A 144,179-nucleotide genomic window follows, 5' to 3' on the forward strand; every position below is an offset into this window, starting at 1 on the left:
AAGACCAGACATGGAAAACAGACATACACAACAAAGAACATGACGTAACTAAAACCATACATACAAAATAACAAAAGCAAATGAGCAACTCGGACTCCACTAAAACTGGGAGCATGGACCAGGTGCACCGGTAGTGTAAGCGTCCTCTGCTTTTTCTAGAAACATCCACCGTGTTGCTCATAAGAAGTCAAGTCCGGGGTAGATGAAAGAGGAAAGGAAAACTATGACACGTTGAACAAATCAGTTTTCATGGCGCAGATGGATTTTTTTTACACCGTAACGATCCACGAGTTCATGATAACGACCATAAAAATTTTGTAGTGATGAATTCAATCTTGTAGCAACATAACCCTGCATGTACAAGAGAGAGTAATCAAGGGAACCAAGGCTATAGCGGTAATCAAAAGAATGTAATCCAGGGACAAAGACTAGACATGGAAAACAGACATACACAACAAAGAACATAAAGTAACTAAAATTATACATACAAAGTAACAAAAGTAAATGAGCAATTCGGACTCCACTAAAAACAGGGAGCATGGACCAGGTGCACCGGTAGGGTAAGCGTCCTCTGCTTTTCTAGAAACACCCGCCGAGTTGTTCATAAAAAGTCAAGTCCGGGGTAGACAGACGAGGAAAGGTAAAAAAATGACCCGTTGAATAAATCAGTTTTCATGGTGCTGATGGATACACCATAACGATCCACGAGTTCATGATGACGACCATAAAACTTCTGTAATGATGACTTCAATCTTGTAGCAACATAACCCTGTTCCAGAAGCCTATTTGTTAGAAGTATCACCGTTTTCAGTTTCTGATGAATGTCTCTCTGACATTGCTCTAAATACCCAATTAACGATGATAAATTTGTTTCCACTTTTTTTATCTCGCTTTCAACCATGCTTTCAATGCCAACATTTTCAAGGTATAAAGATCTTGCAGAGGTGGATGACAACCTTGACTTCCGTCTTCTGAATCACATCTGAATGGACATCTGAAATAGATAGTTCAATTCAATTTTAATATACTAAAAATGGGTTAGACAGAAATGACCGGATTGCCGTTGAAAAATGCAAAACGTTGGTTAACATGAAGTAGAAGTACGAAAGACCTAAAATCGCATCATACGATATTGGACCACATACTGAAGATCAAGGGGTTGCGATATATATTTGCTTAGAAAAATCGTATGAAAATATTGTCCTGCCGGATCGACAAATAAGACTCAAGTGGCAAATACCGGTTGATTAAATTTTTTTGTAAATTTTTACTTTGGAATAATTCAAATTAAGATATTTTTTTCAATGATATTTATATTTAAACATCCTCCCAAATCAGGGTTTTGAGTCCACCCTCGCTCCCTCAAACCCCTGATATCAGTCATTCATATTTAGCGGGTATCGTCCAGCCAATTCCGACTGTTTGCTTCTCCGGGTGCGAAGCACCAATGAAAATCGATTTAACATAAAATGTATGTGGAAATGTAAACAATAATACGGGATAATGGACGATCCGATATAGTAACTGAAAGTTGTATGATTTCAGAAATGATGCAATATGAGCAAAAATGATACCTGTACATTCTGTTTAGAGTCTTTAAAAAAATGACGTTATATGTAGCCATTTTGTAAGTTATATCGAAGAGTTTCTATTACAAGTGATTTGATTGGATTTTGGATCCGGGTTAAATTTAACTAACTCACTAGATGGCGCTGAAGGATACCCACTAAATAGGAATGAGTGATGTCAGGGGTTTGAGGGAGCGAGGGTGGACTAAAAACCCTGACTTGGGAGGATGATATTAAGTCAAATTATTTACAGAAATAAATTATAGAATAAAACATTTTTAACATTTGAGTGTGTTTGTAACAAAAAATATATACATGTATTATGACACGTTATCTTTAATTTAACCTCATATACAAATTTAAATTTAAAAATAAATTTCTAAATAATTTAACTTATTCAAAAGTTTTATACAACGTACCACTAATAATAATACAAGTACAATTTTACCAATGCACCTAGTTTAATTAAGATTACCTTATTGTATGTAAATGTTGTAAAAGTGTATTCAAGGGTGGGTAAACAGGCATAGATAGTGATAAATTAGTTGTAAAAGTGTATTATGTGGTTAAACAGACATAGACAGTGATAAATTAGTTGTAAAAATGTATTAAGTAGTTAAACAAGCATAGATAAATTAGTTTTATTTCACATCAGTAAAACATGAGTAATTTCAATTGGATAAAACCATTACACGTGGCATTAATTAACCTACAGTATAAAGTTTTACCAGTCAATATCATTATATGATAATGCCCGCGGGCATAACCACGATGTGATGATGCCCGGTTACGAATTTAGAGTTACATCCCCTTATTAAAACGCATTCGTGATCAAGCAGTTGTCACTGTAAATATGCAGAAACACAAATTTGCATGGCTTTCTATAAAAAAAAAAATCGATGATATGGTTCCTCAATGAAATAAACATAATAGTTGTTGATAAGCTGGTCAATATCGTGATATTTAAACTGCCCGTAGGACAGTGGTATTGACTGTGACAGCGATAAATTGTCCGCGCCTACGACTCGGTCATTTTCACGATCTTAGTCAATACCGCTGTCCTGTGGGCAGTATAAATATCACGATATTGACCAGTTTATCAACAACTATTATATTAATAAAAGTGTATTGAAGGGTGAGTAAACAGGCATAGACGGTGATAAATTAGTTGTAAAAGTGTATTCAAGGGTGAGCAAACAGGCATAGACAGTGATAAAGTAGTTGTAAATGACGTTATGAACGCTATTGCGGCTGTGTTGAAAAAAAAACACGCCTATCTAAACTATAAATGACTATTGCAAACAATCAAAACTGATTATGTGAAAGCTGTATACTGTTGGAATCAGGAAAAATAATAAGTTCTGAATATTTGTCACAAATGGTACTTCTAATTCTTTATAATGTCATTTAACTTTAAAAAAAAAAACGTAAGAACGTCAAAATTCCGTATGTCACGTGTAACACAGTGTATGTTCAAACAAAAAAAAAAGCTAAAATAGTGAATTGCGCTATTGCAGAGGGTACGAAATTCGCCAAATTTTGCATGGAAGAATAACTTCATATGTTCTTTTTGAGATAATTATCGAAATTTCGTTAATTTTAGGCAAAAAATATTCAATGCAAAAATGAAAGTGTTGGTAAATAGTCATATTTCTAAAAGTGTTCAGTAATCAAATTCTATCATTAATGTAAGAACTTATTTACACAATATTCTTTTCCGATTAATATTTCCTAAAAATGTGCATACTTTAAGCAATTCTACGTCGGCATTTGATAAAATTTTCAGTACAAACAAGAAAGTTACGTCTTTTTGAAAATGTCTAGCGAAATGTCAGATGTCAATATTTTCCAGGTTAGATGAGAAAATTTCATGCTCCAACGTAATGCTACAATCAATTGACAATTTCCTCTATGAACTAATGATCTTTGTAATTGTACATACATTTAGGAATACACATATTTCATTTTTTATGGTTTAAACCGTTTAAAACGGACAAACTTCGAACAAAACAAATGTCTAGCGATTTGTCGAACTTTCACTTTTTGAACGTTTGAAACGTTTTCATTCGATCCGGAAATGGGGAAATAAAACGGAAATAACTTCCGCTTTAGATAACAAGAACCAGACATATTCGTCTCTGCAATTACAAGTATAGTACATGCAACTGAAAGAGACAACAAATCGAAATCAAAGGGATATAAAAAAGACTAAAAGTATCTGTACTTTGTGTTATTATCAAACGAAAGAATAAACCAAAAAAGAATAAAATAAATTCTTATAGTTAATAGGAATTCGATCGCAGTGGAATGACTAAAACGCAAAATAGAGTTGACAGAACTTTAAAAAGGTATAGAAAAGCAGAATGCTAATTGATAAAATGAATGCAGAAAAGGGAGTCATAAACATTTTTATTTTTGGAAAACGCAAATGAGCAAGTGAAATGAAAATCAATGAGCGGTTATCTAATGGGTGTTAATGAAAGCCCGATTTTCTGATGAATAGAAAGCTCTTTCAATCGAAATACTATGTTGTGAAAGGTCCAAATTCTGCTATCGATACATGTAACATAAAATCATACATGTATATCAAAATGCAAATTTTAACTTATCGCAGGAGAAAGTTATGTTCCCTTTCTAGACAGAGTGTGCATATTTGTGGCGGTTGCATTCCACGCTACGATGCACATGCATATGCAAATTTAATTTACCGGTAGTACTGATAATCAAATTAATTAATCTTTTCAATTTTTTAAGAAATGTTCAATATGTTTTAATAAAAAAAAATATTTTATATTTTCTTTACTGTAAACGTTTTCCGATAACCAAGCAAGCAAGAAACGATAAGTGTCGACAAACGTCGAATTCTGGTGTTACCGAATGTGCCGCAATAGCGTGCGTAACGTCAAAAGTGTATTCAAGGTTGAGTAAACAGGCATAGATAGAAAGTGATAAATTAGTTGTAAAAGTGTATTCAAGGGTGAGTAAACAGGAATAGATAGTGATAAATCAGTAACTGTTGTAAAAGTGTATTCAAAGGTGGGTAAACAGGCATAGACAGCGATGAAAAAAATGTCAGAAATATTTTCCTGTTCTGCCAAAAAAATAGAAAGCTGAATATGAAAAAAAATGGGTATTAAGTACATGTATTGCTTGAGCTATGTTACTGTCACAAGACACCTGACGAGTAAATACCAAATACGAAACATGCATAATTATCTTCTTCCAATCACAAAACCCTCAAAATAAAAAAAAAATAATTTGAATCATTCCCTGGATACTGACTAGGAACCTTAGATTTGATTAATTCTGGTGTATGAAAAACTAACAAATGAAACGAGTGTATCAAGTCACAGTGACATAGATTAAATCGTGCCAAGATTACGTATTTCCTTCGAAGACAGATGACATGTGTGAATTAGTTTCGTTTACCTCTATAATACTAAGTTCGCATTCAACCTACAATAATTGAATTTCTTCAATTGAAAAAGCGTCTAGGAAGTGAAATTCGCTTCGAAAGTTATATCCGAAACAAGCCACGTTTAAATACTTCCCATACGATTGCGAAATCGAGCTATTAGGGATATCAATGGCTGCAAAGTGTTCCAACTTTAATTGGATAATTCTGACACATACATGTATGCTGCCCACTAAATTCTACATCTACACAAGGTCAACTAGTATCATTGGTATCCTAATTGGATGATGATACCGGTTGCAAAGACCTTCAATTTAAGTGTTTCATATTAATAGATCCAATTACTGACACACATGGTGTCCAAAGTAGTCTATACCTACCATTGATCCCACTATTGACTGTATGCATTGTGTAACCTTTGAGGAATGGAACATTTAAAGTGAAAACTTTTACAGCCCTTTAGAGGTGTTGATATGGGTCACAAAGTGTTCCATCTATGACTGATTCAAATCTATTGATCCCATTTTTGACACATATGATGCCCCATAAGTTGTATATCTACCAATGAACCAGTTTTTAGCTCCGCTCACACGAAGGGCCATGTTAGTTTTTGCCGCTTGACGTCCATTGTGGTAGTGGTAGTCTGTTCTCCTCTGAAACTACAGGCAGAATCATATGAAATTTTAGACGGATCTTGCACATTTTTTTTGCTGTTTTTAGAACACAGGGTTTAAAGTCACCATTTAATACTTATATCTCATAAACTAAATGAGATATTTGAAAATAAATAAGACATTTCTTAAATGTTAAGACGTTTTCAGAAACTACCGGACATAACTTAATGAAAATTGATATGATTGTTCTTCAAGTAATAGCGTTCAGAATTTTTATCCAAGAATAAACGTGGTCGCTTTTACAAAAATAGAATGTTACTTATCGAACCAGGTGAGCGGTTCAAGCTCTTTAGAGCCCTCAGTTGACTACATGTATACTCATTGTGTCCCTTAGGAAAGGGACAATTAGGGCGAATATCGATGTATTCCTAGTTAGAGTATGTCACTGGCTGCAGCGTTCCAACATAATTTAGTTCACCTCAATAGATTTAATTAAAGAAATATACAGTATCCTTTTAATGTTATACTTACCAATGGACCCACTATTGACTATACTCATTGTGTGACCGCTTACGAAAGGTACATTTAGTACAACTGTTTTTGCAGTCCCACCTAATGGATGAAACTAGTGTGTGTCTGGTGAGTGGTTACATTCAGTGCCATATTTATTGTTAATCTTCCGATCACCCCATTAGTGACTACTTTCATAGTTTTTCTCACAAGAAAAGAACATTAATGAAGTGAGTATTGTTGCATTCCTTAATAGAAAACGACCGATGGTAAAGTGTTCAATTTATAAGTAGGTCACCTAAACAGATCACATTTTTGACACCTGCGGTGCCCAATATACCATGTACTTAGAGATATGCACAGTACTGACCATTTGCATTATGTAACCCCTGAGGAGAAAAATCATTTAGGGCGAGTATCGCGCCGTTCCTACTTAAATAACACTGGTGGCAAAGTTGTCCAACATTAGGTGGTTTACATAGAACATAGGTTCGACACACATGCTGCCCAGTAATTTCTTTAACTACAAATGAACCCACTGTTTGTGTCCCTTAGGAAAGGAAAATAAGGGCGAATATCGATGCAATTTTGATAAGAGTGTGTCAATGGTTGCAAAGTACACAAACTTTAATTTTATTCAACTCATTAGATCCAATTATATGCAGATACGGTGACCTATAAAAATCTTTATTATATAACATGTGTAAGACTATACAAATGTATAATATATATAAATACACATATATGAATATATTATAATGTCTATTATTTTTATTACTTTTTTAGGGGGGGTTAAATAGTGAGAAATCAAGATTTCATGTGTGTTTTGACAAAAACTAAACTAGAGGCTCTTATGAGCCTGAATCGCTCGGCAGGTTCGGTAAGCAATACTCAATTTTTGTAAAAGTGACCATGTTTTTTTCTTGGATAAAAATTCCTATTGCTCATACCAAAGGAACAAACATATCAGTTTTCATTAAAGACAGTCCAGTAATTTCTGAGGAGAATCTTTTTTTTAAATATAACATTAAAAATAGCAAAATGATGTTTCCCTTATTTCATTTAACTCGTCTAGGATTTCGGGTTGTGGGTGTGAATATAATTTTTGAAGCTGAGCAAAGTGAGACAAGAAAATTGAGGGGGGAGGCTGCCCCACCCCTATAAATCCGCACCTACAGATTGTTTTTAAAATAAATGTTAATGCAAGTTTATTTCAACACCAGTACTCTCTAGGAATGAAAAAGGGGCGAAAAATGTATATTAAATTCTTGTGTACGTGCATTTTAAAACAGACGTTACGCGCGTTGTTCGTAAGCGTAACAGAACGTCAGGATTATCAGCAACACAAACGTCGTTTTTGGCTAGTGGGACAGTCTTGTAAAACTCCAAAATAGTGATGGTACTTTATTCTGATACTGCGGAAAAGAATGAAATATAGATTTCATTAACATTTTGAAAAATAAGTAACATTCTGAAAATTCGTGAAATTAAAACAGTAAATGAGCATTACTAAACGCACACTACATATAGCTGCTAACTTCAGCCGGTCTCGTATGCCAGACCAAAAATGGAAGTGCGACAATCCTGTAAGAACCAGTAAAATAACTCATATTTCAAAACATTACTAAGGGTAATTTTGCTGAATAATTACTGATTCTAGTTCCTGAAATTGGAGGATCCTGTGGGGGCTTATATGTCCGGAATGTTTTCAGTCAATAACAGGTTTTGACTTTCATAGATTGGTTATACTTGTTGAACAAATCAAATAAGTAATTGAAATACGAAACATAGCGCAGTGATTAAACTGTTACCAAAAACAAAAATCTAAATCAGATTTAGTACATGTATTATAATAATATCTACAGACAAAGCGAGAAAAATGCTTCAGCTATCTTTTTTTTTAAAGTACTGGTTTTATAATAGCATTGTACATTAAGTGTTTGTATCACGCAAATATATTTAAGTGAAAAACACATGAACAAATGAGAAATCGTATAAGGAAGCTCCAATAAAAATGGTTACCTGTTTTCTATTCTAGGCATTACTCAAAATGAAAAAAAAGTAAACCGAATACGACATACTAGTTGCAGATAAATTTGAAATTGCCCATTATTTGATCAGGATAGAAAATAATTTTACATGTGCATTACCGGAAAAAAAATTAAGTTACATGTGCTTAAACTGTGCCAGTTTGTGTCAGATCAAATCTGACTGTTTTATATATAGCGAACGTAAATGGGGGGAGGGGGTCACTTCATAAAGATTTCAGATAGTAGTGAGCAGCTCCCAAATCTAATAATATACATGTACATGTAATCTTACAAATGTATTCTATGTAAAGGAAAATTACACAGGGGAAACGATTTCTTGGACGCGGACGTTTTAGGTAGCACATTACTAAGGGTAATTTTGCTGAATTATTACTAATTCTAGTTCCTGAAATTGGAGGATCCTGTGGGGGCATTTTTCTCGATTTGTCTGTAGATATTAGTATTACACATTAATACTAAATGAAGGGAGTCATTTATGTTGAAAATCGTCGCATTTATTCAACCCAGACGATCATGGAACATATAGTACATGTGAAATTTCTGACATCTTTGAAACAATATACTAGTATAATTTTATAATGTGGTTCTGAACCGGGCATACCGTCAAAAATGGTTTATGTGGGTTGAAAATACATTTGTATAAGTACCGTGAATTTTTTTCTTCCATTTTCCCGTTGAAAGTACAAGTATTGGGTTGGAATACCATAAAATGTAAATTCGTCGGATTCATATCTATCTGGTTCCAGCATAGGAATGTTTCCGAAACTTACGTTGTCTGACATCTTTCATGTGACTGATATTTTTTTTCATGGTGTCTTATATATTGATAGTGAGTTGAGATTCATGTGAATACCAATTGTAGCGTTTGTCCTAAGTTTCGTTTTTCAACTTTCAAGACCTGAATTGTTGTCCAAACTTTTATGTTTACTATTGCTTCCCTTAGTTTTCTAATTGTTCTTCAATAGGTCTAATGATGTATATATAACTAATTATTGACGATGATTGAACTTAATTGATATCTCGATAAATGAAGTATGGGATAAATTGGTTATACAATATTTATGACATATCAAAAAGAAATTCTCTCAGCTGCGCCTCGAGGATTCTTTTTCATATACCCTAATCAACTATAGTATAACCTATACCTTTGAGTGGTTCAATTAAAAAGATCACGTTTCTTGTTGACACATACGATGCCCCATGAATAAGATAGATAAGTATTATTAGAATATTTGTACTGGTTCATATAGTTTAGGGGTAAGTCGTTTTATGTTCCCTTTCTGTTTATTGCAGTTAATCATATTCTTGATGTCATCATTTCATCGTATCCTACTATCTCATCATTTGTGGCAGTTAATGATAGTCGACGACAGTATATCCTATGCCTATTATGCACTGTCTCTCGCTGTGACAGTCGTGATATATAATTAAAATTGAAGAGTAGTCTATTATTAGTTGTCGTGATTTTTAATTAAATAAGCGATGACAATTTTTATCGGTCTATTATGAACTATATTGACCCGTTACAGTCGTAGCTTGTTACAAATTGGGACAGATTTATATATTTTTTTTTTTGGTGACCTGTAATTATAGTCTGTAACGATTTGTAAACTGTAATATGAATTCATCGAAACTGATATGCGTAACACAATCCTGACCAGACAAAGGATTTGTAAATAATTGACTATATACATGTATGCACAGCGGATCTGTGTAAAGAAAAATAGATATATGTAGCGATATGTAGACTCTATGGTGAAACGCAACACACGCATCAGAAGAGTCAAATGTGGTTTTAATCGTGCCATATCCATACGCTCCCAAAGAATAATCAACTATTCAGTATACTTACAATGTAATATGCAAGAAAGACCATCCATATCCGGTTTGTGCATGTAAAACCGGGAGCTTAAAAATGGAAGCATATGGTTGCTTCTTTATCGTATTATTGGTAAATGCAATTGTAAATCTATAAATCAACACAATAATTTGAACATCAAATATTTTTATAATAGCTTCGACCGGAGGTGAAACTACTGCGACCTTGACAGCGCTATACGGACAATATAAAGCGCGGGAAACTTTGTTTTACAATTAAGTACTCCTCCGTCTAAGAATCAGGTGAAATGTGAATAAGTTATGGCGCGTAAGGAAACAAAAACACAGAGATTTTATTCAAGTATTTATGCCTCATAACCTCCAGGAATTACCATCAAAGTGTTTGTAAAGTTTGTCTTTGTAAGATGTTGATACGCCACATATAGTTAAAATGCATCGTGGGAAAATGTTAGGAAAGTTTGCTAACACTTTTCCCCTACATGTATAAGCAAGCTTCGAAACAGCGTCTGCCGTTCGAAATTCACGCTGCAGCCAGCCCTCTCAGAAAATGCAAGAATCATGCAAAGTCAGGAAAAAAGGAATGATTTTACGCGATGTTATCCGATTGTCATACGATATTTTATCTGAAAAGTGTCCGAGAATTTCGAAAGGCCTGTCTGCCATATTATTTCAGGTTATTTATCTATCATTGGATAATTTCGTAATAAAATTTTTGACACTATTGAGTTTATGCATGTACTTCTAATGCAGCTCAAATTGCTTTTGAAATAAAATTTTTAATGCCTTCATAGACGTAAGATATTAGTTTGCATACTGATATGGTTAATTATGCTCCTTAAGACGTTAAGGTTTCCTGCACGCACGATACCTAAACACACGCTAAACGAACGCCCCAAGCGTGCGTTTAAACGCATGATGCACGAACGATAAAAAATAATATTAACAAATAACGACGAAAGGAAAAAAATAGAAAATTGAACTAATGGAAATATATAAATTAATAATAGTAAATAATATAAAAATAACAGTTGAATCAAGGAATTAATCAAAGTACAAAAATAAATGAACGCTTCTATCGTGCGTTTAAACGAACGCTCGTTTCGTGCATTTAAACGAACGTTCGTATCGTGCGACCACGTGCAGGTCCGGTTGTCAAAAGAATAGACCTGCAGCAGCGCTAAGCTTGTCGTAAAAGGCGACGAAATAGTGCTCAGAACCATAGCCGGGGGCTAGGGCGCTCTGCCTACCAGGCAACTGGGTTGTATGCCCAGGTGGTGGAATGGGGTACCCCTAGGCGTGTTACATGCTGGGGTTGTCAGGCTATAGTACGGAAAACCTTACCTTAAACCATAGTGGTGCATCGTGTTGAGAAAAATGCCACGTCCCTCGCGCGTTAAAGAACCTTGCTGTGGTATTCAATAGGAGTAGGAACCTTTTGCACTTCGCCAAAAGAGGCTAACTTGCCCGACCCTACCCATCCCTCCCTTTTACTAGTGGAAATCAAAATTTGTCGACTCTATTACCCTTGTGTCCCATCCCCTTTTACATTTCGTCATCATTCATGTTCATTTTATCATCCATTTCATGTTCATCGCCTGAATATAGCTGAAATATTGCTGCTCGGGCATTAAACTCCAATAATCAATCAATCAATCAATCGTATCGTTCGTTTAAACGAACGCTCCCAGCGTGCGTTTAAATGAATACTCCTAGCATGCCTTTAAACGAACGCTTCTATCGTGCGTTCATTGTGCGTTTAAACGAATGCGAAACGATTTGTAAACGCACGTTAAACGATGCACGAACGCTAAAATGGGAAACGTGAACGTTTCAATGAGTGCATCTAATTTTGGACCCAGGTTAAGGGACCGATTTGAAAATGTCTGGATTTGACATTGATAACTCTGTCAACTTTAATTATACAACTCCATTCAGTTACATGTAGGCATAGTAATGTTAAAAATAAACAATTCCCCTTCTACATAGATACAAAAAATAAATTATACCCCCTTTTGTAAAAACAAACAAAAACATACAAACAAACAAACAACAAAAAATAAAAAATGAAATAAAAACAAACTATGACCCGCCACTGTTAAATTTCACTCCTCCTCGAAAACCATTTCTATAAATCGTTAATTCGTAACTGGAATGAAAAAAATAATGTGTTGGAGGATCCCGAATTCGGAGGAACGATCTATATGCACATCCAGAAACTTGATGGTTTACTAACCAATATATTGAAAACTCAGCCCTTAATTGTCCGTAAAAGTCTAAGGATACGAAATATTTTTATAACTACTTGAAAAGGGGTCAACTGCATAACATATTAAATTGCCAAATTTCAAACCTGGGTGTGCATATGAACCGTTCTTCCAAACTGGAAATTCAAAGTGGGCAAAAAAAACTAATGAAAGGGACTCCTCATCAAGGTGTCATAAAAAATTCCTACGGCAAAGCTTCTACAGACCGTTCGGGTTAGTTAGTCACCATACGGTTAGTTTACCACCAAATTTCCAAGGTGTGCATATTAACCGTTTTCCCAAACTGGAAATTCAAAGTTTGCAAAAAACTTATAATTAAAATAAATTTTCCTTCAAGTAAGGATAGATTGTATCCATTATACCTGTTTCTTTATAATCAATAGACAGTTTATTGATATCATGATAGATTCAGGTTACATTGATTACATCTCTCTGATTACCTCTCTCTGATTACCTCTCTGAATACCTCTCTCTGAATAATTACAACTAAATCTCTGTGATTCATGTATGATAAAAAAGGCAGGAAAAAATGATTAGTCCAAGAATTGAAAAAAAAACATTATAGAAAAAGTTATCTATCTGAATGTCTTTCAATCCAGTACTAAACTTGCATTTTTATGTTTCAAAATATCACATTTTCGCTCTTTTATTCACCCATTATTTCTGTTAGAAATACATGTAGTTTTTGTTTTAGGTAATATGTTTTCATATTAAAATGATTTTTTTGAATTGCTGTATGCATTAAAGTACATATATTGCATCATGTGTGTCCTTGCTTGATAACATTGTACATGTACATGTAAATGTATGTATCTAATAATCATAACATGGTACATCAACTACATGTATCAGACAATAATGACGAAGTGAAGATACATGTACATAATGTAATACAATTCTCAAAAGCTACATTTATTTAAAACTTTAACATGTCCATTATATTCATGTAACTTATGATTCTGATATCTTTCACAAATGAACTAATGTGTGAGATGATGACAAAGAAGCAGCGTAGAAGTGACAATTAATCAACCTAATACTGTCAATTAACTCGATATGTAACCAATAGAACACAGTGGTGTCAATACATTGTTCATTAATGCGTCTTACATGTCCTATCATAACTTTGGTCTCGCTGACTCTTACAGAAACTATAGATCCACGTTTCTGACTTACAGAGTTGAATTGTATTTCACCATCTTTTGAGTGAGTTCTTATCAATTTTGATACATTTATGTACAATCATTGGTATTATTGGTTTTGGTACATAAAAAAAGAATTTAGAATGGCCACATTTCCTTCAGGTTCCAAGCTTATAGTGGTTTCTGTCTTTTTACAAGTTGTAGCTGCACGATCGCATTTCACATTTTCTTCCATGGTTTGTCTTATGGCAACATGCTGAATACTACCTGTCTCAGTTAAAGTGGGTGACATTTTCTGGATGAGGTATATTTAAATACACCAATGTTAGATCTACAACAGATAATGTTTTTTTTTTATCATATATCTACGACAGAAAATATTTCTTATGAAGAAAGGCTGAAATCATGTCACATGTTGCTGTCTGTGCACAACACAATATATTATGATGAAATGTAGGCTGTGTAAAACTTTATTACTTGGCAATAATGGAATGATATTTGTCTTATTTTCCTATGGAAAGATTAATAAATAACTTGATATAGTGTAGCTTGATACATGTACAACCACAGGGATTGAACCCTGACACAATAAGTAAAAACTTACATGCTATAATTAGAAATAACAGTTTAAACAAACTTGACAAAACACACCTATTTCTGGCCACAAGTTGGGACGCTAATCCAGTTGATGACATGGGCATAACACCAAAAATCCCAGCATATATATTGTAGTATGGTTTGATTGATTATGATTAAACGTTCTATAACATATTTTTCATGCATTTCGTGAGGGAAAAATATTACCAATTGAACAGACCCTGTTAGTTCATAGAAGTAACAGTACACAGGTAGTGATGCCATCGCAAAAAAATCATGGAATACTATTTCACAGAGACTCACAAACAATAAATTAAGTTTTATAGAATGGCTCCGATTTTACCCCTTTCTAAACAGTAAGGGTTATAACCTGCCTTTTAGGGAATGTATTGATATAGAACATTGTAGAGATGCAAACTACTTCCTCTTGCTACAAAAATGCCTGCTTAATAATAACACTACGTACATCATAATACTATACCTATCCATGGTTCTACTTTTGACTATACACATTTTTACCGCTTACGAAGGATAATTTAAGGAAGAATCGTTCTCCTAATAAAACGAAGACAATGGTAGTTACGTGTTCCAACGTCGAGTCGTTCCCCTCAATAAATCCAATTATCGATAAATACCCCATGTATTCTTTACCAAGCAATGGGCCCACATTTGACTATACATGTAGTCCTTGTGTTGCCATTATGAAAAGGAACATTCAAGGCGTATATTGTTGCAGTCCTATTTTGGGGACGACACTAGTGGCAAGTATTCCACCTATGAGTGGTTCACCTTAATAGATCCCATTGTCGACACATACGGTGCACCATAAATTCTATACCTACCCATGAACCCTCATTGAGTAGCCCTTAATGAGATAATTTCGGGCAAGTGTCGTTGTAATCCGAATAAGGGGACGAAGCTTGCTGCAAAGTGTACTAACATTGAGGTACTTTACCTCAATATATATTATTGGCACATAAATTCTATACCTCCTAGTGAGCATAACTATGACTATACTTATTGCGTAGACCCTGGAAAAAGGAACATTTCAGGTAAATATCGTTGCAGTCATTATATGGGGTTTACAATGGTGGCAAAGTGTTCCAATTTAAAGTAGTTAAATCTGGTAGATCCCTATTTTGACGCCTACGGTACCCCATAAATTCTATACCTACCGATGAGCCGACTATTCATTGCGTAGACCCTTCGGAGATAAAGCGGATATTGTTGCAGACTGAGTCCGAATTGGGGCATGGCACTGGTGGGGAAGTGTTCCATCATTAAACTGTTCACCCCAATTGACCAATTATAACCAAATACCGTTTTTCTCAAAATCGTATACCCACTAATGAGTCTGTCATTAACCATACTCATTGTGTAGACGCTTAGAAAAAAGTCCGAATGTCGTTTAGTCCTTACTATTTGCAGAGAATGGTTGAAAGGGTAACAACTTTATTTGCTTTATCTCAATAGATACCATTATTGATACATACAATGTCCAATATATTGATATTCTGTAGCCCCAAGGAAAGTAATATTTAGGACGAGCATCGTTGCAGTCCTAACTAGTTGATGAAACCTTTAGCACTGATGGAAGCGTTCCAACTTCAAGAGACTCAACTCAATTAATTCCATTATTAAGACGTGTTGTCCAATAAATTGTATACCTACCAATGGGTCCTTTATAGACTACAGCAACTGTATAGCCTTTCATAACAGGAAATTTGACAGTTCCAACATCGTTGGGAATTTTTCAGACCCTTCTATGCTGACGATGTCTTCCATGTGCCAATTTTTATCCGATGGAGCAGTGTAGCGAATACAGTCGTCATATTCTGAGACGTTTGTATATCAACGTCTAAATATGTTAACATCACCAAATGATAGTAAAATTAACATTGACTTTTAGACGTTTATTTAATTTTTTGTTATGTTCCACGTCGTTTTTTACGATCCATCACCCCGTAAGAGTGATTGTTGATTTGTATTTAGACGATTAATTATTATTTTACATTACCATATTTTCGCTTACATGTAGAAAAAGGAGAGCAATACATAACAGAGATAATCACTGAATGATGCGTGAAAAGTGAGCATTTGTGCCGAGAATCTTATATGGTACATAATGTAAATAAATATAAGTCCTGAACTCCAAATTTTACAAATACAATACAGATATTTTTTTTAAACATGAAAGGATGTATTCAGAGTTTTCATCCCTTAGCCAACTGATCCGAACTACTATCACAATCTGTCATGGCTAAAGGGAGCAGGACCATAATCAGTGGCTAGCGGAGATGCTCTTGCTTACATATAGTTGCACATCATATACGGTCTTACCGGATCAGAGGTTGTCCTGTCGAAAAAAGTTATTTAGTTACTCGTGTGCAAATTTTTACGATCTATGTAACTTAATAGGGAATATCACTCGGTCAATGCGAACTATGTTTTAAGTCTTGTTGGCCGAGTGGTCTATAGCGTTGGACTTAAGAGTTCATTTTCTGAGGGTTCTATAAAAATGCACTAGCAATAAGATGATGGAGTTTTGTTCGTCTGTGGATTACCGTGTTATGTTTACATTTCTAGAGCTTTCGGTGATTTGATGATTTAGGGAGTCTACATATAACACCGTGATTTGAAAAGTTGATTTGTTTCTGATAGTAAATACCAATGAATTGATATTCACTATTACTTGAGCACGAACACTTAAGTATTTTACGCAGGAAAAAAAGGGTTCGGGATGCGTTTGATTTGTTTTTGACGATATGTCTGAAAACCAAAATAACGATTCTCGGGCCGATGCACCGAGAAGTTCTGGAGTTAGAACGATTTCTGGAAGGGAACGAGAAAATTTCTTTTGGAGGGAATGGAACTTATGTTCATGGGAATATGTAATATCTAACAGAATGTACGTCCTGCATTGAAAGAAGGCACTAACGTGCATGGCGAGGAGATTATCATAGAGTCAATTCCGGAATGAGCACTTGTGAAAATTATCTGGAACACTTTGGCATTACGATGTAAACACAAGAAAACACTTTCAGGCTAGCTGATGGTATTGATATGACATGCTGCACATTATGTGTGACCATACTGTTTGTTGATGTTGTAATTGCTACTTTTACGAAACGAACTTCCCTTATATCTATTTAGAATGATGACATTATTATTATAACGAAAGTAACAAGGGTATTTCTGCTGTAAATGTACAGCTCTTGAATGGTGTAAACTTTCCATATTTACACCATGTGCCACCCCCTTCCCCATTATCCCCATCCCCATTCCCCATAGATACATTGTAATTCCTCGATTCCCATTTAAAAATTCCAATGCCCCATAGATATCCATTGGATTTTGTTTATCAAACATTTATATTATCAATTCTTTAACTTGAAAAACTAATTAACCCACCATCTCCATTCAAAGTCCCCATTCCCCTATTCCTCACTCCATTCCCATGTACTAATAGAATGGGAAGTTTTCTACATCCAATTGCTGTGTATCCGGTTGATAGGAATTTCTGCGTATCGGTGAATAATGCCGTTTAGAGGTAGTTCTAGCAATCGATATTTCCAAATAATGCACAGCAATCAATACAGAGTGTGTTACGTTTTTTTTCTACTTCATCATACCCAAAAAGAATGCCCTTACACTGGTGCGATGTCGCGGTAATAGAGGACACATACAATGCATTATAGGATTACAAAGCCGATAAGTGAAATGGGTTGTAAGCATTTGTCAAGATTGTGTGTTTATATAATTTGGTTTTCGCGTAGAAATCTGTATCCGACCACGACGACGATTGGCTTCAAGGAAAGTAGTTTATTCTTTTGCAACTGCAAATGTTTCATGTTCGGACAAATGACATATACATACGCTTGTTAGGTTTGTGAAATGGATCCATATCAATGCAATATCAATGAGAAGTGTAGATGTGAACCTCGTGTTTGCCTTGTCATGACTGCAATAGCTACGTTGTTCATGTGAAAGTACTAGTGCACAGGATAATTAAAGGATGGTCAAGGGAAAACTAGTACTCTCCTAAAGTTTTTGTTGATGACGAACTAGTTTGGTGAAGGGATTTGTGGTTGTTTTCCAAGACCAGTCACGTCTGTGTGTTAACGTCAACTATTATGATGTTCTTGATCATATTTATCATTCCTCAATGACATTACATTGCATAAGATTGATATTTAATGCTTGACATTTAAAATGTTGGATGATATTGATAATCATGGTTATTCATTATTGTTAATGATTATGTTTTGGGCTCGCAACTTTTTGCAGTCCATTTTATGTGAGCTGCAACCTTTATGTCCCAGAAAAAAAAAATAATAAACAGCTGTTGTATGATATCATAATACACCCGCCCAAATAATGGAAGGAAGTAGAGTGCCTATATCACATAGCATATGCTATGCTGAAGTTTACCCTTACAGTACAGGGAATTTTTTACCATGTATTTTTTATAGTTAAAAAGTTCAAGTAAAAATTTAAGGAGTTTGTGTTCAAGTTACAGTGCAACAAGTGGAAAAAAAAATCATTTTTAAAAAGATGAAGTCATAAATGTATAACCGGAAGTATACGAACTGTAAGACCATCATCAGACACGTGTAAACTTTGAAGTTAATTGAACGACGACCCAAAATTATATTGAAACAGCATATAAAATATAAAATAGTTCAATAACTCTAAAAGTCGACTTTTTAGCACAGCATCCTTTACAAAACGTTTGTTTTTTAATTCTGCCTGCCATACATGCGTTCATCTTTGACAGAAGACTTTTTTTTCTATTGTCAGTACCCTACACACCCTTCGCTGACCCTTAGTGCCCATTTAGGTATACATGTATATAATGTATAGTGTACATCCACACAGATTTACGGCTTGGAAAGTTGTTGACTTACATGCATGGATTGCGTTCACATTTTTTCGCAGTTGAATTCCGAATGATAAACGTTAAATATAACGTAGCCAAAACTGAGAAATATGAAAAATACTATTTCCAGGTAATTTAAACATTAAATAGCAATGAAAGGAGAATTATTCGTTCGCATATTTTATCGTAAATCTGCTAACACTACTCGATACATTGTCAGTATGTGTACTTATAATATAGCCAATGAATATTTTAACAAAAAGAGTCTTTTTAAATCAAGCAACGAGATTTATTGACGAATAAACAACAACATTTATAAACAAGATGAACATAAAACACTTATGGTTACAATGCAGAATTGTTATACAATATTGTATGACATTGACCTTTTAATGTCAAGAGCAAATGAGCTTCTCCATGTCTTGTTTTTTAACAGTTCTTATTTGTCAATATCTTCACACTTTAATCGTGAAATAGCAATTTAACCAAACTCTGTCCTCAACACAGGCACTATTTCTATTTAAATCAATAAAGTGCAACACTCTTATGGCGAGATAATGATATTTCTAAAATCTAAACATCAACCGGAGTAATTATCACCTTCATGGTTAACATTCAACTGAACTCTTTCTGATTCAGTGTCGTAATATGCTTTAGTGATCTTTCCGTCTAGCTTGTTATCATCCGGGTCTTTTTGTGGAGATTTGTTTATTACAACTGACGGTTGATTGTCCACATGTGTATACTGAGTATAACTGCCGTTTACAGGTCTTTCTCGATCTCTTCTAAAAAGAAATGGTAGCACTTGCTTGAATTCTTTCTTGAAGTTGTCATTCATCCAAGCATATAAAAATGGATTGTAAATAGTAGAGCTCATAGCTATTACATGAGCACTGAAAAACAGCAATGTGTAAAAGTACCATTCAGAGATATGTGGAGTATATTCAGCTGTCAGAAGAACAATATTAAGTGGTAACCAACAACATACAAAAATTGTTACCATAGCAATTAACATTTTGTTCGTTCGACGTTTTCTTTTGATTTCCATTTCATCCCGTTCACGTGATTTAGAACCACTACCAATTTTGGATCGAGACCTTTTCTTCAGTGCTAAAGACACTTTTGTGTAGCAATAAGTAATGATACTGCAAGGCACAATATACTGTAATACTAGACTAGTTACGGTGAAAAATTGTCCTGCTTGGGCTCGAGGCCATTTTTCCTGACACATAAATGTTTTATCATCTTCTTTTCGAGGAGAAAGTTCCATATAGATGCCAAGTGGAAGAGAAATTGATATTGAAATGACCCAAATCGCAACAATCATTAACAAGCAAACGAATATCTTCATACGAGGTTTAAATGGATACACAATGACAAAGTATCTATCGACTGCTATGGCGGTTGACGTCAAAGTAGAAACATAAACACAAATTCCTAAAGACATTGGCACGATATGACAGAGTGCCTCTCCAAATACCCATGACTTTAAAAAGTACCCAAGTGGTGTAAAGGGAACAGCAAGACAGCACATCAAAATATCAGAAACTGCCAAGTTAGTTATAAATATATTTGTGATCGTTTGCATTGTTTTATTCCTTACAACAACGTATACAACAAGAGTGTTACCACTTACTCCGAGTAGAAATATAACACAGTATAATAGAACAAATATTCCAATTAAAACTGGCTTGTGCATTACTTGATCTTCACTCGTACCATTTCCAGGACCAGTAACGTTAGTGTGGTTTGTAAAGTTTTCCATCATTTCTGTTCGAGATCTCCTTTACCCTAGCAATAAGATAAACCTGAAATAATGCGAGGAATTTCTTACAAAAATTCAAAAGGCTATGCAAGTGAATACGGACAAAACATTAAATATAAATGTAGCTCAGATTTTTTAAGGAATTTCCTAAAGTTTTAGGTTGTACAATTCGAACCAACTGTGTCTGATCATCGTCCTATGTCTGTCAATATCATGTCACAAATGCTAAAACAACCACCAAGCAATTTTAAATCCCTTTTCAAGAAAGTTAATTGGACTCATGAGCGAGAAAATATACTAAAATCAAATATAATTAAAGTTGATTTTCAACCATTCATACATAACCTTGATCTCTAAGTAGAGACCACAATGTCTGACAATACAAATTTCCCTGATTATAAGATAAATGACGTAGTATCCAATATATCTACTACTTTATACATGTATAATGCAGCCTTTTTGTGTCCCCAAAGAGTCCAAACACTAGAAAAAGTAAAATATAGAATAAACATTTTGGAAATAAAATGATAAATAAAATCTTGGAATGTAACATTCTAGGTGAGTTTTGGAACACTGTCAAATATATTGGAAAGAAAGACGTTAATGACCCAAGTTCTAACATTTTACCAAAAGAATGGTTTGAATACTTTAACAAACTAATGAAGATAGGGTGCGACCATGACATTGAAAATGATTGTGTCAACAGTGAATTTCTAACATTTCGCGATTAAATATATTAAATGGTTATATAACAACTGGGTAGGTGCTATTTGCTATGAAAACATTGAAAACTTAAATGTCAGGTTGTTCTGACGGGATATGTGTAAAGACATGTTGAAAATATCATGTACCTTGAATGTTGATCAGTATGTGATGTTGTTTAATTTGGTTTTCAAATCTGGGGTTTATTCCAATTTGTGGAGATAAAATTTTATTTAACCTATTTTAAGAGTGGCTGATTCACTGATCCTCTCCAGATGTCTAGATAATTTGTTTCTCTAGAATTTTACACAACAAATTAGAAAAAAAGATATTCGGAAAAAAAATAAAATTGTGTGCCCTGAACAAATTCGCTTCTATAAAGGGTGCAGAACTAGTGATCATGTTTTCACATTAAAAACTATAATTTGTAGTAAAAAAGGGAACTCATGTACCGAAACAGAACAAATGCACCATCGTATAACCTTTATAAAAATAGGCAATACTTACAGAGATCACCAAAAGGTCTTCAGTAAGTTTTAAATCACCTTCAAGTAAGCTCGGAAAGGCCCCGACAACAAAAGTAATAAAATCAACGGTAACTGAACGATGCCACTTCTACAAGATAATCTAAAAAAGTCAAATAAAGACACGAACACAATAATGATCAACATTGTCAAACAATATTGACATAAGGGCGAAATCATTCATTTCTAATAAAGTATCATGCTTCAAGCGCAGCAGACAACTTGGAAATAGTGGACAACAAAATTAGAATTAGGCAACGAAAAATCACTGTGAAGTATGCGTCAAAGATTAATTATTTGTTGAAAATTTTGATTTTGATCTTGAACTTGACATCACAAAGCAATAAACCGAGCAATGATAGTAATAATAACAATTTTTTCTTGAAGATTTCAAAAGAAATAAAATGTAGATCTCGATTAACGTACACGATGGCTCGACATTTCCAAATTATTAGTTCAATTGAAAATATCAATATATATTATATGCGGACTTCTGTAAGGATATTTTAAGAGCATTTTATTTAATCAAATTTAAACTAAAATCATAATAAATTGTGTTTTGAAAAAGTCATGCCACGGCATAGATACAAGAGCAAAGTCATTAACATATTGAAGTGAGCTATAATTAGAAAAAAATCACTATCAGACACATCCACTTCCGGAAGAGGAAAAAGTAAATATTACCTATCCAGAAACTGGCATCTAAACTTTATTAAAAACTTTAGTAATTCAAAAGCATTCCCAGAATAGCGATGCAATAAAAATTACAATAGAGAACCGTAATGAATCCTATTTCTTAACCATGGAATCTTATAGGAACAGATGTGGTGAATTATACTAAAACAATAATGTCCAACATGTCCTGACAGTGGACAATCGTATATCTGAGGTGCTTTTTAACTAGTTTTATAAAGCCTTAACCTTTTATGTAAGGTCAAAATTGAACTGAGACAACAAATAAACACATAATTAAATTCACTCAGTAATATAAATTACAACATATAAAAAATGATATTCAAAATTAAATAAAACGCTCGCAGTTACAGGAAGCTAGCTCGGGAAATATTAAAGAATGGCAATACCATCCAAGTTACCGGCATTAGAAATAATCGGTCGCTACAATGTCAGTAGATAGGATTTGGAGATTACAAAACATGTAAGTTTACATGTAGTGCAATACTAAAAATAATTTAATTTTCTACGTATGGCCCCGTGCAGGTCCGGGTGTCAAAAGAATAGGCCTGCAGCAGCGCAAAAGGCGACTAAATAGTGCTCAGAACCCTAGCCGGAGGCTAGGGCGCTCTGCCCACAGAGCAACTGGGTTGTGTGCCCTAGGTGGTGGAATTGGGTATCCCTGGCGTGTTACATGCTGGGGTTGTCAGGCTATAATACGGAAAACCTGATCGCAAACCATAGTGGTGCACCGTGTTGGGAAAGATGCCATGTTCCTCGCAAAGAACCCTACTATGGTACTCTCCCGGAGTAGGAACCATAGGGCTCCGCCACAGGAGGCTAAGTTGCCCGACCCGTTCCACCTTTTCCTATTTCCAGTGGCAGTCAAAATTTGTCGACCCCATTATCCTTGTGTCCCATCCAATTTTTCATTTCATCATCATTTCATGTTCATTTTATCATCCACTTCATGTTCATGGCCTGAATATAGCTGAAATATTGCTGCTCGGGCGTTAAACCCCAACAAACCAAAAAAAAATCTACTTATGTTTGCAAGTAGGAGCAATATCTGTATTTGTGAAAAAGAGGTTAAAAAATTGTATAACTTATGAATAAATCTATTGAGGCATTTGATAAATCCATAGGATTTTGTTTGAAAGGCCATTTTTGAATACATTAAAAATATGTATGAAGAAGTTTTATTTGCTGTTAAAGCCCCAGATGGTGTCACCAGCATTTTCTCATCTTAGATGGGAGTGGAACAAGAAAACAAGTCCTGTCCTTTCCTCACATTACATAAATGACTTGTCTGCATTTTTTTTATTCTGACTGTCAACCAGTAGTTGTTAACGAGTTGACATGTTTATTGTATCAGAATAAGCAGTAGGCTTTAGAAATCGAGGATAAATTAGAAAAGTACAATGAAAAGTAAAATTTAACAATAAATCTTGACAAAACTAAAATAACGGTTTTTAATAAATCGGGTAGAAAAGTCATAAAGTATAAATTTACCCTCAGAAATGCAATTATTGAACAACAGGCTCCCATGAGCCTGAATCGCTCACCTGGTTGAATTTTTCCTTTCAAGGGCAACAAATTTAACAAGGAGTTCAACAAGGAGTCCAACAAATTTGACTCAAAAAGACTTTGGTAGGACTATCATAAAGATCATTTCAGCAATTGAAAGTTTCTTTTTATCTAGTATAGTTTTCAATATATTGGCTGAAAACTGTAAAAATCCCGTCATTTTTCCCATTTCAAGAACAATAACTCTAACAAGGAGTCGTTTGATAACTTTTATTCCTGAAAACTTCTGTAGTCCTAATAATAAGGATGGGGATCTATGCGAAAAACTACTGTCTGATCCCTATGTTCTATTTTTATTAACAGCGGTCATGTTTTTGGACAGATATAAAATCATTACATCAGTTCTATGCCGGATATCCCTAGAAACATTCTAACCAAGTTTGGTTCCAAATGGTCAAGTAGTGTCTGAGGAGAAGATTTGTTTTTAAAGAAATAACATTAAAAATAACAAAAACGTTGAAAAAAGGCATTAACTCCAGCATGGCTTAATGGATTAAAACGAAAATTTTACCACAGATAGATAACATCATTCTGAACACTTTTATCCACGTCAGGAATATCCACGTATGGCTAAACCTAACGGTTGTTGGAGATATGTGCGAAAAACTACTGTTCAATTTTTAGTAACGGCAGCCATGTTTTTCGATGTATCAAAAATCCCATCATCGTCTATGCAGGATACCCCGAGGAACATTCATACCAAGTTTGGTTCAAATTGGTCAAGTAATGTCAGGGAAGAAAATTTTTTTTAATTGTTAACGACAAAGACGGACGACGACGACGGACTCCAAGTGAGAGCAATAGCTCACCTGGCCTTTGGCTAGGAGAGCTAACAAGCAATGGATAATGAAATTTTGGAAATCGTCTTCAAACCTTCAGGTGTATTTTCTAAGGCAATAAACCTTCGATGTAAGAAGGCATCATTAAAAAATACTACTTTCTGAGAGAAAACAAATGAATGTTCCTGCATATCTTAAATTATTTGAATCAAGTATCTCACTAATACATTTATACTGCATTGAATTGTGGTGTAGAAAATAGTCAAAACAGACACAAACTTAAATTCTAACCATTTATCGATGTCAACAGTCAAAATACAAATAAAATTTGCCAAATATCTTCTAGCTGTAAATAAAGCAGCCATGAACTTAGCTGTGTTACCAGAATAAGGAAGTACCCTTTCAGCATTCAAGCATAAAGATCAGAAATTGGATTTTGACTACATTTTTTAGACTCAAGTGACAAATTATTGGGCAAATCGTATAAATCAAACTCAGTAGTATCAGATGGTTTTTACCTGATCTAACTATTATTACACAAACTAAATTTCTCTCATGTGTGAGAAAATCAAAGCACTTTTTTAAAGAAAAGATTACTAAAGACTATTGCATGTAAACTAAATGATAATTTCAAACACTATTGGAATGAATCCATCTATAATTATGAAACTCGGAACACAGTAACAAATTAAAAACCTTCAGAAAAGCAAAAAATCTGAGTTTTAAAATTGAGAAACATTTATCACATGTACATAAATTTGCCGAAAATATTGTTAAAATTTATACAAAATTAATAATCTAGCCATAGAAACTGACAGATTCAACATCAAGGTAAAACCAGGACATTTTTTCCTATTCATCAACAGTTGATAAGACCAGGTATTAATTAGGGGAAAATGTAGATATTAAAATATTTTTATTCATTTCTTGAATTATATTTGATGAATTGCAAGCAAAACCTTTTAGCTGAGAAAAGAAATACTCGATACATTTGATCGAAAGGAATGCTACTACTCTGGAAAGTATTGTATCATGAGTTTCTTTTTGATATTGGATATCACATGCAGTACACGGGCTTAGAAAGAAATCGGTGTATACCTGCTAACCAACCAACGGTTCCCAGTGGTACTGGCGTTATCTATGCGTCAGTAAAATGTCTTATTGGTGTTTTATGGTTTTATTTAATCAAAATTGGTAGTATTGGGTTTACTAATACTTGTAGAGATCTTTGTAATCAGAATTAATCATAGACACTGTTCAGTGCGGGATTTTCGAGTCTTCCTCAAGGTCGAAAAAAAATTTTTTGTCACGGTTAGGTTTTGGTTTCATTCGATAGACAATTATATTGTTCTACTAATTGTTTGTAAGAATATTCCAAGAAAATTTGAAATATAATAGTACATGGACTGAGATATCCCCAACCACCCTTTCCCAAATCATTAAATTCAATATGATTTCACATGCCTTTTATACCTGCTATGTACGAATCAATATTTACTCAAAATTTGACTAAATAAATTTCCCTTTTATTTGTAATGGACAGTTTTGATTAAATAATACATTTTTCTATTTTAAAAAAAAATCTTTTTTATAAATGGGAACAAATATATAGCTTCTTAGCTTTTACATGATCCCAATTAATGACTGTTTGAATCTCATCAACGAAATTAAGGTGAATGAACTCTAGTCTTACTTTTCTAAAGTTTGCTTCAATATGAACAAAGAGGCTCACATATAGCATACACAAATTTGTTATTACAAAATGTAGTACCCATGGCAAGTGATATGTTGCAAAATTCATCACCTTTGATTTTTTATTTAATATTTTTTTTATTAATATGCAAGATTTTTCATTAATGTGCAATCTTTTGTTTTTAAAATACAAGATTGTTAATGAGTATAATACAAGAGTTTTCATTAATATGCAAGACATTTTATCAATATGCAAGATTTGTTATTATAATTCAAGATATCTTATTGAGATGCTAAAATCTTTCATCGATTTTTTCATTGAGATAAAGGATACTACAGACACTGTGAAGTCAGCCTCATATCTTGACCTATACTTAGAAATCGATGGTAAAGGAAAATTATTGACCAAACTTTACGTTAGTTCGTTACAAAATTAACAATATCGGTTAAGTAAAACGTTAAGTTATTGGTCATCGGAACGGTGTATTACGGTTATTGTGCACAGCACCGTGACCCTACTTGATCCGAACGGTGAAGGGGTTCAAGCTATAGAGTGTCACCCCGTGCTGTGTCTGGAGCGTCCGTGTTTGTGTTTTTTTTAAATTTGTAATTGAAACTTTTGTCGTCTCTTGTCTCTAATTAATGATACCACTTTCAACCAATGAAAATAGGCGTTATATCGTAGGGCCTCCTGGGGCATCAATGAACAAGAAAGATGAATAATAGGATAACTAATTGGAATTAGTGAATAACCAAAATACGACCACGAGTGCCGTCGAACGCCTAGATTTAACGAGTGTGCGGAACTTCTTCTGTGCGCGATTTAAATCTAAATGCGTGATCATATTTTGGTTATTCACAATAACTAATGATTATCCTATTTATTATATAAATTTTCTCCATTATTCGTTACTTTTTTAAACAGAATTGTTAACATTGTTAATTTTGTGAACTGCGGATCAATATCCGTGTTTTGAAGTTTTGTGATGCTTTGGTAAGAGAAAGTGCGAGAGTAAAATTACTGAATGTATTCACAGTGTGAATTATCTTTTTTTTTCTCATTTTTATCATGTAGAACTTGATATTTGTCATTTTTATCAGTATTTTTACAAAAAAGTATATTTTGCTTTTAATATGGAATCTAATGATATGGTAATGACGAATTTCCGTGCATTTCAATGGTACACGCTGACCAATTCTCATTAAACCACGGAGTCACGTGACGAGACTTACATACCCATAAACAATGATGAAATATTAACAAAAATTTCTTTCATAATAATTAAAAAATCTTGCGTTTTGATTAAACATCGTGCATATTAAGGAAAAAAATCATACATATCAATAAAAATTCTTGCATATCAATGACAAAATCTTGCATATCAATAACAGATTCGTACTTTTCAATACATATATTGCATTATAATAAAAAAAAAAATCTTGCATATAAAAGAAAAAAAATGCATAAAAATATAAAATCCTGCGTTCTGCATTTTAACCAAACAAATGTTGCATTTTAATGAAAAAAAAAGATAATTTAGATGCATATTAATGATAAGTTTTGGGGTATTAATAAAAAATCGTGAATACAAATTAAAAAGTGATACTTTTGCAACACATCATTTGCAATAAGTACCTTATTGAATTTTATAATGAACAAGTTCATGTATCCAACTTATTTCTTAGGTCAGGCGCTAAAATCTCCACTAAATCATCTAATTCTAAAATTATAAAAAGTGGAATTTACAGGCGTTCAATAATTTAACAATTGTATCAGTGACTTGTTTATGTTTTCTTATAACAAGATTAAGTATGCTAATATTCATACTGATATTCTCATGGGAAGGCACATTCTTTTACTACATCAAGGTTGATTAATTAATTACAGATACGCAGTACGAATTATGAGCTTTCATGGAAACGAATATTTTTTGTTTATTCAATCGATCTTAAAATCAGATGGTAAGTGCATTGTTCTCTTACATGTAAGATATTTATGTTGTTGTTGTTTGAAAAACGTCGGTGTTTAATCCTGAAAATCTCAATCTCGATTTGAAGACTGATCTGTCGTTTTCAAACGGTTACTTTAATTAAGCATAACTAAGAGTTCTCTATCATTCAGTTCTGTATCTTTATACATATCATTTAAAACAGAATAAAAGATAACTATATTTGCTTTGAAACGCATAAGTTCTTATGTGGTAGGTTAGTATTTCATAACTTGAGCAGGGATATTATGGTCAGCAAGTCATCACATTAGATTCAAACCAAGACGTTACATCTGTACGTCTTACCGAATTGACAAATTAAAACCTTACGAAAAACAACCACTTACGATGAGACCGGTGTCGCGCACGATTCTTACCCATTCGGAGCACATGGCGACACTCCACGTCTTCTGGTCGTTTGTTTTCAGTAGATGTTTTAAGTACTTTAGTTCTTTTGTATGCTGTCTTTTTTTTCTATATATTATATATGGAATTGTGTTGTCTACATAATGTATGTGGAGCATGCCTGATGTCCTTTTTTTACGTTTAAGACCCTGTCTATGGACTGTCCTTTCACTGATATTACAGTATTCACAAACTCTACACAATACCTTTATAATAAAGATATCTATGTTCCAGATCTATCTTCCATAGCAGGTGATGAAAATCCACAGTTTTAAGGTTTATTGCTCCACTAGCTATAAAATAAAAAAAAATCAAAATTTTAACAATTTTTCTGACTTCGAAAATAAATAAGTCAGCCTCATACCTTGACATACATTTAGAGATTGATGGTAAAGGAAAACTATTTGCCAAACTTTACGACAAACGTGATGGATTTTCATTCAGAATTGTCAATTCTCCTTTCATCTGTGGCAATATCCCTTCAACACCTTCGTATGAAATTTTCATAACGCATACGTTATGCCAGAGCTTGTCGTAACTACGCAGACTTTTTGTATCGCGCTAAAATTTATGGTCGCCATCACGATCTCGTGGATCATTACGGTGTATCCATTTACACCATGAAAACTGATTTATTCAGCGTGTCATGGTTTTCCTTTCCTCTTTCGTCTACCCCGAACTTGACTTTTTATGACCAACTAGGAGGATTTTTCTAGAAGGACAGAGGACGCTTACCCTACCGATGCACCTGATCCATGGTCCCAGTTTTTAGTCCGAGTCCGAGTTGCTCATTTACTTTTGTTCCTCTGTATGTATTATTTTAGTTAGTTCACATTCTTTGTTGTGTTTGTCTGTTTTTCATATCTGGTCTTTGTCCATGGATTACATTCTTATGATTTCCGCTAGAATCTTGCTTCTCTTTATTACCTCTTTATCATTCAAACAACACTGTATGCGCTATAATACTAACTTTGACGTCATCTTAGTTTCCATATAAAAATATACGATGAATGATTTCCATATCTGTACTCTATCCAATAAAACTATGACCTTATTTTGTAGTATTCGAACATTGAACATTTTTTTTTTATTTCAAAACTTCAGTGGCAACTTATATTGAAACTTTTCAAAGATTGCTATGAAATAAAAAAAATTCATTAAAAGTTTAGGAACTTTCAAATCTTTTTGTTTTTCGATATTTTTAAAATTAAAAAAAACTTAGTTTTCCGTATCAACTGTTGTTTTTTTTGTTTGTTTGTTTTTGTTTGTTTGTTTTTGCTTTTATCATTTAAAAAAACATTCTGAATTGGTAGGGGTACAATGTAGCAGTTTATATTCGTAGGATGATACATAAATATTTCGCAGAGAGCTGACATTCTATACATACAAGATATAGACATAGAAAAGCAAATACCATTCATAAGTAAGTGATAATCTGCAGTAATCGTGAAATTATAGGCATGGGAATATTAAAACAGAAAATTACACATGTGCTAGACAAAATATTTGATACATAAATATTAGCGTTATTACTGCAAAGGTAAGATACAGTTGTGTTTGTAAGCTATTAACGGTAATTTTCGTATGTTTTTGATAAGGCGTCCTTAAAATAGTTAACATATTAATTGTTCATGCAAATTTTGCAAATTTAAGATTTTCACCACAAAAATCATAACTAGCTGATCAGTAGTGTTCCTTTTATTTGAAGTGAGGTTACTTCATTATTTTAGAAATATCAGAGTTTTCATTTTCGGGGTATAGGACTTTATTAAATAAAGGGGGAAATTTCCCGTTTTTACGCCTGGAATCATTGAAGCAATCTTCTTAAAACATTATTGAATAGCTTATTTATATAAAGAGTAAGCTGCTTTTCGATTATTTATAAATATATGTATTGGATTTTACATTTTTGAGTTATGGAATGTTATTCATACAAATATGGGGCAATGTCACCTTTTTAAAAAATTAGCTCAAAGATACTGCATCTAAATGCCATGACATTATGAATTGATTATTTTTTTTCATCTTGACTTTTTTTACCCTGCACATAAAGAACGGACAAATCTTGATTATAAAGAAAGCACTTCATTTCACCGCCTGTTTGTCTGTTCATATAATCTGTTAAAAGTATTATCTAAACTATTAACGTGAATTTGACCACTTCAATTCCGGGTGAAATATTATCATGTATAATAAATTTAAACATAATCGGAATTCCGAACTGTATCAAGCTTAAATTTTGTGTCCATATTTGCCCCATCTATTCAAGGATCGGCCTCTGTCGACTTATATTACTTATGATATTAGGTAATACAGAAGTGGATCTGCAACGGAATCATTTAAGGTCGGGATATTGGAACACAATTCAGTCACATCTAGACTCACTCTTTTAATGAAAGCTATATTATAAAAGGCTTGTCGGTCAAATTGTCTAGAGCATTGGACTAAGTACAGGTGGTGTTGGTCAAGATGTAAGGGTGAAAAACAGACTCGAATCCCGCAGAAGAATACCGAAACTTGGCTCTGCAAATCACAGTTATAACAAATGTCGTTTGGAACTTATCATACCTATATATATATATATAAATGTTTTTATGTGTGTGTGACATCACCTATGCTTCAATTAAAAAAAAACAACTAGATGAACTGTCTCGAAGTGTAATACATATTGTTTAAAGTTACAACCCTAGACTAAACCTACGGGAAGGAACATTTGATCAGCCGAAGTTTATTATCATATAGCCTACCTGGTCAAAGGGTCTAGAACACTTGATTTCGTGTAGGCGATGACACCAGAGATGTCACAATGATCTGAGTTCCATACCCATTGTTGAAACGATCAGTTTCTTCTTTGCTTATATTTAAGTTTTGTTTGTTATTGTATATACATATTTATAATTACTTCATCGTTTAAAACCTGATTAAGTCTTGATGTTGCTTTGTCCGAAATAGAATTTTAATGAAGAAATACAAAGAAGATCTAAGCTTCCATTTTGAATGTTCGTTAAAAAAAGCAGTAATACGTGCAGAACTTGTTCATACGCGTATATCAAACATCACTGTTTATGGAATCCTGATCAATGTAGTAGTCTCCCAATATATCTTTATTTATACTTCACGTCACCTCAGGACTCAATTTAGCAATCGGTAGAAATCTTTTCCATTGAGGAAGATGATAGATCAGAGTGAGAAAAATCAATATTGTAAGCCATGTTTTATAACAACTCCTTAAATTATTATCATAAATTGATGCGTTTCACTATTACCCAATGTCTGCACATGGTCATTTTTATAAAAGCATGAACAATACATTTAAAAGTATTGATAATTTATAAAAGAATTTCATTTCAATGTGTTTATAAATCAATATTGGCAACAATATGTCACTTACCGCGTCCATTTTGTCACATTAAAATTCCCTTCATCTGTTTTCCCGCCATTATGTCAGAAATCTGTGGACAGAAATTACACACTAATGTCTATTTGAAAAAGAAACACTCTTCAGACAATTAGAAAATGGTGCCATAATTATCAATCACATATTGCCATTTTGATCAACTGTAATATCATCCTTTCTTCATGGCTTTGTAGTAATTCTCTGCCTATACAAAAATCGATCGGCTAAGCACCTGCAGCCTAGCAAGAGAAAATAATGTCGGTTTGATAACGCTGAACTCAAGACAATCTTTCCTTATCACATTATAGAAATATATTTGACTGAAGAATGTTGTAACGTGTTACAGACGATGATTCGTGTTCATTATCATTATTAAACGGCGAAGACAGTCGTTTGAAAGGATTCTAAACAGCGATTAAATGTGATACCAACTGAAACTTTCATCAAAAACCACTCAAAACTATGTTATCTCCTGCCTTACATTCATGATGTAGCGTTACAATTCCCTTCTACTTAATTAGCAAGGAACTTTATACCATTAAAATCATATTGAGTATATGCTTATGTTAGTAATGTATTTTAAAGAATTTGAAAACATCTACGACAAAAAATTGAAATAATAGAATAACTTTTATAATATTTTTCAGTGTGTTTTACATACATACATACATACATACATACACAGTGGAAATTATAAAACAGCATCTACTTTTTGATATGTTTGAATATGTTTAAATTATGCATTAGGGCAAGATGATTTGGGGATTAATTTTACCTTTAGATAAGTCCTTTAATTGATACATATATGCAATGCATCTTTATCTAAAGTGTATTTTAATTGTGTAAAATTTAGATAACAGTCTTGCGTATTGGTAAAATAAATCACCGTACAAACACATCAATACAATAAACATATACAGCTGAATTGTATGTTAGTATAACTCAAGTCCATTTAGACGACAAGTCATCATTTCATGTAAGCTGTATCAATGATGAAAACAATTGAAGGTATCAATGTAATGTCGAAAATAATGATAAATCCTTTTGAAAATACAACTAGAAATTAAAAGGGACAATTGTTCTCGAATAATTCCTATCTAAATATTCTTTAGACATAACAGATTGCAGGAAACAGTTTAGTCGAAACTCGAAGTCGTCAATTTAGTATTAAATAATAAGCCATAAAAGGTAATTTGGAAACCGTAAACTCAAATATATTTGGTTGCTATGGACATTTGAAAGAAATAAGTTTGTGACAAGGTACAAAAACGGCACTATCAGTTTAATATGTCATATGTACTCGAATCATATTGTTGCTAGTAATTTGTTTAGCATGATCTTGTTACTAGAGACAAAAAAAGTCACTTTCTGTGTAAAAATATCATATTTTTATTATTCTGAACTTTCTGAAACAAAAACATATGGTTGCCAGAAACTTTTGTTACGTATAAGCTTTTGCTAGGAACAACAAAAGTCACTTCCAGTTTCAAAATATCATAACTATATTGTTTCGGACTTTCTGACAGAAAATAAATATGATTGTAGTTACTTTTCGTTAAACGAATTTAGAAAAAAAAAATGGTAAAGAATAATTAACATTAAAAAAAAGTATTACAATGCTGCATGGATACCAAGATTGTAATTCTGAATGTTTTTGTAAAATGCAGTCCTCTTATTGTTCATGTTTGTGATTGAATAGAAGAAAACAACAAAACATTTATAGAGGCCAGTTTTCGCGCTGTAATTCAAAAACGCGACATTGAATCATTTGAATTATATATTCAAAATGTAGATCTAATTACGATGCATATCAAAGGGTCAATATTTTTCACTATCTCTTACAGTTCCCAAGTCATCATCATAACACGGCCAAAGTCATATTACACGGTCATCGGTGACCTAAGATGAATCAAAGGAACCAAGATTCTAGCGAATATTAAAAGAATGTAATCCAGGGACGAAGACCAGATATGGAAAACAGTGCCGGGGCACTATTCATACCAGATGCCAGCGAGCAGCTATGATTTCCATCTGGGGACAACACAGCCTTACGAGACAACAGTGTGGCCGGTCTGTTGTCAGGTTCGGGCCATTTTAGAATAAACCTTGATTTTTTTTTAATATTTGCTCAAATTAATGGCGAAGAGTCCATTTCTTCGACCAAAGATTTAAAAGTTAAAGTGACATACCATTATCGGTTCAGTTCAAGATCTGGCAGGGTCAACCGTGCACTCCCACTCATCAACTTCTTGATGATTTTCGGATATGTGTGTGTGTGTGTGTGTGTGCGTGTGTGTGTGTGAATATGGCTGAAATTGATTTATTTTTGCAATGTGAAAAGTAATCATGATTCATTAAAATATGGCTTATTTGTTTGTTTTTTTTTCTGTTTAGTACACATTTGAAACTTCTGGACTTCTTTTGATGACTTGTGGCGATTTTCAGAGTCAGAATTTATCAACAATCAAAAGGGATTTTCAACCTCTCCATGAAGAATCCTATAAATCCGATTCTACAAGTATTAAAGGACGAAAACGTGTCGAATTTGAAATCGTTTGATAGATAATTCAATTTATTACACAAACAAGCTTTCTTATAAGTATTTTCGTAAAAAAAATTAAACATTTCCCTTACCCCTAGAAAACCGGTCTTAGTACGAAACAATATACTCATATTTTTGGCATTTATAATAAAGCACCAAACACATCCTTTCATATCAGGTGCTTAGCATTTCTTTTTTGGGTATCAATTTATTTATAGTTGTTAGAGATATTCCAAGGGAACCAAAGGGAACAATCGCAACCAAGAACATAAAGTAACTAAAATGATAAATACAAAGGAACAAAAGTAAGTGAGCAACTAGGTCTCCACTAAACTCTGTAAAAAATGGAAATTTTCAGAATTTTAGATTTTCTTCTATTTCAATCGTTTCGGTCATTTGTTTTTATAAACCGAACTTCAGCATGCTTTTATATAATACATTACCTTGCTATAGTGTCTCAGTTTTTAAATGAGACCAAGTAATATGCTTTTGAACTATTTAAAGTCTATTTTGGCGAGAATTTGCCACCCATAAAATAATTACATGGACATGAACAAAAATGCTTAACTTTAGCATATAACAGAGGTAAAAAGATTACCGATGTATCCAATATATATATATTCATTGCAGACACTAAATTCTCTGTTTTAAGGTGACAGTAATGGCCTTATCTAAGAAGGAATATTTTCCGGATTTCAGATTTTCTTCCATTTCATTTGTAATTGGCTTTTTTTTCAAAAACTTTAATTTAAACAAGCTTTTGTTTATTCAAAAACATTTCTTTATGATCTTAGTTCTCTAATGAGGCAGTAAAATGAGCCCTTGCACTACTTCAAGGCCATTTAATGAAAGAATGTTACATGTATAAAGAAGATATTCATGTACAAATCATATTGTGCAGAAAACATGCTTGTATACTTAAATATCCCACACTAGAAATTATCACTCATTCTACGAGTATTTTTTTTGCAACATGATTACGTTTGCAACCATTTGTAAGTTTTAAGGAAGCAACTCTGATTGACATACAAATGCAGATATACTCTACTCTGATTAACAAATGCTAACCTACCACATAAGAACTATGTTTTTCAAGGAAATTATTTTTTTCTTTCAGTCATTCAAAAAGCTGATATAAGATGGTTAACTTAATAGACAACTTCTTGGTGTTTTTTTAGGATATATTTTTTATAATCATAAGATAGGTATTTTAATTGAATATATCAAATGGTTGAATACCATTTATTATTATTATTATTATTATTGTTGTTGTTGTTGTTGTTGTTGTTGTTAACAATATATATCTTTCTATCTCATAACTAAAGTTCCATAATGCATTGCTGCTGACTTTTAACTTGTTTTAAAACAACAAAAATAAAGATTCTACCATTGTAAGTATTATTCTCTTAACATTTGCATTTACGATAGACTAAATAAACAGTGAGGATTACAATTAGTGCCCATTAGAATGCCAACGTGTTGTTGAAAAATGTGACAAATATATTACAAAACTGCTATACTGTGTAGCACACTTTACTATTCTAAGATGTTTTAGAAAAAAATATGTGGATCCGTAACCTAGAACAATATAATTTCTCAATTAAGTCTTTTTAAACGAGATTTCAATTTATCATGTGACAACCTAGAGTAAAGTCTTGAAGAGTCAAAAGTTTGCAGAGAAATAATTTCCGAAAAACTGCGGGATTTTAGGTTTTCAAGTAAATCTTTAGTCTTTTTAAGTATCCAAAGATGATTAATGCCCATATATGAGCAGGTGGTATCGCAACTAGTTTGTTGTCAATCTATCAATCACTGTGGACAAATTTTTTGTATTGAATCTAGCTATACTTTTCTTTGTATGGATTCTTATAATGTTTGGCAATCAAATACAAGTAAGACAAGTCCTCACATTCTGATTCCGTGTTGAGAGAAGACATGAAGGACTTATGGTTGTTTAGGATTTTATCTTTGTCAAAAGCAGTACGTTTGTTAGTGGCATTACCTGGGGTAATACTACTAATCCCATTTCTTTATGAGGCAATTGAGGTAATGTGCTTCACAAACAAATACAATTTTTTTATCCGCAAGGACGATAGCAAAATGTTGATGCAGTGAAGAAAGGCATTCAAGTGCCTAATTCTCGTTGAATACGGACTTGGGTCGTTTACTGACACACCTCCTTAGCTTTTCAATACGATTCCATACTAACGATCGGATGGTAAGTATACAATCTAACAAAGACTCGACTTCTGATTTTTGGCTCTTTATCCATCACCTTGCATAATCTTCAACATCACCCCTTTTGGTTTTGAAATTATATTTCAAATTATATATCCAATATGAATACTTCAAGTAGCACATACAATCAAGTTTAAACAATGGTATGTGAAAACAAATTACAAGTGACTAACAAATTGGCTAAAGGAAGGAAATCCGGAAATCTTCCAATTCTATTATATTATTTTTACTATATTTGTGACCATCAGGTGGAGAGTTAAGCACCTGTACTGCGAGATAAATGCACAAGAAGTATCATTCGCAGTTTGCGTGTACTATTAACGATAAAGTTCGATCATTTTAAGGCAAATTTAAGCGGGGTATGGGTACCATCATTTTACCTAAATGAATATGTTCAATTATTCATCACTTTTGCTCATTAGAAAGCTATGATATTATAATAATGTTTTGTTACAGGCGGCTGAGTGATTGGTTATAATGTTCTTTTGTTGTATGTTGTCTCATAGTAAGTCCTGTGGGTGCCTCAGCATTCGTATTATGAAGTCCGGTGGTCGTGTATATAGTATGTACTAGCTTCAAACCCGTATATCAGTTCATGTTTTATCAGTCATTAATCTTAATTAGTAATTAAAATACCTTAATCAATTGATTAAAATTAATTATGTAATTAACTTGTTGTTCATTTTGTCATTAATTTTTAATGAATCATTAAAAATGCTTATCATGTCATCAAATGTAATTCACCCACTGGACGAATTAAAACTTTAATAACACTATTAAAACACCATTTACTTAGTTTGTGATAATGAATCAGGGTCAAAATCATGCTTTTACTGAAACCTGAGTCAAGCGTTACCTCCCATTGACCTTGAAACAATGTAAAAAAAGTTTGAAAAGTTATACGTTTTACTTTTAGTAAGTTAAAGTGAATGTAATCTCAATTACATGTACTTAGTTACCACTAGTTCAAAGAAGTGCCAGAAGTTGATATTTAAAGTGCATTATGGGATGCATTTGCATTTTAATCATGCAATTTAAATTGAATACAATGATTAACAAATACTATGATTAAATTAAGTTGTACAACAAAATTTAATCATTTTATTTACTAATTACTCAATTAAGTTTTAATGATTCATTAAATTTAATTACAAGATAATTTTAATGACAATTTGAACAATATACTCCAAATAAATATGGAAGCTGGCTAGCCTTCCCGTTCCAAAAATGTTCAAAAATACCCTAAATCTATACAAGGATAGTTATTGACGAAAACTGGAATATTGTTTAGAGACAAGTGGATGTGGTGGAATATCGAACGATTAAATGGCCTAGTAATATTCTATTTCATTTCTTTTTAAATACTATAATTCGTAATTGGGATCGTACGCTAAAAAGGTAAAACAACAAAAACGTACTGTAAAACCGGCTTTAAATTCTCCGACTATTTTTCAAATTTAGTATAATAAGCTCCTTTTTATTTGGAAATCTAAATTTTCGTTTCGAAATGCATTGTACCTTATGTGTATATCACGTTTACAAAGGTTACGCGGCACGTTTGACTTCAATAAAGGATATGAATGATAGACCGCTTTTATGTATTGACGCTTCTATTATATGTGCGGATATTTGTCTACGCTGGCACTGGATAAATTTGACAACAAAAAATTGCCCTAAAACGTAACTAATCCTGACACTTTATACAGCAAAATAATCAGATTAAAATTCTGAAGTAGACTATAGAAAGAAATTCCCCTATCATATAAAAATCAATAATGTTACTGTGTTGAGATGTCATATGTGAGGCTATCCCCTTTCAAAGCAAATATATGTACAATTGAAAGTTAAAGTAGAGTACAAACATTATGCATAACACTTAATTTGCAATTTAAATGAAGTTGTTCTCCCCGGTATTGGTAAAATCATAAATAATACTTTCTCAAAATAATAAAACAGTACATGTAAAAATGGGATAGGTAGTAAAATCATTATTAAATAAGTATTAAAGCTCTATTAAGTACATTATTTGAAGAAAATTCCAATTGCAGTTGATATAGAAGAAAGTCTGAAATTCCGAAAATTTCCCTTTTTCAGATAAGGTCATTATTGACACTCAAAACTAAGAATTAGGTACCTGGACTGAGCAGATATTTTTATTCTTCAGTATCATAGGAAGTAGTTCCCAAAATGCCTTTTTGCAATGTTTATATGCTCAAAATCAGCACTTTGGTATGTTCATGTAATTTTTCATAACAACTTATCTCCTAAATACAGCTGAAATAATATAAATATTGATTTCGTGGGCTTATTTGAAAGGTAAGACTTTACATTTAGAAACAATAATTATTTCTACAAAAGATTGTTTTAACTTCGGTATTTATCAACAAATGACCACAACGGGTGAAAAAGAAGAAAATCCGTAACTCAGAAATGTCACTTTATTACAATTTCATAATAATTGAAACCACAAAACGAAATTTTATGCTACTCAGTTGGAAAATTATGGTTAATGCATATATTTATAATTATAAATGTTCAAAATGTTAGATTTATAGTGTTGGTATACCCTGAACGAACATTTTGTTTTATACTGAAACCTGTTCTATGAGTAGGGGTAATACCTCTAATTATATAAAAAGATTCTTACAAGATAACAAGCTTTTCTTGGTTTCATGATGTAGAAAATTCAAACTTTTAGAGTCATATTTACAGAATGTTTTATTTTAAAAAAATCTGTTTTTAGCAATTTGTGATGAGTTCTGACTCTGAAAAAAAAGTCATCAGAAGAACCCCAGAAGTATCAGTTAATTGGGATATTTGACAGGGCGTCAACGACATCCTATATATGTAGAATATAAGACCAGAACTATGAATGACGAAAAAAATATTTTTACGGAAGTGATGAATTAGTCGACACGAAAGTGGACGATTGCGCAAGTGCCGAGGCACTGTTAATACGTCTATATTTATTTATTTATTTATTTATTTATTTAATAATTTGGAAATTATTGGCTGTGTAGAAATATATTATTTTATTAATATCAAGCTATGCCAAAAGAAAGTCTCACACATTCTCCTCACCGAATGAGGCTCTTCGCCCATAGCAAAATGGCGATGCATCGTAAACAAAGAATGAGCTTCGTCCATCATAGGAATAGCCTTAAATCATATCAGTACTATACGGAAAATACCAGATAAAACATTTTAACTGAATCACAAATACTCTTGGGATTTTGACATGGAACATATGTCAACATAAGCGATTTTCTGTAGCATAGGGGTACATGTCATATAACTCAATAAACTTATGTGTAACGACGATTTCTGGGGTTCCATTTCAAATCGGGGCCATTAGGCTGCCTGATGGTAACTTGATAAGTAAATTTACTTCGTTGTAGAAAAACCATGGTTGAAAACCAAAAAATAAAAATTTTGGTTAAAATAAAGGAATGCTTCAGTTGTGCTTTTTGCTTGGTTGGTTTGCTTGTTTTTATTTACGACAAATTTATTCGTAAATTGTTAACAGGTATTACGATGCATAAAATCATGCTGGAGTTGATGCGTGATGGTGGGATGGTGCATGGGGGTTTTCTCACCTCATGTACTTTTTTATTTTAGACCTTGAAATCGCGTTAGGAAACACTGATTTCTTTTCTCGAAACATTGACAAATAGTACTATAGACTGTTTCTGAACAATTTTTAGCTTTCCGCTTGTGTGTTCAAATAACGGTTCTTTCATTTGTGAAATGAGATGGCGGATGTAGTCTGTTTTTGTAAAAATAGAATCGCTTCGGAGAGTCAATCTCCAAAGGCCGTAAAGTTGACCAATCTGTATACCAATTATTGATAAAGAGATATGCGAAACTTGTTTTACTGTGAATGACGGCGATAAAAAATGAATAATATTCATAACAACCATAGGAAAAAACAATGAGAAGGTAGTAATCAAAAGATCGAAATAAAATGACAATATGCTAATGCAATAACTGAAAAAAATAAATTATGAATGAAAAGTTAGTTTACAACTATTATTTTAACGTTATTATTGCATAAATACTATAAACGTGTTAATTTTCGAGGTTGCTAGTTTTCGGGGATTCTGTCAAGTGGACATATTTGCAGGTATTAATTTTCGCGGACTGAAAGAGTAATTAAGGGAACCAAGGTTTTAGCGGTAATCAAAAGAATGAAATCCAGGGACAAAGACCAGACATGGAAAACAGACATACACAACAAAGAACATAAAGTAACTAAAATCATACATACAAAGTAACAAAAGCAAATGAGCAACTCGGACTCGACTAAAAACTAGGAGCAAATAAATAAAAATAAAAAATTTATACATTTACAGAATTATGAATCTTCATTTCAATTCTCCATTTCTGTGCAAATTGAGTATAAACATATGTTCTACACATTCTTTACATAAGTTTGCACCGTGAGTATATTCAATATTCTTGAATTTTCATGGTTACATTTACGAGCAACATCAGCTGTATCTTTTTTTTAATATTACAAGGTTTCCGGTGATGGCGTTGACATTTTACGCACAATCTGTGACGTAAACAAATACATACCAAACTAAAGAAACTAACAACTTTCTAATAATTATTTATTTTCCTATATTCGAAAAGAATAATTCAATATATATTTCTTAGGCGGTTAGGTTCTTGAACAGCCATTTTCAATGATTATCGAATTGCATTCAGTTTGTTCTCATAATGGGGTCATCTCAAGAATGTAAATGTCACACACACACACACAAACTTACTCGCTATGATTTATAAAATTCATTAGGGAACTAAAATTATTGATAAAAATATTTACACATCTCAAAAACAATAATCACTGATTTCAAATATTTATACCCTAAAAAAGAGAGAGAAAAAAATTATTTAAGGTGAAGGGGTGTTTAAAGCGTTTATTGGTCTAAAATATACCAGAAAATTTATCATCACGTGTTAAAAGTGTTAAAAATTGTGGCGGGTAAATTGATCGCCATTGGCAACGGTGACTTCTGAACTTGGTATGTCGTTTTCCCTCTAAAAACAAATTTCGGTCAAATCTGAGTAGTATGAAATTATGTCGGGAAATTGATTGCTATTACAACGGGCAACATATACACATATCATTTCCGTTTTTTTTTTTTTTTTTTTTTTTTTATTTATTTTATTTTTTGTTCCTTTTTTTGTTTTGATTTTTGTTTTGTTTTGTTTTGTTTTTTGTATTTGCATTCTCTATTTTGGCATATCAACTGTACCATTGTGATGCAATGTTATATATTTTTACCTTTTTTTCCCATATCTGGCAGCAATTCTAAAAAAGCTTTGAAAACTTAAGGTAAAACTTTAGATGGTACCGAATATGTGTACGAAGTTTTGTAAAAGTTGGTCATATGGTTTCTAAGAATTTCTCCGGACAATTTCATTGAAAGGAAGACAGGAAAAGGTGGAATAATAATAATAATAATAAACGGAATTAAAACAATTAGTCATCGACATTTCATGGTGGGTAAATAGATAATAAGAAGTTATTTGTGTTAGATACCAACATATATGTTCCTAAAACGTTCCTCACAGGATTTCCCAAAATTAGTTTCTACGGGTTCATATTTTTTTTCTAATTTATTTTTCTTTTTCTTTTTTTTTTTCTTTTTTTTTTTCGAGGGTCGACCATACCTGTCATAAAAACTCTTGAAAGTGTCTGCACGTTTTTCGAAAGTGGCACATCTTTTTGAGATAAATAGTCACAGTTTTAACTACGGGTGAAAAATTCCGAGAAAAAAATCCAGTTGCCGCCATTTTTTTACAAAATGGCCACAAGACTAAAAGTACCCACTTTTTACACCTGAAACTTTGAACTCATTAAACTCGAAAACATTCGATTCAAAGTCGACGAAATTTGGTTTACATATTAAGCGCATTGGTAAATAAGGTGGAAAAAACTGCATGCATCTCGGCGGTCATTTTCAAGGTGGCCACCAACGTGGTCGGAAATTCAAAATTGTCTAATTTTGATGAAAATTAATATTGAGATCCTTTAAGCCGTCCTGAACTATAAGAGTAATCCGATTTTTATGAAACCTGATATTAAGATTCTTAAACCCGTCCCGCATTTTATTGACAATTTCAATACGTATCGACCACCATTTTCAAAATAGCCGCCTACTCGATCAAAAATTCAAAGTTGACTGATTTCGATGAAAAAATTATATCTAGGTTTTAAAGGCCGTATCGATTAATAATACGCAGTTCATTTGACAATATATACCCTGAAATGGCAGCCCACTTCTACATGTTTCGCGTAAATTCTAACTAATTTTGTTTCTTATTATCACATGCATGTATTGTTATTTTTTTATCATTGTTATTATTATCATATTTTTTTAAAATTTGCCCATCATAAAAACGTATTGTGTCTACACGTTTCATCGAAAGTGGGTCATCCGATTGAGATGAATCTTTACAGGAAGCTATAACTACTATATAATGATCATAGGATAATGAAACACAAACCAGACTCGAAGAACTAAACATTTGGATTTCGCATATCATTTCTTCCCTAAAAACCAAATATCATTCAAAATAGAACAGTTTTGTAATTTTGACAAGAAAATCAGTTGCCATGATGAATCTGTATCTGTATTATAAATGCCCTGAAATGGCAGCCCACTTCTACATGTTTCGCGTAAATTCTAACTAATTTTGTTTCTTATTATCACATGCATGTATTGTTATTTTTTTATCATTGTTATTATTATCATATTTTTTTTAAATTTGCCCATCATAAAAACGTATTGTGTCTACACGTTTCATCGAAAGTGGGTCATCCGATTGAGATGAATCTTTACAGGAAGCTATAACTACTATATAATGATCATAGGATAATGAAACACAAACCAGACTCGAAGAACTAAACATTTGGATTTCGCATATCATTTCTTCCCTAAAAACCAAATATCATTCAAAATAGAACAGTTTTGTAATTTTGACAAGAAAATCAGTTGCCATGATGAATCTGTATCTGTATTATAAATGCCAAAACACAATGAGATTTAAAGTGCTGATACGCTCTAAATGAACATTTTGACACCTGTTTGGTAAGGGTTGGGATAATATATTTAATTTACTTGGACAATTATGTCTAGAGAATAAGCTTTTCTTGGTTTATGAAAAAAAAGTAGTATCGGATGATAAAAAACTTGAGACGTTTACCTCGTGCAATTACTTGTAGAGTTAAATTTAAAGGACGTTCTATGGAAAAATAGAAAATCCCTTTTTAGGCTATGAAAATTGCCACATATCATCAAAAGAACCCCAGAATTGTCAATTGTGATAGTACTAAACAGAAAATACCAAACAAATCAATTTTTACTGAGGCATAAATCCTTCCGGGGTTTTCACATTGAAAAAAAATGTCAATTAAGCGATTTTGCAATGGGGTACGGGTACATGTTTACATTTAACTCAATAATAACTGTTTGTTTGTTTGTTTGTTTGTTGGGGTTTAACGTCCGAGCAGCAATATTTCAGCTATATTCAGACGATGTACATGAAATGGATGATAAAATGAACATGAAATGATGATGAAATGAAAAAGGGATGGGACACAAGGACAATGGGGTCGACAAATTTTGATTGCCACTGGAAATAGGGAGAGGTGGGTAGGGTCGGGCAATTTAGCCTCCTGTGGCGAAGCCCTATGGTTCCTTCTCCGGGAGAATACCACAGTAGGGATCTTTAACGTGCGAGGAACGTGGCATCTTTCCCAACACGGTGCACCACTATAGTTTGCGGTCAGGTTTTCCGTATTGTAGCCTGACAACCCCAGCATGTAACACGCCAGGGGTACCCCATTCCACCACCTGGGGCACACATCCCAGTTGCTCTGTGGGCAAAGCGCCCTAGTCCCCGGCTAGGGTTCTGCGCACTATTTGGTCGCCTTTTACGACAAGCTCAGCGCTGCTGCAGACCTATTCTTTTAACACCCGGACCTGCACGGGGCCAATAATAACTGAGAAACACAATTTGCGAGTACAAATTGGATACAAACCTTAATTTATAAACTGATCCCAATCATCTTTCGAGTTTTTAGATAGACATGATTTGCCTATGACTGGAGTCAAAGCTATGATTCTTTCACATATGCACGTTGAATCTCTTATTCTATTCTTATTTTCTAATTAAGTGACTGCAATTTGGAACTAAATTAATTTGTTTTCCTAGATATTTCCAAAATACAATCAGATAGATTCCAACTAAAGCCTAACCATTCAACAAGTTATCGTGGGTGCCAAACACACTTGCATATGAATTTGTTTGATACAAAACCAGCGTCAACCAAATCTGAATTAACTGTCAAAGCATGTTCATTGCAAATCTTAAAGTTCAAGTATCATCATTGAAGTAATCTGCTATTTTTATAACCATTTACTCATTTCAATACATTGTTCTTTTCTCTATATATCATGAAACAATAAATCGACAGTTCAATATGATGAGTTTGTTGCAATATCTATTATAGAGTTACAGTGTATTTCAAAATGGTAATGTTAACCAGTAATTCTCATCCACATGTAGTTAAACAATTATCAGTTTCAGTAAATGCCACAGGTAAGAAACGTTAAAGGAGAAGACTATGTTATTATGCAAGTCATAAATATCGAAACTAAAACGTTAAATTTTCATGAAAATCGAATTGAAAAAAAAAAAAAAATTTTTATTTTTTTATTAATAATTAGGAAATTTGAATTTCCGTTGTTCACCATGATGATTGGTTGAGATGTGACGTCACGAAGTCAGTTTGTAAAGTGAGAGTAAATAGACAATTGTTGACGAAGTGTGAAGAAAGTGCAAATCTGGGACTTTCTCCCTACAATTTCGATCCAAAATACTCAGGAAGAGATTTAGGCACATGTAAGCAAATAACAGAAATCATTGACAAACGATGGCATTTGCAGATAGAAGACTAGTATTTTTGTCAAATTCTGAGCAAAATCTAACGACTACTTTCGAAGAGTGTTCGTGTTGCCGGTCAAAAACCCGTTTGAATATTTCATATTTATCAATTGTGGAATTATAACTTGACAAGACAGCATGTTTTGGAGATAAGAAAAACAGGATCGTTGAAATATTTACGGAACATTCTTTGTTTACATATTAATATGTAAGACTTGTATCAGTACCAAACTGACGTAGTGACGTCACGAGCTAATCGGAAGCTATCGGTAAAAATCAATTAAGTCTGTGTATGATCGACACTATCGATTCCTTCAGATAGAAGAGTCTTGCAAGATGGCTATTCACATATATCTCAAAGATTTCGAATTTTGCATGACCTTGTGCATTTTACAAAAGCGCATTTTGCATTAAAGGTTATTTAATTTTGGTTACATGTGTATGATTTTTCATAAGGGCCTAACTTAATGCTAAGGTGGTCTTTCCCTTTTAACGTTAACAACGCATACAGATAACAAAGTAAAATTGAATGATCACAGAATCATGCAGAAATTTGTCCAAAAACAACACAGTTCAAAATCTGATTAAAAAATGTTATCAACAAGTTAAAATTTTGCAAACTTTCATAGGTGTTTCCAGGGGTATTATTCATATGCGAATCAATCTACTAAGGGCAGTTGATAAATACATTGGATTTTGTTTCAAAGAATGTGCTTTGTAGAATATATATAGATTATAGATTATGTTCATACAAACTGGGCGAGCAACATCATTTTTAATTAAGAAGCTGCAAATTGTATTATATTTTTGTATCAAACATTTGTGACGATGATAAACTTAGAATATTATTTTGGTGCAACATCTTACAGGAATCTGTTGCCTTCATTAAAATCTTACCTTTTATTACAAAGACGAGGAAAACGGGCCAGTTGTGAAATGTAAATACCGCAGGAGGGTGCGTCTAGGAATGGAAAATTAACAATAAGAAAAAAAATCGTCTCTTTTATCATAAATGTGTATACAAGTTTTTGTATGAAGGCTGTCATTTTCTAGCAGATATGTTGGACACTTCGATTTCTGAAATCAAAATACCCAGTAATGCTAATAATAGCATTTTCTGTTACATTGAGGTAGTTTTTTAAGGTTGGGATGGCAATTGTTCACCTGAATGGAATAGTTCATATACTTTTTACTTGGGGTCATTCGGACGCTAACGATATTGAATATTTGTATAATACAAATGTTTGTTTCAGTTATGGATTTTTCAGGAATGTACAACGACAGGTGAAATATAGGAAAACTTGAAATTCTGAAAATTATCTTTTTTACCATTATATAACAATGGAGACCCAAAAAAGGAAAACTAAGTCTTTAAATTGAGCAAATACATTTTAAAAAATAATTTGTTGATGGTTATTTTGACAATAAGTGCTCAACTGATCTATTAGAGTAGGGGAGATATTTTTCTTTTTGAGGAAAATGTTGTTGAAAATTACAAGCAGATTGTTTTATCATAATGCAGTACATTACAGTATCTATTAAATTATACTCGATTTAAGACGTTTGCATCGCAAAATATTTTGAAGAGTAAAATTATTGACTTTGTATGAAAAAAACTAAAATCCTACTTTAATAATTCTGATAAAGCAAAACTACTTTAGAGGTTTTGACATTGAAAATATGTTGATTAACCTTGTTCAGAAGAATGTAGCGCTTCGAAAAAAAACTGAAGATCTCGATTTTTACCTCACGAGTTATAAAAAGTGGTCAAATAATACAAAATACTTCAGGTTTTTTTGAATTTTTTTGGTGACAAATTGATCCGAAAATAACAGTTATTAGGAGAACTATAGTAGTAGTGGAATTTACGAGTGGGAATGGTTCAAGGGCGTATATTTTATTCTTTCCAGTAACCGAAAATTGTCCGCGATTGTTCACGGAAATGGCTTACGGAAATGAAACCAAATTTGGCACAAAGACATCTGCTATGCTGTGTGACACAACATCATCTAGTATATGCGTAATTACTGATGTCTTCTGTTCAGCATTCCATATTTTAGTTTTAAATTAATTTTCAAAGTGTAAAATTAAAAGTTACAGTTAACAACAAGTATCTGTACGTATATGGTTATGGTTAATGAAACTTTTTAAAACAATTTCAAATGCTTGACACTTACATTATGTTATAGTATTCTTAATTATAGATCAATGAAGACATATTGACATATTTATTTATTCTTATTTTTGTGATGCTATGATATGGCCAACCAAAATGTTTAAGTTTAGATACTATTTAAGGTCGTTTTTGGTCGATGGTTGGATCGTAATCACTTTGGTTTCAAATACTTGTTCATGTCTGTTACTGATTTCGAGTTATTTTAATAACAAGACAAATTTCAAGGTCACCGATAACCTTTGATCTTGAAATTGATTCTCAGAAAATTGATGAAGGTCCAAAGTTTCTGCGAATTATATTTGAAGCGTTTAAGTCTCCAGCCGAAATCTTTTTACTTTAGACGGCGAAATCGCTTAAGTAAGGAGACTTTGAATCTATTCGATATAATGTCAATTGTTTCTGAACAATATGCAGGTTTCACCTTTTGTGTACGAATAACAGATTTTTATATTTTTTTTTTGGGGGGGGGGGGGCGGGTGGATTACTCTGTTAATAAAACTAAAATTGCTTCGAACTTCAACACTTGCAGCTGTCAAAGATAATCTTCAATCTTACAATAGAACATATTACTCATGATGTGGTATCAATTCAACATGGATCTTGTAAAATTCGGAAGATTTTCTGGAAACCCTAAAAGCTAGATTAATCCTGGAATATAGTAGCATCAAAGCTTATGATTGTTCAACCCATTGTACTACTATTCCCCATACTCAGTTGACATTTCAACTCAAAAGCATATATGCATCGTTGTTACTACAAAAACAACGGAGCACAGACACAAATACGAAGTACTTGATAGACTCTCCATTTTTTGTAAAAACGATTTCAAATCATCTTCAAATAAAACTTTATACCGAAGAAGTTGTAAAGTTCTGAAATTTTTTATTGACAACATATAAATTTATACAGTGTGGTGGACGTGTTTTGCAACAGACGGTCAGTATTCCAAATGGAACATATTGTGCTCCGCTACTCGCTGACCTATTCCTTCACCCCTATGAGGATGATTTTATAGCTGATCTGATACAAAAGAAGTATCATTGTTTAGCCAGACCCTTTTATCCCGATGTTCCTTATATAGATGATGTAATGTCTTTAACCAATCCTACTTTCACGGATCTACCCAAAGAATTTGAAACAAAGGACTCTGCAGATAATATGAAGTCAGTCTCATATCTAGACATACATTGAGAAATCGATGTAAAGGGAAATCTCGTGACTAAAATGAACGATGACTTGTCATTCCTTTTATCAGTGGCGACATCCTTTCAGTGTCTGCGTATGGAGTAATTCATACCATTGCATACGATATCCCATAATTTGTCTAAACTATGTGGACTTTTTGTACCGTGCTCGAGTTCCTCAAATTAGGCTTCTGGAGCAAGGTTGTGTTAATACAAGATTAAAATCATCACTTCAGAAGCTTTATGGTTGTCATCATGAATTCATGAATTGTTTTGATATTTCGATCTGCACAATGAGACCTGATTCGCGAAACGTGCCATAGTTTTCCTTTTATTTTCCGTCTATGCCGGATGTGATATTTTATGAGCAACTCGGTGGGTGTTTCTTGAAAAGCAGAGGACACTTTCCCAATTCATGCGCCTTTTTCATGCTGCCAGTTTTACTTGAGTCCGTGTTGCTAATATACTTTTATTTCTTTATATGTGTTATATTATGTTGTTGTGTGTGCCTATTTTCCCTGCCTCTCTAGGGTTAGGCTAAAGGAGCCTATCATATGTTCTTGCTATGTACCAAGTTTAGAAAAGATAGATATGAAGTCAGCTTCTATTTTTTTTTTTTTTTTTTTTTTTTTTTGGCTATGAATTCTGGCGGTAAAAATTATTATCAGAAAAAACACGTGAAGGTCTTTTCCCACTGAAACGGAGAAAACATTAATAATCAGAAGAAAAAAAAAGATATTTTCATTTGAAAAGGGAAAGGAGAAATTGATTTAATAGTCAATTGTTCTCCAATAAATACGGTGTTTTCCCGACCCAATTATCTGTCTTATTTTTTTTTTTATTAATCTTATAAATAAGAAAAGTCTAATTCACGGTAACCGATATCTTTTTAACTTGACATCATTTATCCTTACTCATATTATTAAATAGTATACATCATATACAAGGAAATCATGTTTTAAAAGACCATTTTTGTAAAAATTCTCCAATAACCCTGTCCACTGCCCTTCGAAATTGGTATTTAAAGTATCTACGTTTGTAAAGGTAAGACATTTTTGTAGAATACCAATCATGTACATTGCAAATTTCGATACGCTGTACACGTATTTCTAGGAGTATCCTCTCACCAACAGCAAAACCTTCGATTAAAATGAAATTTTGTTTTTAGAGGGAAAATGATATCTTGAATCCGAATTCTACAGTTCCGAGACCTTTGGTAGCAGAGATAAGGCGGGTTTTAGTAGCACTTCATGATCCTTCAGGTAATAGTCATCTCTTATTATTATTATTATTATTATAATTATTATTATTATTATTATTCTGTTTATTATTATAAAGTCGCCAAACACGAACTGTTGGTGACTTATTGTTTTTGCACGATTTCATCTGTATTATTAAGTCGCCGAAACGAAGTTTTGCGACTTATTGTTTTTGCGCCGTTCTTCTCATTATTATCATTATTATCAAGTCGCCAAAACGACTCGGGTATAGTTCGGTTTTAGGGCGAAAATCAGTACATCTATTTTTTTCGAGGCAATATGTGTACGGGAGGTGACTTGCACCATATTTTGCGAAACGTAAACTTTAATTTCTATTAAGTCACCAACCACTAAGTATCGGCGACTTATTGTTTCTACTCCATTTTTTTCCCGCCCTCTTCTGTCTTCCTATCAATGAACTTCTCCGCACAAATTGTCAGAAAAAGCAACAACGATTCTTATGAACCTTTGCATACATATCTGGTACCATCTCAAGTTTTATCTTAAGTTTTCAAAATTCCGAAAAAGGCGGTCATTTTGAAAAAGCAGCAAAATAAGGAAAAAAAGTCGAAAAAGAAGACATTACAATATCATGGAAAACCGAAGTGCCTAAGAACTTAAAATTTTGGACGGTGATAATTTGAAATAACAAGAGAGTGCAAAAAAAACAACAAAGGAAGGAAACTATATGTTGCCCATTGTCATGTGGTTTTCCTCCTAAAATTTCAAAATGCACCGATTTAGATGAAATCTGTTTTATACGATAAAATTACATGCCGACTCAAATTTTGGAATTCCAAGACCAAGTGAAAGTCGCTGCTGTCATGACGACTGATATTTTTGCCGTCCAAATGTCAAACAGATTTGGGTAAAATTTGGTTTTTTGGGCGAAAATAATGTGCAACATCTAATTTTTGAGGTTTGGAGGCAATATGCGTACGGTATATGCCATAGTGACTGATTTTCCCGCAAAAACCTTAACATGCTCCGATTTGGGTAAAATTTGGTTTTCAGGATGATAATATACCGCCACATCTAAATTTTGAGGTTTGGAGGCCAATTTTTGTGATTTTCCGATGTTTTCCGTTAAATAAAGAAAAGCTAATTGAGATATCTTATATAAAGAACTATCTAAGCCGCTTGCAGGCGCAACCTTGAACTTGTTATTATTTTAATTCTACTTTCATTAAAAATTTTAAAGTTGTCCGCTTCTTTTCTCGAAAGTGGCTCATCCGATTGAAATGAATCTTTACCGGAAGTTAGATCTACCCATCCTCTTTCGTCTACCCTGGACTTGACTTTTTATGAGCAACTCGGCGGGTGTTTCTGAAAAGCAGAGGACGCTTACCCTACCGATGCACCTGGTCCATGCTCCCAGTTTTAAGTGCAGTCCGAGTTGCTCATTTGCTTTTGTTACTTTGTATGTATGATTTTAGTTACTTTATGTTCTTTGTTGTGTATGTCTGTTTTCCATGTCTAGTATTTGTTCCTGGATTACATTCTTTTGTTTACCGCTATAACCTTGGTCCCCTTGAAGGGTGCAGAAAAACATTTCAAGCTGCCGCATTTTTTCAAAATGGCCGCCCATTTTTTTACGTAGAAAACTCTGAACTCATATATCTTGTAAACTGTTAATCAGAATTCCACGAACCTTGGTATGCATATTCAGCTCAAAAATATTTTTAAAAATGGCCGTCAACGCGGCAAAATATCAAAATCGTTGATTTCATTAAAGATTGATATCGAAGATATTTATGCTGTTTCAATCGATAATATGCAGCTTTATTTACGATATGAACAATACGTCAGCTGCCATTTTTAAAAATGTTTTTAATTAAAATTGTTATCTAGGTTCTTTAAGCCGCTCCGATAAATAGTCCGCGGCTCAATTGATAGTTTGAACTGAGTAATGGCCGCCATTTTCAAAATGGCCACCACCGCGATAATAAAATGTTCAAAGTTGTCCAATTATGATGAAAAAAAAGATATATAGGTTATTTAAGCCGTTTCCATTAACAATGACCAATTTAGCTGACAAGACGTTCCCCAAGAATAGATCAAGAAATGGGAGGCGTCTTCTACACGTTTCGCAGAAACGTAAATTTACCTTTATTTTCCTGCTGTAAAAATTCTTGAAAGTGTCCGCACATTTTCTCGGAAAGGGCTCATCCGATTAAGATAAAGTCAGAGCTACTCTTCGAATGATGCAGAACTTCCAAAAAAATTCCAATGCTTGCCAATTTTTCAAAATGGCCATAATCATACCATCCATTTTTAAGTCGAAATTTTTGAACTCGCATATCTCGAAAACTGCTGATCAGAATATAACAAAACTTGGTATAGGTATTGAGTTTAATGTCAAAACAATATCGTTTGAAAAAAATTCGCTTGCGTCTCGACGGTCATTCTGAAAATGGCCGCCAACGCGGTAGAAAATTCACAATTATCCGATTTTTAATAAAATTTATATCAAAGTGCATTAAGGCGTCCAAATTTGGAATCTGTGGCTCGATCGATAAGTAGAACTACGTATTGGTCGCCAATTTCAGAATGGCCGCTACTACGATCCGAAATTCAAAGTTGTCCGATTTTGACGCCATATTGAAATTAAGAAAATGGTCAAAAAGTTTAAAAATTCGAAAAAAAAAATCATGGAGTCGTAGAAACTGATTTTATGGGCTCCTGTGACAATGGGGACGTCTGTGTCAGTGTCCAACTTTTCGGGAAGATAGCTCAAAAACGTCTAAAGGGATTAAAACTGTTTCATTAGTTGTTTTGCAGTGCCCAATTGGAGTGAATTCAAGAGTGTTTTTTTTTCAAAGGGAAGCGTTGTTTAGCGAAATATTTTAGCAAATGTTTGTCTGGTAGTAAATCAACAACATCAAAATGTCACTTGCAAAGCACAAGTAAAGATGAAACGACAAAAAATATCACAGGACATTAATAACAATATTGACTTATTCAAATGTGAAAACAGATCCAAGCCGATCAAGTCAAAACAACTTCACTGTAGAAGCTATGAATTGATGGGTTGTACGCTTATCATGTCTTGATTTTGATACTGAGCCAGAAGGGCAAGATTATGATGAATATCATATTGATAGTTGTAATAGAGACATGGACCGAGGTCCATTCAAATGACATTGATTAGTCAGTAGTCAAAAAAAGTTGTGATACTTGATTTTGTGCTATAAAGCGCTACTCTTCTGATGAAATTGTTCTTCGCCAGTTTATACTAACTTGGCTGAAAATGTTACTGAAAATATAAAGAAAGGGCATATCTAATGAGAATCATGAAGATATTTTGAGCAGTGAAAAGGCCACTCGCCCAGATACTTTTGATGGATAAGTGACTGTCCAAAGCAACCAGATGATTTGGAAATGTTATTTCCCTGTAACAAGAACCAATGACAGTAAGATCAAAACTTTGCAAACTATTATGGTTAATTGTTCAGTCATTTAAACAAAAGTAATATTGACAAACTAGAAAAAAAAATGTCAAAGGCAGAAACTAATGGCTTAGAGGAGTGTGTAAATGATGCAATTGATGCAAATAATGGACGTTATAGCTATGTTTTGACATGCTTATCATAAATGATATCTCACAAGAAGAGAAATGATGAAATGGCTTCCTTATTTGATGAGTCAACTTCAACTGCTGAGTTTTAGTTTCGAGGAGACATCTTCAAAAATTAACAGATACTAGCATGAGCAAAGGGATGTCACCAACAATCAAGGGGGGGGGGCTTTGGTAGAGGATTGTGTCCTTTGTTGAATTTATAGCATGGAAATTGAAAAGTTTTGTCTCTGAATGGAAAAAAAGATTACATAAGTTACAAAATTAAAAAAAAAAACAAGAAAACCTGTAAGTATTGTTCACAAAATTGTACGTCAATGCCGCAATTTGATACCATGCACCTCTTTGCAACCAATGATTTTGATCAAAATCTGAAATAGGATGTGCGCAATGGAAGTACATTATATAGATTCTTTGAAGGTTTCATTAAATTCCATTCAGTTATGTAGAAGAAGTAACGGATAAGAGATGGGTCGGCCCATAACTGACGAAGTCCATATTTTGCTTTGTGAACCCCCGACCCAATTGATTCAGATTAAAAGAAAACAAGAGACTCTTGAAAGGCCTGAATCGCTCACCTGGGAAACCATGCCCTGTAGACTTAGTAAGTAAAGGTACCATGCTTTGTTACCATATTTGATAAAAAAAATGCTGAGAAAGAAAATATATTGATGAATGCTGTAAGATCAAAAGAATACTTAAGGCACTGTTAAATAATGGAACGCCTTCAAAGAGTTTTTAGAACCTCTGGAAAAAATTGCCCTGTTATTCCACTGGGTCAGAGGGCATTACCCCATATATATTTGCTGAAAAGGAACATAAAATGAATTTAACCATGGCTATCCAGCATTTTCCTTATCACCTTTCATGCCAGGAGAAAAATGAAAATGGCCGCCTAAAAAATAATTTCAATACTTTCTGTGAACTCAGAATATCATATTTATCTTATCTTTCATTTTCATTATTCTTCTATAGTTGAGGAAAAAAGAGCAAAAAAGCATTATTTAGACCCCTATGTTCTATTTTTAGTAAGGACGGCCATGTTTTTTATCAATGAAAAATTTTAAATGATCAGTTTGTGGAGGAAACCCAAAAAAAATATAATGCATTTTGTTTTTATTAAATTTGGTTGTAATTGGTTTCAGAGTTGCACACGTGAAAAACGACAAAGAAATCTGTTCCAGGGGCCATAAATCCTACAACAAGCAATAAATCATTTTGAAAATTTCGGCGAAGGTCCATATTCAGATGGCGAACAAAATTAATCTCTATCAGAATTTTGCTAAATTCAACGGTTTTTGAAAACTGTATTTCGACCCCGTGGTCTATTTTCAGTAACAGCGGCCATGTTTTTTCACCAATCAAAAATAAAAACGGTCATTTTGTGCTAGATGCCCTAAAAACAATTATATCAACTTTCATTAAATTCTGTAAAGTAGATTCTGAGATTTCTGAAAGTAATAACATCAAAAACAGCAAAATACATCCAACATACTACAACATGACTCAACAGATTTTCACCACAATTTGACAGATAGATCTCTTCATGTTGAACACTTTTACCCATGTCAGAATTTATTTAAACCTAACAGTTTTGGAGATACATGTATATGCAAAAATCTGCTGTCTGACAGCTTTATAATATTTTAGTGACGGCGGCCATGTTTTTTTTTTTCGACGATCAAAAATCCAAACGGTCATTTTGTGCAGGATACTCAAGGAACAATTATATTGTTTCATCCAAATCCATACAGTAGTTTCAGAGATGTTTGAAGAATTGTTAATGACGACGACAGATGCCGACGACGGTGCAAAATGAAAATAATTATGCAGATTATAAATGACACCACGAAATTTATACGGATAAAATTCAAAAATAGGAGGTGCACAATGGGAAACATTATGTAATAAAGAACCGTTGTCAAATCGTTAAAGATGGCATTTTTGGTATTATATTGTTCCGTTCGTAGGGTCTTTACATAGGAACTAAAATATTATATAAATGTGTATAAAAGTAGTTTTTGGCGTGACATGGTTTGTGTCTTTATTGTATGACTTATGATTTACCGTGGTTCTCTACCCCGCATGGAAAAATACGGTGAGGGTATAACATTGTGTAGATTGAAATTGGTCTGGAGCTGGTATGCCAGTTAACTTCTAGTAGTCCTTTGTTTGCGCATTTGTGTAATATAGTAACTGTTTCTTTATTTCTTTTTTGACAAGGGAATCAGACCTTTTTAACTGTTAAACTGATTTTACATGTATTTAATTGTGTAATACTTTTTCCGCAGTGTCCAGATTCAAAAGGGGGAGAGTTCTGATCACGACAAAGTACTTTAACCATACCGCATTTGTTTGCGCCTGTCCCACGTCATGAACTTAATTCTGGCTTCTGTATCTCGCTTTCACGTTCAGTTTACTTTTATGTTGCTGGGGTATATGGAGGCAACTATTTCACTGTACCTGTGTATAATGTTTTGGGGCCAGTTGCAGCCTGTCCTGTGGTGTGAGGGTTTCCTATGATTGGCATTGAGCCGACATTTTTCAACCCCATGTAACTATGCAGTATTAAAATACCACAAAATAGTTGGTCGGTGGACAAAAACTGAACCTAAAAAACATATAAAATATCTAGATTTGATAGCTATTTTATATGCATTGAAGCTTCAAGTAGAGGCTTTGGAAGAATCACACAAATTCTGTAATATGAGATACACCCCGAAAAAGGCTACACATTTTTATTTTTTATAATATGTTTCTTTATGGTCTATTTGATAAAATGTCTAATTATTCATTCCAATCTTTCTGCTCTTAGGAGATAATTCACACATGTAATGTGAAAATCTACATGTTATTTTGTGTTTAAACAAAATATCAAAAATAAAAATACGTAGGCTTTCCAACTATCTATCACATTTTAAATGATTCTTAGCTGGAGTTCTTCTTAAAATAACAATTAAAAGGTAGCCAGCATGTTAAAATAATGTCGGATAACACAACTGTTGTTGAATATGTAAATAATATGGATAGAGTTAATTAAAATCAGATAGCTAAAGTAATTTTAGCATTTTTGAATTAAAATAAAAAGTTTGCATCACAGCAACTCATATCGCAGGAAAATTATATACAGAAGCAGACATTCAATCACGCAAATTCAATGCTCAGTAGAAAAGAAATCATTTGAAGAAATATATTAATTATGTTTGCATGTCGATTAAATAATCAATTGCCAGAGCATTGTTCATGTTATCCAAGCTCTTCATATGTTGATGCATTTACAATGAAATGGACTGATTTTAATCCTGATTTTATATCTCCTCTCAGTTTGATGTGACAGTTAGCTAGAAAATGTCATTGAATCAGATGCAGAAATAGTATGAATACTATGGCATGTCGAGTGTTCGGGAGCAGTATACACTGAATACACTACTAAAATTAGTCAAGTTCAGTATACTTTGACTGATGTACTAGATTATGTAACTATATTATTTCAAACTGATTTTGAGCTATAGTGCTATCAACCCTTCAAGATCCGCTCTGTCTGATTGTGTTTTGACAATGTATTGGTAGGGAAGCATCCTAATATAATTCATTTCATGTGTGTAGTTTTTAATTTACGTCTTGCATAGCAGAACAATGTACATGTTTGGGATGCGTCAATTGTATTAATTTTTTGAAAACTTTATCTCCATTTTTTAGATATCTTTGAAACGCATGACTTTTTAAATTGCAATTATTAGCTTTTAACAAATGCTTCAAGAGTCCGTATTGTTCATATGTTAAAACAACATAAAATTGGGTTTATTTTTCATTTGGTTGATCTAATGAAACAAAGTAAACCTGGATAGTAATCCACCTGTAGTTTTGAATGCGTAGACTTGGTGTTTATACAGTGCTGTTCAAAGGAGTACATTTTATGGAGAGTGGAACATAATGAAATCACAAAATACCTAACTGATTTTAGTTATTGAAAACCGTTTAAACCAGTGAAAAATAGTACTATTTCCAATTGGATTAAATTTGTTTGATATATCAAGAATAGACACACAAATGCACAATGATAACAGCGTTCGTTTTGCATCTGTGTTGAAGTCAAATGGTGTCAATGTACGTCATCAAAGTCAAAACGGGATTGTCCAATGTTACAACATTTGCTGCATTCTATGATAAACATATTGATAACGGCCAATTAGCAAAAAAATGTGTTACACCAATAATAAGTTATTTATGATATAAATAACTGTTAATGGGGGAAAAGATGAGCTGAAAAGTTCAATAAAGAGCTTTAAGTTAGCGGAATGTAGCATGATAGGACCGCAGCCATCAAACGCTGTTAACTTCGGGCAAGTGGTGACACGATATTAGTTTTTTATACACTTAAGCATTGGGACTCACAGTTCACTGTGGACACAGTAACTGATTTGGACACAATATAGCACAAAATTTGAAACTCCATTATTATTTAACAAAATTGGCCAAAAATTTAAAAAAGTCGATTTTCTGGGGTGTAGCCCCTTTCACCCCTTATAACTCAAAAACCAAGAGTGATATCTAAAATCTGATTGAAAAGTGACAGCAGAGGTGTTTATATGGAAATCAATAAACATATTTCAAAATCAGACCAAGAATAAAAAAGTCGGTTTTTTTTTCTGGTGTAGCCCTATTTTGTAAATCTTCGACTCAAAAACGATAAAAAGATAAGCATATCCAGTGATTTGTTTTTAAATTAAAAAAAAAAAAACAGACTGACATATGAATCATGAATATCGGGTTAACAACAAAGTTTTTTTTTAACTTTTCCTACCAATTCTAATGATAACACCTATTTCTTCCTTTTAGCCTCTTATTTCCAAAGGATGAGGGGCAAAAACCTCTAAAAACTATAGGGCCATCTGCAATGTCCTTATGAACATTGTTAAGATTTAAGATCGGATAAATTTTACTTAAGTTTTCATTAAAAAACAAAAAACCGGACGGTAACGAGGACGACGACGGGGGATACTATATACCACTGAAAACAATTTGACTGTCATTAAATAATTAATTACAAAATTCCTTGAAAATGCATTTTCAACATTTTTACTCTCAGTTGGAAAGTTTAAGTCAGGGAATTTCCAAAGTATCATCTTCACAACCATTAAAGAGCAAGACTTTTTGCGTTCGGTGATTAGGGAAGAACACATCTTCTGATAATGTAAGATTGTTGATGATGTTCTTTTGGGTTAAAATATACCTTTTGTGCTAAAAACTACAAACATATTAATATTATATTTTATACAGCTTATAAAGATACAACCGTAGTGTAGTGTCGGTAGCTCAATTGATCTGATAGTCGTACAAACATTACATATATTTATCGTTCCACACCGACTCCAGCTAATAATATTTATATTTTGAGTTTTGGGTCAGAATTTCGTTATAATAATGGCATTTATTATTTCGGTAATTGTTTTCAACTATTTGAAAGGGCAGTTCGCATTTATTCGCAATCGTTAATTAATTAGTTCAAATAAACATCAGATATCTCATAATGTGACGAGTCTATTCGTACACTGCTTCGATGGAGCATCTCGATGGGCTGTCATGTAAAACTATATATTATGAACTAAGCTACAACCCCAGCTAAAAACATACACAGGAGAGTCATCTGGTCAGATGTTCTTAGACAGCCTAGCTGTCAGAATTATCTAATATGCTGGACTTGGTGCAGGCGTTGTTGTCACCGCGGTGCGATTTCGAGTCCCACAGAGGGAACAGCCAAAATAAAATTTGCTTGCAATTTTGACAGATCTTAAGTCGTTGGGTAATGCATGTGCCTGTAAGTGTATATCTGCATGTCATCTACTGTTTTCTCAAATACATCTGAGATTTCCTTGTCGTAGAAGATTTAATTTAAGTTAACACCATATGCAAATGCCAAATTAAGTAAATCAATCTACCAACAAATAATACCTGGCAAATGAAAGCCGTATTTAATCAAGTAGTTGATCGAATGATCAATAGCATAGTGCAAGCCATACTGCCAAAGATGTCAGTGCCGAAAAGGAGGTTTAATCCTCCGAAAGATATTTCATCGAAAGTCGAATTAAGATAGAGTTAGATTAATCTTCACCGACAGAAAAATAATATGGCAAAACAACATCGGAATACGAAAAGTACAATCGAAGAACAAATAATACAACACATAAGAAATATAAAAAAAAAGAAGCACACATAAAAATTGAGCAGCACAAAACCTACAATAAACCGCAGGTACATGCAATCTCAGGTGATCTACACATATTCGCAATGACTTATAAGCATATATGTAGACAATTTAAAATTGCGATTTGGTATTTTGTCATATTTTTAAGCATGATGAAATAACTTGCAAATCATACCCCATATCAGCCCTTTCAGTCAAACACTGAAAAGGGAAGGACGATAAACAGTTGGTATATAAGCGATGAACCTGAAGAGGAGAAACACAGTACAAGTCATCCTGCAAAAACCATCAACCAAATATCTAAGCATCCCTATCTATAGAAGCTGATCAATTTGTTACGTACGCAATTTTCCATTATGTACCATCCGAAAAATTAGTAAGTAAAAAAAAAGTATAACTGACAGACGGACAGACAGGAAAAACTATCGTAATGTAGCCCAATTCTCTGATAATGCGATAAGGACTCTCAAAATTAATTTCGATCAATTCAAACATTTTCTAAAACAGTGATATTTGTAGATGAGTTTTCATTCTCATTCATTTTCTAAAGAAAGGCGAAAGACGACTAGAAACCCATATAAAGTTTTATTGATATGGAATATAAATATTTGTTTCTGTTCATTTTCTTAGTGAGAATTGACACGAACAAGAAACTTATTCTACATGCATAAAGTCTCATTGAAAAAAAAAAACGATTAAATTCATGTAGATGAAAATTATAGTTTACACATTAAGAATAACGATGTTGCATTCTATCAACTGTTGTCATTTTTTTAAACATCTAAATGTTATGATAAGTACATGTCTAACTGAAAATAAAACTTTCATACGATATACAAGCAACAGCATTCAAGAACAGAGGCTATTACAACGAATAACATGTAAACGACACTTAGTCCAACTGAAGAACTCGACACTTGTATTCTCGTTGTACCCGTACTTGCGTTCTGGTCCTGTGAATGGTGGTAAGATGTCGCATGGCTTTCGGACTTCACCGGTCCTTGACCTAAATATTATGAAGGTCCAGAGCGGTCCGAAATCCACGCACACCGCTGTAAGTTTTTCATCTTTTGCTTGTCAACAGTATCTGAAGTCCCCGGAAAAGCTGTCATTAAAACAAGGATAGAAGAAAGACCTATGATATCAGACAAAAAATAAAGCATACTGTGTCAAATTGAAAAAAAAAGTTATAAGCAGAGAGTTTAAAAAAGAATTGCCGGGTTTTCTTTTCAACCAACATATAATAAATTAATTTGAAATAAATACTTTAATCTGATTGGTTAAACAATTTTGTTATATCTCAATGGATAAAAAATAATTGACACCCTATTCAGTTAAATTCAGAGCTACTTTTCTCATGTTTAAAGATAAAATATGTTTTAAAATTGATTTATAAGAATTGGCTATGGTAAAACAAATTGTCGATCGAAAAATAACATAAATTTTCCACGTGCATATTTTGTTTATTGCACTTCGCGCAATAAACAATATGCACATGGAAAATTTATGTTATTTTTCAATAGACAAAATTTTTATTATTGCCAATTCTTAAATAAAAATTATACATTTCCTTGAATATCTTTATTTCAAGTTTGATGATGTCACACACGAACTATTCTCTATAATATTTAAGTATGCAATTTATCATATTCTGGTGTAAGAAATTTGATAGAAATTTATTTGCAGTAAACTTGGAACGACAAACATTTAATAAATCAATATGACAAACAGTGTTAATATCATATGAAGAGAGATTGAATTTGAAAATTATTTGAATATCATAACTTAAAATGTAAATTTGTTCGCACTCATTGCGGATTTTGATAATCATCCTTCTCATTTGTGACATCTTTGGCAACAAGGATTGCATGACATACGATAAGGTAATTGTATTCATATAAATGCATATTTCCCAGAGACGAGCTTGATAGTTCAATAATATACTAAGCAAGGGAATAAAATTCATAAGCCTTATATCACATACTGTACGGTGGGTTATTTTGGCGGTTGTAAAATTTTGCGATTTTAAGGCCAGAAGGTATACTAACTAGAGGCTCAAGAGAGCCTCAATCGCTCACCTGGTTAACCATTTGCTTATTTGAAAAACTTGAGGAATGAGACAGGCTAAATCAACTAAATTGTCAAATACAGGAAACGCTTTTCATAGCATTTTCATGACCTGAACCAGAAGTTTGCTAAAGGCAACAATTTTAACAATCTTATGACCCCTAAGTTCCATTTTTAGTATAGGCAGCCATATCAATTCACGGATTGAAAATCACATCAGTCATTTTGAGCACAATACACTGTTTCAGGGGCCGTAACTCCTACATCAGTTGACCAATCGTTTTGAAAATTAAATTTTGGCATAGGTCCATCTCATGATGCTGAACAATTTTACTCTGCCAGAAATTTGCTAAAGGCAACGGTTTTTGAGTTATTTGCAAAAAACTGCAATCTGACCCCAATGTCCTATTTTTAGTATCATCGGCCATGTTTTTTTTCATGGATCAAAAAAATCCCAACAATCATTTTGTTCAGAACTCCCTAAGGAACAATCATGCCAAGTTTAAAATCTGTCAGTCCAGTAGTTTCAGAGGAGAAGATTTTTAAAAATTTACCCACCTTAATCATGTAGACAAACACACGTAACATTCCGATGTGTATCAGCTGTTTTCAATCATTTCAGTAGCGTGAATGAACATCAAATTCGTATTTGATACAATATATTAAACGTTATGTTTTAGAAAAGTTATATCATATTCCGTAAAAATCACTTATACACACGTACACGGCAGTACTCGCCACGTGCCACGTGCGCCATCATGTATGAAAACCAACGATAACAATCGTCAATGAATGAAACATTGTACCTGTCCATGTGTGAACACTGTGACCGTACAATGCGAACAATTATTGTCATATCTAACATCGTTCTGCTTAATTCGCCCTATCCTTCGTTATAAAAAAATATAAAGTTTCACTAGCGACCATTTCAACTGATATAGCGTAAAGTGTACAGCCAAACATGGCGGGTCTAAGGTTTCCGTGAAAGGTCACGAAAATGTAAAAAAAAAAAAGTATCGCAATTGTCCTATTAGAATCTAAATAAATCACGAAAACTCCATTTTATCATTGTTTTACCAAGGGCTGATCATTTGTGCCGCATTATTTTACCCCTCCTCGATAGCGATAAAATAGTTTCCGTGATTTATTTCTTAAATAACTGATCGATCCGGGATCCATACACTGGTCGATTAAACACACTTACCGATAAATATAAGCCAATATATAACACTGCTGTTCGATTCATGGGATTATATTTATCAATTAATAAAGTACATATAATAATGAATAGATCGATACATTAAACCATTACCAGATTGGTTGTTCCAAGTGCACCATTTATGCATTTATTGATGGAATATTCAATCAAATATTTGATACATTCAGTGCATGATAGACCGAAACAATACACCATTTATCAATCGTTTTATAGAATATACTATCAAAAAAACCTTGACTGATCGAATACACCATTTACCAACAAGAAAAAGTCACTTAATATTCTGTTGCATGTGTGAAAAAAGGGGGTTACAAGTTTTTCAGTTTGTCTGCTGAAAATAGGCATAAACTATTCGTAGTTAGCGGCTGTCTCTTGTTATCTGGAGCTAGGTGTTAAAGTTTACATTTGACAACAGACTTTTTTCTCATGGAAGAAGCCATTCGAATGCTTAAAAACCTTGAAGTTGATCAACAAACTTATTTCCATAAAACTGAGCTCCAGTTCTTTATATCAAATATCCGTGCCGTAGTGCAAAAAAAATAAAAAAAAAAAAAGAATATATTTTGACAACAGTAGAGGAATGGATTAATCTGATTACATGAATTTGACAGAAATTTCAAAATCTGACTTTACAATATGATTTCACACGTCCGGACGATATGTGCTTCAAAATAAGTAACGCATTACTCCTGGTTAAACTTAGAACAGGGATGTCAAACCGTGTGTTTTCATCCCTCTTTAACATTGAAAAGACTGGTGATAAAAGAGCAATTTCAGCTGCTCGTAAAGAACATACTCTGCATTTTACTCCTAAATATTTAGGTTTTCAACATATCTCTACAGGAAATGAAAGGAAATGATACAAAACCACTAGACGAAGAAGGGAGCTCGGTGACACGCCTGTAATACAAAACCATTAGACGACGAAGGGAGCTCGGTAACACGCCTGTAATACAAAACCACTAGACGACGAAGGGAGCTCGGTAACACGCCTGTAATACAAAACCACTAGACGAAGAAGGGAGCTCGGTAACACGCCTGTTATACAGGTTGTACCTGGCACCTATATTTTCACCCAGAAGAGTAACAACCTACGATTTCAAAAATCCTATTATTGTCTACACAAAAATCGCCCACTGGTAAAGCCCATTTTTAATCGTGAAAATAATCAGATATATAGTATCTCTGCCGGGCCCATATCATGCGGATTCAAAAACAATGAAGCAAGCATCCCCTAACACAATTTCCAGATACACATGGAAAACATCAAGGGTTAGCAACAAGACGGTGACATTCTTATAGTATATAGTGGCTTATGAGATGCTATAAGCTTTATAAAAATTCCAGATGCCATGGTTTCTACTGAAAGGCCAGGAAAAACATTTTGCAGAGGATGTAGTTTACGATTACTTAATCAGGTCGTATATGATTTATCTTAAACATATAACTAACGTTCTACGACAGAGGTTTTCCAAATAAATTGCTATAATTAGAAGCCACAGTTACCATATAACTTATCATATAGATAACAGCGCATGATTGCATGATTTATCTATGTACTGGATTCCTAAACTTCACAAGAATCCATACAAACAACGTTTCACAGCTGGATCTGCAAAATGTACCACCAAACCTCTTTCAAAACTTTTAACTTCTATACTCACAACTGCCAAAGAGGGTCTACAGTCCTACCACAACACTTGTTACTCCCGTAATGGTATTAATTCAATGTGGATCCTGAAAAATTCGAAAGATCTTTTGGAGACTTCAGTTCAAGACTATTATCTGAATATAATAGCATTAAAACCTATGATTTTTCAACACTGTATACTTCTATTCTCCATGCTCGGTTGAAGTCCCGACTTAAAAACATTATACATCGTTGTTTTTTTCCAAAAAAGATGGTACACCTAGATACAAATATATAGTTCTTGGTAGAGATTCCTCATACTTTGTAAGAAATAATTCCAAATCATCTTCCAAATATACAGAGAAAGATGTTTACAAAATGCTGGAATTTTTAATTGACAACATATTTGTCCAGTGTGGTGGACGTGTTTTTCAACAAACGGTCGGAATTCCAATGGGAACAAATTGTGCTCCTTTACTTGCTGACCTATTCCTTCACTCTTATGAGGCTGACTTTATAGCTGATCTGATCAGAAAGAAAGAATATCGTTTGGCTAGATCCTTCAATCTCAGTTTCCGCTATATAGATGACGTATTATCTTTAAACAATCCTAATTTTGGGGATTTGATACATCGCATCTACCCAAAAGAACTTGAGATAAAGGATACTACAGACACTGTGAAGTCAGCCTCATATCATATAGGCTTCTGGAACAGGGTTATGTTGCTACAAGATTAAAGTCATCACTACAGAAGTTTTATGGTCGTTATCATGAACTCGTGGATCGTTATGGTGTATCCATCAGCACCATGAAAACTGATTTATTCAACGGGTCATAATTTTCCTTCCCTCGTTTGTCTACCCCGTACTTGACTTTTTATGAACAACTCGGCGGGTGTTTCTAGAAAAGCAGAGGACGCTTACCCTACCGGTGCACCTGGTCGATGCTCCCAGTTTTCAGTGGAGTCCGAGTTGCTCATTTGCTTTTGTTACTTTGTATGTGTGATTTTGGTTGCTTTGTGTTCTTTGTTGTGTGTGTCTGTTTTCCATGTCTGGTCTTTGTCCTTGGATTACATTCTTATGTTTACCGCTATAACCTTGGTTCCCTTGATTACTCTTTATCGAATGTTCCCAGTGTAAAATTTTCGATAATTCACACTATGAAATAAATTGAGTTTATTCACTATATATCCACCGCCAAAATGTAAACACGAATATCAATCCACCGTTCACAAAATTTAAAATCTATGTTGAAAAAAATCAACAAATAATGGAAGAAAATCTCTATAATAAACAGGCTAATCAATTAATTATCTTAAATAACCAAAATATAAATATCTAATTACTGTTGATTTAGTCAAAGTTTGTCCTTCTTCACTTTATTTTTTACTAATTGGTTCTACTTTGAAATCCGCTCTGTCTTTCAGATTTTTCCATTAGCATTTGTATAAGCCCTAATCGAAGACAAGACCAAAAATCATTGCGAAAGAGTTGTAAAATGACCTACTCCTAACGCATTGTCTTTCTAACCGCTCCAGGAGTTTACTCGCTATACTTCTACGTATTTGCTATTTATATTAGGATATTCAAAGGTCAAAACGAGGTTCCTCTATCTGAAAAATTTAAAAGGCTTAATCTATCTCTCTTGATAATAGTTCATTTCAGATCAATAATACCACTGCAAAAGAGTGGTTCAATGGATTTTTTTTTTTTTTTTTTTTTTCATAATTTTAATTTCATTCTGATTATTTGGTGAATAATATCGATTCGTTATCTTCCCGGCTATTTTGTTAATACAATTGCCAATATCATAGAAAATAGATAGTCCTAAAAATGAACAAAAGGCCCAAGTGAGTTAACTTTTCTGAGGTTTACTGTGTAGGTAGCAAAAATATTGTCTACTATACATGACAAATATGTTGTCGTACCAGCAGACAAAGCCCAAAACAACATTGTTTTGTCTGCAAAACGTTTTACATCCAATGTTTTTTATCAAAGGTAGACGTAGAAAATAATTTCAAAGATCTCAAAATGTCGAGATAATGTCCATTTTCGAGGAAGGGGTACCCTATTTTTAATAGACAGTAATTAGATAGTCCTATAAGGCCAAGGTCGGTAATTTGTTTCCTAACTTCTTCAATCCTTTATGAATATATGCGTGATAAAGTTTCGAAACTAAACATTTCCTCTAAAGGGACTAATAGCCCGCAGCCTGTTGTACCCTGTACAATTGTTGACTAATGTGGGCACACGATTCATATTGAACACATTTTTATGGAGGACAGACAAAGCACCTTTTACGCACAACTTTGCTGCCATTTCTAACACACCTAACTCTAAACCAAAATCAGTATATGTCAATAAAAAAATCATGCAAATTTGTAACATGTATTACAAACTCAAGTGATTTTCACACAAGTCCTGATGTAAAAATTCAGGACGCAGATCTGGGCCCTCTGTGTCCATCACGATTATCGTAGTTTCATTTTCGGTTACTTGTATTTCTATAAAATAATATTGAGCTTCACAGTTTACTTGATTTTGTCGAATTGATTGAACGCACCACCATCACATGAATATTATTGAGGGATAGATTTTCTTTATAATAATATTGAGGGATAGTGCCAAACTAGTACCCATTATGTCAATTTTATCAAAATCCATTTGGCGAACCGCCGATTAAGGATAGAAGGCCCTTAAGCGGTTCCAACCTGTTAAACCTTTTAATTAAATAGATTACATGAATATTTCTGTTGTTAGACATCCATCAAAAATTATGTTCCTATGTGCACATCTATAATTAATTGTTCTGCACCTTCCCGGAGGTTTAGAGTCATGTTTCATAGATATGTACGCAGGAATATATGATTGAAAGATATTGTTGGGAACATGCATGCCAAGTAGTTTCCGAGGAGAACATTTCAAAAATTGGAAAAGTAAAATTCGGGAAAAAATAACTGAAATATCCGTCAATGGATCTTTCTGAAAATTTCGGCATAGGTCTAGATCACGCTGATCAATTTTACTCTCTGACAGATTTTAGCTTAACCCAAGTAGTATGACTGCAGTATGACCCCTGTGATATATATTTTTTTTAGAAACGCCGGTCATGTGTTTTCACAGATCAAATTTTGTGCAAGCAATTCTAAGGGACAATCATGCCAACTTCCAACTTTGCTAGGTAGTTTCAGAGCAGAAGATTTTTAAAATTGAAGCATTAAAATATAAAAAAAAATGGTAGAAAAGGGGCAGTGGTTCTACACTGGTGCATTTTTTTTTTAATAAAAACTCATATTGCTGGCATTCACATTTAAAATAAGGATATGTCCAACATATCAGGCCACTGTATTGCTTTTTGTATGTCGATTTGGCTTACAATTATTATATGAATGTAAAAAGGGGAGTTTTCAGAATTTCAGATTTCTTCCATTTTATCCGGAATTGGCATTATTCTCTAATGAGCCATATTTTAGCAGGATAGGGGTACCTTTCTTTCACCCAAATGGCATTTAATGTTTAATTGTTTAACACTTCGTGTACGAATTTAGTTGAGTGTATTCAAAGCGTCTTTTTATGCAGCATTATAGAAGATACATGCAATTTACAGATGAAATGGAAGAAAATTTGAAAATCCGAAATTCCCCTTTTAAAATAAGGTCACTAATGTGACCTTACAACTGAGAATCGAGCGCATGGAATGATTAGATATGTTATATACATCGATATCTATAACAATAATGATTACAGTGATTATATAAAAATAGTATTTTGGTCTATTTTGAAATTTTTTTTTTCAGGGATAGGGGTGACAATTTTTCACCTAAATAGACTTGGAATAGTTAAAATATTCATTGCTTGGGTACATTTGAAAGCATAGACAAAAATCAAAGGCACTTTATCATATAAAAGCTTGTTTGAAAAAAAAATGGGTGAAAAAGAAGAAACTTATCTGAAATTTTGAATATTCCTTTTTTTTTGCCATTATATACATGCACATGCCTGCACCAACTTCTTTATTTTATTCAATAAATGAAGAGACTAATACATGCCTGTACAAATATGTGATTGGGATTAGAGGGGGGTCACGCGCTTTTTACACGTATCATATCACTGCTGATAATGTCCCATTGAAATCAGAACTTTTTACAAAGACTGTTGAAGAATCTAAAGAGCAATAAAAAGCATGACCCATTCTCAAAATTTGAACACCAATCACTATAATTAATCAAAATTAATTCATATTTTAGACTTGGAATTTGAGATTTTCCGATGTTATTCCCAGATTCCATTCTCCTGTTACTTTAGAAATAAATTTTCAGACAAAACTTTAAGTAGGGATATTAAAACACTACTGCAGTACTGGGAAGAAAACACTACTGCAGTACTGGGAAAAAAACACTACTGCAGTACTGGGAAGAAAACGATACACTAAATAATAGATATAGATGTTAACAAACTTGAATAGATCAGAAAACGATTCCTTTGCTAGAGGATACAGATGTTAACAAAATTTAACAATTATCGTATAATACTGACTAAATGAAGCTGTTAATGCATAAACAATAGTAATGAGATATGAATAACAGAAAGGTGACATGATAAAAGAAGAAAATCGGAAGGTAACAAGAAACGTAAAATAAAAGCTAAACGTAATTTAACAGTCATAAAATAGAAGGGAAAAACTCTTTATTTAGATATAAGTAACTCAAAATAATTTTGGAAATTAATGAATACAAAAATGAGAGAATAGGTTTGTTGCTACAAATGTCATTTATACCGAGCATCGCGTGGGAGGCTAACGATAGACGTTTAATCAAACCGGAAAAGGTATCAGACAAGCCCTCAGAAATGGAACAAGAAAGTGAATTCAAAGTGAAAGTAGCCATTTAATTAGTTAAAAGGTAAAATATGAAATTCAAAAACAAAACAAAAAATAATAAAAATAATAATGAATAAATGAATAAATGAATAAAGAATTGTTTATAGTATCTAGATCTGGTAGGCTGAATTATTTTAAAAAGAAATGGGCAGCCCTTTACCTATCCTATCTCGCCCCTTACAGCCATTGTCACTTTTTCGGTGCCTTAACAAACGTAGGAAAAGTGTGATGCTTAGTTGTAGGCTGTGCCTAACTCATATCAATTTCCCAAATAATTCAACCGTTATAATAATCCATCTGGTGACAATAGTCAGGCTCCTGATGCTCAATGAAAGGAGCTAAGTGAAATTGTTGATAGTGATATTCGAGGAAGTGATATGCTAAAATGCGTTAACGCAGAACAAAGCCTGAGAGGAAGATCTGTTTAATAAATGAATAACTAAAGAACATCTCTCATATAAATATATAAATATCATGAAAGTATCTACAGACAAAACACACGTTTCAGAACATAAAAACATAAACGAGCTATCATTTAACATTCTCTTGACAAAAATCTTTTTATTGGGATATTTTCCGCAGAAATGTTATAATCAAAGACTGAAGTCTTCAATGTCGCTAATCGTCAAATATTCTGTCACATATTTTGGCTGTATTACTTTCAACATCAGAAATGGCACGAATGCGATATGCTCTAAAATAGGGTGACTTCCGCTAAAATCTTGGTTCCCTTGATATGATTGGGTACTCTTTCGTGATGACCCGAATGTTATCAATTACCAGGAACCAGATTAAACAACTGGAAAATGATATTTAGTTTAAATATATTTTATTTATTAATATCAAACATATGTACAAAATAGATCAATCAAAGTTTGACAAACAATGCTCGTTAAGGGATCTGCTGTTCATGCCAAGCCTTGCATGTAGAATCTGTCCTTGCCTTGTCCCTGTATAATAATATTTTGAACATGTATTTTTATGTGTCTCTAGTTTTCTCTTAGATATGCTTAATGAACCAGACATTCGTGTTTCCAATGGCAAACTATTTCACAAGCGGATTGTAGAGAGCAAAACGCACCTTACGCAAAACATTTACTCTCATAAAAGCTTTCTTAACAATATATTCATGCCAAGAACCATTACTTAAATGCCCAGGTATTTATGAGAAGCAACCTCTTGAATGTTATGGCCATTCATAGAAATAGGAGGATGTACTGGCTTAGCGGTTTTACGGGATATTGTTATTGTTTCCGTCTTTTGCGGGTTAAATTGTACTAACCACTTATTTGACCAGTTATGAATCTTCTCAAGATCTCTATTTAGTATGTCAGCGGTGATTGCAGGATTGTCTACTATAATTATATAAATGCTCGTGTCATCTGCGAACAGTTTAACACTGGCATTAACATCTTCTACAATATCATTAGTAAATAACATAAACAGCAAGGGACCTAATATGGAGCCCTGGGGAACACCAGCTTCAACGAGATGTCCAGTCAGAACTTCCACCACTAAGAACCACCCTTTGTTCCCTCTCGGAAAGATAATTTTTGAACCAGTGTAGCAGATCCCCACAAATACCGTAGCTTTGGAGTTTAAATAAGATAACTCTATGCCATACGCGGTCGAATGCCTTACTTATGTCACAAAAGACAACTCATATTTCTTTCCCACTATCTAGAGCTTTCCCGATATCGTCGGACATACATATTAACTGGTTAATGGCAGAGTCGCCCCTGGTAAACCCCGACTGGCTGGGAGTAATAATTTAATTTTGTGTTAAAAAGTTATACATGTTTGTATACAACTCTCTCCATACATTTTGAAATAACGCTAAGTAATGAGATAGGTCAATAGTTTTTGACTTCGCCAGGAGAACCATTTTTAAAAACTGGTGTTACGTTCGCCCTCTTCCATTCATTCGGGAAGTAAGACGAAGATAACGACATATTAAATAGTTTACAAAAGGGGTATTTTAAAATAGTCGAGGCCTCCTTAAGAAGTCGAGGATTTATGGAGTCTTGTCCAGAGGCTTTATTAATACTCAAAATAGAAAGTACATCTCCGACATCACTTTTATCTACAACGATATTTTCTAATTTATGCTCTCGATTGATTGTAAAGTCAGATAGTGTAGCTTATGTGTCATCCAATTATGTCTGCAAACACAGTAGTCATTAAGACTATTTGCTCTGTCGACGTCGTCGAATACTAATCTATCTCCAATTAGCAATGGTGGTACGTCTGAATGTAACGGTTTGATACCAGATTTCTTACTGCAGATTGTCCACCAAATTTTGGCTGAGCATCTCTCGGCTGATAAACGATTAAGTAAATCTGAACGATATTTCTCACGGGCAAGTCTAACTTTTGACGTCACATTATTTCTTATTTTCTTAAATTTGTTCCAGTCAGCCGGTCTACCAGTCAGCCGGTCTATCAGTCAGCCGGTCTACCAGAACGTTTTGCCTTAGCATGAATACGGGTTTTCGACCTAATGAGGTTTTTAGTTCACCTGTAAGTCATGCAGGATTTTCCTTCCGAATGGTTACAAAACGATTCGGAATACACGAGACCGCTACAAGTAAAATACATCTGGTTATATCGCTAATAATCTTGTCTATATCATTAGAGTTTAGAATATTGTCCCAATCAGTATTAGCCAACATCTGCCTATACTTATCAAAATTGCCCTTGTTATAAAGCCAAACTTTACGTTTAAACGTCTTTTTAACTGGTTTGGGGGAATTTATAAATCAAATGACAGGGCAGTGATAACGAATTTGGTCAAGACGTGGGGGGCAACAGTAGCATATGGTACAAAATACTGATCATCTGTAATTATCAAATCAATCAGGGAGGAAGAATGTTCCGTAAAATTTGTAGGCTCTTCAACACGTTGTTGCAGACTAAACCTGGAGCATACACTTTTCATTTTGGGGTTTGCTAAGAAGTGATTGTCATTAAAATCGCCAGTAATAATTATATGAACACAATTTATAACATTTCTTGCGGACTCCACCGAGTCCTCGGTCTTTCTCCAAATGTCAATAGGATTGCCAAGAGGAATGTAAAAAGTCCCATACAAATTTTTTTGGTATGAACACTGACCTCGAGCCAAATAACCTCAACATCTGTCGGCTCAAATTCTAATCGTCTAATAGTATGAATATTTTCTCTAACGTATACATTGACCCCGCCCACATATACAATGACCCCGCCCCAACTTTTATCAATGCTCCTATCCCTCCTGAAAGGCCTATGATAATTTAAGAGAAATAACTCATCATCGGCAACAGAAGTATTCAACCAAGTTTCAGTGAATGATAAAATATCGAATTCAGAATATTCAGCAGTTATTACATCTAGTTTATATTTATAGATATCGGGGTTCTGATAATATATATGACCTAGATATGGTCAATTGTAACGAGCCCCTGTGTTTGAATCGAAAACTGGGTAAATCCTTATTTACATAAATTCAATCCTAACCGATCATTTCATCTTTTAATGTAAACGTCCTTTTCTCATACAAGCCAAAAAAAAAACACACATAGACATATGTAATATGTGTTTATAAGAGGAACGTTGTAGCGACCAGGGAACCAGATTAAGAACCAGATTAAAGATTGACAATGAATATTCAGATACCGGAGCCGTGCTAATATATTATAATCTTGTAACGAGTCCATGTGCCTGTATCGGAAACTGGGTGATGTTCAATTCTAACCAATCATTTCATGTTAACTTCCTGTTCTTATACAAGCAAGAAAAAAAGCGTAGAAAACACGTGTACTATATTTAAGAGGTACAATGTACATTTTTATCTCGTATGAAGCTAGGACTATGACGCTATGGCGGTAAACACGGCAAGGATCTGCAGCATTACGAGGAGTATAAATATATAATTATGCACATCATATGCGAATACAAAGTACGGATATTACGACTGCAAGAAGTTGCTTACAATGTAAGCGACTTAGAAAGCACAGGGTCCTCTTTGATTCTAATCACTGCGTGTATATAAACACGAAATACTACAGCGGCTGAACATTTAGATAGTAAGGGCCAAGCCCTGTGGGAGCACCAATATAATACATGTACTAGCCGTTTTCGGAATTCAATTCAAGCACATGATCTAGTATATGTCAGTACCAAGGTTGTAATACAACAATAAACTTCAAATGTAGTGGATTGAAGTCAACAATGCAGGGCAATTCGGAAGCCGTGTACTATGACGTCTTATGTCCGTATGACAAACATCTGGGCCAACCCTTGGCACTCAAAGGAGACACATTTAACAAATGGAACGTTCCGGCAATTTGGTTTCAAGGTAACAGGCCTTACCTTTCAATAAGGAAGTAACCCAGAAATTACATGTCTATTACTATTCTCAGCTGTCTAGGGACACTTTTTAAGTCAGTTTTAAAATAATCGTCTAATTACCAGTATTAATTAAATGTTGTTACAGATTTTTGAAAAACTTCTTTTTTGTAAATTAAGTAGAGATTTATTAGGATTCTATTTATAGCTTAGTCACTTACATTTTTTTCTGTTGTGAGTCGTTTTCGATTCATGTAAAATTGGATTGTTTCAAGTAATGACATACCTTCATGTACATCTACATGTGATGCAAAACTTTCCTTAAAAATGTCATTCTAATCCCACGAGCTTTTAAAGAAGGACTGTGCTAATAAGGTTTTCACATGTAAAACCCGTAAGGGATATATTATCTTTTGAAGTAATCCGACAGCAACTACTGTTATATTGATTGCCTTCATGCACAGCTACATATGAAACATAAACGTCCTTTTAATTTCATTGAACGTGTTAAAAGAAATGTGGACAGAAGAACGATGGACGAACAGACAGACAGACTAACAGGCAGACATTATTCCTACATACCCTTAATATTATTTAGCAGGCAATCTCAATATACCAATTACTGTCTTGAATGATATTAGCACATGAAGCTCAAATTCTTTTTCGGCAACAAAGTTTCTTTTTCATTTTTCGTGCGACATTTCATGAAATAGAATTATAATCTCACTAGTATCGTGATCTTATAATTCACTAGAATAAACAGTAGATATATATATATATATATATATATCAATATAGATGTAATATATTGTGACGCTTCCATTCACTACACTACACTGCTCCTCCGGATCATAACTGATACAATGAAGGTAAACGTGCGCTTACAATTAATTGACTGAAACATTCAAAATGATGTAAGAACCGTCATATTTGCAAATTTTTGGTTGTTCCCTCCGCGTGATTCGAACAAGTACCTCTGTGGCATCTATGGCAACCCGCCTGCACCAAGTCCAGCGCCTTAAACCACTCTATAAGCTAAGCTGTATAAAAATTTAGATTTCGCTGGCCGGGTTACCGTGCGATACCCGACAGGGTAGTCAAGAACGTTAGAACCCCCCTCAGTCAGTCTTGCCGTGTTTTTCTTCATTGCAAGATAAATCTATGGCTGTAAAATGGTACAGGTGAGATCAGATCTAACCTCTCAGCCATACTGTCAGAAGAATCGGCTCTAGGACGTTTCTTAAAGTGTCACAAGACAGTTCTAGAGTCTACTCTTTTGGCAGTTGTCGTAAAGCTGGCTCTCCTGACAATTCTAGCAGTGCCGACCTTTTATTCTGTTCTCGTAGCGCCAGCTCTGCGAGAACTGTGCAACGGCTAGAAGTGTAAGAGTCGACTCTGCTAAAAGATCTAGATCCGTCTCTTGGTGTAGTTCTCGGAAATCTACACACATTAATACGTACATGTATACTTAAAAATTGATTTTATTGAAACCTTCTCCATTTGTAAGCTTTATTTGTCTCGCATATACACGCAAAACGATATTATGGGTCATGAACGATGGTACAGTTTATCATTGGAGTTGGATTGCAATGATTTTTTCTTTGTTGAACACCTCGCAATAACAATAACAACTCTTCACATCTAAAATATGAACCGCTGACAATTAATACAACCTAAACATACATTTACGTGTGCATTATCTATTTTTTTTAATCCGAGAATGAGTCAAGGATGTAAAAATCTTTAAGCTATGAAATCCACAAAGACAAAAAGGCATTTCTGGTGTAACTACCTAAACTTTTATTTCTCTTTGAAAGCCTAAAAAGTGGATGAAAATCTATAAAATGAATGATTCCAAACTACATGCATAAATGCTTTACGACGTATTCTGTAGCTGTTTGCTAGTGCGATAACTGTAATTTACCTTGTTTTAATTTTTTTTGTTTTTTCGTTTTTGTTTTTTTTTTGTTTTTTGTTTTTTTTGTTTTTTTGTTTTTGTTTATGTACCAGTTTGTTAGGTTGAGCATGTATTTGTTGTGAAAAACAAACAAATGGACTAAATTCGGTAAAACAATTTACTGGTAGATCTAAATATGTAAAAATACCCGTAAAATATTTAAAAAAATATATATCAGATAATGAAAAATATAACAGTTCTTTGTATGACTGATGACTGTAAGCACTGTACTTTCCTGCGAAAACCTCAATATCATCATATAGTAAATGAAAAGCTATAAAATAAAAGCATTTAGACCATATTTTGTTACTTTAGCTATTGTGATAACTCTAAATAAGTTGTTTGAAAACTTCAATTATTGAAACAAAAAATAAATGTTTACTTTTTATGTGTATCAGTTTGTTGGCATACTTTTGACATGCAAGGCAAAAATAAATGCTGATCATATCAATCACTCAGGGTAAAATAAATGTATTGAAATGTTTGTCGGTATCATCACGATCAAATTAAAATTAGTAAATTGCTACATCCCTTAACAGTAACAGCAGAAGAAATAGTTCGACGATAACTGTTCTACTACTAGAGCCAGCTCTGCGAGAACAGCTCTACTACTAAAGCCTGCCCAGCTCTACGAGAACAGTTCTACTACTAGCGCCAACTCTACGAATATTGTTCTAATACAGGAGTCTACTCTTCGAGAACTGTTCTCCTACATTTGTACTAGACCCAGATCTACAAGAACTGTTCTTTTGAGAGTAAGCTCTGCAAATGCTGATTCTGCCAGAAATGTCGGAAGAGCTGGCTCTAGAACCGCCTAGAACTGTGCCTAATCTATTATAGAACTGTTCTTCTGACAGTTCTTCTGACAGTTCTATAACAGCATTGTGAGGGTTCAGAACTGATCTCATTTGTAGTACAGGACAGCTAATCTACGTGTTGTTTTGTATGATAGGGGTCGAATTAACGATACACATCTAATTAACTTAATAACATACATAAATCGTCTCAAATTGTAACGACTCAATCCACTATAGTGCTCCATCGGATCATAATTGATACAGAAAAGATAATGTATGCTTATATACAATGGTCTGAAAAATTCCCAAAGATGTTATAGATGTCAAATTTGCAAAGAAAATATTAGTTTGTTACCTCCGTTGGATTCGAAATCGTACCTCTGACATTTATGACAATACCGCCTCCACTACGTTCAGCGCCCTAGGCCATTAGTTCTAATATCGTCGGGAATTTTTCAGACTCCATTTTTTTACCAAAATAGTCAACAAAGTCCACAGTTTCATTTCTAATCATATTTACTAGACAAAACAATAAGAATTTCAAGATTTATTTGTGGCCAAACCGTATGCTTTCTGAATCTTAATTACTTCTAACAAACAAGACCGTTTCTCTATTCACACATCTTTCTACAGAACAACCTTACATGTTACCAACTGATAATGAAAACAGCGATACAACAGCATGTATTTTGACTAATTTATTTTAACTGAAAACTGATAAATTATTTTTTTTTAATATATTCAAAAGTACCAGTAACAATGTACCTCCGGTTCCTGGTGTCCATTTCGTAGATGCAATTATCCTCATTACATACATAAAAACCTAACAAAACTTTATTTTCCACATTTTTTTAACTTTTAATTTTGCGTTTACTAAGTAATTTAAGTATAAAGATAATTTTCCTTTCTTTCAAATTTTAAAAACGATATATATATCTCCATACAAAAATATATTCTGTTAAACAAAACAATATTCTCTCTGCTATTGTGAATAAACGTAATGCATTTCGAACAAAAATGCAAAAGCGGCAGCTTATAATTGAAGCTCGCTATAATACACCATGAATTTTTAACATCTACGTTCTTCTTTCACGAAATATATTCTACTACAATTAATATATCAGTGAAATCATTAAATTCTATATTTCATAAAGGATTTTATCTTAAATCCATATTACTGTATCTTGCATAAATTGAAATAGCTAATTAGCATTGTGGCGAATGAGAAGCATACATTAAGTTTCCACTACACAATATTCTTAAAAATATTCTTGATATTTAAGAAAATTTTATCATTGAAACCAAATCTGAAAAGCGCCTGTGACCATTAGCTTGTTGGAAAACATCTGTTTACTGCGCAAAAACTAGATGATCTAGATTTTGTTCATACAATCGGTATACTTTTGTTTATGAATTATCGTCGTTAAAGAGATTTATCTATATCTAATTTCATATGGTGAAAGAAGTGCTGTATGATAAATAGGTATTTTCAATTGTTTAACCTTATCAATCGTCTTTTTCCCTTCCGTTTTTTAATTGGGATTTGTCTACATTTCTGCAAGCGAAGACGATGATATATTGATTTTACATATAACGGTTTGGATCAAGTAACACATTTAATGACTTTGATTTGATTCCATTCAAGGAAATATAGTCAATATGTACTCTGCATTCAATTTTCGAGTCAGCCTGGATATAGTTCTGTGTCTTAAGCTCTGATTTTTCAGTTCATTAACATACAGAACAATTTTGTTTCCGTTTAACTGTTTAATTGTTTTATTTGTTTTCCACGTTGGAGGAAAACATATTTAAGGAGTACATAACACCAATGGGAAAAGACGTTTTTGATGATATTTTGAAATTAATCTCAAAGCATCTAAAGTTTTGTTGATGACGCTATGTTCATGGAAATTATTCCCACGAAATATGGGAGTTAAAATTTATTTAAATTTATATATATTGCTACTTTTATCAAAGTAAATCACGCCCTTCAAGTACATCATTTATAATATTCCAATTCAATTCACTGTACATTACCCTAATTGTTTTCTAACTCTCTTACAAATTCACGATGATCTTCTTCAAGATATAAATTTAATTTATCGAAAATAAAAACGTTGTATATTATTGTTTTTGTAAACCTATATTTTTGTTGTTTGTTTTGTTTTGTTTTGTTTTGTTTTGTTTTGTTTTTTGTTTTGTTTTGTTTTGTTTTGTTTTGTTTTGTTTTTTGTTTTTGTTTTTGTTTGGTTTAGTTTAGTTTTGTTTTGTTTTATGTATTCTGTATTAATACCATCAACAAAAGTGAATAAAGAGTTTCTCTGAACGCAGCATGATACGACCACAGTGTTCGAACTCTATTGTGGACATAATATTAGTCTTTGACATACTTAAGCATATGGATTTACAGACATAACAAATGGTTTGGACACAATATAGCACAAAATTTCAAATTGAATTAAACAATTTTAAAATCTTATAAAAAACTTAATAGTAGATTTTTAAAGCTGCATTAGCTGCCAAACTTGCTCAGTTTTGATTCTACTGAATTTTGCAGATTCCATGAAATAAGTTTGTAGTAGTGCAATTGAAGCAATTTATGTCGACAATACCTACAGAATATTGTGAAAACAACGTTTTCTTTTTTTAATCAGTTTGTTTGTTTGTTTGTTGGGGTTTAACGTCCGAGCAGCAATATTTCAGCTATATTCTGACGATGTTTTTAGTCAGAGAAGATCGATAGCTCTGGTCAAATTATTTTTCGCCATTACTTCCGAAGATTGCCGACAGAACATATACCTGGGTTAAAAATACTTTAACCTTGGTAAAAAATAACAATAACGGATATACAGGTGAGCACGTGTTTTGTTTTCAATCCATTTCATTTATTTCTTGATTAGTTTTCGAATAAATAATTACCATACATCACAATAAGTAAATTTCAAGAATTTTCATAAGGAATCCTTTAAAAAAATAAAAATCGGACAAAAAAATTTAAAAGTCGATTTTTTGGGGGTGTAGCCTCTTTGATCCCTTATAATTTGTATCTGAAATCTGATTGAATAATGCAGGCAGGTAGGGATTTCCATAAGGAATCCAATAAAAAATCAAATTTTCGAAATTGGACCAAAAATAAAAAAGTCGATTTATAGGGTGAGGCCCACTTATGTACCCTATCACTCCAAAAATTGATAAAAGACAAGCCTATCCTTCTAATGAATTTTCAAAACAAAATTTCAAAGGAACAATTTGACATCTGAATCATAAACATCACTTCAACAACAAGCTTTTTATACGACCACAAGAAATATGTGGTCGAGCAATGTTGCCAAATTAACATCCTTATCTTCTAATATACTTTTGCGTAACAGAGGTGATACTGTTTCCACAAAAGGCAAGGATTTTTGTGCAAAGCCGAACTTTGTTTTGACGATTGATTAGGATTGGTTATCGGTGTGTTGTTAAGATTTGAATTGTCAGTACAGTTAAGATTTTAATATGCTCTGTTAAGTGTTGTGTTCTTCGGGAACCCCAGAGCTAGTCATGTCTGTCCTTAGCGCTGTCGTCACCGCCTGGTGTGGGCTTCCTGCAGCTGCTGCCACGTGTCTGGTTAAACGTTTGACTGTCATTCGTAACAGAGTTCATGTCCTTCTTAAATGCGTTGACGTAGGCTGACAATTCTCAAATTACACTGAGAAGTTCATTGTTTATATTATGATTCATTTCATGCACTACCGGAAGTTCCGTTTTGGCCATGATTATCTCAGTTGTTCCATCTGACGGCATCACAGGTATAGTTTCAGCCGTTCCCATATCAGGCTGTTACGGTTACCTCCCGAGTATGAGCATATAATTTATACAATGAAATCAATTGGGATCGGCACGTTCCCAGGAAAACTTATTCCAAGTTTTGAAAGTTCAGTTTTAAGTTGAGCAGCAGTCCAATTTTCTGGTAATGATGAATTATACGGTAAATTACGATGCACATTGCGACCCCTGTTGCTTGCCTTCGGAGGCATCGTTCGTGTGTTATAATAAAAATACTACATGATTTCCGTTACACATGCTATGAATAGATGCACAAAATGAAAATAAAACGGCTATTGAAGTTGAATAAATATGAAGTTTGGAAAGTTACATTCCATCAAGTGAAATTCACTGAAATTTGTTTGGGGTCCAGCTGCCTCAGCCTAAAAAGTTCAATGACATCATGCACAGGTCATGTGACTTGTGCATGTCTATCTTAAAATAACTGTGAAGTTAAGGGAACCAGGAAGGGGAGTACAAACGTATATAAACCTATATTAAAAATGTTCATATCATATTTTGGTTTTTATTGAATGCCTAATGAAAATACGTGCATGCGTTTTTCCATCAGATTTCAGATACCTCTTTCCGTTTTTGAGTTATAAGGGGTCAAACGGGCCACACCCAATAATTTTTTTTTTCATTTTTGGTCTGATTTTGATTTTTCTTTTAGTGAATTCCTTCTGAAAATTCCTGCCTGCATTTTCAGAAATCTTTAAAGGTTTTAAAGTAATAAAGAGTCAAAAGACCACACTCCCAAAAATCATCTTATAATTTTTTTAACTGGTTTTGAAAATTTTAATTGAATTTCAAATTACGTGCCATGTATTGTGTTCAAACCAGCTGTTGTGTCAAAAATAAATTGTAAGTCTCCATATTAAGTGTGTCGAAAGCTAATATTGAGTCCACACTTGCCCCAACTGTTCAGGATTATACCACTGCGGTCGTATCATGCTGCCCTCCACGAAACTTTTCATTCTATCAATTATTATGATAACATCCATTTCCCACCTTATTTTCTAATGGGTTGGTGCAAAAACCTCCAAAAACTATAGGATCCTTTGCCATGTCCCTAGGATTGGTACGCCAAAATTTCAAAAAGTATGGATAAGTTTTACTTAAGTTTTCGTGAATAAACTGAAGTTCACGAACACACGACGACGCCGACGACGACATCGACAACAACAGAGTGATACCATTATTCGACCAAAAAAATGCGGACGCATAAAAAAGAACTTTTAATTATATAAATTTAAGAGAGCCAATTTTTGAATAAATATCTACATTAATGGATAGAAAAAATTAAAAGGGCACTTTTTAATCTCTTACTTAAATAAATTCAAATATTGATCACCAATTGGACATAAAAAATGAAAACTATTCATATTTGAAAACTGCTTCCGATATAATTTAAGATGGTGGAAATCACTTTTATCAGGTTAAAAGGCTGTTTCTCTTACCTGTCCCGAAGGGCCGTGTAAGCTACAGCTATAATTGCAATCACTATGTGTCCGTCGTCGTCGTCGTCCGTAAACATTTTCAAACATCTCCACCTCTAAAACTACTGGACAGATTTAAATGTGGGGATTTTTCATCATGTGAAAAACATGGCCGCCTGTTGCTAAAAATAGACCATAGGGGTCAACTTGCAAAAAATTCGCAAATTTCTCAAAAGCAGTTGGACATGATGGGATGGACCTTTGCCGAAATTTTCAGAAAGCTAAATCCGTTGACGGATGTTTGAGCCTATCTTTTTTTTAATTTAGAGAAACATAGAGATAACGAAATATGATTTATAGTTTTAAAACATTTTGATGATAATGTTGTCAATGAAACTGCTAAAATGTTGGATGTTGTTCATTACTTTTTATAATAAATTGTGTTATTGCGTACAAACTGATTGGGCAGCAAACGATGAAGTGTTAGATTGTATTAACGTCGGTGTTGACGAAGTTGAAAAATGTGATTGAGAAATTAATATTAAAGAAATTAAAACGTCTATAAAAGGTAGCAAACAAGGAAAAACACTTGACCCTGGTGGAGTCACTGTGAAGTGTTACTAACACTTTTTAATGAGTAGAAATATCCATTTAAATATATTTATGATGTAGATGATGAGAATAAATAACCATGGCAATTTCCAAGAAAATGGCGATTTTGAGTTAAACACTATCCTACACTGTATAAAAAAGACCCAACAAAATCATGCCAGACCGTATAGACCGTTTACAGCCATAAAAAACTAAATCAAATGTACATTGAACGGACTCACCTTAGGTTGGCTAAGGTTTGCCGATTGAGCTAGAATCATCATGCTTTATATGACATTCCCTACTTTCTAGAGTGACAAATGCGCGTTCGCCAACAATTACACCACACTAGGCATCTTAGGCGTTCCATACAATTTTATGGATCTATACATAGCCCATGGTAGTCAATAGGTTGAAAATTTAGATCCTTGCCAGATTGCACAAGACCAAATCACGACCTCTTTCAAAATTAATAGTTTTAAAAAATCTCACGTAATTTTGACCTTTTTTCTACCAACGAGCCAAATCTTAAGCAAATAAGGTTCCAGAAAAAATATTCAAAAAGTGAGGAAGGTACCCACTATCAAAGTTGGTACTATATACAACGAACAACCAAGGGAAATAAACTGTAATCTCGCACCTGGAAATTTATCAGCTTGTCTGTGGCTTAACTTTCTTTATTTCATTACCACAGGAAAATTACTCCACGAAGGTTCATTTTCTTTTCAAAATTAAATGACTCGAGATCATAACAAGCGTATTAAAACTCTCACTTATTGTAAAACTTATCTTGATCTGTTTATTTTTATTTTTATTCATTTTTTGTGTTTGTTAATCGTGTTGTACATATGGATGTCTTTACTCTCATTAGGTTTACGAGAAGCGAACGAAATCCTTCAGACAACAAATTAAATTTGTAGTTAGAAGCCCTGGAGATTGATAGTGTAGAAGAAACAGTATCACTACATCAAACTTAATTTATCAATAACTAAGTCATAGAAGATATGCAATCCATCAGATGATTCTATTAGGATGGTAAAAACGGATGCAAATCTGATCACGAATAGCCCTTGAAATCCTAAATAATTGAATATTTCATGCAATTAGTCAGATAAGTTTACCAGTCTTCTGTCGTGCTAACACAGATAGTGTCCGCTCTAAAAGAGATCAAATAAAAATTTGTAAAAAACTAATCGAGAGTGTACACAAGCCTATACCTCTGGTGTATTGCTTTTTTGTGAACAAAAAAAAGATTAAACAATGACTATTCTTTGTTATATGTAGAGTGAGCAACTAATTATTGATTCTCGTATCTAATATTCCTTGAGATTCATAAAGTTCAACACATACCCTCTGTACTATACACTGACATGCTGGGTCGAAGCTCATAAAAAAACAGCAGAGCAGGCCGCAGGTGAGCATGTCCTACCAATCAGAGAAATTATTCTGATTCCGTGCTAACCAGTTACATGTATCACTCTGTCTCCTATATTGCCCCATAATGGAGGGAACCAGTGACTACTGATTTAAAATATTTTTGGTTTACAATTTAACTGTGCAGGGATGCCACGACCTCTTCCACTCGAGGCAAACATACTTACTGCTTGGTATTTTGTTATGACACGCATGGTATTGTTTTAATGATGTATTAATGTCAAAAGGGTTAAACTCCTTAATTAAGGGAAATATTGCTACATATGTAAAATACGCTTTCCGAAAAAGATTTACATCGATTTCTTACACGTTAATTGCGTATAAAAACGATATCCTGGTTAATCAAAGCCTTTTCAAGACTTGATTTCAAAGTTCGATTATCTTTTTTATGTAGAACAGTCTCGCTATAGCAAATGTGATAGTTGTACATATTCAAAATATTACAGAAAAAACACATTTCACATAGATCTGTCAATATATTAACCAAATCTGACAAAATATTTTCTTTGAGAATACTTCATATGTAAGTACATTCAATGTGTATGGTTTGATAAACTGCGCTTTTCTAAAAATGATTTTAACTCTGAATAGCCACCTTTTTAAGTAGCACCCCATCTAAGAATCATGCAAAATGTGATTCATGATTGGAAAGCCTCCATTTTTTATTTTTGATATTTTGTTTAAAATGTCATAGTAAACAGAAAATAATGTGTTTTCTCATATAACTCTTGTTCATAGGAGATACAAATTATATAGGGTGTACTGTAAAATTATTCAAAAATAAGGGAGATAACTCTGTTAATGACACTTAAATGCAATAGAAACTATTGGACTTTTCATGTGGATTATCTCCTAAGAGCAGACAGATTGGAATGAATGATTATACATTTCATCATAGACCTATAAAGCAACTTAATAACAAAAATAAAAATATGTAGCCTTAATTTCTTTAGGTGTATCACATTTTACAGAATTTGCATGATTTTCAGTAAGACTGCTACTTAACACTCTTTCTAAATTCCAGTAGAGAAAAATGAAATGTACAACGTTGGATTAACTCTCTGCCCTCCCCCAAAAAATGTTGCAGATAACAGAATTCTTACATTTCCTACGAAGTATAAATCTACGCCTCAAGACAAGTAGCTTTCACACAACCTGTTGATTAAAATATTAACCTAAATCATTAAACGTGGCCTTACATATACATGCATATTATGTACAACACAACCATTAATAAATTTACACACAGCGAATACAGGTATGTTAAACACTAATGATAAAACAAGTATGATAAAGACAAACCTTTCAAAATACTTCATTTACTCCGACAACCCAGCAATCGATTGAACGACCAGTCCTTTACAACACTCCTGTTGTTGTACGAACGACAACTCCAAAACATTCTGAACAGGCATGAGAATATCGAAGAAATGAATGCCTATAACGGTATCGTCTGCTTTTTAATTATGAGAATCGATAGACACAGCTCGTATTATGATATTGCGCATCTTATTGGAATACTTATGCCAGTTAACACTCGTTTTAAAATAAATGTTTATTGATCGGAGTTGTGGAGATCAATTAGTGTATGATAATAAAGCAAAGTTTTCACTAACATAACACAATATGTTTGATCTAAATCAATGACACTAAGTCGGTGTTAGGTCTACTGCTAGCAACAAACCACAAAATACATTAGCGATCTGCATAATTAAGCGTGTCTGTGGTAGTGTGTAGGTGTATCTTATTTTCCTTAAAATGAAATGTTTTCGTGGAGAAATACACTTTGCAGTAAGATTTAACCTCAATGCTAAATGGTGTTGTATTCTATAATTTAAGTTTGAAAGTATTGCAATACATGCACGTGAGTCCGACAGCTTATCTTGCCCATTTATTTTAATAAGAAAGTCATGAACAGACACTGACATTCCATTGTGAATAAATTAGCATGACAAATATTTATGGTCTCTGAGCAAAAGCTAGGAATTATACAACATTTTTGTTATATGCCGAACGTCCCTTTAACCCCGATTACTTTTTATAAGGGGTTGTTCAATGAATGTACTATACTCGTCCGCAAAACTATTTGTGTTCTAAATTTAAAACTTTGTTTCATTTGAAATCAAATTTCAAGCGTACATGTGTATTTTACATGTAAATGCTATATGTTTTATACCGACGGTTAGTCGAGTATATAATGCATAGACAAATATTTCAGAAATATCTTTGATAAATCATTACATACAGTGTATTTGCATTTTAGGCGGATGTATTGTTATTGCTATGCGAGAGGAATACCCAAATGAGCCATGTTATCATGATATTTTGGAACTGCTTACTAAAACAATGAGTAACGAAAATAAATGGATGTTACTACAAAGAAGAACTATACCAGATTATGCTTTTGGCAAAACAGGTTTACTGTATGTGTTCAAAGTTTCATGAAATCGTCTTATATTTAATGTGCTTAAGTGGATAACATAAAATATTTCTTTTTATACGTTTTGGATGTTCGCTGCTTTTTGCAAGGAATTTTATATCTTAAAAGATATTTCATGTTAGAATAATATAAGAATAAAAAATTGATGAGTCAGTGTGCTCATTTTTGAGATAGACGCATTTGAAATTTTGGCGGGAAAATGATTTTTCTTGATTTTTCAACGGTTTTATCTTAGAATGTTATATCTATTTAAACATCGGAGCTAACAATTGTTTCAAATAACATTTTAAGGTGTTTTTAATGAAATTATAAAAAGAAAAATGGGGTTCACTCCATGACAAATAAATAATACTAATATGAAATGGAGAAACCACTGGAGTCCGAAAATTTGACAAAAATGACTGACATCCTTCAAGTGTCACATTCGCAGATTGCCCCACATGTTACAAAAATGAACTATACGTTAAGTTCCTATTATATATATATATATAATATATATATAAATTGTTTAAGTGAGGTCAAACAATGGTATTTGACGACCCACCATTACGGTTAGAGTGGGGAAACACTCCCAAAACACGTGAGGTCTGGGAGTAGTCCAAAGCGTCTACGAAGCAGCCCTGCCGCTAGTAGAACGTAGTGTAACAGAGTTCTTCTCTCAGGTATTTCGAACGCTGGGCTCTGCACCAACAATAGTTGGTTTAACTTACAACTAGTACCGATCACGCAAGACCCGCGAAAGGGTAGTCAAGACCGTAAAAACCAAGTAGTACCAGTTATTAGTAAGATATTTTTTCACTTAACTTGCTACGTGTACCTTCGGTCAATGTGTGATGCAGTAAAATTGTGTATGATTCAGCAAAAATTAAAAATAAATAAAATTGCATTTTAGCTTAAGTAAATTGATAATGTTTTGACATATTTGTAAATTTAGCCGAAAGAAAGAAATATTTGTAACATTAAATAATACGTAATCTGTGACGATAGACTAAATAGGTTTGAATTCTTTGGTACTTTGGCTCAATTGTCTTGCTAATAATTTAGGTAAACAACTGACACTTTATAGAGATTAGCAAAATATATTTAATTGTTTGACTTGTTCCCTTTTCGCCTTAGCTGTCAAATTCGGTACATAAAATTATTCCCATTTCGCCTTAGTGAAATTTGGGGTGAACTAAGGCGAAATGGAAACTTATGTTAACATGTAATTTTAAGTGCAAGTTGTGTTTTTATAGCATTTAAACCTAATATATACTTGCATATGTAAATCTTTATATTGTTTGTTGTAATTTTTGGTCAATTTATTTTTATTTTGTGAAGTGTTTAAATGGTATTAGTTGGATTTTTGTCTTAATTTTTTATGAATGGCCTTTTCAGTTTCTGATTTTAATCACCTTTTTCTTTTTTTATGGATACTACTTAAGAACAAATTCAAAATAAATATGACGGACCACTTTGATAGCGACTTGACTCAGAGAAGCACATCCAAATATTTATAAGCATAAAACAATGAAGATGAAAACTTCATGTAAAATATTCATATTAAACATACAACAAAGAATGAGCAAAATCATAATAAAAGCAAGATTCCTGCAGAACACAATTAAAAACAACAGCAGAAGACAGTATCAGGCTGAGGTCAGTAGAAGACAGTATCAGGCTGAGGTCAGCGGCACAATTGCAAAGGTTCATAGACCATATATAATAACCAGTGAAGCTTCAAGATGGTGTGGCTGCATCTCCTTAGTGATTTGTCTTTATGTATAAGCAACTTAACGCTCAATTATATGATGTTTAGCTTATTTCATTTAATTTATCAATTATTTATGTTCCCAAATATATAATGTCAATTTATTGAATTTGCAAATAAATAAAGAATTTGAAGATTACACATCTACATATTTGTGTACATGTGTTTAAAAAAAATCATATCTCATTTTCAAACTTAATTATTTGTTGTTTTTTTAATACTCCCTGAATTGTGTGTGTACTAAAATATGAAACAAATTATATATATTTTATTAGTATCTTATTTAAAAGAATTTTTGTCAAGACAAATCATGACTTGAAAAGTATTCAAATATTTTTAAATTAACGGCTTTAAAGGAAAAAAAACATATAAAAATTTATTTTATAATTATTTTGCCTTAATCATTGTAACAAGACCACAATAGTTTAGCGTTTTGTTTTTACAACATAAAAATATTAAAATTCCCATTTCGCCTTAGTACTTTTTACCAATTTTTACCTGTAATTCACAGCTAAGGCGAAATGGGAACACACCAATTGTTTTAGGTAATAGTTTCCATTGTTTAAGGATAAATAAATTAAAACAGTATCAGACATAAAAAGATAAAGCAAGTTTGAGTAAACGTAATCTTACATAACCAAACGTTTCCTATACTAAGGCGTTATGAATATTCATCTTTGGAAATTAAATAAAATTAAGAGATTTCATTGGTAAATAAAAGACAGGTTCGACAGCACGTGATACTGGATTTTTAAGGGAGCTCAACCAAGCCCTGACATCACTGTGTAAGTTTAGGACAATAAAGAGTAAAAACTTAATATCTTTATTTACCAGGTACGTGAAAGATTTAAATTTGATATTTTATTTCTAATTTTTATAATTAGAATTTTAGAAGTAAAGTTTTTAGTTGAAGTTTTATTTAAAGCAACTATGTAAATAATTAAATTCTTATTTATCAAAATAAATAAACGAAAAACTATATTAATCAAATAAATAAAAGTATACATAGTATTAAGCTTAAATTATAAGAAAAATATATTTTGATCACTGTGTACGTTTAGGACAATAAAGAGTAAAAACTTAATATCTTTATTTACCAGGCCAGCCTCGAAAGCATGCAGTGTCCGATGGGCCACGGACACAAATCCAAACTACATGCATGCCACACATAGTAAGAACCCACCATCACTCCACCAATACTCTACCGTGAAGTAGTTTTCCCAACAACAAAATGTCACTCCACTCGAAAACTATAGTGACTGTCCATAAAAACGTGTTGGACGGGGAGGCAGTCGACATCTCGAGGAGCCATGCCATGCCCTCGACCTCTCCGTCCCGACCACACAATTTACGACATAACAAATGCATTCAAGGGACAATACTGGACCGCATATGGATTAGAATGCAACTTTGAAGGTCTAGTATATGTCGATGAAATACACGAAACACACGAATGTGCGGTTATCGTTTAGGAATTAATACCAACAATTTCCACGACTGTTTAACAACATTTTGATAGACAGGATCATTCACTCCTCTCTATAAAAGTTCGAATTCTTGGAAAAAAATATACCATCGAATGAACAGTACTCTTCTAAGTATAAGCTATCGTAGGGAAAGAGAGGAATAGTGGATACGCAGACTAATGCAATACCTTACGGGTGCAATAACAACTTAAAAAGTAAAGGAAAACTTTTAAGCCAATATACCATTAACATAAATATGATGCATTTATTAGACAAAAATTCAAGACTGATAAGGAGTCATGGTCATCGCCATTATACATCACCTTATGATGGCCGATGTCTCCAAAGGTGGTCTTCTTCCTTCCATACAAAAAAAAACTCTTGGACTTCACCGCATTCGACCTTAACTCCTACTATGCTATACTTCTCATTCTACTATATCCCTTTACAAAGCAAGTATTGACAGTCCTGTTTCTGAACCTATCTCGTCTATATAGACTTGTGACAAACATTTTGGATTTTTGTTTCCACAGACTCTTTCAACCAGTTTTTGTGGAAAGTCAAAATAAAATAAAAACGATTATTGCTTCCACTACCGTTTGTCAAGACTTAAAAGTCCCAAGTACCGTGAACCACGCTCTATAAATTGGAATTATAACTTTAAAGTTCTTATGGATGCCTTTTAAGAATAATCAAAGGAACCAAGTTTCTAGAGAAAAATACACAACAAAGAACATTAAGTAACTAAATTAATACATACAAAGTAACAAAAGCAAATGAGCAACTCGGACTCCACTAAAAACTAGGAACATGGGCCAAGTGCACCTGTAGGGTAAGCGTCCTCTGCTTTTCAGAAACACTCGCGAGTTGCTCATAAAAAGTCAAGTCCGGGGCAGACTAAAGAGGAAAGGAAAACTATGACACGATGAACAAATCAGTTTTCATGGTGCAGATGGATACACCATACCCGATCCACGAGTTCATGATGGCGATCATAAAGCTTCTGTAGTGATGACTTCAATCTCGTAGCAACATAATCCTGAAGCCTAATTGTAAGAAGTCTATAGCGCGATACAAAAAATCTGCGTAGTTACGGCATACGGCAAGCTCTGGCATAACGTACGAGTTGTGTTGTGAAAACTCCATACACAGGTTCTGAAGGGATGTTGCCACAGATGAAAAAAGGAAAGTTGACAATGCTGAATGAAAAGTCACCACGTTTGTCGTAAAGTTTTGCCAATAGTTTTCCTTTACCATCGATCTCTAAGTGTAGGTCAAGATATGAGGCTGACTTCACAGTGTCTGTAGTATCCTTTATCTCAAGTTCTTTGGGGTGGATTTGATGTATCAAGTCCCCGAAACTAGGATTGTTCAACGATAATACGTCATCTATATAGCGGAAACTGAAATTAAAGGATCTAGACAAACGATCAGATCAGCTATAAAGTCAGCCTCATAAGAGTGTAGGAATTGGTCACCATGCAGAGGAGCACAATTTGTTCCCATTAGAATACCGACCGTTTGTTGACAAACGCGTCCACCACACCGGACAAATATGTTGTCGATAAAAAATTCCAGCATTTTGAAAACATCCTCTTCTGTATATTTGGAAGATAATTCGGAATTATTTTTTATAAAGTATGAGGAGTCTCTACTAAGAACTATATGATTATAGTTCTATATATATTTAGGTGTACTATCTTTTTTTGGAGAAACGATGTATTATGTTTTTGATTGGGGATTTTAACTGAGTATGAGGAATAGACAGAAGTATACAGTGTTGAAAAATCATAAGTTTTAATGCTATAATATTCTGATAATAATTTTGAATTTAAGGTCTCCAAAACATCTTTCGAATTTTTCAGGATCCACATTGAATCAATACCACTACGGGAGTAACAAGTGCTTTTGTAAGACCGGATACCCTCTTTGACAGCTGTGAGTATAGAAGTTAAAAGTTTTGAAAGAGGGTTTGTGGTACATTTTGCAGATCCAGCCATGTAATGTTGTTTGTATGGATTCTTGTAGAGTTTAGGAATCCAGTATATATACGGTAAATTTGGTAGAGAGACCGAAAGAGGAGGACTACGTAAGAAAATGGGTAATACGAGAACAAGAAAACGCTGAATCTCTGTCAGAGTGGGTAAAGGCTGTGGGGTCTTTAATTTTGAAACATATGAACATTTCTAAATAGCTTAAAGTGTAAATACTAAATCAGTTCTCAAAAACCCCGATGTAGGAAAAACTTGTCTACTATACATGAAAAATATGTTGTCGTACCAGCAGACAAAGCCCAAAACAACATTGTTTTTTTTTGTTTACAAAACGCATTCAATGTTTATTATCAGAGATACGTGTAGAAAACAGTAGCAGTAATAAAACTTATACTGCTACCACACTCTCCAAAGAAGAGATAGTGGAAAACCATAAATCTGTGCTATCCTCTTTTGGTCTCTCTACCAAAGACGATGATTGTGATTTACAGTCTACGTACTGGTTTTCTAAACCACACAAGAATCCATACAAACAACGCTACATAGCTGGAATTGCAAAATGTATCACCAAACCTCTTTCAAAACTGTTGACTTTTATACTCATCTCTGTCAAAGAGGATCTCTAGTCCTACCACGACACTTGTTACTCCCGTAGTGGTATTAATTCAATGTTGATCCTGAAAAAATTGGAAAGCTCTTCTGGAAACCCTCAATTCAAGATTATTATCAGAATACAATAGGATTAATACCTATGATTTTTCAACTCAATATACTTCTATTCCACATAGTCAGTTAAAATCCCGACTCAAAAACATAATACATCGTTGTTACTCCAAAAAAGACGGTACACCTAAATACAAATATATAGTTCTTGATGGAAATTCCTGATACCTTGTGAAAAAACAATTTCAAATCATCTTCCAAATATATCGCTGAAAAAAGTTTTCAAAATGTTGGCAATTTTTATTGATCACATATTTGTCCATTTTGGTGAACAAACAAACGATCGGCATTCCAATGGGAACAAATTGTGATCCTTTTCTTGCCATCCAATTCCTTCACTCTGAGCCTGACTATACAGCTGATCTGATCCAAAAAAAAAAGAAACATTGTTTTGCTAGATCCTGTAACCTCAGTTTCTGCCATAGAGATGACGTATTTTGGTCGTTTTACAATCCTAGTTTCGGGGATTTTACACATCGCATCTACCCCAAAGAACGTGAGATTAAAGGATACTACAGACACTGTGAAGTCAGCCTCATATTTTGACCCACACTTAGAGATCGATGGTTAAGGATTTTACGACAAACGTGGTGACTTTTCATACAGAATTGTCAACCTTCCTTTCATTTGTGGCAACATCCATTCAGCACCTGCGTATAGAGTTTTCATATCACAGCTCATACGATATGCCAGAGCTTGCCGTATGCCGTAACTACGCAGACTCCTTACAATTAGGCTTCTGGAACAGGGTTATGTTGCTACAAGATTGAAGTCATCACTACAGAAGTTTTATGGTCGTCATCATGAACTCGTGGATCGTTTCGGTGTATCCATCTGCACCATGAAAACTAATTTGTTCAACGTGTCCTCTTTAGTCTACCCCGGACTTGACTTTTTATGAGCAACTCGGCGGGTGTTTGTAGAAAAAGCAGAGGACGCTTATCCTACAGGTGCACTTGGTCCATGCTCCCAGTTTTTAGTCCGAGTTGCTCATTTGCTTTTGTTACTTTGTATGTATTATTTTAGTTACTTTATGATTTTTGTTGTGTTTGTCTGTTTTCCATGTCTGGTCTTGTCCCTTGATTACACTGTATTTATTTCCGCTAATTTTAAAAGTCTTGGTTCCCTTGATTACTCTTAGAAACAATTAAACAATATTTTTTACATTTTCTTATATTTATGTTCAAATGCCATTCCCCATATGATAATTTCTGAATATATATATATATATATATTGGAAACTTCTTCCAGTAAATACAAGATGTTGGAAACTTGCGTTTCATTGAGTGTTTTATATAACAAAAACAGATTTACTCATTTTGAGGTGAACGTAATCTTTTCTATGTGAATGCCGTAATATCTATAATAATTATGTTTAACTTACGGTACAAATCAAGATGACAAATTATATTAGCACTTAGGCAACTCGCATCCCACCCCACTCCCACCCCACAGCCCATCCCCACTTATTAACTTAATGATGATTTCCTGGTACCTTAATACTTCTAGTATATAGCCAATCAAGGCTGAAAATACGAAATACGAAATTCCGGTAATACCCCTTTTTAAGATAAGATCAGTATTGTCATTTTAAAACTAAGAATTAAGTGCATGAAACGTGCAGATATATTAAACTTGTCGAATTCTGAAATATTAATGCCTTAAATGTCTTTTGTTAATATGCTAAAATTCAGCATTTTTTTAAATATTGAGGTCGATTTTTAGGGTGTGGGTGGTAACTTTTCACCTCAAAGGAAATTTAATAGCTCAAATATCAATGGCGGATCGAGGGGGTGTAGGGGGTTCGCACCCCTTTTATTATTAAAAAAATTGCCATTATCATTTGTAAAATTGACAAGAAATGGTTAAGAATGTTCTAGCACCCCATTTTATTTGGATAACCCCACTTGGCACCTATCCTTTTCAGCTAGACTGAAGCTAGCGAACAATTATATGGTCATATCTGATAACCAAAAAATCAAAGTAAACCATAACGTACCATCAAATTTTAATTGTTTTAAAACAATTTCAATGCAATATGGAAAGGTCATCTTTCTAAAAAATCAACGATTTCACACAAAATTTAATGAAAAGGCAGTCGATCGAAAGTTTTCCAACTATGAAACAGGGTGGACCTAACTTGGACCCAAATTTTAAAGGCCTTATTTGAAATAGTGCCAGGGGGTCATAGGGTATAGCGTTGTAGAGGAGGCCCGTACCCACCACTCTACGTCGGAAAAAGTAGGGGTCAAGTTCAATTTATTGAAGTGCCAGTCGATGGGAAATTTCCAACTATAAAACAGGGGGGACCTTAAAATTGGGTACAAGTGAGGCCCCCCTGTTTTATAGTTGGAAAAATTTCCATCGAGTACTCAGATTCCTCTTTATATTTCAACTCTACGATTGATAACTATTTATAATCTCGCAGTTTTATCTGCATTTGAACCTTAATGGGGTATGCAAATGGGACTATGGTAGTGTAAGATAAGTGCAGATACTATCAGGCTTTACAAATCTATGACTCTAGCGACTGCTATATCAATTCTGATTTTCGATTTAAATTGATAAAAACCGTCAAAACCCACCAATTGAAACTGAAATTGACCTCACAAATATCATTATTTTACGTTTGTGACGTTCCGTTTCATCGATAACAACTAGAGGCGGGTTGCTCATCTTGTATTTAGACAAGGTAAATATGAATTTACTTTTTCGTTTTTGTCAAGTTCTGCGTCTATTGGAGCAGTTGACATGAGTCAGAAATAGAAGCACCCGAGCATACTTGTAACTTCGATATCATGTTTTAATACTCATTTTAATAAGTGATTTTTACAAATGAATATATATACAATTTCTTACCAATGACGATCATAGATATGCAATTTTCCGTTACGTCAATATCGACGATGATGTGGATTTGCGAGGGAATTCCTTGTCGTATATGGTCTTAAGGGAAGCACAAGAATGGTGGTAGATACATGTTCTTAATCTTTGAGTAGGAAGCGACGTTTCCTTATTAGCAATAAACAAATCATTGGCATGTCATCTTGAATGTGACAAAAACCGTACCTCAGTCTACAGTGATGAATGCATGATTAAATTACATTCAGAATTAGGTTTTTTTTTTAGATAAAACTTCTGCATAAAGGTGTATTTTTAAAGGTTTCTTATTTTTTTTACTCTTGCAAAATATTTTTAAATGCCTATTTGTTAGACTTACGATCTATTCAGTTGAAAGGGTTATATTTTACTTTAGTCATTTTAACTATGAACGGTCAGCTGAAGTCAAGTTTTAACAACAGAAAAAGGCACTTCTAAAAGTACATTGTTAAGTTCAACAATCTCCGGGTATCGTTGACCAATCAAATCAAAGTGCTGATGCACTGAGTTAATGAAGACCCCAGAGTAATCAAAAGCATTCATGTAACCAGATTGTAAGCTAAATAAACCGATCAAACTCAGTCATTTTAAAGAATAACATTTTTATTAATGCAGTACATATTTATACAGTCCATTTATCAATGTATGTTTGGATCTTCTATTGTACAATTCCTTTTGGTATTCCTGGCCGTACATACGTTTATGTCTTCAAATTTCTTAACACTTTACACTTAAATTAGCATTTCTTACAAAACATGAATTCCACTGAGAATTACTGATTATCAATATTCGATAAATTTTCAAAGCACGAATGGAACCACACTTTAAAATTTACCGTAGGTTTGGAGATGCATGAAGTAGAAATGAATCCCGTAGATTGGAGGAAATTGAACAAGGGCCTAATCTCAAGGGAGAAATGAGCAAAAAACTTCTCCTTATTTGTGCTCACTTTGATGTAGATTTGTTCTTGCTATTACTATCTAGATTAGGCCCTGTGTTTAACTCATCGTATTTACAAGAAATGATTACCTTTCTTTAGGAATTTTTCAATTCAAACAAAAGGACACAAACTCTTACTCTAAAACTAATATGCAATTCAAAAATCTTTAAACTAAAACAACTTTGATTCCAATTAAGTTTGAAAGTCAATGATATAGAGATGTGGTGAATACAGAGAATATGATGTCTTAATCACACATGCACTGTGAGTATAAATCCATCTTTTTTTCTCCCCAAAACAAAAAAGTTACTAGTGAACCCATACCCCATGAATACCTCTTTTTTATGATGAATTACTATTGTACTAAAGCTGAGTGTTTAATACCTGTCTGTTTTCAATAATGTATGTGTATTTCTTTCATTTTTCTGCATGATTGTTTCACAAATATGTATAAGATTACAATACCAGTAACTTCTAAGTAACTCCAAATATATAAGTTCTAAGAAACCAGGTTTAATGATTGTAGAGTATTTTTTTATTAAGAGATAATTATTTCTTCTCACTTCATCTAGTGAAACTTTTAAGTGATAACCACTAAAAAGAAATCAAGTAAAAAATCATAACAATGTCTGATGTATGCAAAATGTTATAATGTAAATTCATGAAAATATACATGTATTTTAACCATGATATGTAGAAACCTCCTCTGGTTGGGAAATATTGTAACATGTACATATAATTTTGTGCAAAGCCTGCAAAAATAAAGGTTGGGAGGTTATAACAGTCCCAGGTTTTTACTGGTTTTTAAACCACCTGGTCAATATTCCCACAGTGGATAATACTGGTCAATCAGTGGCGGATCGAAAGAGGGGGGGGGGGCTTAGAAAATTGAAAAATGCAATTTTTAAAAATTGTTGAACAATTGTGCATGTTAAATCGTGAAAAACACTCAGAAAGAAGTATGATGCAATAGTAATCCAGCAAATTAGTTATTTAGTATGATTTCTTGATACTCAGCGGCGTACATGCTACATGTATATATGTGCACATGTATGTTTTTTGTTTTATTTTATTTATGTACATGTACATGAAGTATTTAACATACATGTACACAGTGCATTTTATGTACAGATGGTAAATTCATGGGATAAAAGTAAACACACATAAAATTTTCCAATTAAAAGGAGGGGTACCGACCCTATCCATCCTTCCATGGATCCGCCACTGTAATCTATACTTACAACACAAAAAGTGTACAAAGCATCTCCGAATATCCTACATTAGGAGCTCCCGCAATTCTCATTGCCAACCCTGTGCATCCTCCCCTGGATCCTCCACTGTACATAATCTATACTTACAACACAAAAAGAGTACATTGCAGCTCCGAAAATCCGTCATTAGAAGTTCCCGACATCCTAATTAACAGGGTCAGGACGAGAGAAATAAATTGGCAAATCTCGATTGAGCTTTTCTCTCTGAGAATGTTCAGGTCAATTTGACAAAATAGTCCACCTCTCTGCGTCAAAAGTTAAATAGTTAATATCATATAATAATTTAAATATTGTAGTTCAACACAGTCATATCAAATAGCTTTTGTATTGTTATACGCCTATATCGTACGTAAAATAAACAACGTATATTTTACATGGAGTATGATCGGCGGCGGAGCGATATTTTTACGTAAACTTTGCAAGGAGAATAACCCGCGTAGTGTTATTTCGGTAGTTATATGTAGAAATGTCTACCCTGGTTATGCAATTTGGTTGCCGGTGATCTCTAAGTCAAGTTCAGTCTATAAATAGACTTCCTCGACAAAAAGAAATACGTATATCAAACGTTTTAAAACCTCGATTTTAGAGTATTCCATGATAATTGTTCCTGACTGAAATGACAGATATAAATACAACTCAGGTCCCACTAAAATAAACAATCCCGGTTTGCGGGGATGTTTTGCACATTTATTTAACTAGATGATTATTATTATCATTTTTTTTGTAATTTTTTTTTTAAATTGACTTGCGAGGGATGTCTGTGTATTTAAAGTCAGTTGCATTGCTCTGAATACTATAAGGCTTGATAGCATTGTTCGTGCTTTTAGTCAATGCCAATTACATGTGAATGTTTGTTATTTTTTTAACTTTTGACACGTTACGGTCTGCAAAACCGAAATAAAATCGATTCAAATTTTAACAATGAAACAAAAGAAGTCGGTGTAATAAAGACTAGGCTAAGTTTAGATTGCCGGTATGAGCTCTATGACTTCTTAAATAAGCAAGTAAAATCTAATTTATAGAAACGTTAAAGATTTCAAGGTAAATCTGACAGAAATTGAACAGTCTAGTATTTGTATCTGTTTGAAACTAACGGTTTCGTGGCAACATTACTTTTTTAAAGTTCATGAAGTTCCATGAACTATATTTTAGCAACAATTACTGATGTGCTGGCTAGGTGCAGGACAGATAAAAAATTAACAAAAAATGTGAATCAGATTCATTTTCTTCAAACAAAAAAAAAGAAAAGAAAATACAGTATAAGAGGGGGTCCAACTTTGAAACTCGTCTGCTGCATCTGTCACTGGTGTGTCTTTTTTCTTATGAAAAAAGCCTTTTATGAAGGGTGCACTAATATACGTATTAACATTTAGGCGCGATGTTTCGTACAGAAAATAAATATTGATCCGGTCTAATTTAATTTGTAAAACTTAAAACTAAAAGTTGAATTTTAGTGGATTTATTGATGAAATGTAGTTAAGCGTTAAACTTTATACGTACAGATGTAATATATGTGAACACGTGTAATTTAAATTAAGTGTTTCAGTCCCCTGTCGTATTAGGTTCCACTATGGTAACATAAGGGAAAAAATATCAGTTTCATAACAAAATTTTGGGTACCTTTCCAAAATTTACTGTAAAAAGGGGTTTTCTATAATAGCAGGCACTTTAAAACACCCAGAAAAAAGTAAGCAAGCGTGGTATTATTTAAAAAAAAAAAAGATTAAAAAAATAAGCTTACATCTGCTTACATCTGCTCATTTTAATTCTTAAAGTGGTGCGAAATTTTGCATCTTTAAAATAGTCATATGCAGTTGGTGCAGAGGAGAGAACCCAATCCGGCGAGGACCTGAATCTTTCCGGATAATTAAAAGCATGCATTTTACACCTTTTTGCTTTCACAAATATTGCATCTATTTAAGTTTGAATTCTCTACCAACTACAGTCAATACTTCCGCCAATTTCATCTAGGTCTTATTTTAAAATTCAACAAAATTAGACCGGGTCATCTTTGACCACGAAACATTGCACCTCAGTCGCATCAGTATAGTGCAACTTTTGGTGCCCTCTTTAGCATGCATCAACTGGCTTGTTTTCAAAATACCAAATCCGATCGAACTTTAGGAAATAACATTGCAAAAAACTGGTTTATTATGCTAATATTCACTAATGGACTTATAAATTAAATGAACTTCCCCACATCAAGGATAAGAAAATAATGTACTTTTTATGAAAAAAAGAAAGAAACAAACAAACACAAATTAAATACACCTGAAATTTCTGTTTTGACAGCCTTATAATTGTTTCATTTCAACTTATGGAGACAAAATTTTCAGAATAGATCAAACTATATAGTGCTGCCTAATGTATATGCGTCGGGCGGGACTCGAACCCGGATCGCTAACCATAGAGCAACCGTGCTAACCATTACACCACCGACGCTACGTGACACGCTGATTTTGACGAAACGAAATCCAAAATATAAAATATCGACCCTATAACTGTCTCAATTTCAGGCAGATTGTGTAAATTATGAGCATAGGACAAACGTAGATTTCCTTTTGTTCAACGAGAAACGCTGAGAACTTCTGATTGCATATATGCACAATTAAACAAAATTCTTCATTCTAAATTTGTGATTTTTTTAACTATAAAAACATGTGACGTCGGGTATTTTTAGTAGAAATGATATATCAATAATATAAATGTATCAATTACCCTAAAACAAACATCCATTTTTTGTTATATCTTTCTTAACCCTAGCCAAAACTTAGAAACTAAATGATACAGCTGAAGTTGCTAGCTAACACGTCTTGTTCCGGTTAGTGACAATTGTTTTATATACGTTTGTGACGTTCCGTTTCAACGATGACAACGAAAGACGGATTGCTCACTCTGACAAGGTAAATGTGTATATACTGTTTCGTTTTTGTCAAGTTCTGTGTCTATTGGAGCAGTCGACAAGAGTCAGAAATAGAAGCACTCGAGCACAGTTGAAACTGCCATATGTTGTAATACTCATTTATAAGTGACTTTTACGAATGAATATATACACATTTTTCTACCACCCCAATAAAGATCATCAGATCTGATATTTTAAAGAATGAAACACGCAAGAATTGTAAACAAGAGGTGGGTGCAAATTGCAATTTTTCGTTATGTTAATATCGGCGGAGATATGGATTTGCGAGGGAATTTCTTGTCGTACATGGTCTTAAGGGAAGCACAAGAGTGGTGGTAGAAACATGTATTTCATACATTGAGCATTAAGTGGCGTTCTCTTTTAGCCAACAAGCACAATCATTAGCATGCCATCTTAAATGTGACAGAGATCCGCCGCCTCAGTCTACAAGATGACTGCCAGTTTAAATTAAATTCGGAGTTAGGTTTTTTAGAGTCATTACTTCTGCATAAAAGTGTATTTTGCAAAGGTTTCTTGTTTTTTACTTTTGCAAAATATTTAAAAATGCCTATTTAATACGCTTGCGTGCCATTTAGAAGAAATAGTTATATTTTACTTTAGTCATTTCAACTATAAACGGTGAGCTGAAGTCAAGTGTTAAAAACTGAAAAAGGCACTTCCGGAAGTACAGTGTTAAGTTCAACTGTCTCCGGATATCGTTGATCAATCAAAAATGAGATACGTACATCAAACGTTTTAAAACCTCGCATTTCAGGGTATACCACGATAATAGTTCCTGACTGAAATGACAGGTATAATTACAACTCAAATCCAACTAAAATTACAATGGGGATATTTTGGTCGTTTATTTCGCTAGATTTGTTTTTATTTTGGTTATTTTTTGAAAACGTGAATTCTGAAATTTTTTTTTTTTTAATTGACGTGTGAGGGATATCTATTTTAATCATGTGTATTTAAAGTCAGTTGCACAGCACTGTATACTATAAGGATTGATTGCATTGTTCGTACTATTAGTGAGTGCCAAGTACATGTACATGTATCTTATTTTTTGTTTGTTTCTTGGGTAATCAAATGTAAAAATTATGCATTATATAATAGTACAATAAGGCATTCATAAATATCAGCCTCCTGTGTCAATTTTTATGAGTTAATTAAGGCTGTTTAGGGAAGCTTTGATATTAAAGAAGTACATTTTTATGAATATTTATAAAGATACCAATTAATTTGACAAAAACTTTTTTTAGGTTCCTATGGACGTATTTTTCATATTTATTTGATGTGACGTGTTTTATTTTATCCTTTTTCTTACGTTTCAACATAACTTAAATGAACTGTCCAATGTCCTGCTTAGTTTAAACATATTTTATTGTTAAAATGTACAGGCAATTGGATTGGACATAAGTTATACCAACTTACAAAGGTCCTTTCCACATAATTAATTACAAATATTTTGTTAACATACGTCAGCAATAAAACATACTATACAATGTAAACAACTTGTTGTGACAAAACTGAATCAAGAACAGTATATATGTTATCATATGTGATGAACTTGTCATTTCAATATAGTTATCTGAACTAAAAAAAGAGTATAAAAGAGAGGAAATGTGGGAAATATTAACAGGATGAAGTTAAAATTGCTTGCTGTGATCATCCTATGTCAATATGCTTTGATTGTTTGATGAATAATTGAACTGATTTTAAAATATCTTTGTTTAAATCATCAGATAAGGTTTCATTTCCATAAAGCAAAGTTTCGATTGTTAATTCTGGTAAAAAGGCAGTATTATTTTTTCAATTGTTCTCGTGTCTCAAAATATAATAGGCATTCCAAAAGGTAATGTATGGCATCTTCAACCACGCAGCCACAGACACAACCCGGATCATTCACAAAATTAACACGGAATATATCTGCATTCAGAGCACTACACCTATGTCTAAGTTTCGTGTGTAGAATAAGAATATTACATAATCTACAACCTGTGAAATAATAAGAAGGAGGTTTATTATATATTTCAAATCGGTTTGCTTTTTTGAATCTAGAAATGGTTGGAAGATTACGTATATTTGATTCCAAATTGTTCCAAAGTCTAATCGCGGACGGGAAAAAAGAGTTGGAAAATAACTGTAATCTTGTAAATGGTTGCCGATAGTCAGAATCAGATCGTAAGTTTCTTTGCCTTACATCTCGTTGATACGGTGATAAACAGTCATTAAGATAAGATGGACAATCTTGATGGTGAACTTTATAAAACAAAGTTTCCTTCTTTTCCTTCTGGATTGAAGGGTTTCCCAACCAGTTTCAAAATATAAGGAGTCTATATTTGCATATTTTGTAATGTCCTGCACTGCCATACAGTGTGTATTAAGTTGCAACCCTAGATTAAACTTACATGTATGAGGAGGAATCACCCACTCAGTCAAAGCTACAATATTTTATATAGCCTAGCTTGTCGATTGTTCTAGCGCGCTGGACTTATTGCAGGTGGTACTGTCGTACGGTGGTTTCGTAATTTCTTTTTTCTCTCTAAAATTGTCATTTGTTATATTGACTTTCCTTTGAGACTATTCCTTTCGACGACTGCCTAGCTTATATCAGTTCGGTAATTCTGTTATTACCTTCAATAGATGTCATAATGGTACGAGTTCGAGTCACTGTGAGTAAAAAATGACAATCTAATATGCTTACGTTCTATTCCCTTTATCAAACATAATCCGATGGCGTTGTGTAGTAAATTACATGTTTCTTATGTATCAAGTATCGTTAATTTCCTCTCTCCTACATAACAATACCTAGAATTGCTGCCATGTACTAACATACATCTTGTACTAAGTTACAACCCTGCGATGCCACACAGAGGAACATGTCTATTTTCTGATTGTTAGCGACTTCTTGCACTCGTAATTCCAGTGCTTAACATTCGCATTTGGTTTGCATAATTATATATTACTACTGTACATTATGCTGATAGTCGGTGCTGTGTTTACCGTCATAGCTTCATAGTTTTAGTTTTATATATATAGTCATTGCCAGTTGTTTAATCTGGTTCTAATCTGGTTCCCTGGTCAATATCATAAGCGACCCAACATCGGTAAAAATTGGAAAGAAACTTGTGGAACGAAATTAAACATTACCCGCATTTCCTTGTAACCATTTGCTTTGATTGAAAAACATTCGGGTCAACACGGTTACGAAAGAGTAATCATATCAAGGGAACCTAGATTTTAGCAGAAGTTACCTGATTTTAGAGCATATCGCATTCGTGCCATTTCGGATGTTGGAAGCAAGAATATTTGACGATTAGCGACTTTGAAGACTTGAGTCTTTGATTTTTTTTAATTGCTGTTTTGAACCAAGTAATCGGTTTGATTAACAGCTTCAATCGGGGACAAAGGCCTGTTTTGAGGTTGATAGAATTTATAGTTTATTATCATCATTATCTTGAAATTCTTTGAATTGAAATGCGAGAAAAAAAAACAGACAATCTATCTTTGTGGTCTTGAGACTCTGAGTAGGAATTTCAGAAGTAATAGTATTCCAAAAGTAGAATTAGGTAATAAATCTGTGATATCTGAACAAAGACAGATACTAAATAAGATAAATACGTTTTATGAAAACTGGCGATTATACATGTATATAATTTAAAAACTTATTCAGAATTGAAAAATATCTTGAAAAAAAATAGCAATGGTTATAAAAGGGGGTGCTTTCGGTAACACAGAAGCAGGAATTATCACTTGTTTACCAAATGATAAAAACAAAGTAGAAATTATCTAAAAAAGTGGAGACCTATATCTTTTCTTTATACAGTTAACAAGACATGCTTTGGTATAACAACAAAGATTGTGGTGGAGTCCGAATTACTCATCTGTGCGTGCTATTTTTTGTATGTTCTTTATTGTGTGTGTCTGTTTGGTCTTCGTTCTTGGAATATATTCATTTGATTTCTAGATGATCGAATCTTGGCTCACTCTTCTACTCTGTTTTCTGTTTTCTAATTGTAACAAGACAGATTTACGGTTTTTGACATGAATGCCTCCCCAACGACAAATTGCTTAAATTAACATATTTGTTCAATGTCAACACCTCTAACGTAGTACGCTTCAATTAAAGTGGCTTAATTTGTATTTTCTGTTAAGTAGATACGTTTTGATAAATATGTTTGAATGATGTGTTATGTTGATTGAAGTTATTTTTATTTAATATATAATCTGATAATGATGTCAACTTAAATGTACCAGCTTAATTAATGTCAGTGTGGTACATACCAGACTCAACAGTTTGTCACTCATGAATATATCTATTAGCTATAGTCTTGATACGTGTTGAAACGTCGTACTTCGCCAAAGTAGATTAAAGTGAATTGCTACGTAGATTTGTAACAGTTTATATTAAATTTACAGACTGACTCTGTGTGAATATTTAGACAAAAATAAGTATTAACTTTAAGCAGTTAAGTATAACTCTGTTGAAATTAGTCTGTCTGGTATATTTAGCTCCGTATTGAAGGAGGTATTTTAGAAAATAGAAATAACCACCTTCGAGAGCATGTCATTCTTGGATAGATCTAAGAATGTGTATGTGTTCGACAAACGAAAAAATATTAAATTAAATATTCCCGCATACCGCATTCGGAAAAGAAATCCTGTCCACTTCCCGCATCGTTTTTTTTTAATCATGGTTTGAAAAATATAAAACTTTCTAGATCGCCACAGCGTTTGATTTGGAAAGAGATTCACTGTCCTTTATTAAACTGTTTTAAGAAGTACTCCAGCTACGAATCATGCAAAATGTGATTCATGGTTGGGAAGCCTACATATTTTGATTTTTGATACTTGTTGAAAATGCTTAAGTCAACAGAAAATACTATGTGGCTTTTCAAAAAATCCTTGTTCATAAGAGATACAAATTGTATAAAATGCACTGTAGAATTCAAAATCAAGGGAGAAAACTCATATTCAAGAGAAATTGTTTCAATGTGAATAATCTCCTAAGAGCAGACAGATTGGAATGATTAATTTGACATTTCATCATTTTGACCTATAACGCAATTTAGTAACAAAAATAATTGTAAACATGAATTCAGATTTTTCTTTTGTTCTTTTTCCAAAATGAATATGAGAGGAAGGCCGAGTGTGCTCTAACTAAATATCTTTTATGATATTGCATGAAAGGTCACGTGTTCCCATAGAACTCAATCGGAAAACGACCCTATGTGGAACGAGAGCACGAGCTACCTGTGTATATCTCTCACTGGTCAGTTATCGAATTATGGGTGTAGTCAATATATGTCACAAATCATTTATAGCACCGCCTTCTTCTTATTCCAAATAGACTTCTCGCCCTGCGGGCTCAAAGTCTATTAGAATAACTCGTTAGACCGTGTTATAAATATATAACAAACGTGTAGCCTTTTTTGCGATGTATCACATTTTACAAAATGTGTATGATTCTTACAAAGACTGCTACTTAAGCATTAACACAGATTTAAACCAAAGTCAACTGTAATATCCCTGAATGTTGACTGTGAATGCACTATCGTTTGTTAGTGGAAGTTTTGTTCGTTTTAATGTTCACACAATAAATCTTTGTCTGTCTTCTGATAATATAAAGTGGTCTGACCACATCGCAGCGTCAAGCTCTTGGTATAGTCCCATACATTAGAAAGTAATTTATGTTGGTTTACCCCCCTCTGGTGGTCAAAATATTAACATTAAAATGGTTATTTTTGTCAATGAAGGCTATTTATAGCCTGAACTTGACTTAGAGATCGTCGACAAGTGGGATTCAACCGGAAGTGCGATATTGCCACATGGAACCGCCCAAATATTCCGCGGTCTGTTCTCTTTACCCTCCCTTTTTTCTATCTTGCAAATTTACGTTAGTATATCGTTCCGCCGTCGATCAATATGTGATGCTTTATTTTTCGTAAGAGATGAAAGTATTATGACATCAAAGATTTTGTAATATTTGTTGAATTGCAATATTTCTATGATTATGTGTTTATTTCAAACTATTTGAATTCTGTTTTAGCGAGCAGGACTATTTTTTTCTAATTGACCTGACGCATGTCAAATACAGTACCTCCAATAACCGAAACTAATATGGCGTCGGAAAGACGAGTGACTAATTTCAAAGCACTGACGCCATATTGATTATTACAGACTTTCGTTAGGTATGTAGAAAGTGCTGGAATACTAATAAAAAACTTTTTTGCTACTGTGTTTAAATAACACAGTGAGCAATTATACCACCCAAAAACGTGTTTTGTTGAGGTTTTCGGATTTTCAATCTGGTTTCCGGTTATAAACACCGAGGTTTTTGGTTATTCGAGCAACCCGGTTAAATATTCACAAGAGGATGTCGATAGTTTTTAATGACGGATTTATTTTACCTGCAATGTACACTCTTTGAGTTGTTAGTATATTGTTAATGTGTACCATTACAAGATGGGAAATAATGTCCTAGCATCCCCCTTTTTCTTAGGAACCCAAGCTGCCACCCCTCATTTTCAAAGTGTGTGGATCCGCCTGTGCCAGATCCTGAAGGTTTGAAAGTGTTCTATATGTAGTGTTTGTAAATTACTTGTATTTTTGTGAACAATTTTGATAAAAAATATTTTTAAATATGCTACGAGTTTTCAAGTTGTTCTATATTTTATACACATTGTACTGTTAAATACATGTAAATCATATATATATCATGTGTGTTTGATTTGATCCCAGGAATTCAAAATTCAAGCAATGTGTACATGTACATGAATAAACATTCAAATGTACATGTAGCAAACAATATGAAGTATTTAAACTAGAAAATAAGCATTCGAATCATGGAATCGTTAAATTAATATGATTTCGAAAGCAGAGACATAAACAATGTCTGTTTTAAGAATGAAAGGCAATTTAATTAAAATTAGATCTTAATTGCTCCCCCTTTTCTCTATGTCACATGAAATCATGCGACAAAGAAAAAAGTGAGAGCAATTAAAATCTAATCTGAATAAGATTAGGATGAAATGAGGCCATGTGGCATACATGTATTTATCACATTCAGTAGTTGATCTTGATCTATCAAAATGAGGGATATCTAGTAAAAATTAGGTATTTATATGTAACCAAACAAACTTTTAGAGCATAAAGAGTCCCCGCTTATGACATTCCTGCTGAAAATTTTCCTAAATATGTTTAAAATAATTTGATTACATTTTGATTGTATCAGAAATTGCCCCATTCTCAAATTTTCAATCATTATCATTGTGGCTGACCTGTGATTTAAATATCCTATATCACACCCCTAGGCCTAGACCTACATGTATATAGCATACTGTATATCACACCCCTAGACCTATATCGCATATTCTATATCACACCCCTAGACTTATATCGTATACCCTAAATCACAAGCTTAAACCTATTTTGCGTGCCCCCTACTGTGCAAATGTATATCACACCCCTAGACCTATATGGCATACTGTATATCACACCCTTAGACCTACATATATATCGCATACCCTATATCACACCGCTGGACTATATCGCACTCGTAGTCATACATAATGATATGCACATCATATACTCCATATCACTCCCCTAGATCCATATATATATGGCATACCCTATATCACACCCCTAGACTTATATGGCATACCACATATCACTCCCTTAGACCTACGGGGTATATGGCATACCATATATCACATTCCTAGACCTATATGGCATACCATATACATGCATCACACCCCTAGACCTATGCATACCCTATATCACATCTCTAGACCTACATTGCATACCCTTTATCACACCCCTAGATCTATATTGCATACCTTATATCACACCCTACACAGAACACACTTGAAGTATAATTAAAATATATTTTTTAATGAACATGACATGCCAAAATCTGTATCTGATGCGGTATCAATCCTCGACTAATATCACCCCGAGACTAATAGCCCTAAGTGGGTTGACATAGGAGTCTTATGTTGATACCGCATGTGATACAGATTTTGGCATGTAATATTCAGTATGGAATGTACATGTGTATTATATCCATGTACATGTAAGTCATAATTGATTATCAATATAGTTCTTTTTTAGTGCATTGTCAAGATATACATGTCGAATGCATATCTTAAAGTTAGATACAGGATGTTCATGACACATGTAAGACACAGTCAATTAGGATAGAAATTCTATGTCCATGAAAGTGGATTGAAAACATGATGGATATTCAGAGACATTCATATATGTACAATGTATTAGGTAAGTGAAGGTATACATAAGTTTGTTCATTTACTTCCAATGTACACAATGATTTAAAATTTTCAGAACTGTTGATAGGTCTACTGTAAACATTGCTAGTGTAGAACAGTTGTCATATGTCTTAGCAAAATTTGCAGTTTACATTTGTATGTCTGTGAACAGGAAATTTATACTGAAAACTACAAAAATACATGTGCATGTACTCTAACTATGGTTAATGGCGTATGCAGTATAGTATTAATTAAAGATTTCATACATGAAATTATGATATTTGTAATATAATAATGCATGTATCAAATTTGTTATATACTTTACAGTGTGACATTAATTGCTCATAAATAAATCAACATACAGGGATGGATCCAGATATTTTGAAATGGGGCAGATATCATTATAAATCATCAGGTAACTAGAAACCATACATGGGAGAAGCCCTAAAGCAATATCATTGGTAAACTTTCCAGTTTCTGTATTTAGAAGTTTTATCCAGTACATGAAATAACTTTAATTTATTGTTTTAAACTCACCACTTCAGACCACTTTAATGATCTTCCTGGTTATGAGGGGATGTTGTTTTAACAATGACTACCTGTCAGTCAGGTGAAAAGTAACCTATTCTACTCTTACTTATGTTACCTGTTATTAACAGTTATGAAGTCATGAAGTGCACTGTACTACATTTTTTGTAAGGTTTGTTATGTTTTGTTTAAGATAAATTTGAATTATTTTAGAGAAAGAAGTGAATATTTTTTCTTAATTCAGACAACTGATAGAGATATTTTAAGAAAAACATTTCAGAATACTAAAATATAATATATATTTATTGTATTAACTTTTTATAATGTAGGACAGAAATTATAATGTTACAGAAATACTGTTTGCAAAATTTCAATCAACCAGCACTGACTACGTGGCTTAAAAAACACTAAAAACCTGGGACAATGATAACCACCCAACCTCTATTTTTGCCTGATTTTGCACACAATTATATGTACATGTAAGAATATTTCTCATCGAGAGGAGGTTTTTGTACTTCCATATGATGTGGCTAAAATACATGTATATTTTCATGCATTTACATATTGTAACATATTGCAGTTATCAAAGACACTATTATCATTTTTCCTTGATTTCTTTTCAGTGGTAATCCCTTTTAAAGAGTAATCAAGGGAACCAAGGTTATAGCGGTAATCAAAAGAATGTAATCCAAGGACAAAAGACCAGATATGGAAAACAGACATACACAACAAGGAACATAAAGTAACTAAAAGTATACGTACAAGGTAACGAAAGCAAAGGAACAACTCGGACTCCACTAAAAACTGGTAGCATGGACCAGGTGCACCGGTAGGGTAAGCGTCCTCTGATTTTCTAGAAACACCCACCGATTTGCTCATAAAAAGTCAAGTCCGGGTAGATTCATTAGATGTAGCAAGAAGAAAGCAAAATCAAAATGGATTATCTTTGCGCTGGGACACTATTTAGGCATGAAACAAAGTTCATGATTCTCAAGTGCTGGTACATGTCAACATCTCTTAATAAAAACTACAAATATGAAGTCTGATTTTGTAGTACTTATTTGTTGGCAAAACATGAGAGTTACTTGTATTTTAATATAATACATATTGGTGAAACAATCATGCAGAAAAAAATGAAAGAAATGCACATACATTATTGAAAGCTGACAGGTGTAAAACACTCCGCTTAATGGTACTCATGGAGTATGGGTTCACTAGTAATCTTTTTGTTTGGGAAAGTATAAAAAAGATGGATTTACATTCAAAGTGCATTTGTTATAAAGAAAGACATTATATTTCCTGTATTCACTACATCTCTTTATCCTTGACTTTCCATCTTGATTGGAATCTTAAATTGCGAAAATATATGAGGTACTAACAAAGTTTTCTTTAGTTTAAAGAACTTTAAACTGCATAGTAGTTTCGATAACAAGAGTTTGTATCCTTGTTTGAATTGAAAAAATCCTAGAGAAAGGTAATTATTTATTGTAAAACAGTGCATAGTTTTGACATTTTCAACTCAAGGCCTAATCTAGACAACAATGACAAGGATAAGGACAAGCTTTAGTAAATTCTGTTTGAAAACTAACAATATTGACATGTTTGTTCATTTAATCTACTACAAATCACTGTCAAAGTAAGCACAAACAAGGAAAAGTTTTTTGCTCATTTCTCCCTTTAGATTAGGTCCTTGGTCAACCTCCCAAAGTCCATATGTTTCATTTCTACTAGTGAAACTCCAACCCGAAATTTCAAAGAGTGGATTCATTCTTACTTTGAAAATTCATCTAATATTGATAGTGTGTGATTCCCAGTGGAGATCATATTTTTTAAGAAATGCTGGTTTAGGTGTAGTGTCAAGAAATTTGAGGACATAAATGTACACAGCCAGAAATACCAAGAACAATAAAAGAGAAGAATATCCATAAATACATTAATAAACAAGCGGTATTGATAAGCATTTCATTAAAACAGATGGTTCTCTTTAAAATGGCTAAGTTTTTGATCGGTTTATTTAGATTGCAATTTGGTTGCATAAATATTTATGAGGTCTTCCTTGACTCAATGCCTCAGCACTTTGATTCTATTAGATGCTGGTGAAAAGGTAAAATTCTCGGTCATGGACACATTAAATTATCATTTGATTTCAGCAGGAATGTCTCATAGCTGACCATTGAAAAGTTTTGTTTATTTTATTGTTGATTGAAAAACGAAACTTATTTTGAATGCATACACGGATTTTTAGGGTGTACAGTAAATCACATTTGCGAACTTATACAAAGAATAATTGACCATGTATGGAATGTTGAGCTGATTTGAAACTGATATGTAAGTACATACCCCTTGACTTGACCTTGATGATGTATGATCCACACGCACAGGCTCCTGTTTTTCATTACAAAAAGATTGCACCGGAAAAGGTTAAACCACTATAGACATGTTATCAATAGCTAAATTGTAGTTTTCCGATGTCCAATAAATTACGGGTCAATTTGACTTGCGATGGTATTTTAAGTGCAATTTGCTCAGGTAAAGTCCTTAATTTTGGCCCTTATCTTCAAAAGTAATATGGTATAGCAATATTACTTAAAAAAGTAAGGAAGCTCGAGATGTGCTTAACATGACTTTCAAGTCACCTTGACCTACATTATATGATTAAATGAATTTGGTAATGTTCTTTGTTTATAAGGTAAGATAAGAAAACTTTATTTTGATTCGGTAATATATTAACAGAAAACATAAGCTATAAGGAGCTTTTTACTGCGTATACACAATTTCAGAGAACGTTACAAATAAACACATACATGTAAAAGGCACACTGCGTACAAGATTATATAGATTAAGCACTCAAGCTAAAAGCAACCTTAAAAGTATTTTGGTCCACTATCAGAAAGAGGAGAAATTGAGGAACACAGCACTAAGTTGTATAAAACACTGCTATTTTCTCTTTGATAGATAAATGCTCGGATAATGTAGACATATTGTTGCATTTCTTTATTAGAACGAGAATATATACATATTCATCATATTATAATATTTCTTCTAAAACGAAGTTATGTTGTTTATTTGTCCTGCTAGCTTCTAAGTCCTGTTATCTTATTTCAATTTAAAACAAAAGATGCAATACACGAAATATTAATGATGGTTTAATTTACAGATTCTGTACCTTAATATTTCACATAGCACGTGAAAACTGTACAATAGTTTAATGAAAGACTCAGCGTGATACAAAATAAAATGTTGGTGATGATTGCTCTAGATTTATACTCTTACTACATTCACATATGCTTGCATTTTTAAATCATTATGACATCTAGTCAGACATGTAATAAAAAATATTAACATAAATCAAAGAATGAATTAAATGACAAACAGGCTAAATTATATAGATATTCTCTTAACCTGGGACACTAGTGCCTAATATTTAGGATGATTTGTACATATTTCAATTTCAGCAGTAACACACTTGCACTGATTGGTGAAAATAATTTCTCCATCATCTCATAGACCAAACTATGTAATGTAACTGTGATTTCATCAATCTCTCGTATAATTTTGATACTTGGACTATACGGAATGACTGTTCTATATTTTTGGACTATTTGAAATAACCTCAATGCTCTTGGTGCTACGCAAGTAATTTAGTGTGTACCACGTGATGAAGGTTATTTCTTCATAGACCAAAGAATACAAGTGTCATTCCTTAAAATAATTTATGTTTTTAAAATTCGAATATGGGTTTTTCAACTCCATTTTTCTTTTGAATAAACTGAACTGAAGCCCAAAACAGAGAGTTGAACCAAATCACGACAAGGAAATATGTAACGGCCAATTAAGTAGTAGTCTCTGTAAGAATCATGCAAATTCTGTAATATGTGATACACCCCAAAAAAGGCTACACATTTTTATTTTGTTATTTAGTTACTTTATAGGTCTATATGATGAAATTTATAATTATACATTCCAATCTCTCTGCTCTTAGGAGATAACCCACTTTGAAGATCCATCAGTTTCTATTGTATTTTATGTTATTTACAGTTATCTCCCCTTAATTTTGAATTCTACAGCCCATTTTATATAACTTTTCTTCTCCTAAGAGCACGGTTTATATGAAAAATCACATGTTAATTTCTGTTAACTATGAAATTTAAACAAAATATCAAAAATAAAAATATATAGGCTTTTCAACCATGAATCACATTCTGCATTATTCTTACTTTGAGTGCTACTTAATAATTACGATCATAAATTATACAAACAAATTGGGAGAAATAGGTCGACAAAAAAGTTTAAATCCAAAATAGAAATATACTAAAACTGTTAATAATTTTGATGTGACATCTGGACAAATATGAACGTTTTTGATAAATTTATTGGAGCCTCTCACTAGTCTTATGAACATTAAAAATAGTCACGAAAATATCAAAAAATCAGAAAACATTGAGAAACGTGCGTGTGTGTTACCGACATATTTTAAGTTAAAAAAGGACTTTTGGCACGTTAGTGGTAAACAATAGTTATAGAATTCGCAACCATATCATTTATCCCTATTTTTTTCCTATTTGCAATATATTCAATTGGAATATAAACTATAGTTAATTGAAATTTAACATGTTGGGCACTTTGAGAATGTTGAGATGTTATTTGATAAATTGATAGCTCTTTGGTTTTTTCAATTATAAGTAAATTATACTAAGAACATAAAAAATCGGGAGAAATCCTTTTCAAGCCAAAATTTCAAATGCTTACATCTCATAAATGAGCACACTGACCCATCATTTTTTTTTCTTCTCATATTTTTCTAACATAACATATCTTAAAAAGATTTCACAACCCTTTGAAATCCTTGTTATTCTTACACAGAGCAGCGAACATCCTAAATGTATAAAAAGAAATATTTGATGTTGTCCATGTAAGCACATTAAATATAATATGATTTCATGAAACTTTGAACACATACAGTAAACCTGTTTTGCCAAAAGCATAATCTGGTATAGTTCTCCTTTGTAGCATCATCCATTTATTTTCGTTACTCATTTTCTTCATAAGCGGTTCCAAAATATCATGATAACATGACTCATTGAGGTATTCTTCTCTCATAGCAATAACAATGTATCCACCTGAAATTATAGATTATAATTATAATTATACATAAAATATATACAGTGTTTTTACCAGGAGTACCCCAACAACATCTTAGTCTGAAGAATAAGCTATGCTTTTTTCTATCTATTACTGGAAAGTTACATATATTAAACATGAAAGATAAGGATCATGAAAACTAAATAGTTTTATCCCAAACTTGATACCAAGAATCTCTTTCGATTAATCCTATATCAGTTACAGTCCACCGCGGATGGACAAAATATTCCTTATTTTGTACACTGTGACCAAATTAAAACATATTTTTACGCAAATAAAGCTATGCTTTGATCTAATATATGTTTTTCCCCGAGACTGATCAAATTCATAAATAGCCAATGGAACAGCGGAGAAAAAAATGTACACATACCCATTTTTTCCCTAATATTTTTTAACAGTTCGAGTGTATTTATTTTTGCCGATATTCATTACTTTTGATTAGATAAAAAAGATAGACTAAAGAGATTTTAGTAAAAGATGCATCTTTTTTTTTATATCTGTGACGCAATCTTTAAATCTGTCATTTTTATTTGTTTGGTTAAAGAAAAAATAATATTTTTTTTCCGTATCGCCAGTCGCTTCTTTTTGTTTGTTTGTTTGGTTTGTTTTTTATGAAGTTCTTACGGCACATACATGTAACTTTATAATTCAGTGATAATTATGGGAATTGTAAGGGAAATTAAATACATGTTATTACCGTATAGCCCACATCGCTGTGAAATGGCCTTCCTAACTTTTTATACGAAATCCGATTCTCTTCCAATTTCCTTAGATTCGAAAAATGTGGAATTTTAACAATATTTAGAATTCTGTTACAGTCATTTTTTCCAAAACGAATCGTTTAATTAATTAATTTATTTATTTATTTTGTAGAAAATGAAAACAAGTAGGAAGACATTAATAGTCAAAATGGCAGTTAATTACCTAATTAAAGTCAGCGGTTTCAGAGGACGAACGGACGAGCAGTATGCTCACTATATAGCTCCCGCATGTCGAGTATAATAAATTCTTTATTTAGTTCCTCAAAGAAACAGGATAAGATATATTTCAGCAGGGGGAACTTGGGAAGTTCTATATATTCGTCGTCCATTGAAAAAAATATTAAAAAGAAGGTCCCACGCCTATTCTGTGCCGACTCCATAATCCATCTTGCGACTGTTTCAGGAATAAAAGTTTATTCAGAGACTGTTAATTGAAAAAAAATAATGGACCTTAGTCACGGTCGTCAATTTTGAAGTTGACGCATACATGGTAAAGGAGGCTAAGTATATATTTTACCAAAAATGTAAAGGACAATATGGACTTTTTTTTAGTATTGAAAGTCCTCACGTCCGCGTAAACCCCATATACCAGTTCAAATACGAATTAATGGACCTTTGTACAGGTCTTTGATTTTGAAGTTGATACATTAATGGTGAAGGTCCCCTTTTTTTTTTAAACAAAAACTGGGTTATCAGTTAGTTTTACCATGTACATCTCTCCGATAGTTTGTTGTTGTTGGTGATGACTGGAATGTCATTGACAGGGTATACTTTTACGCAATTTCAACATGTTCTCGAGTAGATTTATTTTTGCATGCTATTCCTATCAGATTTTGTATAGCTTTCAAGTTAGATGCGATGTAACATTTTCACATTTACAAACCTTTTTTAGAGAAACGAATCATGTCTTCTAGTGCTTTTGCGGGAATATGTCCGTTTCCAAACCCTCCTGAGGACGTAATACAGTCATACATGCCTGAAATATTTCGGATTCTATATTATCGCGTTATTATAAGCCTATCAGCTTGCACTTTACCTTTTGTCTAATGAAAGTAAGATTGGTATTGAAAGATCTCAAGGATAGTGTGTATAGTTACAAGTGTATAAACATCAGTGAAAATCTTTGAGGTAAGACTGTAATAATTATCAATTTATTTCAACTGGTAATTTTCAGCTGCACGAGGCATTTTGAATCAATAAGGTAATAAACTATGTCAATGTACTTACCAGTGCTCGAAGGCATGGTATATTCATGCAAAAAATCACAAATATAGTTGTTGTAGAGATTTTTTAGTCTTGCTTGAGCCAACATTGCGCTTGATGGATCAAGAGCATCTATGTCACTAAATCCAAACCGTCTTAACTGTAATTATAAATTGACAATTCAGAGAACAATAACCTTGGGTTCATTTACTTATAAGTCATTCTTAGTTTTGTTGTTAAATATAGTCTCCCTGTGGTCATAGAAACCATAACAACATTTAGAGCTTGAATATCAGCTGTTAGAACGGGCTTCCATAGTTACCAAGACATTGTTGTCCAAGTTGTGTTATAAACGCGAAAGGATATGTGTTTTTGTTTAAATTGTATTTGAATTGCGACGTGATTGCTGAGATTTTTATTTTAAAATTTCTTACCCTGATTTTTTTTCTGTAAAAAAGGTATGGTCAGAATCTGGAGAAAAGAATATGGCCTACCATGTGCCAATTTGGAAAAAAAAATTCTGACCTGCTTGAAAATCCAAGCGCCTTCCCTAAGAAAATCATTATTAAGTATATTAGCACTGAAACTCAAATTTTGAAATTTTATATAAATGTATAGTCGTTTCTCAAGGAAAAACAGGACGCAATCTCCGTATTACAGCGGACACATAATAATGTAATGCATCTTGAAGCATAATGTTTCAAAGCATAGGAAGCCAAACCTGACTACAAATAAGATCAGTTCTAACCTCCTCTCAAGAGAACTGCAAGAACAGTTCTTGTGCCAGCTCTTCTGACAGTTCTAGCAATGCCACCTCTACGAGAACAGTTCTACTAGTAAAGTCGGCTCTACTGTTAGAAATGTCAGAAAAGCTTGCCCTAGAACTGTTCTAAATCTGTCATTGAATTGTTCTTCTGACATTTTCAATCGAATTATTAAATCGGCCTTGACAGTATTTAATTGTCAGAAGATTGTGGTTTTTATAATATTGGTATGATGCTGTCGCCGTCGTTCGTAGGTTTTCGTGTGATAACTTCGATTGATTTTTATATAGATTTATAAAAAGGTTCCAAACAACACAAAGAAAGGTTGGTATTGATTTTAGAGGTTATGACTCCAACCGCTTTAGAATTAGGGACCAAAATGATCCCAAAAAACAAGCATTTCATAGAATTTTACTATAAAAACTCCTGTAATAGAATGGGAATGTCTATAAAAGTAATCCAATATTCTACACCACAGTAGTCAAACTTGGATTTTTTGGGGGGTTAAAATTTGAATATTAGTGTCATACCACATGAGGTCTTGAAATTATATTTGGGGTTGTGAGTAAAACCAAGTAAGAATAAAGGATCTCAAAGGGGCCAGAAACTACAAGGTGCCATACCCTAAATGGAAGGTTGGGATTGATTTGAGGTTTTAACTCCGATTAAGAATAAAGGCCAAAAAGTGACCATTTCGAATTTGGTAATATTCTTAACTTGTGTCAAATATAAAATCGTCATCAAAATTCAAAACTGTATCAACTTTGAACGGTGTGTCCATATTTGCCCCAATTTTTCTGGATACGACCTCTGCGGTCGTATCAAGCTGCACCATAAGAAGCATTTTATTACCTCTTCTGAAACTTTTCCTGTTCCTGCCGCAACGTCCAGTATCTTGATAGTAGATCTACAGTTTTGGTGGAATAGAGATGCTGCTGTTTCCGCTGTAACTTGTGGACCGCGATATCCGTTGTCAGTTGATAAATGCTATAAAATAGAATTCATAATCAAACTGAAGCAATAACGATATGTTATCCTTCTTTCGCAATTAAATTTCTGTGAATAGCAAGGCAGAGTACAAATGTAGAAAATTGGCAAAGTTTTCCTGCATGTCTGTAGTCAAAGTTGTACATTGTATTTAACTAGTGGAGTCCAAGGATGGGTAAGGTAATGAGTAAGGGTAGATATTAAAAAACACCCAACCATTAGAGTCATTGTGTATTATTGTAGTATTTTTATTGAAAATTGTTTCTTTGAAAACGAAGAATAACACGAAAAAAGAAAAAAAACTTGTTTCTAGATAACAAAACTTTAAAGAAGGATTTAATAATGATTTGATAAGAAATAATTTGATAATAATAAAAAAAAAAAAAAAAAAAAAAAAAAACCGAAAATTACGTATTAACGTGTTAATCGTCTCACTTTTTTTTAATGTGGTGCTTGCGACTACTTTATTAATCTGTCCCGATACTGGAGACCGACTACAACACGATGTAGCCATTATTTAGTATCACCAATGAGGATTTGCATAACATTTTAGTGCCTTACAGTTTGATAAACGAATAAATAACAAAACAAAGTACTAAATAGAATAAATAAAAATTTTTCGTATATATATAAAACAATTTTGCAAAATAGGAAGTATTGTATATTAATGAGCAAATTGTGCATTCTAACAAAACATACTGCATCTTGAAAAACTACACATGTTATAGAAAATGTTGAATATTTAATTTAATTTATTGTAAAAGCATGTTAAATGAATCAGAAATTAATTTTGAAACACACCACTCGCCTGATGTGGTCATCTTCCTCACACATTTGTACTAATATACATTTGTTTAAAACAAATAATAAACATGTTTTTATCATCAAAGTATTTTTTATCTAACAAAGAAATATTTGCACTGGTGTACACGTATGTACACAATGTGTTATAATGTAACACGAAAACACGTAAAACAATAAAATGTAGAATTGCAATGGAACTGCAAAAAATAACATTTCTTAAATTGACAACAGAATCTACCAGCAGTGAATAGAATTTTCATGACGATGACTTGTGTTTGTATATTTAGCCACCGTACGTTATCTCTGTGTACGTGTGACGTCAGTCACAGATAACATTCGCCTATATAAGACAATGTTTATAAATTCGCTGTCTTTTTACCTTTGTATGTGAACTAACACAACAGGTTGTTCGGAAGAAAGTTCTCACGGAACCTCTCGGAAGAGTACGAATACCATGTTTGGATATAATGCGAGGCTTTCCGAATGAACATAAAACCAGCAAACGAATTGTAATTAAATTTAAAGCTTGATCAACTAACTCAAAGGGATTGTCTATCAGGGTTATATTTTTCCTAAATATCGAACAATGTGCAGAAAGATGATTTTAATTCATTTTATGTTATATTTACATGAACATATTATGATGGTCTAGATCTGTATGCTTATATATTTTTGTTAGATTGTATATTCGAATTTTCTCATAGATAGTGAAGTTCAAAATGTAAGACAAGTTGACACTCTAACCTAATTTCGTGTTTATTTGTTAGCAAATTGTCAGAGATAACTCTATTTTTAACAAGATAAAATTGATCAAATGTGCCTTATTCATGAAACAATCCCACTTAGTGGCATTTAAGAGCGATAAATAAGGCCATCTGTATATTTTGCGTTCCATATTTTATCCTATGTAAAAACCATTTGTTATTTTACTCGAAAGACGTAGACTAATTTTAGAATTCGATCAATGTAAACATGGCAGTTCTTAAATGTTATATTTCAACTTTACAAGCTATTAGAATCACACTGTTTCATAATTCTATGCAAGTGATATAGAAACTGGTAGTTTATTATTTTGCAGATTTAAGACCTTATGATACTAACATTCCAAGGCGATAAAATGGTGTTTTACTACTTATATCAAAAAGGCTATGACATTCAATGCGCAAAAAAAAAACGTGCTATCGAAGCATATAAATAAATACTTGGTCTTTGACACTTTTCCGTGGAACTTGGTATGTGGGAAGGGGTAGTGAATTTTTGTCCTGTTTTAACCAAATTTTGTTCTGGTTCAAAGGATGATTTTCCAAATATCAAGGCGGTATATTTACAGCGCGTACACGTTCAATTGTCATTGTTTCGTAACGAAGTAATTTTTTTCGACAATTGAACATAAAAATACGTGAAACGCTTTGTTGACCTTCTTGTAATAGAGGCTTTGCATCTATGATTGTTACGGTAATACGGAAACTTTAACTCAAGATTTCGTATGCTAACTTAGCAGTCAAGCAATATTTACAAAATATTGTAGACCATGCAAAATGTAAGGAATAATTTATTTGTACTGTTTTTGATGTGTTAGATGTCACATGTTTGGAATAACATCAGTGTGATGTTTGACTTGTTTCTACAATTGTTAAGACGAGAAGCAAAAGCTGCTCTCTAACTTTGAAATAAAAATGTAATTATATAACAGCTAGCTGGAAAAATGACTTGTTAAAGTGAGTTTCAGGGTTTTCAATTTTTCTTTGTAATTTCTTGTTAACTCCGGTACTATTAATTTCTAATTTCAAAAATCTCTCCTAAAACCTTAATGGTTGATCTCTAAAATGTCGCTATTTCTTTCTAGCATAATACCTTAAAATGAATTGTAGCACAAATTATGGGACAAAAAAAATCCCTATTTCAAACACCTATCGTTTACGTTAAAGAGTGAAAAATTATATAGGTTGATCAAGACAAATTAACGTATAATTTCGAAACAAGAGCATTGACTTTTAACTCTATTTTTGTGAAGTAAACAACGATAATAGTCATAATGTTAACACGGTTATTTGACTCTACAAAGTCTGTTGGATTTCATTTCAACGTTAGGTTCATTATATAAGGCTCCAAGAGAAATTTTGATAAAAAAGTTACATATTTTACTACTCTACTCACCTCGTCATACTTTCCACTGGTTGCCCAGCTTTGATAATAATTCAACAAATCATGAGTGGAAAAATTCCCCTTGAACAGGGTATCATTTGTTGTAAGTGCTTCCATTTATAACTTCAGTACCTACATTAAAATAAATCGGAACAAGGAATAAGTCGAAGCTATTGCTCCAGATACACGTGTGAATGGCTAATAATTTTCTTATCACACCCCCTCCCCCCCCCCCCAAGTGTAGTATAAGGAGTCTTGCCCACTTAAATGAGAAAGTTAAATAAATTAAAATAACTAAATATCAATTACGTTTAATATGAAGAAAAATGAGCCAGTGTGACTTTGTGTAAGTTGAATTCATCAAAATGACGAAAAAAACAGAAAAAAATTTAAAATTTATCGCGCTGAGTATTTTTCAATAAGTGTAATTCAGTAGTAACATGAAACTGTATATCAGAGTAATCGTTTTGCTAAAACATTGCTAAAACATTGTGTTGAAACATATACCTTGTATCTTCCTACCGTTTCGATCAAAGTTAAAGTCTGTTGACTAGAAATCTCCGTCTCCAATTTATATATGTGCGTATCAAAGTGACCCAAATCTGAACTAGTTGAAACCGGTCCTATACATATCTAGCTATTGAAAAAAAAAGCTTTTTTGTAAATACAATGTTTGCGTATAAAGCTACACTAAAATATACATTCTTACATTTTATATAATTTTATACCTTTATTTCATGTGTCGGGTGTTAATACTGAAAGGTTCGTGTTTTTCAGAATGTTCGAGTGTAGTTTAGTTAGGAAGCTCAGAACAATAAGTTCAACTATAAAAACAATATTGGTTTGTTGTTCTTATAATGTTAATTTAGGTTATCAACTTAAAAAACGCATTTTATTCCATTTATATATCCAATATAAAGTGTAGTTACAGCTGATCTTCTTGATACTATACTTATTCAAGAATCAGAACCACAAAATGAGTCATGGTATAAAAAATCAGGGGGCCGATTTTAGTGTCTTCAGACTAAGACATGACTTTGGATGGTTTAAGGATATATCTTAGTTCTCTGTATGTCGAAGATGTCGCAAGTTGAGACATCTCTTTATTTTGGTCCTGATTTTAGGACATCTCATTAGTAATTTTATGATCACCTTAAGATAAGAGGTTGAGTTAGGATGTCTTAAATGAATATAGTTTTAGCTGTTTTGCTAATTCCATCCCCAATTTTCATTTTTCTCGACGCAATATGATATTACCTATGTTTAGTTCCGTGTTTTTGTTTGTTTTTTTTTAAATCGTCACAAAATGTATAGAATAATAAATGTGAATGTTAAGTTCCTGTATTTAAAGAACAAAATACGTGCTTTTTTTTCGTGCGAGAAATCAATTTCGTTTAAATTTAAACAGTAAATTTTTTGTATTGAATTTTATTGACAGATTTGTATAATATGTAATTCTTGTGTTTACGTTTTCATTTGATAATATATATCAGTGTCAAGCGTCAGTGTTCAAAACTTGGACATTCGATTTTGCTTGTCAGGCCATTTATTATGTCTATATGTCATACCTGAGTGAACTAGGTCAACTGACTGACGTAAATTAATATGATTGGTGGAAACAGGAGAAACTTTTGAAGTTGTAATCACGTGAATGAATTTTCGGGCTTGGGTACGAAATCGTTGTCTTCGCTATTCACATCACAACCTTCAAGTAAAGAACAAAATTGTATATAGTACTGTTCCTCTGTTTTACATTAGGTACAGAGTGTACAAGCATACACACTGTGCTACAACAAACGCGCCTTGCTACTTATTGTCAACATTGAAGTTTACAGGGACAAAACAGAGGTGAAAGTAAATTTGTTTGTTTATCGATATTTTTTAATTTCTCAAAACATTAGATCGGCCATGCATTTTTCGCTATCTTTAAGTATTTAAATAGCTTTTTAGTTTTAACTTTGCATTTGTAAACTCTTCAATGAAATACATTTATTTTATTCTTTCCTTTGAATACATTTAATGTATTTTTTCCTTATAATGCGCAAGGTTGCAGCAAAACATATTTGCATAAATTTTACAAAGCAATAACATGTATATTTATAACTTGTACATTTATGATATAAAGGGGTTACCCCCACTTATAACATTGATTGAAGTGATTGACTATCACTTGTTTTATTATTTTAGTTCTGAATTCATAGAAATTTGAATTATTTGATATTCACATGTATATTGGCTTTGTTTTTTTTCTATATAGCTACCATGCATGTGGCTTTGAAGCTTGCTCTTTAAAACATATATATATTTAATATATCAACTTTTTAGAACATTTTGTCCACACCAAATTACTCTCTCCTTTGTCAAACAACCATTGCAAAAACAATTACGATAGCGACAGAGCATATATAAGAAATGAAAAATAATTTAATAAGACAGCCTGGACTATATGTCAGATTCAGTAACAACAAACTACGGAGATGTCATACAGGATACTGCCATTTCACAGGATCTCCATTTAAAATTGCTATTTTCTCTTCACTCAGTTTATGGTACACAACAACAATGGACTTGTTACCACCAAAGAACAAAGAGCCAACGATTCATTAACTCGTTCATCGGATAATTGTACTTCCACTAGTTCCACGAGCATCAGTAAATGAAATCTGGTTAAATGTTCTAAAGGAAATTGAAGATTCCAACTCAACAGTCAATATTAGTATTCAACCACTCATTGACTACATTACTACACATTTATGTAACTTCAACAAGAGAAGGCTCTAGATCTTCTTCCAGTTCTAACGGCGCCTGTACCTCCGAGAGTTCAACTGGAGCTTGCGCTTGCTTTCAAAGAACAGTTCGCGCAGTATAACAGTTATGCTTAGAAATAAAGCTCAGAGACAACGTCCGTATAGCCGCGCTTTGTTGTAACGTCACGCCAGTGTGACGTCTTGTCTTTAGAGATGCAGTAGGAATAGATATAACCGGACGCCTTTTCCTCAAACCACATAGAAATCCGATTTTACCCTTTACCGATACTGATGCCATGACCATGATACAAGCATGAATACCATGGAAACTGAAATCAACAAAAACAGGCCACAGAGGCGTTGTTTCCAGAAATACCAAGAAATTCGACGAAATCAAAAACGGTGAACAGGAAGATATTTACACTGAGAAACTCTCAAATGTGATGGACAGTTTAAGAAGAAAACAGGAATCCTTACGGAAATTGGCCAAGAATGTTATTTAGGGAATTGCATGGATATGACATGGAAACAGATCATTGAGTCAGATGAGTATGTATTTAATTTAGAGACCAAAATACGCCATATCAGCAAATATTTGTCACTCCATACATCTAAGTTAAGCGTTAACGCTGAAAGTTTCACAACTAGACAAGCAAATATCTCGAAGGTCCCGCAAGCAAGTTATAACGCAAACACGAATGAATCTTGGATAGAATAAGACTCAAGCGCAAACTGCATCTCTAACTTCCGTTCCTCTTCAAGCGTTTCAAGTGAATATCACATACTTCCCACGCTCTATTTATCTAATTTTGTAAGTGACATTTTATAATGAATCGCGGTCGTTCTTGAACAGATCCCGTCTCCTGAAAACACGCTCACAAGATTAATGAGTTTCTACGACAATGTTGAAACTTAAGTCAGAGGATTGGAGTCTTTAGGACAGGCAAACGCTTCATATGGTTCATTATTGGTTCCTATCATAAACTACCCCGCGATGTTTGTCGCAACTACGTCAATGATGAACGTTCTAGGCATACACAAAACAGATAAAGATGAACTCGAGAAGATTTGGAGAGTAGAAACAAGTAAAATCAATACATCTACTGAGAACACATTCCAAGAGCAATAAGAATTGTGCATATGTTATTGTGACAACCGTCACTTACCGACTACACCAATCAGAATCTTCTTTGACTTCAATTGCAAAGCTTCCGCTGACAGTTTGATTCTAAAGGAATGCTTAATGACTGTTCCACCCGATCTTAATGAAATATTAGGAATCTTGTTTCGATTTCGAATGCATTCATTTGCCGTTTCAGCAGAAATAAAGGAAGCGTTCCTTAACGTTGGTTTGAAAAAGGAGAATTGTGACGCTACCAGACTTTATTGGTTTAGTGATCCGAAAGACTCCACAAGTGAGCTGACTACATACAAATTTGTCCGTCCTATTGGGAACAATGTGTTCACCATTCATACTCAATGCCGTCAAATGTAAGCATTTGATTGATTGATTGATTGTTTGGGTTTAACGCCCGAGCAGGAATATTTCAGCTATATTCAGGCGATGAACATAAAGTGGATGATAAAATGAACATGAAATGATGATGAAATGAAAATGGGATGGGACACAAGGATAATGGGATCGACAAATTCTGATTGCCACTGGAAATTGGGAGAAAGAGAATCGAAACAAGATGACTGATACTATACACAAGGACCTAAGTGTTGACAACATAATTTCGAGCGTTAGAAATATACTGCTGCAACACTCTCCAAAGAAGAGATTGTGGAAAACCATAAATCTGTGCTATCCTCTTTTGGTCTTTCTACCAAGGACGATGATTGTGAATTGCCGTCTATGTACTGGATTCCTAAACTCCACAAGAATCCATATAAACAAGGTACATAGCTGGATCTGCAAAATGTACCACCAAACCTCTTTCAAAACTTTCAACTTCTGCCACAGCTGTCAAAGAGGTTCTGCAGTCCTACCACAACACTTATTACTCCCGTAGTGGTATTAATTCAATGTGGATCCTGAAAAATTCGAAAGACCTTTTGGAGACAATCAGTTCAAGACTTTTATCACAATATAATAGCAATAAAACCTATGATTTTTCAACACTGGACACTTATATTCCCCACAGTTAAAATCTCGACTTAAAAACATTATACATCGTTGTTTTTCCAAAAAAGATGGTACACTTAGATACAAATATGTAGTTCTTGGTAGAGATTCCTCATACTTTGTAAGAAATAATTCCAAATCATTTTCCAAATATGCTTGAATTTTTAATCAACAACAGATTTGTCCAATGTGGTGGACGCATTTTTCAATAAAAGGTCGGCATTCCAACGGGAACAAATTGTGCTTCTCTACTTGCTGACCTATTCCTTCACTCTTATCAGGCTGACTTTATAGCTGATCTGATTAGAAAGAAAGAATATCATTTAGCTAGATCCTTTAAGCTCAGTTTCCGCTATATAGATGGCGTATTATCTTTAAGCAATCCCATTTTCGAGGATTTGATACATCGCATCTACCCCCAAAGAACTTGAGATAAAGAATACTACAGACACTGTGAAGTCAACCTCATATCTTGACTTACACTTAGAAAAACTTTACGACAAACGTGATGACTTTTCATTCAGAATTGTCAATTTTCCTTTCATCTGTAGCAACATCCCTTCAGCACCTGGAGTTCATATCACAACTCATACTTTATGCCAGAGCTTGCCGAAACTACGTAGACTTTTTGTATCGCGCCGGAATTCTAATAAAAAGGCTTCTGGAACAGGGTTATGTTGCTACAAGATTGAAGTCATCACTGCAGAAGTTTTATGGTCGTCATCATGAACTCGTGGTTCGTTATGGTGTATCCATCTGCGTCATGAAAACTGATTTATTCAACGTGTCATAGTTTTCGTTCCTTATTTCGTCTACCCCGGACTTGACTTCTGATATGGAGCTCGGCGGGTGTTTCTAGAGAAGCAGAGGACGCTAACCCTACAGATTCACCTGGTCCATACTCCCGGTTTTTAGTGGAGTCCGAGTTGCTCATTCATGCTTTTGTAACTTTGTATGTATGATTATAGTAACTTTATGTTTTGCATGTCTGGTCTTTGTCTTTGTACCTGGATTCAATTCTTTTGATTACCGCTATATAACCTTGGTTCCCGTGATTATTCTGAGAACAAGGAAGATTTGATCAAGTTTGATCCCGTACACATTTCATAGAAACAGGTTTTTACTTACATTCGTGAGCATCGAACTATAAAACACATACAGAACATGCCGCGTAGGAAAACGTATTGGAGAAGGACGAAATCATCAAACTTCTAGGTTTGAGTTGGGACTCTGAACGTGATATATTCAACGACTAGCAACGTAACGAAACGAGAAGTATTAAGCAAATAATCTCAAATATTTGATACGTTAGGACCCTTCAGCCCCATTAAAATGAGGAGCAAGATCTTAATACTGAGAATATTGGAAAGCAAAGCAGATTTGGACGAACCGAACTGTTACGTCAGAAAGAAAAAAATACATATTTTCACTTACGCTAGTAAGAAAGCACCCGGAAGGTGTGCGTATATGGTACCCAACAACCAGACTTCGTTAGTAATGGCTAAACACAAAGTAACGACATTAAAGAAAATGACTTATTGCCACTGTATCTGGTGCTCGCTTGCTAACACACCTAACAGAAAAATTACACTTGGAACACGTTACGCTATGGAGCGAGTCAGATAGCGTTAAGTTGGCTAAAGTCAGATAAATCGTCACCACTATTCGTGAAGAACAGAGTTACGAATATCAAAAGAATCACTGCAAGATACGAATAGACAAAATCGAATCATGCCGACCTACTTGTCCGAACAAGAAGAACAGTCCTTGAAAACTCATCATAGACATTAGCCGATATTCGACATAAACTATTCCGTATGACATCGTATGTTTTGCTATTCGTGAACAAACGTCATAGAGAGGGGAAAATTTTACAACGATAAATTTGCCTCTACTGAACTACAGCTTGCGTCAAAGGAATGGATTTGCGATACACAATATGGAAATTACCTCGACGTATTTGCAAGTGTTCTTCTGTGGCAACATCCCTTCAGCACCTGCGTATGGAGTTTTCATATCACAACTCCTATGTTATACCAGAGCTTGCCGTAACTATGCAGACTATTTGTATCACGATGGACTTCTTACAATTAGGTTTCTGGAACAGGGATATGTTGCTTCAAGATTAAAGCCATAACTACAGAATTTTTATGGTCATCGTGAACTCGTGGATTGTTATGGTGTATCCATCTGCACCATGCAAACTGATTTGTTCAACATATAATAGTTTTCCTTTCCTCTTTCGTCTAACCAGGACTTAACTTTATATGACGGGTGTTTCTAGAAAAGCAGAGGATGCTTACCCTACCGACGCAGCTGGTCCATGCTCCCAGTTTTTAATTGAGCCCGAGTTGCTCATTTTCTTTTGTTACTTTGTATGTATTATTTAATTTACTTTATGTTCTTTGTCATGTTCTTCTCTTTTCCATGTCTGGTCTTTGTCTCTGGATTACATTCTCTTGATTGCCGCTAGAATCTTGGTTCCCTTGATTACTCTTCCAATAGAACGCGACAACAAACAATTTAGTCAAGCAACAGGAACTGTTTGTCAATAGTGAAGGACTTATTCATTGTGGAGAATTACGAATCGACAGTACAAGGACATCAATGTCAGCAAAGTTTCCAGTATTACTTCCGCCGAAAGACAAACCCACACAGATGATAATCATGAACACTCATTATACAGGTCGGCAGTTCTATTATATAAGGACATCAAAATACCTGTGCATATGAGGAATGACCTGGAATGACCTACTAATCAAGTCATTGAGATGCCTGAATACGCCATTATTGCATGTCAACTATAGGATGTTCTCATGTGTTTTAATATAATTTTATGTACATTTTCAATTGAAATCTCGCCTTATAGCTTTCATTATTGTCTTTTTTTCACACAGAAAATTAAAAAGTATTCCATAAAGTAGTATTTCCATGAACCGATTGACCGTAAATTCATTATTTAGTTGATAAAAAATCTTGGAAGAAAGTGTGCACCTCTATAGAAAATGCTATATCAATTAATTACTTGAAATTGAGCATGGAATCGATTGAATATCATATAAACCAAATGCGTATTTGAAATAAGGTGGAATCGGGACTACAACATAACCGGAAAACTAAAAAGAGTTTTATTTTGATTTACACTTAAGGAACTCTCAATACAGTTGTATTTGTGGACAGTAGTAGTTGCAGCGATTAGTCATTGTTAATGTGAACGGAATCTATTAATTTGCTACTTATTTGGTAAGAGGCAGGAAATTCTCAAGTACATCAGAATTTACTTGGTCTCGACCTTTTATAAAATTTTACACTCAGGGGTAGGAAGCACCGTTATTAAGTTACGCTTATCTGGATTCCTACAATCAGACAAACTGTCTAAACGTCGTTGCATCGATGCGTCATTTGTCGCAAAGTGACGGGTAGACCGTAACCCACCCCGGATCCACCATCCCTACCCACCGATAGACCTCCAGGAAACGCCGTTTCCATTTCAGGTGCACTTAAATTAGATCCAAGGACAATTATGAAGTGAAGGCATATATATGCCTATTTACCTGCGCAAGCACCCGAGCCGTTCATTTGGAAATTGTGGAAGACATATTGCAGAAGTGTTTATACTAGCATTCCATCGATTCACCAGTGGCCAATGCTAACCGAAAGTCATGATCTCCGATAATTCTATCAAAGACGTTGCATGATTTAAAGTTATTGAGAACTTATCTAAAAAGCACAAAGCGTACTAGAAACCTGTAGTCTTTGTGGAACTACGTGGAGGTTCAACCCGAATATAACACCATGGTTTGGCGGCTGATGGGATCGCTCAATCGGCTTAACGAAGAATCTTAGGCAGATCGCTGGTCATTTACGAAGTTTAACGAACAATCGTCACCTAATGTTCGACCTCTTTCCTATTTGTCATCTGATCCGTTCGATGTGCCGTTTATACCGTCAAACTTACTTTAGGGAAGAGGATCAAAACTACCGTACTCGAACTCTATAGAAGATAATGGTTCGGCCGATTATACACATGGTCGATAATCTTCCGAGATGTCAAGCTAAAATCAAACATTTCTGGAACAGATGGAGACGAGAGTACTTAATCATACCGAGAACAGTATATGTACCGTGCATGAAACACACAGAACACTGATATTAGTGATGTCATTCAAGTTTTTAATGATTCGAGTATAAATCGTTTGACATTAGCCTTCGTAGAAAAACATATTCGGGAGCGATGGATTATCGAGATCTGCCTTGTCCGTACAAAATCTGGATTCACGTCGTCAAGACCGATCAGCCAATTGTACACATTGCAAGTGGCTACACACAGGGATCATTCTGAACAACTGGAGCCACGGAGAATCATGCATGCAGAAAAGGCAAATGTCAGCATCTAATGGGTTTTTCCATGTAAAAATGATAAAGTGTCAGATGGGTTACTTTAGAAATAGTGATTTTTGGACTGTTGAAGCTTTAATACCGTGATGATAATTTTATATTTCATGGATTTTAAAGCGTTTACATAGACTGTTATTATTTTTTTTACTGATGTCAAACTTTCTTAATTTCATTTACTCTAATTATATTCTTTTCTTAATGTGATTTTACATTTCTTGGTCCCCAGTATTTTAGAAATAAAGCTCAGAAAAGCTCAGAGAGAACGTCCGTATAACCACGTACACAAATGTGACGTCTTGTCTTAGAGTAGCAAAAGAAATAAATATAATCTAGACGCCTTTTAAGCCATATAGAAATCCGATTCTACCCATTTTCGATAACTACTGGACTACAGGTTCCTGGCTTGGGACAGGCACATAACGACAACAAACAACAACAAATAATATTTTATTAAAGTGTCACCATCGTTTACATTACATGTTATACATCAATAAAAGAACATAGTTATCGTAAAATATGCCAGCCGATAATGGCTTAGAGACACTACGAATAAATCAAACCACAGAAAGCAAGATAAAAAATATATATACTATAAGACTTAAAACATTAAGCTGAACGAATGCATGTTTTCGTCTATAAAACATTTTATATACACAACTGGTTAAAATTGAAGCCATGTCTGTATTTGACATTAAAATTCAAGTTTGTCATCGATATCTAAAAGGCAAAAGTTCTTATTAAAAGCACGGGCATTGGTGGATAAATCTCGTAAATCTGGGTGAAAATTACATTCAAATAAAAAGTGTTTCTTATCTTCAATGCTATTATTGTTACAGTATAATATAAACGTTCATTCAGAGGTATAGGTGGTCTATTATATCCGCCAGTTTCAACTTTGAGTTGTAGTGAGGCAGATCTGAACAATGACAAAATACGTCTATGATTTCTGTTTTTTTTTAATTTAACATAATTTTCTGTACAAATAGTATGTTTAAACAATCTATAAAACCTAAGTTTATTGACATTCATAGATACATTGTCATTCTATACTTCATTGTACCATGACCCTCTTTCAGTAATACGAAGAGATTCTCCTACCTTGTTCAAGTTAGCAACATTATATACATCATTAATTATCTTATATTTGCAAACTAGCTGCAAAACTCTATAATTCCATGACGATTTACGTCTAAGATATCATGCATGTATCATTTACATATCACACTAGTATCAATGTTTTTCAAACGATTTCGTAATAGAAAAAAATTCGATTTTTAACATATTATGCATCTCCTGACAGAAAACCCATATACCCTCTTGCAGCTAAATTACTGCTTCTCTTAATTACACCAAGGAAAAATTTACGAACATTGTTTTGAATAACATTAATACTAATATAGGTATTAATTCCCCAAACACTAGAAGCATACGTAAAAATAGGTTTAACTAAATAGTTACACAATTTTGTTTAAACATTAAAATTCATACCACCTATTATATAATACTTAGCTTTTAGTACACAAAGTGCTCTAGTGGAAGACTTTGCTTGTTCTTTAGCAGCAAATGCATAAACCGCGGAGTCTTCAAGTAAAACACATATGTACTTGTAAGAAGATGCAAAATTGAGAGATATATCTTAAATTGATATTTTTTTATTGGTACAGACTTATTTCTAAAATGAAAAATCTTAGTTTTCTGTTGGTTTAATGTTAATCTCCATTTTATACACCATCATTTAAAAATATCTCACATAATTTGGAGCTTTTGCTTATAAGGCGCTAAAAGTGCAATATCATCAGCATATAACAAAACAGAAATCATTGTGTCATTAATTTGTATTCCACGGTTGGCCTCTTTGGTATCAGAAATCAAATCATTTACATTAATCGAAAGTAATGTAGGTGATAATACACAACCTTGTTTAACACCAACCGCAATAGGAACAAATGGTAAAAAAAAAGAAATAAAATTGTTAACACGTACAGGAACTTACCTTTATATATATAAAGCTGATACAATTATAAAAGTTTCCAGTTAATATACCAAGTGATTTCAACTAATACAAAAGACAGTCTCTATTCACAGTATCGAAAGCCTTCTTTGCATCAACAAAACAAACAAATCTTTTATTGCACTCTTTCTATTCTTGATGATATTGTCAATAACTTAAATGTGATCAAAACAGTTTCTACCTTTACGAAAATGATTCTGTTCATCATAGAGTACATTATTTTCTTCTAACCAAAGATTTATGCGTTTGTTTACAATATCATTACAAACTTTACATGAAATAGACAAAATTGTAATTCCCCTTTATGACTGAGGGTCAAATTTACATTTACAAACCATCATTTTTGGAATCGGATTAATAATACCCTTTAGCCAAGGGTTAAACATGTTGGTCAGTCCTCACCTTAACCTGGAACAGTGGTGGGGGGAATACAAAAATAAAACGAACTAAAAAATCTTTTGAATTCTTGAGATCGAAACAAAATATAAACTTTTTAATAAATAGGACAAAAGACAACATGCTGTATCTACCTCAGAAGAGTAGAATGTGATTGAAATCCAATTTTTATTAATTAACGACAAGTGCAGCCAAACTTCAGCATCTTTATGTTAATAGAAATAAAATCCTATTTTATAGAAACGAAAACCGTGACCCAACAATTTACCGGTAAGCCTTAAACATCGCTAAAACACGGGCATATCGAACAAGTTGAGAAACATATACACCGTATGAAGGAGCCAAAGGAACGTCCCCGTCAAGGAAGTAAAAATTAACTATTCGAAACGAAAATTCTTCCCTCTTGTCATAAATTTGAGTTTTTAGCTAACCTATTTAAATGGAAACATTGAAATCCATAAAAGGACAATTAAAACTGTTCTTATTAGCTTTATTTATAGTCAATTCCTTATAATATATTTAAGCAGTGTATTTGAAAATGTCATGATTATTGACCGCACATAAAGTATTATGAAATTTTTCAATTAAATCAGATTTTGGAAGGATCTTTATGAAGTTTGGCCATAAACTGAGATTCATAACAGTACAGGTTATCTGCTAAAGGAGCACATTTGTGCTCATCGAATGACTTATCATGAAACTTTTACCTAAAGTACTTTGTCAGGCCACTGTTTTCTAGTTATGATCGAAACCCACATTAATTGCGAGTTTTGCTTTTCAAGCGCAATAAATAGTATGGGAAGTCCTTTGAGTACTGTTGTAGGACCTATTATAAGAATCATTTTATTTTGGACATGACATGGTTATGAAAAGGATTAGTGTTCGGTAATTTTGTTGTTACCCTTATTTAAAAATTTAACGTTTAGACTTGCAAGTTATAGGCTGAGAACTACAAGATTCATGATTTTTATATATTTTTGGTGGAGATTTTTCGAGAGCATTAGTTATTATAAGAAGTAGTCTCACTTTTCTACTCGTGCCATTAAAAACCTTTTGTAGGCTTTTGCATAAAATTAAAATTTTGACAAAATAAGATAAATATTAAGAAGGTAACTGGAATAGATGGCAAACCAGCAAAGGTAATCGGTTATTGTGCCACAAATATCATTTCTGATAATAAGTGGGGTATTTCTAGATAGACTCAAATAAGCTGTATAGATAAACCTCTTCACAAGAAAAATGACCCATCGATTAAAACAAATCATTGGCCTGACAGTGTACTGCCAATTTTTGTCTCCAAACGCTGAAAAATATTTCACAAAAATTTACCATGCATTTAGAATAGGGAAAAGTTTACAAACCACTTGACTATTGACAAGAAAAACTGTATAGCCGCCGTTCTTATGGATCTTTCTTAGGCTTGCGTCAGCAGCTTCTATTAATTCTTATAGACAAATTTTATACAAAGTGCGTTTCTTCTCTTTTTTTTTCCCACCTTAAGTAGTACTTATTTAATTACGCACAACAAATCAAAGTAAAAAGTATCCTTAGTAAGTGTCATATTTTCCTATTAAAAAAAGGGTACAATCAACAATAATGATGATGAAAATGAATCTAAACTTAAAACATAAGTTTTAGCTGATGTAAAAAAAACTCTGGTAAAAACGTGAATTTATACAAATAATGCTTATTTGCCATGTGAAAACTGGTATTCATTTTAGTTGTCAAAATCACATAGAAATTTTTATAGAAAGGCATGTCAGCAATTAAAAATACTTTTGAGACCTTTATAAATAAACTTACAAAACTTATATTTTTTTTATACTTTTCAACTTTATCCTTTGGCTTGGCATTTCTGTAAAAAAAAATTAAATTCTCAAACAAAAAGGCACAGGTAAGGGCACTACGTTTAAAATATGACGAATATTCAAGGTAAAACTTTCAACTTGTTGAAACAACTGCTGCTTTGCCCTCATGGTTTTATTCATATCAAAAACGCCATCTTTATATCAAATTATTAATATCTGTCAATCTCCTGCACAGAAGTATTTGATATACAAAACCTATAGTTTCAACACATGCTATATTTATTGGAGATGGTTTTTTTTTTTACAAATTTCTGAATTTCTTGGGTCGTCTAGGCATTGGCACATTTTGACGCTTAAACAAAAGCAAATTGCATAACCCTATTAAACCGCTGACGTTGACCTTTGACCTTATTCTTTTGGATAAATTGCACCAAAGTAAACTTTTGCGACATGCTTAAAACAGTTCGTCTTTTAAATACCTTTAAAATGATACCAGTCAGATGTGTGGTACTTAGTATGTCAGTCCTCTGAAATTTAGAGATGACGATATTTTTTGACGAATTAGGTGGACAGTTGTTACAACAGAACATTTGAATACCTAAGGGAATAAATTGCAATTGTGTGCCACTCATGACGACCAATCTGTTACTTATTTGTAGTTATTACTAGGACTACTATAAAAATAAAAGTGAAGTTTTTCTGTTTCTTCATAAAGTTAGTGTATTGACTTCAAGGATTACTGACATTTGATCTACTCAAATATACTTACAACCAAAGAGACAAATAATTCAGCTTCTTCTGTTATATAACTGGACCGTAACCTATACATATATGATAGGGTTGGTTGAAATTGGAACATAAAACGACAAAAAGTGAAGATTTCTGTCAAGGAAGTCTATTTATAGACTGAACTTGACTTAGAGATCGTCGGCAACCAAATTACGTAACCAGATAGACATTTCAACATATAACTACCAAAATCAAACTCCGGGTTATTCTCCTTGCAAAGTTTGCATTAAGATATCGCTCGACCGCCGATCAGACTCCATGTCAAATATGTGATGTTTACTTTTCGTACGACATGGGCGTATAACGATATTAAGGCTATTTAATATTTGTAGAACTGCAAGATTTCAATGATTATATGATATTAACTATTTCAATTTTGACACAGAGAGCTGGACTATTTTGTCAAATTGACCCAAACATTCGCACTCGAAGCGAGGAAAGCTCAATCGAGATTTGCCACACCCCTAGACCTATATTGCATTCTATACCACACCCACAGACCTATATTGCCTTCTGTATACCACAACCCTAGACTTATATCGCACACCCCTAGAGCTATATCGCAAACCGTATATCACACTCCTAAACCTATTTCAAGTACCCTATATATATCACACCCGCAGACGTATATTGCATACCTTATATCACATGCCTATACCTATATGACATACTGTATATCACACCCATGGACCTATATCACATTCTCTAAATAACACCCACATACCTATATGGCATACCCTACATCACACTCCTAGACATATACTGCATATCATATATCACACCTTGCACAGAACACAATTGAAGTACATTTTGTATAGATAAAATATAAGAAAGAATGCACATGACATGCAAAAATTTGTTTGATATGCAGTATCAACCCTCGACCTATATCACCCCGCGGGCCAATGGCTCTTGAGTTGATATAGGAGTCTCCTATTGATACTGCATGTGATTATGGCATGTACTATTCAGTATGGAATTTAAAGAAATAGTAATACAATGTACATGTGTATTATATCCATGTAAGTCATAACTGATTATCAATCTGGTTCTTTTTAGTACATTTTCAAGATATACCAGATACATTTTCTTTAGAATGCGGATTATAAAGTAAGAAACAGGATTTTCATGACACAAGAAAGACACAGTTATGTTAGAAGTTCTGTGTCCATGAAAGTGCATTGAAATTGTGTTGGATATTAAGGCCACCAAAAAGTAGACCTTTACTAAGAGGTAATTTTCATGAACATTCTTACTGGTACAATGTACTAAGTAAGTGTTGAAAGTATATATTATTTATTCATATATTTTGTATGTACACAGTTATTTAAAATTTTCAAAACTGGTGATACATGTAAGTATACTGATTTTATTGCTTGAATAGAACAGTGTAGTCATATTTCATAGAAAAATTTGCATGAAATTAAGATATTTGTAATATAGTAATACATGTATCTAATTTGTTTTCTACTTTACAATGTGACATTTATTGCTCATAGATAAATCAGTATTCAGGGATTGATCCAGAGATTTTGAAATGGGGGTCCAAACATCAATATAAATCAGCAGGCAGCTAAAATCATACATAAAAGAAGCCCTAAAGTAATATCCTTAGCAAGCTTTCCATTTTCTGTATTTTAGAAGGTTTTTGTCTGGTAAATGAAATGACTTTAATTTATTGTTTTAAACTCATCACTTCAAACCACTTTTTATGATCTGTCTGGTTATTAGGGAATGTTGTTTTATCAATGTATGACAGGTGAAAAGTAACCTGTTTTACTCTTACTTACATGTATATGTTACCTGTTATTAATAGTTATTGAAACAACGATGTGCTCATGAAATACACTGTACATTTTTTGTAAAGTTTGTTATGTTATTTCAGATAAATTTGAATTATTTTTGAGAAAGAAATGTTTATTTTTTTCTTATCAATACAGCTGATAGAGATATTAAAAGAATAAAACCTAAATTCACTGAAATAAAGTAGATATATACTTTATTAACATTTTTTAATGTAGGGCAAAAACTATGAATAATGACAGAAATATTGTTTGCAAATTTTCGATCGACCAGTATTGATCACTGTGGGAATATTGACCAGGTGGTTTAAAAACCAGTGAAAACCTAGTACTGTTATAACCACCCAACCTTTATTTTTGCCTTATTTGCATGAAGTTATATGTACATGTAACAATATTTCCCACCAATAGGCTCCATATCATATGGTTAAAATACATGTATAGTTTCATGAATATACATTTTAACATTTTGCATATATCAGACACTGTTATGATTTGTTTTCCTTGATTTCTTTTCAGTGGTTATCATTTAGAAGTTTCATTTTATGAAGTGAGAAGAAAACAAAAGTAAAACATACCATTTCTGTGCTGCGACACTATCTGAGCATGAAAGTTCATGATTCTCAAGTCTGGTACATGTATGTATAGCATGAAGCAGCTGTAAATGTATATGTCAACATCTCTTAATAAAAAAAACTATAAAAACATTAGCACTTATATATTTGCAAAGCACAAGAGTTACTTGAATTGTAATCTTGTACATATTTGTGAAACAATCATGCAGAAAAAAAGTGAAAGAAATGCACATACATTATTGAAAGCAGACAGGTATAAAACACTCAGCAAAGAGTGATTCATCATATAAAAGTGGTATTCATGAGGTATGAGCTCACTTTAACTTTTTTTGTTTTGGAGAGAAAAAAAGATGGATTTATAGTCAAAGTGCATGTGTGATTAAGACATCATATTCACTGTATTCACCACATATCACTGACTTTCCAACTTAATTGGAACCTTAAATTGCTCAAATCTGTGAGTACAAAGTTGTTTTAGTTCAATGATCTTTAAACTACATAGTAACTTTTGTAACAAGAGTTTTTATCCTTGTTTGAACTGAAAAATTCCTAGAGAAAGGTAATCATTTATTGCACATACCATAGCCTAATCTAGACAACAATGACAAGGACAAATTTTAGTTTTAATTTATTACAAAAAAAATTCTACACCAAAGTGAGCACAAGAAAGGAAAAGTTTTTTTGTTCAATTTCCTCTGTGCTGTAGGATTCATTTCTACTTAATGCATCTCCAAACTGAAATTTCAAGGTATTGGTCCAATCTTACTTTGAAAATTCATCGAATATTGATAGTCAGTGATTCTCACTGGAATTCATATTTTGTAAGAAATACTGTTTTAAGTATTAGGAAATTTGAGTACATCAACGTACGTGTACAGCCAGGAATACCAAAAGCAATAATACAAAAGAAGACCCAAAAATATATATTGATAAACGGACTGTATAAATATACACTGCGTTAAAACAAATGATTATTCTTTAAACGGACTAAGTTTTGATCGGTTTATTTAGCTTACAATTTGGTTACATGAATATTTTTGATTACTTTGAGTTCTTCCTTGACTCAGTTCCTCAGCACTTTGATTAAGTTTCTAATTGCAATCTTCTGATTTCTTAGTCGCAATGTACCAAATTTTCAATCTATCGAGTACTAGTATACATTTCAAACAGTTATAATTTGTTACTGTCTTGCAGGTAATTTGTACACTACTTTTTTTTGTAAAACAAAGATACTGTCACATAAACAAAGATACTGTCACATAAAGACTAAGACAGAAGTATGTTTAGCTTTTATTGAAAAACACCTTTTTTTTATTCATGTTAATTCATGGTTATAATCACAGATCGAATGACCGATTGAAGTTTCTTTATCAAAGACAACTTTAAAAATTATTTACGCCTTACTGGATAGACAATCCATTGAACTTGATGCTTATCGAATTGTGCTTACGTGCAAGGACATGTGCTGCTGACAAAGCAAGACATGCTTATCCCTCCAGAGAATCTCATTTTTATAGGAGTTATTACTGCGAATGCTTTATTTTTTACGTAATGTCTTGCGATTTATATTTTCAATTTGTAAACTTTAAAATTTCAACAGCCTACCAAGACATTGCAAACAACAACACGTAAAATCAGTCAAGACACGAGGACGAATCTTAATTGGGGAGTAAGTCCCCATTCTTCGTAGACTTTATTTGTAGAACTGTCTGCTAAGCTGCTCAGGTTTGGGTTTGTATTGTAGTCATCACGATTTGATTGATCAATATAAAGTCTGTATCTCACACACGAGAAAAGACATTTTCAGTTAGATATGAGTAACAAAAACAGGTTGTATGCATTTATCTTAAAACACTACTTCTAATTTTCGGGTCTTCGAAAGAAAAATAAAGCGTTCAAAGTTAGCAGAGATACCAAAATTGTTGTCTAGATTAGGCTATAGTATATACAATAAATGATTACCTTTCTCAAAGAAATTTTTCAGTTCAAACAAGGATAAAAACTCTTGTTGTAAAAATTACTATGCAGTTTAAAGATCATTAAACTAAACAACAACTTTGTAGCTCATAGATTTGAGCTATTTAAGATTCCAATTAAGTTGGAAAGTCAATGGTATATAGATATGGTGAATACATGAAATATGATGTCTTAATCACACATGCACTTTGAGTATTAATCCATCTTTTTTCTCTCCAAAACAAAAAAGTTACTAGTGAACCCATACCCCATGAATACCACTTTTTTTTATGATGAATTACTATTGTGCTAAAGCTGAGTGTTTAATACCTGTCTGCTTTCAATAATGCATGTGCATTTCTTTCACTTATTTCTGCATGATTGTTTCACAAATATATATAAGATTACAATTCAAGTAACTCTTGTGATTTGCAAATATATAAGTGCTAATGTTTTTATAGTTTTTTATTAAGAGATGTTGACATATACATTTACAGCTGCTTCATGCTACACATACATGTACCAGCACTTGAGAATCATGAACTTTGTTTCATGCTTAAATAGTGTCCTAGCACAGAAAAGGTCTGTTTTACTTTTGCTTTCTTCTCACTTCATCAAGTGAAACTTCTAAGTGATAACCACTGAAAAGAACTCATTGAAAAAAATCATTACAGTGTCTGATATATGCAAACTGTTACAATGTAAATTGATGAAAATATACATGTATCATAACCATATGATATGGAGAAACCTCGTTTTGTTGGGAAATATTGTTACATGTACATATAATTTCGTGCAAATCAGGCAAAAATAAAGGTTGGGCGGTTATAACGGTACCAGGTTTTGTATTGGTTTTTAAACCACCTGGTCATTATTCCCACAGTGATCAATACTGGTCAATTGAAAATTTGCAAACAATATTTCTGTCATTATTCATAGTTTTTGTACTACAAGCTAATACGGTATATATCTACTATATTTCAGTGTTCTTAGGTTTTATTCCTTTAATATAAAATAAACATTTCTATCTCTAAAATAATTCAAATTTATCTGAAATAACATAACAAACTTTACAAAAATGTAGTGTATTTCATGATATGATTGACATAAACCTATAACAGGGCCAATATGAAATTACATATTTATTGACAATTTTATTAACAACCTCAACTAGATGATTCGTAGAATAAGTTGATTTCCTGTTTTATCAAGAACATGTAGGTTTATTTGCATTTATAAGTCTTAAATATCATTTTTGTATAAAATGGAAGATTTGTTTTGTGTTTCTGCAGCTTTTAGTCCTGATGATCAAAGTTCACGAAATCCAATTCTAACTCAAAATGGTGGTGTCAAAGGACCGGAAGTTATGATGCCGTATTAGTCCTGTTTTCATCCATATTGGCCCCATATAGATGCCCGATTTGAATTCATATCAATTGGTCAGTTTTTGACATATTATAACGTATTTTGGGTAGTTGGTTAATAAAGAGCACTTGAAATTCATTTAGGGGTATGATATAGGGTATGCCATATAGGTCTATGGGTGTGATTTAGATAATGAGGTCCTATACAGTATGCGATATAGGTCTAAGCGTGTGATATAAGGTACGCAAAATATGTCTGTGGGTGTGATATATACATCATGTAGAGTACTTGAAATGGGTTTAGGGGTTTGATATATGGTATGTCATAGAGGTCTAGGGTGTGCGTTATAAGTCTCAGGTTGTGATATACATAAGGCAGGACGAGAACGAGATATGTCTAGGAATGTGATATACGGTATGTGATATCACATAGGGGGTGCGATATATGGTATGCGATAAAGGTCTATGGTCGGTGTGGAAGTTTGGATTTTTGGAACATGTACATGTACAAGTGTATGTGTAATGTCATGGTTCATGTGTCCACTCGCGTCCCAAGGACATTACTTTATTTCACTGGATACCCCTCCTTTTTTATAGTTCAAGATTACCTACTGAATGTGATGAATATGCCACATGACAACCTTACCGTTGAAAGAGAGACATTGTTTATGTCTCTGCTTTTAAATCATCATAAATTGTGTTTATTTTCTATTTTAAATGCTTCTTTGTTTGCTATATGTATGTAAATGTGTTTACCATTTTATATTATTTATGTACATGTACATGTATAGTAATCAACTTATATGTACACAGTGCTTGCATTTTATGTACAGAAGTTAAATACAAAAAATACCAGTTTTAAATATTGTAAATTTAATTGTAAATATGAAATTCCTGGGATCAAATTAATCACATATGAAATTTTCCGATAAAAAGGAGACGTGCCAACCCCATGCACCCTCCCCTGGATCCGCCACTGTAATCTATACTTACTACACAAAAAGATTACATTGCAGCTCAGAAAATCCGTCATCAGAAGCTCCCGACATCTTCATTAAAAGGGTCAGATCGAGAGAAATAAAATGGCAAATCTCGATTGAGCTTTCCTTCCTGCGAATGTTCGGGTCAATTTGACAAAATAAACCAGCTCTCTGCGTCATAATTTAAATATTTAATATCATATAATCATAGAAATATTGCAGTTCTACACATATTAAATAGCCTTAATATCGTTACACGACCATGTCGTACGAAACGTAAACATCACATATTGGACATGGAGTATGATCGGCGGCGGGGCGATATCTTAATGCAAACTTTGCAAGGAGAATAACCCGCGGAGTGTTATTTTGGTAGTTATATGTTGAAATGTCCATCCTTGTTATGTAATTTGGTTGCCGACGATCTCTAAGTCAAGTTCAGTCTATAAATAGACTTCTTTGACAAAAACGATAACCGACCGAGTATTGCTAAAATAGTGAACGAGTATCGGAAATACACCGTCTTCACGTGATCAAAATACAGAGCGCCGAAAAAAAAGTATAACAAACGAGACGATTTCGATTTTCAAATTATAAATTTCCCTTTCTTGATCAGTAATATATCAGCTAGTCCTGCATATTGTTATTATATTTCTCAGTTAAGGTATGTCAGATCTAGTAGCGACTATTCTGACTTCTTAAAGATGTCTAAGAAACGGGCTTTTGGAGCAGAGTTATAAGAAACTACGTCTCACACGCTTCCTAAGAAAAGTTTTATTTCCGATATCTATATCTTACTCTGTTTCTGACAAACATATTATACATAATGGATTTTCATAATTCTACAAATTAATTTACTGTTGTTCTTATTTTTATATTATTATTATGTCATCTTGAACTAGACGCATTTCATCAAAAGTTCAAGACTTTTTGAAAGTCATTGCTAGGATTTACCTCATTTTTATTGTCTTACATATTTGTACTTCTGTTTGTCTTCACTTATTTATTATTTATATCTCCTGTACTGTTTTGACTCGTTTCAATGATGCTGCCAATTTATGTTGAAATACCGTAAAAAATGAACCGTAATGGAAACGAGAGGTGTTGCGCGCTATAAAACCTGGTTTAACCAACCTTTCATTTTGAAATGCCTGAATCAAGTCAGGACCATTGCGATGGTTTTCCAAATTTCCGATTTTTGCCCTGATATTGCCATTTATTTTACGGACTTTCCTTTAAGACTTTTCCCTTTGACTAATGCCTTGATTTAATCAGTTTGGTAATTTTGTTATTACCCTTCATTTCCGGAATGATATATATAATTCTTCGTTTTGTCATCATTTTGATTAGAACTGAGGCTGTTTAGGCAAAGGCATACTAATTCATAATCTTTAATCCTTATTTACATTTACGGCTTAATTTTACTTTATTGTAAAATGGAAGTTTTGAAATCGAAACGTAATGATAAACATACCAGCAAGTGCAAATTATCTCTTTCCGATGTTTCACTGGTCAGACTTATATAAAGCATTTCTTATAGAGCATTTCTGCCTTGCTTCTCTGGTGCATTTTGATTA

The 144,179-nt window shown here is 33.2% G+C and overlaps 2 protein-coding genes and 1 long non-coding RNA gene across 8 annotated transcripts; 1 reads left to right on the top strand and 2 right to left on the bottom strand.

Moving 5' to 3' along the window:
• Positions 1-19,301: 19,301 nt before the first annotated feature.
• Positions 19,302-86,269, bottom strand: LOC148620990 (neuropeptide Y receptor type 2-like). Of its 5 annotated transcripts, none has more exons than XM_088574951.1 (4): positions 85,978-86,269; positions 32,385-32,445; positions 29,200-29,286; positions 19,302-20,670 (listed from the first exon to the last, which is right to left on the bottom strand). In XM_088574951.1, the coding sequence occupies exon 4, from the start codon at positions 20,645-20,647 to the stop codon at positions 19,460-19,462; it is 1,188 nt and encodes a 395-aa protein (XP_088431077.1). In that variant the 5' UTR covers positions 20,648-20,670; positions 29,200-29,286; positions 32,385-32,445; positions 85,978-86,269; the 3' UTR covers positions 19,302-19,459. The 5 variants fall into 5 exon arrangements, with proteins under 5 accessions (XP_088431077.1, XP_088431074.1, XP_088431075.1 ...); XM_088574948.1 differs by having other exon boundaries at positions 19,302-20,687; positions 85,978-86,267; XM_088574949.1 differs by having other exon boundaries at positions 19,302-20,687; positions 32,385-32,629; positions 85,978-86,267.
• Positions 86,270-112,821: 26,552 nt separating this feature from the next.
• On the bottom strand, positions 112,822-122,283 carry LOC148620991 (methyltransferase-like protein 27). 2 transcript variants are annotated; one of them, XM_088574954.1, is made up of 6 exons: positions 122,156-122,283; positions 121,661-121,780; positions 118,565-118,699; positions 116,973-117,108; positions 116,629-116,721; positions 112,822-114,962 (listed from the first exon to the last, which is right to left on the bottom strand). In XM_088574954.1, the coding sequence occupies exons 2-6, from the start codon at positions 121,763-121,765 to the stop codon at positions 114,781-114,783; spliced, it is 651 nt and encodes a 216-aa protein (XP_088431080.1). In that variant the 5' UTR covers positions 121,766-121,780; positions 122,156-122,283; the 3' UTR covers positions 112,822-114,780. The 2 variants fall into 2 exon arrangements, with proteins under 2 accessions (XP_088431080.1, XP_088431081.1); XM_088574955.1 differs by having other exon boundaries at positions 122,171-122,219.
• On the top strand, positions 118,695-131,120 carry LOC148620992 (uncharacterized). Its single transcript, XR_015921052.1, has 3 exons — positions 118,695-118,827; positions 118,880-120,012; positions 124,192-131,120. It is a non-coding gene; the product is annotated as an uncharacterized LOC148620992 (long non-coding RNA).
• Positions 131,121-144,179: the final 13,059 nt, after the last annotated feature.

The sequence above is a fragment of the Perna viridis genome, chromosome 3 (genome assembly GCF_037379345.1).
Source record: "Perna viridis isolate PV_CMFRI_1.1 ecotype Kerala chromosome 3, ASM3737934v1, whole genome shotgun sequence".
Classification (NCBI taxonomy): domain Eukaryota; kingdom Metazoa; phylum Mollusca; class Bivalvia; order Mytilida; family Mytilidae; genus Perna; species Perna viridis.

Excerpts from the sequence above, each read along its gene's own strand:
- LOC148620990 (XM_088574952.1), bottom strand. The coding sequence starts at position 20,647 with ATGATGGAAAACTTTACAAACCACACTAACGTTACTGGTCCTGGAAAT.
- LOC148620991 (XM_088574954.1), bottom strand. The coding sequence starts at position 121,765 with ATGGAAGCACTTACAACAAATGATACCCTGTTCAAGGGGAATTTTTCC. Across the intron at positions 117,109-118,564 it reads CAGGAAAAGTTTCAGAAGAG|TTAAGACGGTTTGGATTTAG; the intron begins GTAATAAAATGC and ends TTATAATTACAG. Across the intron at positions 114,963-116,628 it reads GATTCGTTTCTCTAAAAAAG|GTGGATACATTGTTATTGCT; the intron begins GTTTGTAAATGT and ends CTATAATTTCAG.